The 144,179-nt window shown below is 42.3% G+C and overlaps 1 protein-coding gene across 2 annotated transcripts; it reads left to right on the top strand.

Annotated features, from left to right (window-relative positions):
* The first annotated feature begins 64,195 nt into the window (after window positions 1-64,195).
* PJA2 (praja ring finger ubiquitin ligase 2) lies at window positions 64,196-131,469 on the top strand. 2 transcript variants are annotated; one of them, XM_040421609.1, is made up of 9 exons: window positions 64,196-64,331; window positions 83,226-83,426; window positions 92,397-93,429; window positions 99,864-100,040; window positions 110,321-110,506; window positions 112,827-112,938; window positions 114,957-115,071; window positions 116,728-116,849; window positions 130,803-131,468. In XM_040421609.1, the coding sequence occupies exons 2-9, from the start codon at window positions 83,228-83,230 to the stop codon at window positions 130,926-130,928; spliced, it is 2,070 nt and encodes a 689-aa protein (XP_040277543.1). In that variant the 5' UTR covers window positions 64,196-64,331; window positions 83,226-83,227; the 3' UTR covers window positions 130,929-131,468. The 2 variants fall into 2 exon arrangements, with proteins under 2 accessions (XP_040277543.1, XP_040277544.1); XM_040421610.1 differs by lacking the exon at window positions 99,864-100,040 and having other exon boundaries at window positions 130,803-131,469.
* The last annotated feature ends 12,710 nt before the right edge of the window (window positions 131,470-144,179 follow it).

Genomic DNA, 144,179 nt, shown 5'->3' with positions numbered 1-144,179 from the left:
ACAAAATTTTTGATTGATGTTACAGTGTAGTTCACTGTGACACGGGTTGCAGTGTTGCTCGCTTTAGTAGCCTTCGGGCATACTCACTGCGGTGGACTATAATACAAACTTAGAAACAAACAAATCTAACAGTACAGACATGAACACATGAATGGCTCATAGCAAACATTTCATTGAAAGTAATAAAACAAATTGTAGAGCTCAATTGTCACAGTGTAGTTTACTGTGACACAGGTTGCTGTGTTGATCACATTAGGAGCTCTCGAGCGTACTGGTTGCAGTGGATTCCGTGTAGGCTGGTTGCTATGACCTACGTGTAGCTGCGGCAGCCTGTGTGTGTACTACTCCTAGTGTATGCTTGCTCCCCTCCCTGTTGTCTCGGTTCTGGGAAGTGTCACAGTGTGGTCACTGTGACACAGGTTGTTTGTGCTCTGGCGTACTGGCTGTGGTGGACTCCATGGTTGCTACGGGCAACGTCCAGTACTGCAGCCTGTGCTTTCACTTCTGTGTTTATGCAGGCTCCCCTCTCTGTTTGGTTCTGGGGTTAATGGTATTGGTCTGGGTGTGGTCACTAGGTTCTATTTATATACCTGTGTGCCTGGGTTTAGGGGCGGAATGTCTCCAGCCTTGCTTGAGGCAGAACCTATACACCTTACTTGGATGATTCCATCTGCCCTGTTTGTGTGGCCACCTACCATGTCATCAAGGTCACCTGGTCTTCCTGCCTTGCTTGGTTATCTTAGTTGTGTCTGTGTGCTAGGTCTCCTAGCCTAGTTCGATGTCTTGTTAGTTTTGTTCTGTTTCTGGTCTGCGACTGCCATGTGTCTTCCTGCATGGAGTCCAGACATTTGCTTCTGTTCCTGTCTGTAAACATGAGGTCCCAGAAGGGGAATGAAAAGGGAGCTAAAACTTAGCTTTTACTTCTGCTTTATAAAATATATAAGGTCACCAATTTAAGTAAATAATACTCACAAACAGGAAAACTCCCCAGTGGAAGGAATTTGTACAAAAATAAAACTGAACGTCCTTATCAGTTCAGACTTACCCCAGGCACGACAGGGTATTGTTTATACACGATGTTATGAGGATGTGTTTGTGTGTCATGTCTATTCTTTGCAGCGTATGGTTTCCTGGTGTCCTGTGTGTGCTCTGTCGTTTGTGTTTGTGGACAGCAGCATTGATACTTGGGTCCCAGGCCCTGTGTCTGTGGCAGGTGGGTGTTAGTACTAGTTGCACTTACCTGCCATTGCCATATGCCTGTTTCCGTTTCCCCTGTCTTTATAGTTTGGCCATCTTTAGACTCCTGTTTCTCCATGTCCAGGAGGAACAGGTAGTCTACCCAGCTCCTAGCGTAGGGACCAGCGGAGGGCAAGTAGGGACCCAAGGTTCCAGAGCATGAGTCCTCCTACCTTCAAGGTCGGCTCATGTCGCTAGGAGTTAGGGTCAGATTAGGGAGGCAATAGGAGGTGACCTGCTCCCGAGTTCTGTGGTTCTGGCCAAGACGTGACTACCATCCTCTGTCATCGCACGGCTGAGGGTTTTCCCCATCCTCAGCCGTGACATCATGATGGTGTGACTAGGTAATTACATGCACAGATAAGACAGGGAATGCCACTTAAATTGGTGCTCTTATATATTTTATTAAGCAGAAGTAAAAGCTAAGTTTTAGCTCCCTTTTCATTCCCCTTCTGGGACCTAATGTTTAGAGTTTTCACTCCGGGAGCATTATCTCAAATGTTTTTCATTTCTGTTCCTGTCTGGTTTGTCTGTGCCTTGTGTGCAGCTCTGTCTGTCTGCCCATGGACTAACTACGCATGGGGAACAGGCATCTGATAGTCCTGTCTATGCCTTTGTGAGAGGGCTCCTGGGTTCTCGGTAGGGAAGACATCGAGTCTGTGTGCAGCTCTGCTTGTGACCACCATGTGTCATTCTACATGGGGTCCAGGCAGCTGCTTGTTTGCTGGTACCTGTTTGTTTTGTCTTACTGGTCCTGTGCGGTTGTCTGGGTTCCATTCTCCAGCAGTCTCACAAACAGAGCAGAACCCGAGCAAGTTACTGGAACAGAAAACAGCATGGAATCCAGACAGGAACAGAAGCAAATGTCTGGATTCCATGCAAGAAGACACATCGCAGTCCCAGACCTGAAACAGAACAAAACTAACAAGACATAGACCTAGGCTAGGAAACCTAGCACACAGACACAACAAAGATAGCCAAGCAAGGCAGGAAGACCAGGTGACCTCAATGACATAGTAGGTGGCCACACAAACAGGGCAGATGTAATCACCCAGGTAAGGTACATAGCTCCTGCCCCAAGCAAGGCTGGAGACAGACCGCCCATAAACCCAGGTATATAAAGAGCACCTAGTGACCACACCCACACCATTAACCCCATCAGAACCAAACAGGGACGGGAGCCTGCATAAACACAGATGTGAAAGCACAGGCTCTAGACGTTGCCCCTGGCAACCAGCATACATGGAGTCCACCACAGCCAGTACGCCAGAGCACAAACAACCTGTGTCACAGTGACCACACTGTGACACTTGCCAGAACCGAGACAACAGGGAGGGGAGCAAGCATACACTAGGAGTAGTACGCACACAGGCTGCCGCAGCTACACGTAGGTCATAGCATCCAGCCTACACAGAATCCACTGCAGCCAGTACGCTCGAGAGCTCCTAATGCGAGCAACACGGCAACCTGTGTCACAGTGAACTACACTGTAACAATTTAGCTCTACGATTTTTTTTATTAATTTCAATAAAAAAGTTTCCTATGAGCCCTTCATGTGTTCATGTCTGTACTGTCAGATTTGTTTGTTTCTAAGTTTGTATTATATGTTGACTGTGACATATTAAATGTTTTCATAACACCAGAGATCTGTCCTCATGAACAGTTGAGAGTAGACTGACTAGAAGAGGGAGGATTGCACCACCCAACCAGTAGGGGTGGACTTAGTTGACACAGAGGGGAGGGAGGAGATTAGGGTGGATGTCCCAGACACAAAGGCTGCCCTTGTGCCCATCCTCTAGTTACAAGACACCCCCATAAAAGACGAAAAGCCCTGTGTTCCTGTCACGGCGGACGTGCACTCAGACTCACAAATAAACCACCAACCAGGCTCTGGGCGAGAGACAGGGGAAGGGTCACCTCCTAGCTAATCCCTGACCTCTTTCCCTGCACTGCTCAGCCCACATGCAGACCTTGGTGGTAGGTATGATGTGTCCCCGTGCCTGGGCCTAAACTCCCTAAATTCTCTGAGATGGTGAAGAGGGGAAATAGGAGCAGCCTGCTTGCACAGAACCTGGATGGGAGAGATGACACAAAACAACCAAACTAAAACCACACTTATCTTTCTGAGCTGGAACAGACAACCTTCCTTCCTAGCTTCCAAGACCACAGTGATTCCTATAATTCGCTCAGAGCACTGGGATGGTGTGCTATTTAAACTAATGACCCCACCCAGTGCACTTGATGAGAGGCGGATCCAAAACAAACACTAAACTCGTGCTGCTATCCTGGCCGTCCTCCGCACATCGTCAGAGCGGGGCATGACAGTACCCCCCCTTCTACGGGTGACCTCCGGACACCCCGGACCAACCTTATCCGGATGGGACCTATGAAAAGCCCTCACCAGTCGGCTGGCGTTGACATCCAGGGCCGGAACCTACATCCTCTCCTCAGGGCCGTATCCCCTCCAGTGCACCAGGTACTGAAGGGAACCCTGAAGAACTCTAGAGTCGAGAATCCTGGAGATCTCAAACTCCAAGTTTCCCTCGACTAGAACAGGAGGAGGAGGCAATGGCGATGGTTCCACCAGTCTCACGTATTTTTTTAGTGAAGACCTGTGGAACGCAAATTCTGCTAAGGACAAGAATGAGGACCAGTCCTCCTGATTCTCAGCCACAAAACACCTCAAGTAGGTCTCCAGGTTTTGATTAGTATGCTCAGTCTGACCATTCGACTGCGGATGAAAAGCCGAAGAGAATGAAAGTTGAATGCCAAGCCGAGAGCAGAACGCCCTCCAAAACCTGGAGACAAACTGGTGCCCCTATCAGAGACCACATCCGAAGGAATACCATGCAATTTCACAATATTATCCACAAAAATCTGCGCAAGAGTCTTAGCGTTAGGCAGACTAGTTAGTGGTATAAAGTGGGCCATTTTACTGAAACGGTCAACTACCACCAAAATCACTGTTCTCCCGGAGGAACTCGGCAGATCCGTAATAAACTCCATAGACAAATGCGTCCAAGGACGAGACGGAATAGACAATGGAAGAAGTGAACCAGCCAGTCGAGTATGAGCAACCTTTGACCAAGCGCAGGTTTCACAAGCTGTCACGTAATTCTCAATGCTCTTACGTAACCCTGGCCACCAGAACCTCCGGGATACTAGATCACAGGTGGACTTACCACCAGGATGTCCAGCGAGGACAGTATTGTGATGTTCCTTGAACACCTTGTATCGCAGGCCCTCAGGAACAAACAACCTCCCTGGGGGACAAGAACCAGGAGCCCCCTCCTGGGCTCCCAACACCTCCATCTCCAATTCAGGGTACAGAGCGGAGACCACCACCCCATCCTCTAAAATCGGCGCAGGATCCTCTATATCACCTCCCCCAGGAAAGCTGCGAGACAAGGCATCTGCCTTGACGTTCTTGACCCCTGGGCGAAAGGTAACCACAAAATTGAACCTGGTAAAAAACTGTGACCATCTGGCCTGCCTAGGGTTCAGACGCTTGGCAGATTGCAGGTAAGCCAAATTCTTATGGTCTGTATATACCGTAACGGGGTGAGACGCCCCCTACAACCAGTGACGCCATTCCTCAAAGGCCAACTTGATAGCCAACAACTCTCTATCTCCAACATTATAATTCCTCTCGACGACTGAGAGCTTCTTGGAAAAAAAGGCACACGGGACCCACTTGCCAGCAGATGAACCCTGTGACAGCACCGCTCCAACCCCCACCTCTGATGCATCGACCTCCACTACGAATGGCTGAGACACATCCGGCTGCACCAGAATGGGAGCAGACGCAAAACGCTCCTTAATAGCCGAAAAGGCCTGCAATGCTTCATCTGACCAGATAGAGACGTCGGCGCCCTTCTTGGTCATATCAGTGAGAGGTTTTACTATGGTAGAATAATTCAAAATACATTTTCTATAATAATTCGTAAACCCCAAGAACCGCATCAAAGCTTTCTGATTCTCTGGTCGGTCCCATTCCAGAACCGCCCGGACCTTTTCGGGGTCCATACGAAAACCAGAATCAGAAAGCAGGTATCCCAAGAATGGAAGCTCTTGCACAGCAAACAAACATTTCTCCAATTTGGCATATCATTTATTCTCCCGAAGGATCGTCAAAATCTGTCTCACATGATCCTGATGGGTCTTCAGATCAGGAGAATAAATTAAAATGTCATCCAGGTAAACTACTACGAACCTCCCCACCAAATGATGAAAAATGTCATTGACGAATCGCTGAAATACTGCTGGCGCGTTCGTCAACCCAAAAGGCATAACCAGGTTCTCAAAATGACCCTTGTGCGTATTGAAGGCCGTTTTCCACTCATCCCCCCCCCCTTGATTCTGATCAGATTGTAGGCCCCTCTCAAATTCAACTTGGAGAACACCTTGGCTCCAACAATCTGATCAAAAAGATCAGAGATCAAAGGCAGGGGATATGGATCCCGGACTGTAATACGGTTCAATTCCCGGAAATCCAAACACGGTCTCAGTGATCCATCCTTTTTCTTCATAAAGAACAAACCTACTGCCACTGGAGATTTAGATGGTCTAATATGACTCTTTGCCAAACTCTCGGCGACATACTTTCGCATGACCTCTGAGAGAGGTTGTAAAGCCGAGACTTTGGCAACTTAGCCCCCGGAATGAGATTAACTGGACAATCATAGTCTTGATGAGGGGGCAATTTCTGAGCCCCACCCTCCGAAAAGACATCCGCAAAATCCGAGAGATACTGAGGTAAAGCCGTAATGGACACACCAGAGATAGATGTGCCAAGACAATTATCCGAACAAAACTCACTCCAACCAATGATTTGTCTCGCTTGCCAGTCTATAATTGGGTTATGTCTAGTCAACCATGGCAACTCCAAAACTATAGGAGCTGGCAAATCCTTCATGACAAAACAAGAAATAATTTCAACATGTGAATCACCCACGCTTAAGTGAATACCATAAACAATGTGAGTAAGGCTCCTTTGAGAAAGAGGGGAAGAATCAATTGCAAAAACACGACTCTCGTTCTCTAAAGTGCAGGTACTTAGTCCTAGGTTTTGAAGAAAAAGAAAGTCAATTAGGTTTACCCCAGCACCACAATCAAGGAATACTTCAACAAAAACATTTTTTGACTCTAGCGCCACCATAGCTGGAAGAGGAAAATGGGAACTGCAGGGAGCTTGCATACCTGCCTGCTCCACCACACCATTCATACTACCAAGTGTCAGGGAAGTTTTTTTTTCTTTTTTCTTTTTCTTTTCTACCTGTGGTTTAGCATAAGGACAAGCAAAAATAAAATGACCCCTCTTTCCACAATAGTAACATAGTTTGTGCACTTTCCTAAAGTCTCTACTATCAGAATGGCAAGAAACCTGACCCAACTGCATGGGTTCCTCCGCTACCCCAGAGTTACCTGTAACATCACCCGGGGAGGCAGTAGAGACGAAACCACTCACAGAAGGGGTACCTTGCGCGGACGGAGCCCTATACCTCTCTCTGATACGTCTATCTAGCCGTACTGCTAAAGACATGGCGTTCTCCAAAGAGTCTGGGTATTCATGAAAAGCAAGGGCATCCTTCAATCTTTCAGATAACCCCTGACAAAACTGACCACGCAACGCGGGATCATTCCACTCCGATTCAGTAGCCCACCTCCCAAACGCAACACAGTAAGCCTCTGCAGTATGTTCCCCCTGAAACAAACTACACAATCTCGACTGCCATCGAGACCCGATCTGGGTCATCGTAGATTAATCCCAGAGCCTTAAAAAATCCCTCCCCCTACCGGAGGGCCCGTGAACCAGGTGGCAGAGAAAAGGCCCAGGATTGCGCGTCCCCTTTAAGCAGAGAAATAACTATACCTATCCTCTGACTCTCATTACCTGACGACGATGGACGCAGCCGAAAGTACAATTTGCAGGATTCTCTAAAACGGATAAAGTCATCCGTACCTCCTGAAAATCGATCAGAAAGAGCCACTTTAGGCTCCACACAAATCTGACCTGCACCAGCTGCCAGAGCATTCTGACACCGTGTGACCAAACCACGTAGCTCCACAACCTCTAGGGATAGCCCCTGCAAGCGGTCAACCAGTGCTTCAATTGACGCCATCAAAAAACCGCTGAGTAATGGCAGTCACAGTAGGGCGGATTATATTGTCACGGCAGACGTGCACTCAGACTCACAAATAAACCACCACCAGGCTCTGGGCGAGAGACAGGGGAAGGGTCACCTCCTAGCTAATCCCTGACCTCTTTCCCTGCACTGCTCAGCCCACATGCAGACCTTGGTGGTTAACTCCCTAAATTCTCTGAGATGGTGAAGAGGGGAAATAGGAGCAGCCTGCTCGCACAGAACCTGGATGGGAGAGATGACACAAAACAACCAAACTAAAACCACACTTATCTTTCTGAGCTGGAACAGACAACCTTCCTTCCTAGCTTCCAAGACCACAGTGATTCCTATAATTCGCTCAGAGCACTGGGATGGTGTGCTATTTAAACTAATGACCCCACCCAGTGCACCTGATGAGAGGCGGATCCAGCACGGTTCCAAAACAATCACTAAACTCGTGCTGCTATCCTGGCCGACCTCTGCACATCGTCAGAGAGGGGCATGACAGTTCCTTCATGAAAAAAAAAAGTATATTGTTTTACACATCAAGAAAAGCTGGATACTTCTGCAAACCAAAATGCCAAAGGGTATTAAGTGCAGAATACACAATACAACACATTAGTAAACCACAAAACAACATTGGGTATCTTAGAAGGTTCACAAATAAAAATGATATTAATGGTGTAGTGTTTTATTAAAGTGTAACTGTCATTTTTTATTTATTTTTTGTAATTTGTAGGGGCAGTGATACTGACCATTTTTGTAATATACTTTAATTACTGAAATCGTACATTTCTATTTGGAAATAGCTCTAAAGTGGCCCATTTTGAGCCTTAGCAACGCTCCTCTGTCTTCTGTTTATATAACTGTGGAGACTTCCTCAACACTGACTGTGTTAAGTAAACAGAAGGCGGGGAGAGTCTTCTTAATTACTTAAATAAAAATTAATGACAGTTAAACTTTAAGATTAAGCTCAGATAATTGGTTAAAAAGATTACACTGAGGAAGATAGCAACAAATGGAACATATTACTGTCTATTATTTAATGTGTTGAAGTATGAAGACAAGGTTCTCTATTGGTTGTAAAAATAATACGTATGTCTGTTTTGATGTGTTATCCTTAATATAGAGATAATTAGATAAGGGTTAGGTTTTATCAAAGTTTATTTTGCTTTGGCAGAAGACCTCTATGGTACCATTGGAAAGTGTTATTTAAATACAGTGTTGGACTAGCAAAAGTTCAGGGACTTTTGTATGTTTTATTCGATCCATTTGATGCAGGAGTAGAGAGGAAACCACTCCATCAACGGCTCTTCTTGACATGGACCGAGTTTAAAACTATAGACAGTTTTTTAACCTCTTTCCTAACAGCAGGCTGTATCAGATGTTTAACAGAGCCAGGACTGGCAACCTCAGTAGTGTTCAGGGGCTGCCCAAGTCAACATCAGGTGTGGTATGACACAGCTTCCGGTGACCTGTCACCCAACAAGAAAAGACTTCAACCACTGGTCTGCCATGCTGAACAGGTCCTTGCTGCTCGTACTTCTGCTGTCCAGGGGTGGACCTCAAAGATTATTGTCTGCTCGAGACTTCCTGACCAACCAGCAGGGCTGATGCAACAATCTGCCAACCAGTGAGGGGAGGAGCTCCTAGTGTCTAAGCTCCAGACAAGGTAATGGACTGTCTACACTCCATTGAAGACCTCATTCTATATAGGATGTAAGTAGTGATTTACCCTATCTCTTGTACATGATTAACACAACCAAAATAGATCCTGTTCAATTGAGGTATATTATAGGGGTAACCCAAAAGGATCAATAAACAATTACACAAGTGTGGGTGACCTTATTAAAACTTAACATTTAATGAATAATGCATAAAAATAGGCCCATATCAAAAATGTAGAAAATAAAATCAACAAAAATACAAATATTGGACCATGGATATCTGCACCCTTAAAACATGCAATAGAAGCACAAAACAATAGGTCCAGGAGAAAGGGATAGTGTAAAATGTCAAAGAAAGGAGTTAAAGGGACACATACACCGTGCCTCTTACCCTAAGTGTCCCTAAACCTTCCTCTACTATATACCTTTCTATATGTCCATAATAGTCCCTCCAACCTGCAGCGATGACTGCCCAGCTTCGTCAAAGGGGTGAAAAAAGGGAAAAACACACAAACTACACAGGGTGTTCCAATGCGTTTCAATGGCACCTGCCAAATCATCAGGGGATCATATAGCTGTCGTGGCGATATAGTGCCAAGATAGCCCTAATGCGGGCTATAAACACTTTACAGCAAATGTAAAGTAACATTATCAGTGGTGATCAATCGCTCAATAGTCGTTATACGCATCTGTCCATGTAGCGATAGGCATGGCTCACAGATTCACCATCGCGTCCTGCATGTGGCAGCGGCGATGTGAGTGTCCATGAGGGCTGCTTTTTAAGTCCGCGCCGGATCACTCCAAGTCTGCCCCCCCCCCGCCATGTCAGTTGGTCATGTGACAAAACAGGTCTCATGACCGAAATTGTAATAGGAGGCAGCGAGTCTGGCTGAAGAAAACACGCCCAGAACCATGACGCATTGAATGGGTGGAACAGAGAGCGGAGGTGCGGGCAGGCTAATTGGGCTAAACATGTCTCCCCACGAAGCTCCACTATTTGATATGCTGATAAGGAAAGCTTGCACAAACCGATAGAAAGTAACTATCAATAAGGCAAGTGGGGTTTAGAGAAAACTCGGTAGGTTCTAGGTCCATAACCTGGTGAGGAATATACACTCACCTAAAGAATTATTAGGAACACCTGTTCTATTTCTCATTAATGCAATTATCTAGTCAACCAATCATCACATGGCAGTTGCTTCAATGCATTTAGGGGGGTGGTCCTGGTCAAGACAATCTCCTGGAATCCAAACTGAATGTCAGAATGGGAAAGAAAGGTGATTTAAGCAATTTTGAGCGTGGCATGGTTGTTGGTGCCAGACGGGCCGGTCTGAGTATTTCAAAATCTGCTCAGTTACTGGGATTTTCACGCACAACCATTTCTAGGGTTTACAAAGAATGGTGTGAAAAGGGAAAAACATCCAGTATGCGGCAGTCCTGTGGGCAAAAATGCCTTGTGGATGCTAGAGGTCAGAGGAGAATGGGCCGACTGATTCAAGCTGATAGAAGAGCAATGTTGACTGAAATAACCACTCGTTACAACCGAGGTATGCAGCAAAGCATTTGTGAAGCCACAACACGCACAACCTTGAGGCGGATGGGCTACAACAGCAGAAGACCCCACCGTGTACCACTCATCTCCACTACAAATAGGAAATAGAGGCTACAATTTGCACAAGCTCACCAAAATTGGATTGTTGAAGACTGGAAAAATGTTGCCTGGTCTGATGAGTCTCGATTTCTGTTGAGACATTCAAATGGTAGAGTCCGAATTTGGTGTAAACAGAATGAAAACATGTATCCATCCTCTGATGGCTACTTCCAGCAGAATAATGCACCATGTCACAAAGCTTGAATCATTTCAAATTGGTTTCTTGAACATGACAATGAGTTCACTGTACTAAAATGGCCCCCACAGTCACCAGATCTCAACCCAATAGAGCATCTTTGGGATGTGGTGGAACGGGAGCTTTGTGCCCTGGATGTGCATCCCTCAAATCTCCATCAACTGCAAGATGCTATCCTATCAATATGGGCCAACATTTCTAAAGAATGCTATCAGCACCTTGTTGAATCAATGCCACGTAGAATTAAGGCAGTTCTGAAGGCAAAAGGGGGTCCAACACTGTATTAGTATGGTGTTCCTAATAATTCTTTAGGTGAGTGTATATACACAGCGGCTCTCTTTTTGGGGATGAAGTGAAGAGTGGAACATTATAAGATACATACATGATGGCCAGTTTATTGTGCATAGGGCACTGGTCTGTAAATGATAACATATCAGGACCAGTGTACTAGTGTACCATAGAAGAGATTAAATATGTATTGTATCAATATCCCGATGTAAAATTAAAACGCATCCCACTACACAAACTCTAAATACCTAACTAGCATATATAGATAGTGCAAGGACAAACACTGCAGGGTATGCAGGGTATACAGAGATGTTATTTGGACATAAATAATGCCACAGTGGAGAGGATGTAATGATAGGTCAATGATATGAAGAACTGAAGTGCACCTGGGACAGTGGAGAATTACTCACATATTGAGGGGGCAATTGTATTTAATGGGACATGGTGGGTTAGATACAACAGCCAAATAGCAATTGTTGGTTTAGATCAGTTGGGTGAACTGTTTTTTTGTTAAAAAATCCACCAGGTTTTTCTCTGTAATACTCTCTTGTCCCAGTCACCCCTTCGTTTTAGTGGAGCCGCTGCCTATATACCCATGAACCTCAATTTTGAATAGTCACCACCATGTATGATTTCAATATATTTAGCCAAGGGAGTATCCCTGCTGTGCCTCACGTCACCCAGGTGTTTACCGACCCGCCTCCGAAATTCACGGGTGGTCTTACCTATGTATTCAAGACCACATTCACAAATTTCCCTGCATATAACTCCTTTTGTACGGCAGTTTATGAAGCGTCTGATGGTGTACTTTTTACCCGTGACATTACTAGTAAAGTAACTGGGTGATTTATGCACAAGCTAAACAGGCACTACAACGGAAGCACCAGGTTGTGCGTTGAAGCCACAAATCTGAAAATCAGAGGCCGATCTCATTAATATTTAATATTCTCACAAATTCATCAAATTCATTCTCTCCACCTTTCCAGATCAAAAATATATCATCTATAAATCTGGCCCATGTGACCACGTTCGTAATATGTGCAATGGGTACGTCTCCAAAAACAATGGTCCTTTCCCACCAGCCCAGGAACAAATTTGCATACAATGGGGCACATGAACTCCCCATCGCAGTGCCCCTGAGCTGGTGGTAAAAGGTGCCATTGTACAAAAAGTAATTAGATGTTAATGTAAACTCCAAAAGTTGGAGTACCAATTGAATGTGTGTAATATTAACATCCCCTTGTAATCAGGAAAGCTTCAACCGCCTTCAAACCAAGACTGTGTGGGATAGAGGAATATAGTGCCTCTACATCAATTGGAGCGAGTGATGTATCTTCCTCTAGTGAGACACTATCCAGGCGCCCCAAAAGATCACCGGTGTCCCTAATGTATGAGGGCAGCGTTCTCACAAATGATGCGAGAATGCGATCCACATAGATCCCCACATTTTGGCTGAGTGTATTTACACCTGACACAATGGGGCGACCCTTTAATGAGGCCACCTCCTTGTGAATTTTGGGCAGGCTATAAAAGTTTGCTATCATGGGTTGTTTTTTATACATGACATCAAACTCTTACTCTGAGATTAGACCATCAATTTTGGCCGCACGCAAGATGTCCATCAGTTTCTTCTGGTAAAACATTGTGGGATCAGATGTGAGCTTCTCATAAGTATCTCTGTCCCCCAAAAAGTCAAGACACATTTTCTTGTACTGAGTAGTATCCATAACAACAATGTTTCCCCCTTTATCGGAGGGTTTGATTGTTATGTCTTTATTCTGTTCAAGGTAGAGATTTATACTCAGGTTTAGTACAATTAAAGCAAGGTAATTTTATTGTCAGGTCTTCCAGATCCCGGGAGACCAAATTCACAAAAACATCTATGCATCTATGCCATAGGTGGCATCTTAAGACTTTTGTTTTTGAGATTAGTAAAGGGACCTTTACCTTCCTGGGGCATACTTTCACTTAAGCTGAACAATAAGTTGACATCTTGTAAGATATCTGCTGGTATGCCCAATTCCTTACTGTCACATTTATTAACTAAAGTAAAGTGCTTGTGCATTGTGCCATCTAAGTTTACTGGCAAACAAATTGATGTCCTTAACCCAGTTAAATAGATTAAACGTAAGGGTAGGGACAAAGGACAGTCCCTTGCTAAGGATCGTCATTTCGGTTTCTTTTTACTAGAGAGGTTTACTATCTGGCTGTGTTGTTCAGGGATGTGTTGGTACGTGGAGGTGATCTGTATTGATTCAGATTTCGCAGGTGATATGATACACCCTGTTCTAAAAAAAGTTGTTCACTAGTATCGTGCCCACCAAATTGACCACTAGTGTCGTACCCACCCCTTGTACCTTTCCCTCTCTGTCGTCCTCTGCTCGCAATAGTGATCGTACAGAATTGTTACATCCTAAGGTAAATGAAGCAAATAGTAATCTGATACGTCTAATAGCTACTTTTGATGAAGCAGCAAAGGAGGTGAGAGGGGTGCTAACGAAGCACTGGGGCACTCCAACTCGACCCTGATATTAAAGAGGTTGTTTCTGAGACCCCTCAGATCACTTATCGGAGGGGCCCAAGTTAACGGACCGATTGGTGCACAGCCATTTTAGTGAAGCACCAGGAAGAACAGATATGTGGCTTCAACGCACAAACGGGTGCTCTCGTTGTAGTAGCTGTGTAGCTTGTGCATACATCACCCAGGGACACCTCTTTACTAGTAATGTCACAGGTAAAAAGTACACCATCAGACGCTTCATAAACTTCCGTACAAAAGGAGTTATATACAGGGCAATTTGTGAATGTGGTCTTGAATACATAGGTAAGACCACCCGTGAATTTCGGAGGCGGGTCGGTGAACACCTGGGTGACCTGAGGCACAGCAGGAATACTCCCTTGGCTAAACATATTGAAATCATACATGGTGGTGACTATTCAAAATTGAGGTTCATGGGTATATAGGCAGCGGCTCCACTAAAACGAAGGGGTGACTGGGACAAGAGAGTATTACAGAGAGAAACCTGGTGGATTTTTGAACTAAAAACTGTTCACCCAAATGGTCTGAATGAACAGTTGCTATTTGGCTGTTATATCTAACACACCATGTCCCATTTAACCCCTTCAGGACCCTGACATTTTTCACCTTAAGAACCAGGCCATTTTTTGCAAATCTGACATGTGTCACTTTATGTGGTGATAACTTTAAAACGCTCTTACTTATCCAGGCCATTCTGAGATTGTTTTCTCGTCACATATTGTACTTAATGTCAGTGGTAAAATTTGAAAAAAATGACAAATTTACAAAAAGTTTGGAAAAATTTGCAAATTAGCAAATTTCAATTTCCCTACTTTTCTAATAGATAGTAATACCTCCAAAAATAGTTATTACTTTACATTTCCCATATGTCTACTATATGTTTAGATTATTTTGTGATTGTGAATGCCATTTAATTTGTTGGGGACGTTAGAAGGCTTAGAAGTTTAGAAGCAAATCTTAAATTTCCAAAACCCACTTTTTAAGGACCAGTTCAGGTCTGAAGTCACTTTGTGAGGCTTACATAATAGAAACCACCCAAAAATGACTCCATTTTAGAAACTACACCCCTCAAGGTATTCAAAACTGATTTTACAAACTTTGTTAACCCTTTAGGTGTTCCACAAGAATTAATGGAAAATGGAGATGAAATTTCTGAATTTCACTTTTTTGGCAGATTTTCCATTTTAACCAATTTTTTTGCCACTAACAAAGCAAGGGTTAACAGCCAAACAAAACTCAATATTTATGGCCCTGATTCTGTAGTTTACAGAAACACCCCATATGTGGTCGTAAACTGCTGTACGGGCACACGGCATTGCACAGGAGGAAAGAAACGCCATATGGTTTTTGGAAGGCAGATTTTGCTGGACTGTTTTTTTGACACCATGTCCAATTTGAAGCCCCCCTGATGCACCCCTAGAAAAAATTGCTTTTTTTACACTTTTTTTTATTTTTTTTACGGTATTCACCTGAGGGGTTAGGTCATGTGAGCAGGTTATTACGGACATGGCGATTCCTAATATGTCTACTTTTTTTTAATGTAAGTTTTACACAATGATATCATTTTTGAAACAAAAAAAATCATGTTTTAGTGTCTCCATATTCTAAGAGCCATAGTTATTTCAGTTTTTGGTGATTGTCTTAGGTAGGGTATCATTTTTGCGGGATGAGATGACGGTTTGATTGGCACTATTTTGGGGTGGTATGACTTTTTGATCGCTTGCTATTACACTTTTTGTGATGTAAGGTAACAAAAAATTGCTTTTTTTTAACCGTTTTTATATATATTTTTAGGGAGGGGTTAGGTCATGTGGTATTTTTATACAGCAGGTTGTTACGGATGCGGCAATACCTAATACGTATACTTTTAACATTTTAGTGTCTCCATATTCTGAGCCATAGTTTATTTTTATTTTTTGGGTGATTGTCTTAGCTAGGGGCTCATTTTTTGCTGGATGAGGTGAAGGTTAGATTGGTACAGATACCCAGGCACCAATATTTGTATTTTTGTTGATTTGATTTTCTACATTTTCGATATGGGCCTATTTTTATGCATTATTCATTAAATGTTAAGTTTAAGCTCCATACAAATAACTACAAAAAAGTTATAAGGGTCAGAATACGGTGATTTTTTTTCAAGTTTTTTTTTTCCAGTATTAAAATGCAAGAAAAAACATACAAATTTGGTATTGCCATAATTGTAATGACCTGCAGAATAAAAGTAATAGGTCATTTTTACCACATAGGGAACACCGTTAAAACAAAACCCGGAAAACTGATGGAATTGTGCTTTTTTCCCAATTCCATCCCATTGCATCCGCATTACATTGTATGCAACATTAAATGGTGCCATTAGAAAGTACAACTTGCCTGGCCAAAAACAAGTCCTTATACAGCTATGTGAACAGAAAAATAAAAAAAATTATATCCCTGGAAAGGGAGTGAAGAGCTAAAAAATCCTCTGGGGGTGAAAGGATTAATGATATAAAAGTTTAATTGTTTTAGGATTCAATGCATATATAGTGTTTGCTTCTAGCAGCAATTAAAGCACAACTCTTCCTCATTACATATTATATACATCATATACTGAAGTTCAGGCTTTTGCCCTCTTGTGAAAGAATAAATAAATTCACGTACAACATATGTACTCCTAAAAGACCAGATGGTGCTATAATGTTTATATTGTGTCTGCACAAATATGAGTTCAAGGCAAAATGAATTCTGAAAATCACACATTAAAGCACAAACACTAAGCATAATAAGGATTATTTGTCTCCATTTACATAAATATTACATCAGATAATACAATCAGTAACAGAAGAAGCAATTTTCTTCAACATATCTTCACACCAGATATTTCTACAGCTCTATATGTAAATTATTGTTTGACTTCCTGTTACCTCAAATAGAAATCTGCAAGTTAAAATTAATAGGCTGTCTTTCATAGTGCAAAATACATTTGGGTAATAATTCTCTGTAGCAACACAATACTATGTAAAATAACGTGACATTTTACCTTCCACCTGAGAAAGGCTCTTGTCCTTGTCCAACACATTCTTCATATTTTTCATCTGGGATGCGGGTAATGCGGTGAGATGATTTTTAAATGTTTTTATTTATTTATTATGTTTATTTAATTTTACAAAATTGAGATCTGTATATTCTATATGTGGCTCAGTGCAGAAATTGTATTATACACTCACCTAAAGAATTATTAGGAACCCCATACTAATACGGTGTTGGACCCCCTTTTGCCTTCAGAACTGCCTTAATTCTACGTGGCATTGATTCAACAAGGTGCTGATAGCATTCTTTAGAAATGTTGGCCCATATTGATAGGATAGCATCTTGCAGTTGATGGAGATTTGAGGGATGCACATCCAGGGCACGAAGCTCCCGTTCCACCACATCCCAAAGATGCTCTATTGGGTTGAGATCTGGTGACTGTGGGGGCCATTTTAGTACAGTGAACTCATTGTCATGTTCAAGAAACCAATTTGAAATGATTCGAGCTTTGTGACATGGTGCATTATCCTTCTGGAAGTAGCCATCAGAGGATGGATACATGTTCTCATTCTGTTTACGCCAAATTCGGACTCTACCATTTGAATGTCTCAACAGAAATCAAGACTCATCAGACTAGGCAACATTTTTCCAGTCTTCAACAGTCCAATTTTGGTGAGTTCGTGCAAATTGTAGCCTCTTTTTCCTATTTGTAGTGGAGATGAGTGGTACCCGGTGGGGTCTTCTGCTGTTGTAGCCCATCCGCCTCAAGGTTGTGCGTGTTGTGGCTTCACAAATGCTTTGCTGCATACCTCGGTTGTAACGAGTGGTTATTTCAGTCAACGTTGCTCTTCTATCAGCTTGAATCAGTCGTCCCATTCTCCTCTGACCTCTAGCATCCACAAGGCATTTTTGCCCACAGGACTGCCGCATACTGGATGTTTTTCCCTTTTCACACCATTCTTTGTAAACCCTAGAAATGGTTGTGCGTGAAAATCCCAGTAACTGAGCAGATTGTGAAATACTCAGACTGGCCCGTCTGGCACCAACAACCATGCCACGCTCAAAATTGCTTAAATCACCTTTCTTTCCCATTCTGACACTCAGTTTGGAGTTCAGGAGATTGTCTTGACCAGGACCACCCCCCTAAATGCATTGAAGCAACTGCCATGTGATTGGTTGACTAGATAATTGCATTAATGAGAAATAGAACAGGTGTTCCTAATAATTCTTTAGGTGAGTGTAGATTACATTTTATGTGTGTATATATATATATATATATATATATATATAAAAGAGAAAAGAGATGGCAGCACCGTCACAGATAAAAAGGGAATGAAGGGTGCAAAAAAAGCCCATATGGATACAAGCCAATCCAATGATGCAGACGTAGAAAAAAGGGCAGCACTCCAATAGATAAAAAATCCAAAAACTTTATTTACCCATAAGGCTGTAGCGACGTTTCGGCTCTAACACAGGAGCCAAGGCTTGAGGAAGGCTCCTGTGTTAGAGCCGAAACGTCGCTACAGCCTTATGGGTAAATAAAGTTTTTTGATTTTTTATCTATTGGAGTGCTGCCCTTTTTTCTACGTCTATATATATATATATATATAAAAAACAAAAATCGGACCGCACTCCAGAAGACTCTTCATCAAGTCAAAGTGTTTTATTCACCCATAAAGTGGCAAAGAGCGATGTTTCGGCTCATACATGAGCCTTTCTCTTTCTCTTTTGTTCTATACAAGTGGGTAAGCACCTATTGCCATACTTGGACCTTGCACCCGCCTTTTTTCCTTTTTTCTTTTTGGATGGTGCTGCCGGTGGTTTTTTCTATTTTATATATATATATATATATATATATATATATATACAGATGTAGTAGAGTTAACACACATGCTTTCTGAGACGTGTAAATAAATGCGTTAAGCAGACACTATCAATTGCTTTTCAATGGCTTTTGTTTCAAGATAACGCGATGAGTTAAGAAATTTAAGTTAAGAGTTTATGTGTAACCCTGCTACATCTGTATATACACTGCTCAAAAAAATAAAGGGAACACTTAAACAACACAATGTAACTCCAAGTCAATCACACTTCTGTGAAATCAAACTGTCGACTTAGGAAGCAACACTGAGTGACAATCAATTTCACATGCTGTTGTGCAAATGGGATAGACAACAGGTGGAAATTAAAGGCAATTAGCAAGACACCCCCAATAAAGGAGTGGTTCTGCAGGTGGTGACCACAGACCACTTCTCAGTTCCTATGCTTCCTTGCTGATGTTTTGGTCACTTTTGAATGCTGGAGGTGCTTTCACTTTAGTGGTAGCATGAGACGGAGTCTACAACTCACACAAGTGGCTCAGGTAGTGCAGCTTATCCAGGATGGCACATCAATGCGAGCTGTGCCAAGAAGGTTTGCTGTGTCTGTCAGCGTAGTGTCAAGAGCATGGAGGCGCTACCAGGAGACAGGCCAGTACATCAGGAGACGTGGAGGAGGCCGTAGGAGGGCAACAACCCAGCAGCAGGACCGGTACCTCTGCCTTTGTGCAAGGAGGAACAGGAGGAGCACTGCCAGAGCCCTACAAAATGACCTCCAGCAGGCCACAAATGTGCATGTGTCTGCTCAAACGGTCAGAAACAGACTCCATGAGGGTGATATGAGGGACCGACGTCCACAGGTGGGGGTTGTGCTTACAGCCCAACACCGTGCAGGACATTTGCCACAGAACACCAAGATTGGCAAATTCGCCACTGGCGCCCTGTGCTCTTCACAGATGAAAGCAGGTTCACACTGAGCACATGTGACAGACGTGACAGAGTCTGGAGACGCCGTGGAGAACGTTCTGCTGCCTGCAACATCCTCCAGCATGACCGGTTTGGCATTGGGTCAGTAATGGTGTGGGGTGGCATTTCTTTGGAGGGCCGCACAGCCCTCCATGTGCTCGCCAGAGGTAGCCTGACTGCCATTAGGTACCGAGATGAGATCCTCAGACCCCTTGTGAGACCATATGCTGGTGCGGTTGGCCCTGGGTTCCTCCTAATGCAAGACAATGCTAGACCTCATGTGGCTGGAGTGTGTCAGCAGTTCCTGCAAGACGAAGGCATTGATGCTATGGACTGGCCCGCCCGTTCCCCAGACCTGAATCAAATTGAGCACATCTGGGACATCATGTCTCGCTCTATCCACCAACGTCACGTTGCACCACAGACTGTCCAGGAGTTGGCAGATGCTTTAGTCCAGGTCTGGGAGGAGATCCCTCAGGAGACCGTCCGCCACCTCATCAGGAGCATGCACAGGCGTTGTAGGGAGGTCATACAGGCACGTGGAGGCCACACACACTACTGAGCCTCATTTTGACTTGTTTTAAGGACATTACATCAAAGTTGGATCAGCCTGTAGTGTGTTTTTCCACTTTAATTTTGAGTGTGACTCCAAATCCAGACCTCCATGGGTTGAAAAATTTGATTTCCATTTTTTTATTTTTGTGTGATTTTGTTGTCAGCACATTCAACTATGTCAAGAACAAAGTATTTCAGAAGAATATTTAATTAACTCAGATCTAGGATGTGTTATTTTTGTGTTCCCTTTATATTTTGAGAAGTGTATATATATATATATACCTGTAGAATAAGGGGTTGTCTGGGGATCGACATTGGTGGCAGCTACGACAAGCATGACCGCCTGCTGTGTGTCTCGCCATGGGAGCCCTACGTTTTGACCATATGCACTGGCAACTGACATTGTGGCAGACCTACTGTATCCTAGATTCACCACCAATTTTGGATGGTATAATACTATTGTTAAATTTCACACTAAAATATTTATCAGTAAATGTTTGCGATTTCATGTTTTTTGTTTCTCCACATTCAATATTTCTTTCTTTATTTTTGAATTGCCTGTTGAATGTGGCTCACAACATATAAAAGGTTCAGGACCTCTGTGCTAGGATATGCCATCAATGCCTGATTGGCAAGGGTCTGATCACCTCCGATTGCTCCAAGGAAGTGGCAGATGTTATAAGAAAGCAATTGCATATTTCAGTCTTCTTTCAGCTCACCTCCACTTTTTACAAGACAGTTTCATGTGCTCATTTGGCCAAGATAAGACATCGGGACTGTTATGAATCTGCATGATTTGTTTAACACTCCTGAAAACTGTTATATTGGCAGCCGGTGCTCACCTGCTGCCCCATTGCTGTTGCTAGTTCTGTCCTTCAATCAGTTCCGACCCTCTGGTCCTCTTCTGCCCTCCAGCTGCGTGCCCGTCTACCTGAATCTCATGTGCCATCTTCTACTGCAGGCTGTGGACTGGACTTGATGGCTAAGTCTCTCCAGTCTGCCCATAGGGTGCACGTGTTTGTTCACTAGCTCTTAAGGGGCCAGCGTGTACACCCTAATCTTTAACAGTCAATGGCTGGCAACACAGGCTAGTAAATGGGTGCCTGAACAATAGGTTCATTAGCTTGCTAAGTTCCCTGCTAAACTGTGATCTTTTGTTGCCTGCCCATGTACTGGCCTCTGCCCATTTATCTGTATTGACTCTCAGCTCTCTGCTGCCTGACCTGAAACATGCTTGTTTACCCATATTGACACTACTCAACCTGCCCTGACCTTGGAGCTCGTATCATATTGCATGTACTCTGCCAGCCCTGACCTCAGCTTCTCTTCTCCCTGACTATGATTTTGCCTGACTCATTGGTGCTCTGAAGTGGTATTTATGACGCCCCTGGGTCAGCTGTATCCACACAGACACTACTGCAGGAGGCAGTGGTCTGGTGGCTTCTCTGCAGCAAAGTTCAGATCTCTGCATAGGGAAGTTTATAGGGAGTGTATAGGGAAGGTTAGGTTAGAGGGTGAATACCAGGGACTGCCAGGATAACGTCCTTATGTTTAGCCCAAAGCTAAATCCGTTGTTTAGCACAGTGGTTCCACACCCACTGCTGTAACAAAGACTGTTATAAAAATCTTGCAGTGAACACAGGATATAAGTTCCTCCTGATCCTTCCCATTTTGGTGGCAAGACTTAGTCAAGAAAGAATGGATTAACATTACAAGCCTACAACTGCTATCAGAACAGTAGAGAAAGTTCCTTCTACAGTCTGTTGCCTTACTAGCATATTTTTCTCATAGTTTTGATTTTTAATATAAGACCAAAAGACCAAAAAAGGGGGATATTACTGGGTTCTTAATGATTTTACCTATAGGCCACCAATCTTTTGTCACTAGAGATCTGACTTCTAACACAAACCAGTTAGCAGAATTAATGACCGGTGGAGCACTCAGTTTACACAAGGAAAATGGCTTATTGGTACAGGGGGCTGTAGCTGGCAGTGTATCTAAATTCCATTCACTGAAAGTGTCAGGCACAGCCACACTTGTAAATACATTGCTTTGCTGTGTAAGCAATAAAGGGGCTGCAGTGCTCCAGTGATCTGCCGCTGATCAGGGGTCAGACCCTCACTGATCAAACACTGATGGACCCCTAAAGTTTAAATCCACTAAAACCCATGTAAAGGGGTTTTCCAGGGAGAAGATAAGAAAGAATCATTACTCCCTTTTACAGATCCCTGCCACTGGAGTTCTGATGCTGTTCGGGTCCCTGCTGTTCTTCACTTCCTGGTTCTGGCTTGACATTCCAGAAATGCCAGGAAAGGTCAATTTACAGGCTGATGCAGGTCACCACAACCACATGGCTAAGCAGCCCTTCCTGGCATATCCAGTGTGTCAAGCAAAGACTAGGAAGTAAAGAACAGAGGGGCCTCTGAACTTCAGTGGCGGTGAATCAGTGGAGGGAGTAATAATTCTTTTTTATTTTTAACCACTTCTCACCCTGCAGGGGATTTGTAAAATTTATGTGTTTTTCATGTTTAGTTTTTAAAATTATACCCTCCATTATGCAATATATTGTGCTGCATGGCAGATTTATATTTTACAAGTAAAGGTTTGCATTATTTTTTGAAAGTTATTCCTGTCTAGCAAAGAATACTAGAAATTCAATATTCCTATTTAGAATGTGCACATAATGAAATTTTTTTAAGGGATGCTAATAAAGTTATGAGTTGTTAAAGATGTTGAAATTATGGTATAGTACCTCAAGGAAGAAAATGTAGACAATAGAAATATTAGTTTTTTTTTATGATGATTTCAAAGCCCGTAGTACAATTTTTGCTAAAGGGCAATTACTGAACTGTTCATGTTTGCCCCAGGACAGACGTTAAATATATGGGCAAAGAAAAGCAATGACTTGTAAAATTTGCTTTTAATATGATGATTTTGAAACATTATCTATCAAGACATTTTATGATCCAAAAACAGATGATAATGCAGCACAGTGCAGATGGTGGCACTGATGTAATTTCACATTTGTATTTACAAAATAAAATAAAAATACCTCAAAGTTTTTAAATAATCAGACAACTAGTAAAATATTGGCATCCAAAACGGAATTAGCTCAAATTAAAATTACTTAGTTATAAGGCTGTGAAAAAATGTTTACCTCCTTCCAGATGTCCCCTATTATTTATTTAGCTTCTTCTTCTCAAGGCTAAATAAATTAAACTTGGTTAAAGAGGTTGTGTAGTGCTAAAATACTGATGACCTATCCTCAGGATAGCTCATCAGTATCAGATCAGCGGGGATCTGACTCTCGGCATCCCTGCCGATCAGCTGTTTGAAGTGGTCCGTGCGCTCCTTCCGCTTCAAAATTACCTGTGTACCATCTCCTCTGCAGCAGCCACACAGTGTAATTACAACTGCTTGTTCCAGAATGGGGTGAGAAGTTGTGATCACACTGTGCCACGTCTACATGCGAGACGACGTGCAGGTAATTTTAAAGCAAAAGCAGCACTTGCAGGAGCACCTCTACCGCTTCAAACAGCTGATCGGCAGGGGTGCACAACCCCATTAATCTTTCTTTATAACTGATGGCATAAATTGCTTTCATGGCTCCACTTTGCAATTTTTCCGAATTCTAGGACATTCATTTTTTGAACTGATGCGCTGAAATAAATTGTGCATTTAAAATCAAGAGACGCTATCATTTTGTAAAACTAATATTTTTTAACATCTTGCATTCTGACTAAATATATACTCTTTAAGGCGGATAGGATGCGGGTGTGTTGCGGGAAAATGCCTGATTTTTCCGCGCGAGTGCAGACCTTTAAAAATGCAAAAAGAAATAAATACCGGATCCGATTTTCTAGGTGACACCGGAGAGACGGATACGGTATTGCAATGCATTTGTCAGACGGATCCGCATCCGGATCCGTCTGACAAATGCCATCCATTTGCGTCAGGATTGCGACGGAACTGCCTGCTGGAATCGTCAACCGCAAGTGTGAAAGTACCATAACAAGTAAAAAAAATATAATTAAGTCATTAAAATAAAAAAAATAAAAAAAATTACATATTTGGTATTGCCGCGTCCGTGACGACCGGCTCTATAAAAGTATCACATGATCTACCCCAACAGGTGAACACCGTAAAAAAATAAAATAAATACACATTAGCCAAAACAGCTTTTTAGTTACCTCACCTCCCAAAATACGTTAGGTCTCTTTCACACGGGCGCTGCGGGTGACGTGCGGGAAAAGATGCGTGAGAGTTGCGGGAAAATGCGATTTTTCCCCGCGAGTGCAAAGCGTTTTAATGCATTTTGCACGCACGTGAGAAAAATCGGCTTGTTTGGTACCCAGATCCGAACCCGGACTTCTTCACAGAATTTTTTTATTATTTTCCCTTATAACATGGTTATAAGGGAAAATAATAGCATTCTTAATACAGAATGCTAAGTAAATTAGGGATGGAGGGGTTAAAAAAATAAAAATTATACTCGCCTCATCCACTTGTTCGCGCAACTTGGCTTGTCTTTTTTCTTCTTCTTTGAGGACCTGGGAGAAAAGGACCTTTGGTGACGTCACTGCACTCATCACATGGTCCATGCTGAATTTTTTGTAAGAATATTCTGATGCAAAGAAAACCAAAACAAAATAACAGGCCAATCTGGAGCAATAAAAGCAGGGTAGAAGATCTAATTCAATAATGCTAATAAGATATTGTAACTTGGAGACAGCCTATATTGAGCCTTAAAGAATATGAGTAGGTTCTAAAATAAGAGTTTAAAGGGGTTGTCCGATCTTAGACAATGGGCGCATATCGCTAGGTTTATGCCCCCATTGTCTGATAGCTGCGGATCCCACGGCTGGAACCCGCACCTATCTGGTAAATACAACCGGCAAAGTGAAGGAGGAAGATCTGCGCATGCGCAGCTGCTCTCTATTCCTTTCTATAGTGTTGCCTAAAATAGCCGAGAGCACCTATTAGACAAAATATGAATGGAGGATGATATGCGATTGCATTATTTTGTCATTTCAATGTATATATGTTGTGGGACTATCAGCATAGGACTATTAATCACACAGTATGTACGTGTCTGTATCTTTTGAATGACATTATAGAATATGTTGGATCTATAAAATCAGCGGCTATTTAAACCATGTACACGACACATTTGCATGCCCCAGAAGATGATGAAAGGGCAAAACCCTGGGTCTAGCTAATGCAAGGTGGCATGTGCTGTTTGTGATGTTTTTAATGAACAGCTCGGTTTATCTTCATTTTATGTGAGTATAATACATTTTTCTCTAGTTCGCCTGATGTACAGAGTTCCGCTATGGGCTCTTTCACACTTGCGTTGTTCTGTTCCGGCATAGAGTTCCATCGTCGGGGCTCTATGCCGGAAGAATCCTGATCAGGATTATCCCCATGCATTCTGAATGGAGATAAATCCGTTCAGGATGCATCAGGATGTCTTCAGTTCCGGAACGGAACATTTTTTGGCGGAGAAAATACCGCAGCATGCTGCGCTTTTTGCTCCGGCCAAAAATTCTGAACACTTGCCGCAAGGCCGGATCCGGAATTAATGCCCATTGAAAGGCATTAATCCGGATCCGGCCTTAAGCTAAACGTCGTTTCGGCGCATTACCGGATCCGACGTTTAGCTTTTTCTGAATGGTTACCATGGCTGCCAGGACACTAAAGTCCTGTTTGCCATGGTAAAGTGTAGTGGGGAGCAGTATACTTACCGTCCGTGCGGCTCCCGGGGCGCTTCAGAGTGACGTCAGGGCGCCCCACGCGCATGGATGACGTGATCGCATGGATCACGTCATCCATGCGCATGGGGCACCCTGACGTCATTCTGGAGCGCCCCGGGAGTCGCACGGACAGTAAGTATACTGCTCCCCCGCTCCCCACTACTACTATGGCAACCAGGACTTTAATAGCGTCCTGGGTGCCATAGTAACACTGAACGCATTTTGAAGACGGATCCGTCTTCAAATGCTTTCAGTTCACTTGCGGTGTTATGGATCCGGCGGGCACTTCCGGCAAATAGAGTACCCGACAGATCCGAACAACGCAAGTGTGAAAGAGGCCTATGTCAGATCTGATTTATTGGATATCTACTTCAGGTGGAAGAGAATCCTTTTCTTAGACTGATAAATGAGACTGTTTTAATGCATACTGATATTTTATTACAACTTTTCATTATAAATACCTCTAATCTATGGATCCATATGATTGCAGTGGTATTAAATATGAATTGTTGTAACAATAAAGTATATATAATAAAATAAAATGATTTTTAACAAAAAAATTTAGTTGGGGGAAAGGCTTTTTTGTTAAAATTAATTAAAAGCATTTGTCCAAGTTTTTAAAGGGGTTGTGCAGCCTGTTTGCATTAATGACCTATCCTCAGGATAGGTCATTAATATCTGATTGCTGGAGTTTCGACACCTCCGCTGATCAGCTGTTTGAAGAGACCATAGTACTCCATTGACGTCATGTTCATGGGTTGGGCTGCAGTACCAAGCCCTGCCACTATCCAATGGACGGCGCTGTGCTTGGTAAGCTGTAATGAGGCCATGGCACTCTGCTCCTTAAACAAGTGATTGATGACCTATCCTGAATATATTTCACCAGAATAAAACACCCTTGATCTTTTTATTTTAGTCCCTTCTGGGAATTTAAAGCAACTACCTGGTTAAAAAAAAAATTGACATTAGCTGGGGAACAGGCAGAACACTTTTTCCTCTTTTCAGCTGCAGATTCACTGATTCCTTTGTTCCTCTTCTACCATTAACCCCTTAGGGACTTAGGACGTACCGGTACGCCATGTTTGCCGAGTCCTTAAGGATTCAGGACGTACCGGTACGTCCTAAGTTTAAAAGTAGATTGCGGCGCGGCGGGGGTTAATAGGAACAGGATGCCCGCTGAAATCATTCAGTGGGCACCCTTTCAAAACGCTGGGGGGGGTCATGTGACCCCCCCGTGTCGGTGATCGCAGCAAACTGCAGGTCAATTCAGACCTTCGGTATGCGGCTTTCACCTGCGGTTGCGGCGGGCGGTGCCATCGGGTCCCCATGCGGCTGTGGGGGGGACCCGATGGCATGGAAGGCAGCGCGATGTCTAAGGAAGGCATCGCGCTGCCTTCCGGTGACGAGCCTGTGAGATCCAGCCCCTTGGATCTCACAGGCCGGAAGCTGTATGAGTAATACACACAGTATTACTCATACAGCCAATGCATTCCAATACAGAAGTATTGGAATGCATTGTAAAGGATTAGACCCCCAAAAGTTCAAGTCCCAAAGTGGGACAAAAAAATAAAAAGTGAAAAAAAAAGTTTAAAAATAAAGTTTTCCCCCTAAAAAATTAAAAGTTTCAAGTAAAAATAAACAAAAACGTAATTTTCCCCAAATAAAGTTAAAAAAAATAAGGAAAAAATAGGGAAGAAAAAAAAGTATACATATTAGGTATCGCCGCGTCCGTATCGATAGGCTCTATAAACTTAGCACATAAACTTATCACATGACCTAACCACAGTTATAAAAAATAAAAACTGTGCTAAATAAACCATTTTTTTGTCACCTTACATCACAAAAAGTACAACAGCAAGTGAACAAAAAGGCGTTTGCCCACTAAAATAGTACCAATCTAACCGTCACCTCATCCCGCAAAAAATGAGCCCCTACCTGAGACAATCGCCCCCAAAAAATAAAAAAACTATGGCTCAGAATATGGAGACACTAAAACATCTTTTTTTTTTTTTTTTTTTAAAAAGCTGTTATTGTGTAAAACTTACATAAATAAAAAAAAAGTATACATATTTGGTATCGACGCGTTTGTATTGACCGGCTCTATAAAAATATCACATCACCTAACCCCTCAGATGAACAATAAAAAATAAAAACTGTGCTAAATAAACAATTTTTTGTCCCCTTACATCACAAAAAGTGTAATAGCAAGCGATCAAAAAGTCATATGCACCACAAAATAGTGGCCAATCAGACCGTCATCTCATCCCGCAAAAAATGAGACCCTACCCAAGATAATCGCCAAAAAACTGAAAAAACTATGGCTCTCAGAATATAGAGACACTAAAACATGATTTTTTTTTTGTTTCAAAAATTATATTATTGTGTAAAACTTACATAAATAAATAAAAAGTATACATATTAGGTATCGCCGCATCCGTTTCAACCGGCTCTATAAAAATATCACATGACCTAACCCCTCAGATGAACACCGTAAAAAATAAAAACTGTGCTAAATAAACAATTTTTTGTCACCTTACATTGCATGCGATCAAAAAGCCACATGCACCCCAAAATAGTGCCAATAAAACCGTCATCTCATCCCGCAAAAATCATACCCTACCCAAGGTAATCGCCCAAAAACTGAAAAAATTATGGCTCTCAGACTATGGAAACACTAAAACATCATTTTTTTTGCTTCAAAAATGAAATCATTGTGTAAAACTTACATAAATAAAAAAAAGTATACATATTAGGTATCGCTGCGTCCGTATCGACCAGCTCTATAAAAATATCACATGACCTAACCCCTCAGATGAACACCGTAAAAAATAAAAACTGTGCTAAATAAACCATTTTTTGTCACATTACATCACAAAAAGTGTAATAGCAAGTGATCAAAAAGTCACATGCACCCGAAAATAGTGCCAATAAAACCGTCATCTCATCCCGCAAAAATCATACCCTAACCAAGGTAATCGCCCAAAAACTGAAAAAATTATGGCTCTCAGACTATGGAAACACTAAAACATGATTTTTTTTGCTTCAAAAAAGAAATCATTGTGTAAAACTGACATAAATAAAAAATAGTATACTTATTAGGTATCGCCGCATCCGTGACAACCTGGTCTATAAAAAAATCACATGATCTAAACTGTCAGATGAATGTTGTAAATAACAAAAAATTAAAACGGTGCCACACAAAAAGTGTAATATAGAGCAACCAAAAATCATATGTACCCTAAACTAGTACCAACAATACTGCCACCCTATCCCGTAGTTTCTAAAATGGGGCCACTTTTTTGGAGTTTCTACTCTAGGGGTGCATCAGGGGGGCTTCAAATGGGACATGGTGTCAAAAAAAACAGTCCAGCAAAATCTGCCTTCCAAAAACCGTATGGCATTCCTTTCCTTCTGCGCCCTGCCGTGTGCCCGTACAGTAGTTTACGACCACATATGGGGTGTTTCTGTAAACTACAGAATCAGGGCCATAAATATTGAGTTTGGCTTGGCTGTTAACCCTTGCTTTGTAACTGGAAAAAAATTATTAAAATGGAAAATCTGCCAAAAAAGTGAAATTTTGAAATTTTCCATTAATTCTTGTGCAACACCTAAAGGGTTAACAAAGTTTGTAAAATCAGTTTTGAATACCTTGAGGGGTGTAGTTTATAGAATGGGGTCATTTTTGGGTGGTTTTTATTATGTAAGCCTCGCAAAGTGACTTCAGACCTGAACTGGTCCCTAAAAATTGGTTTTTTTGAAAATATCTGAAATATTTCAAGATTTGCTTCTAAACTTCTAAACCTTGTAACATCCCCCAAAAATAAAATATCATTCCCAAAATAATCCAAACATGAAGTAGACATATGGGGAATGTAAAGTAATAACTATTTTTGGAGGTATTACTATGTATTATAGAAGTACAGAAATTGAAACTTTTTGGTCAATTTGTTATTTTTTTATAAATAAAAATGATTTTTTTTGTCTTCATTTTACCAGTGTCATGAAGTACAATATGTGATGAAAAAACAATCTCAGAATGGCCTGGATAAGTCAAATCGTTTTAAAGTTATCAGCACTTAAAGTGACACTGGTCAGATTTGCAAAAAATGGCCAAGTCCGTAAGGTGAAATAGGGCCGAGTCCTTAAGGGGTTAAAGATGGACTCGCGGGACATGGATGTGATATTACCACTTTGGTGCGGCCTCATCTGGAATATGCAGTTCAGTTCCGGGCACCAGTCCATAAAAAGGACGCTCTGCAGCTCGAAAAGGTACAGAGGAGAGCAACTAAACTGATAAGGGGCATGGAGGGTCTTAGTTATTAAAAAAATTTTAAAAGAATTTTATTTATTTAGTCTTGAGAAGAGAAGTCTAAGGGTGGACATGATTAACCTATACAAATATATAAATGGGCCATACAAAAAATACGGTGAAAAATTGTTCCATGTAAAATGCCCTCAAAAGACAAGGGGGCACTGCCTCTGACTGGAGAAGAAAAAGTTCAGTCTCCAGAAGCGTCAAAGCTTCTTTACTGTAAGAACTGTAAATCTGTGGAATAGACTTCCTCAGGACGTGGTCACAGCAGGAACAGTGGACAGTTTTAAAGGGTTTAGATGAATTCTTAAAAGTAAACAACATTAATGCTTATGAAAATGTGTAGAAATCTTAGTTTCACTTCTTTCTGGGATTCACGTTTTTTTCAACTATATTAATTATGTAACTATGTAACACACCTCTCAGACTACCGGATGCATAATGTGCATTTGGCAGTCTATGACACGTCCTCCTGGCCTCCGATTGGCCAGCACTGCTCACATGAGCAGCAGCAATTTGGAGAACAAAAGAGGAGCCTGGGAATTGGATTTTCAGCTAAAAAAAATTAAAAGCAAGGCCCCATGTAAGTGTTCTTTCTGTTCTTTCGCCAGTTAAAGGGGTTATTCCATGATTGATGTAAAAAATTTAAATCAGACATCATAAAGTACATCAGAGATCTCCCCATTCATTGTTCCAATTGCTCTGTTAGATTTTCCTCAGGCTTGCAGCTCAGGAGGTATGTCCTTTCTCAGGGGGCATATCCTTTCTGCTGTAGATTTCTCCTTATCACAGCTCGGGGGCATGTCCTTTCTGCTGTAGATCTCTCCCTATTACAGCTTAGGGGGTATAGTCATTCTGAGGGGATGTGTCCTTTCTGATGCAGCTGTCTCCCTCTAACTGTCACAGCTTCTAACAGAAGATATGGCGGATGGAATTTGAAGGATGGAACTGAGCATGTGTTTCCACCTCAGTGAGGTGGACAGAGAAATAAGGAAAATAACATACAGCAGGTGGAGCTATACAGATACATTTTATTAAATAACATTGTCTATACCAGTGGTGGCAAACCTATAGCACCGGTGCCGGAGGTAGCACTCACAGCCCTTTATGTGGGCACCCGCACCCCTTAGACTTTTCCTGCCATTCATCAGCGCCGGGCTCACTATGAACAGCGCAGGCTGCAAATCTTAAACTTTTAAAGAACATTTTCAAACCCCAATTTTTTCAGGACCGGTTAAGTTATGAAGTCACTTTCTGGGGCTTACATATTCGATCCAATCCACTCCGTCTTTTATGTATACCCCGAGTTGGTATATAAAGAAGCCCCATAGGTAAGGAAGGAGTCAGTCAGAGACTCTGAAACGCGTATGGTGTAAAGAAGGATTTCTGCCCGCACTCCATATATGAACATTTCCATATAAACTGCACTGTTTCTTTGGAAGCGCTTCCAACAACCATAGTAAGACCTTGCCCTCAGATTGGCCGGCACAGGTTCACCATCGCACACGTGGGACGCTGAGTGACTGGCGCCTCATCCACGTGCCCTACCTGTGTGCCTGCTCGTCCGCGAGTCTGAAGAAGAAAAACAGACTTCATAAGAGCGAATACAAGCAGGACAACCGTGGCTACATCACTCAGGTAACGGCAGTTGGAGTTGTTATTGACGGCCACATGGGACGCCACGGCCGGGCTGACGATTCTCTGCCAAGAAAATATTATTACCTATAAGAGTGTCACTGCATTGAAATACTATAACCGGTATCTAGCAGAATCAGGCAACTATATGTTTGAAAGCTACAATAAGCTCCAACAAATGTGAATATCACTATAATTGAAATATTGTAACAATATTGAAAGAAGTGTGAATACTACACTTACTCATTGAACACCATTATATTGAAACAGAGTGAGGGTATTCAGCTGAAGTTCACTCATTAATTGGGACACTATAAAAGCTAGCTATTTTTGAGTATTCATCACCATAGAAGAATAGAAATTACTATACAGGAGAACACTAATCTATAGGAGTCATTGGACTATTTGTATCACCACAGGAGAAGTCACAGGAGAAGTCATTGGACTATTTGCTTCACTACTACATTTTTATATTTTTTTACAATTATAACTTTTTTATTATTATTTATTATTTTTTTCTCATCCATATTTTTATATTTTTTGTCTATTTTCTCTGATCATCTATCAAGAACAACAATATTTATCAACTCACCTGCACTAGGATCAACTTGTCAAACAGAATTGAACACTTTATTCTAATATATTATATTGATTATATTTTATATTTTTTATACTTTTCTCCTATTAAAATATTTTTTGCACAGATTGCACCATTATAATCAAGCTCATATTAATTTTTATGTCTACGTGGGAACTCAATTAAGTATTTGTATACGCCATTTTACATCATATTTTATATATATATATAATTTTTTTTTAAGATTCTATCTATATACCTTTTAACCAATAAATATCAATTTCTGCATAAGACCGGATGAGGAGTGCTCGTCTATACAATATATCCCAGATTCAAATTTACTGATTGGGCGAATCAGATAGATTTTGAGCACCCGATGCATGGTTGAAACCAGATGAGCCACCTAAAACAAGTTGTAATATTTAACTAATTCATTCACCCGGATTTCGGTTGAGCCCCCAGGCAGTAAACCATGGACATCTGGAACTATGCAGAAACTAAACGGCTTAAAGCTGAACAATTTGTGTTCGACAATGGAAATGCCGAACCAACTAGAGACAAATCTATGACAGAGACCTTCAGAGAGCTAGAAACACTTTTACATAAACAACTAAGACAATGGTGGGAGATAAGGTCCCTAAAACAATATATTATGGTAGAATTCCCAAAGGTCTCCAACTTACAAAGATTCCAACACAAGATCTGTGTGATACAGATTTTGTGGAAGAGTGGAACTCGTTTTTAATGACCCAATCCATAGCACTAGTCCAATTAATTATCAAGAAAAGAACACAAATTTTAAATTGTATCAAGGAGAAAATAAACAATATGAAAGGGAAAATTTAACAACTTCCAAAAAATGACGAATATAATACATGGCAAGATAGACTCTGCAAAAGTTTAGATAAACTAGAACAGGATATTATGGATAAAAAAAACAAAAAAAATCAGGAACAATTATGAAAACATAAAATTGAATAAAGTAATAGAAACTCAAATACGGGCAAACGTTGGAGAAATATGAGAAAGGGACAAAGATATAATACAACCAGGATTCAACATTCCAGTGAATAATAGATACGAAACATTGTCGAATGAACATTTTTTAGACAAGACACCACAGACTACAGATTCGGAGAAGGAACCGACACACACCAACTCGGACCCAGTATGCCCCTCCTCCAGTACATCAATACAATCTGAGAAACAGACAGGACAATCGAGATTGGGAGGACAGGGAATATTCCTACTACACCCCCCCCCACTCGAAACCTAGTCATGTACAGGAGACTCCAAGGGAATATCATCACAGGTATCATGCACAAGATGGAGGAAGAGAAAGGAACGAAAAAAGAAAAACTCACAACAAGAGGTAAATAAAGATGCCATAATAAACCTCAGTAAATACACATTAACAGAACCCCAGCGCAAACTCCTTGATAAAGGTCTCAAGTTTGCTCCAACTAATAAAATTGACAAATTTCATACATTTATAGGTGTGGAGAAGTTTATCAGGAAACTTTGTCTAAAAATTTTTTTTCTGATAAATCCCATCACACAAACCACAACAATCCAGGGAAATTACACACACATGGCACCAAAACAGCACTCAACTAAATTTCCAAGGCAGGAAATAAGTCAGGAAATGGCAACATTCCGTAAGAGCGTAGAGTCAGAATCTATTAAACAATTACAGTGATCTTAGATATAGCGAAATATGAGCATGAATGCAATAGACAATAATCGGACCAAACTACATATAGAAAAATAACTAGAGATCCCACCAAAGAATACAACCAACTTTTAATTGACTATAGTGAAAAAGGAATAGAAAAGAAAATTCTACTAGAAGAAGCTAAATTTATTTTAAGCACTCAAAATAGACTGCCTATGTTTTATTGCCTACACAAGGTACATAAAAATTTAGGAAATCCCCCAGGTCAACCCATAATATCTGGAATCGGCTCAATAACATTCAACTTATCACAATATATAAATCGACTACTTCAACCCATGGTAAAAAATACTAAAACAGGACGTACCGGTACGCCATGTTTGCCGAGTCCTTAAGGATTCAGGACGTACCGGTACGTCCTAAGTTTAAAAGTAGATTGCGGCGCGGCGGGGGTTAATAGGAACAGGATGCCCGCTGAAATCATTCAGTGGGCACCCTTTCAAAACGCTGGGGGGGGTCATGTGACCCCCCCGTGTCGGTGATCGCAGCAAACTGCAGGTCAATTCAGACCTTCGGTATGCGGCTTTCACCTGCGGTTGCGGCGGGCGGTGCCATCGGGTCCCCATGCGGCTGTGGGGGGGACCCGATGGCATGGAAGGCAGCGCGATGTCTAAGGAAGGCATCGCGCTGCCTTCCGGTGACGAGCCTGTGAGATCCAGCCCCTTGGATCTCACAGGCCGGAAGCTGTATGAGTAATACACACAGTATTACTCATACAGCCAATGCATTCCAATACAGAAGTATTGGAATGCATTGTAAAGGATTAGACCCCCAAAAGTTCAAGTCCCAAAGTGGGACAAAAAAATAAAAAGTGAAAAAAAAAGTTTAAAAATAAAGTTTTCCCCCTAAAAAATTAAAAGTTTCAAGTAAAAATAAACAAAAACGTAATTTTCCCCAAATAAAGTTAAAAAAAATAAGGAAAAAATAGGGAAGAAAAAAAAGTATACATATTAGGTATCGCCGCGTCCGTATCGATAGGCTCTATAAACTTAGCACATAAACTTATCACATGACCTAACCACAGTTATAAAAAATAAAAACTGTGCTAAATAAACCATTTTTTTGTCACCTTACATCACAAAAAGTACAACAGCAAGTGAACAAAAAGGCGTTTGCCCACTAAAATAGTACCAATCTAACCGTCACCTCATCCCGCAAAAAATGAGCCCCTACCTGAGACAATCGCCCCCAAAAAATAAAAAAACTATGGCTCAGAATATGGAGACACTAAAACATCTTTTTTTTTTTTTTTTTTTAAAAAGCTGTTATTGTGTAAAACTTACATAAATAAAAAAAAAGTATACATATTTGGTATCGACGCGTTTGTATTGACCGGCTCTATAAAAATATCACATCACCTAACCCCTCAGATGAACAATAAAAAATAAAAACTGTGCTAAATAAACAATTTTTTGTCCCCTTACATCACAAAAAGTGTAATAGCAAGCGATCAAAAAGTCATATGCACCACAAAATAGTGGCCAATCAGACCGTCATCTCATCCCGCAAAAAATGAGACCCTACCCAAGATAATCGCCAAAAAACTGAAAAAACTATGGCTCTCAGAATATAGAGACACTAAAACATGATTTTTTTTTTGTTTCAAAAATTATATTATTGTGTAAAACTTACATAAATAAATAAAAAGTATACATATTAGGTATCGCCGCATCCGTTTCAACCGGCTCTATAAAAATATCACATGACCTAACCCCTCAGATGAACACCGTAAAAAATAAAAACTGTGCTAAATAAACAATTTTTTGTCACCTTACATTGCATGCGATCAAAAAGCCACATGCACCCCAAAATAGTGCCAATAAAACCGTCATCTCATCCCGCAAAAATCATACCCTACCCAAGGTAATCGCCCAAAAACTGAAAAAATTATGGCTCTCAGACTATGGAAACACTAAAACATCATTTTTTTTGCTTCAAAAATGAAATCATTGTGTAAAACTTACATAAATAAAAAAAAGTATACATATTAGGTATCGCTGCGTCCGTATCGACCAGCTCTATAAAAATATCACATGACCTAACCCCTCAGATGAACACCGTAAAAAATAAAAACTGTGCTAAATAAACCATTTTTTGTCACATTACATCACAAAAAGTGTAATAGCAAGTGATCAAAAAGTCACATGCACCCGAAAATAGTGCCAATAAAACCGTCATCTCATCCCGCAAAAATCATACCCTAACCAAGGTAATCGCCCAAAAACTGAAAAAATTATGGCTCTCAGACTATGGAAACACTAAAACATGATTTTTTTTGCTTCAAAAAAGAAATCATTGTGTAAAACTGACATAAATAAAAAATAGTATACTTATTAGGTATCGCCGCATCCGTGACAACCTGGTCTATAAAAAAATCACATGATCTAAACTGTCAGATGAATGTTGTAAATAACAAAAAATTAAAACGGTGCCACACAAAAAGTGTAATATAGAGCAACCAAAAATCATATGTACCCTAAACTAGTACCAACAATACTGCCACCCTATCCCGTAGTTTCTAAAATGGGGCCACTTTTTTGGAGTTTCTACTCTAGGGGTGCATCAGGGGGGCTTCAAATGGGACATGGTGTCAAAAAAAACAGTCCAGCAAAATCTGCCTTCCAAAAACCGTATGGCATTCCTTTCCTTCTGCGCCCTGCCGTGTGCCCGTACAGTAGTTTACGACCACATATGGGGTGTTTCTGTAAACTACAGAATCAGGGCCATAAATATTGAGTTTGGCTTGGCTGTTAACCCTTGCTTTGTAACTGGAAAAAAATTATTAAAATGGAAAATCTGCCAAAAAAGTGAAATTTTGAAATTTTCCATTAATTCTTGTGCAACACCTAAAGGGTTAACAAAGTTTGTAAAATCAGTTTTGAATACCTTGAGGGGTGTAGTTTATAGAATGGGGTCATTTTTGGGTGGTTTTTATTATGTAAGCCTCGCAAAGTGACTTCAGACCTGAACTGGTCCCTAAAAATTGGTTTTTTTGAAAATATCTGAAATATTTCAAGATTTGCTTCTAAACTTCTAAACCTTGTAACATCCCCCAAAAATAAAATATCATTCCCAAAATAATCCAAACATGAAGTAGACATATGGGGAATGTAAAGTAATAACTATTTTTGGAGGTATTACTATGTATTATAGAAGTACAGAAATTGAAACTTTTTGGTCAATTTGTTATTTTTTTATAAATAAAAATGATTTTTTTTGTCTTCATTTTACCAGTGTCATGAAGTACAATATGTGATGAAAAAACAATCTCAGAATGGCCTGGATAAGTCAAATCGTTTTAAAGTTATCAGCACTTAAAGTGACACTGGTCAGATTTGCAAAAAATGGCCAAGTCCGTAAGGTGAAATAGGGCCGAGTCCTTAAGGGGTTAAAGATGGACTCGCGGGACATGGATGTGATATTACCACTTTGGTGCGGCCTCATCTGGAATATGCAGTTCAGTTCCGGGCACCAGTCCATAAAAAGGACGCTCTGCAGCTCGAAAAGGTACAGAGGAGAGCAACTAAACTGATAAGGGGCATGGAGGGTCTTAGTTATTAAAAAAATTTTAAAAGAATTTTATTTATTTAGTCTTGAGAAGAGAAGTCTAAGGGTGGACATGATTAACCTATACAAATATATAAATGGGCCATACAAAAAATACGGTGAAAAATTGTTCCATGTAAAATGCCCTCAAAAGACAAGGGGGCACTGCCTCTGACTGGAGAAGAAAAAGTTCAGTCTCCAGAAGCGTCAAAGCTTCTTTACTGTAAGAACTGTAAATCTGTGGAATAGACTTCCTCAGGACGTGGTCACAGCAGGAACAGTGGACAGTTTTAAAGGGTTTAGATGAATTCTTAAAAGTAAACAACATTAATGCTTATGAAAATGTGTAGAAATCTTAGTTTCACTTCTTTCTGGGATTCACGTTTTTTTCAACTATATTAATTATGTAACTATGTAACACACCTCTCAGACTACCGGATGCATAATGTGCATTTGGCAGTCTATGACACGTCCTCCTGGCCTCCGATTGGCCAGCACTGCTCACATGAGCAGCAGCAATTTGGAGAACAAAAGAGGAGCCTGGGAATTGGATTTTCAGCTAAAAAAAATTAAAAGCAAGGCCCCATGTAAGTGTTCTTTCTGTTCTTTCGCCAGTTAAAGGGGTTATTCCATGATTGATGTAAAAAATTTAAATCAGACATCATAAAGTACATCAGAGATCTCCCCATTCATTGTTCCAATTGCTCTGTTAGATTTTCCTCAGGCTTGCAGCTCAGGAGGTATGTCCTTTCTCAGGGGGCATATCCTTTCTGCTGTAGATTTCTCCTTATCACAGCTCGGGGGCATGTCCTTTCTGCTGTAGATCTCTCCCTATTACAGCTTAGGGGGTATAGTCATTCTGAGGGGATGTGTCCTTTCTGATGCAGCTGTCTCCCTCTAACTGTCACAGCTTCTAACAGAAGATATGGCGGATGGAATTTGAAGGATGGAACTGAGCATGTGTTTCCACCTCAGTGAGGTGGACAGAGAAATAAGGAAAATAACATACAGCAGGTGGAGCTATACAGATACATTTTATTAAATAACATTGTCTATACCAGTGGTGGCAAACCTATAGCACCGGTGCCGGAGGTAGCACTCACAGCCCTTTATGTGGGCACCCGCACCCCTTAGACTTTTCCTGCCATTCATCAGCGCCGGGCTCACTATGAACAGCGCAGGCTGCAAATCTTAAACTTTTAAAGAACATTTTCAAACCCCAATTTTTTCAGGACCGGTTAAGTTATGAAGTCACTTTCTGGGGCTTACATATTCGATCCAATCCACTCCGTCTTTTATGTATACCCCGAGTTGGTATATAAAGAAGCCCCATAGGTAAGGAAGGAGTCAGTCAGAGACTCTGAAACGCGTATGGTGTAAAGAAGGATTTCTGCCCGCACTCCATATATGAACATTTCCATATAAACTGCACTGTTTCTTTGGAAGCGCTTCCAACAACCATAGTAAGACCTTGCCCTCAGATTGGCCGGCACAGGTTCACCATCGCACACGTGGGACGCTGAGTGACTGGCGCCTCATCCACGTGCCCTACCTGTGTGCCTGCTCGTCCGCGAGTCTGAAGAAGAAAAACAGACTTCATAAGAGCGAATACAAGCAGGACAACCGTGGCTACATCACTCAGGTAACGGCAGTTGGAGTTGTTATTGACGGCCACATGGGACGCCACGGCCGGGCTGACGATTCTCTGCCAAGAAAATATTATTACCTATAAGAGTGTCACTGCATTGAAATACTATAACCGGTATCTAGCAGAATCAGGCAACTATATGTTTGAAAGCTACAATAAGCTCCAACAAATGTGAATATCACTATAATTGAAATATTGTAACAATATTGAAAGAAGTGTGAATACTACACTTACTCATTGAACACCATTATATTGAAACAGAGTGAGGGTATTCAGCTGAAGTTCACTCATTAATTGGGACACTATAAAAGCTAGCTATTTTTGAGTATTCATCACCATAGAAGAATAGAAATTACTATACAGGAGAACACTAATCTATAGGAGTCATTGGACTATTTGTATCACCACAGGAGAAGTCACAGGAGAAGTCATTGGACTATTTGCTTCACTACTACATTTTTATATTTTTTTACAATTATAACTTTTTTATTATTATTTATTATTTTTTTCTCATCCATATTTTTATATTTTTTGTCTATTTTCTCTGATCATCTATCAAGAACAACAATATTTATCAACTCACCTGCACTAGGATCAACTTGTCAAACAGAATTGAACACTTTATTCTAATATATTATATTGATTATATTTTATATTTTTTATACTTTTCTCCTATTAAAATATTTTTTGCACAGATTGCACCATTATAATCAAGCTCATATTAATTTTTATGTCTACGTGGGAACTCAATTAAGTATTTGTATACGCCATTTTACATCATATTTTATATATATATATAATTTTTTTTTAAGATTCTATCTATATACCTTTTAACCAATAAATATCAATTTCTGCATAAGACCGGATGAGGAGTGCTCGTCTATACAATATATCCCAGATTCAAATTTACTGATTGGGCGAATCAGATAGATTTTGAGCACCCGATGCATGGTTGAAACCAGATGAGCCACCTAAAACAAGTTGTAATATTTAACTAATTCATTCACCCGGATTTCGGTTGAGCCCCCAGGCAGTAAACCATGGACATCTGGAACTATGCAGAAACTAAACGGCTTAAAGCTGAACAATTTGTGTTCGACAATGGAAATGCCGAACCAACTAGAGACAAATCTATGACAGAGACCTTCAGAGAGCTAGAAACACTTTTACATAAACAACTAAGACAATGGTGGGAGATAAGGTCCCTAAAACAATATATTATGGTAGAATTCCCAAAGGTCTCCAACTTACAAAGATTCCAACACAAGATCTGTGTGATACAGATTTTGTGGAAGAGTGGAACTCGTTTTTAATGACCCAATCCATAGCACTAGTCCAATTAATTATCAAGAAAAGAACACAAATTTTAAATTGTATCAAGGAGAAAATAAACAATATGAAAGGGAAAATTTAACAACTTCCAAAAAATGACGAATATAATACATGGCAAGATAGACTCTGCAAAAGTTTAGATAAACTAGAACAGGATATTATGGATAAAAAAAACAAAAAAATCAGGAACAATTATGAAAACATAAAATTGAATAAAGTAATAGAAACTCAAATACGGGCAAACGTTGGAGAAATATGAGAAAGGGACAAAGATATAATACAACCAGGATTCAACATTCCAGTGAATAATAGATACGAAACATTGTCGAATGAACATTTTTTAGACAAGACACCACAGACTACAGATTCGGAGAAGGAACCGACACACACCAACTCGGACCCAGTATGCCCCTCCTCCAGTACATCAATACAATCTGAGAAACAGACAGGACAATCGAGATTGGGAGGACAGGGAATATTCCTACTACACCCCCCCCCACTCGAAACCTAGTCATGTACAGGAGACTCCAAGGGAATATCATCACAGGTATCATGCACAAGATGGAGGAAGAGAAAGGAACGAAAAAAGAAAAACTCACAACAAGAGGTAAATAAAGATGCCATAATAAACCTCAGTAAATACACATTAACAGAACCCCAGCGCAAACTCCTTGATAAAGGTCTCAAGTTTGCTCCAACTAATAAAATTGACAAATTTCATACATTTATAGGTGTGGAGAAGTTTATCAGGAAACTTTGTCTAAAAATTTTTTTTCTGATAAATCCCATCACACAAACCACAACAATCCAGGGAAATTACACACACATGGCACCAAAACAGCACTCAACTAAATTTCCAAGGCAGGAAATAAGTCAGGAAATGGCAACATTCCGTAAGAGCGTAGAGTCAGAATCTATTAAACAATTACAGTGATCTTAGATATAGCGAAATATGAGCATGAATGCAATAGACAATAATCGGACCAAACTACATATAGAAAAATAACTAGAGATCCCACCAAAGAATACAACCAACTTTTAATTGACTATAGTGAAAAAGGAATAGAAAAGAAAATTCTACTAGAAGAAGCTAAATTTATTTTAAGCACTCAAAATAGACTGCCTATGTTTTATTGCCTACACAAGGTACATAAAAATTTAGGAAATCCCCCAGGTCAACCCATAATATCTGGAATCGGCTCAATAACATTCAACTTATCACAATATATAAATCGACTACTTCAACCCATGGTAAAAAATACTAAAACACATACAAAAGACAGTGCTCAGATCATCAAACTAATAGAGGGTCTTGAATATAAACCAAATTGGATTTTGGGAACCGTCGATGTCCAATCATTATATACGATTATAGAACATGGACAGGGTATAACAGCATTAACGACACAATTAGCGAAGAGCGATATGTTTCAAATAGAACAAATAGAATTCCTGGCAGAAGGAGTGGAATTTATCCTTAATCACAATTATTTTTGTTTTGGATCAGAGTTCTTCCTACAGATCAAGGGTACCACCATGGGCACCAGGTTCGCCCCCAGCTATGCTAATCTTTTTATGTCCCAGTGGGAGGACCAACATATAATACATAGGTTGGGGACGGACCTGGTGCTATGGCAAAGGTACATCGATGATGTTGTCTTTGTATGGCAAAATGGAGAACCAGAACTCCAAATGTTTTTGAAAGAAATCAATAACAATGTAGTCAATTTACGGTTTTCAGCCAATATAAGTACAACACAGGTAGAATTTTTGGACCTGAATATTAAGGTGGAAAATAATAAACTTACTTGTTGCACATTCCAAAAACCAACAGCAAGGAACAGCTTTATCCGCTATACCAGCTGCCATCTACCTAGGTGGCTAGCTGGTATCCCGGAAGCCCATTTTAGACGTTTGAAACGTAACTGTACGAATCAATCAAAATCACAAATAAAAAACCAAAGCAATCAATTAGGGGAGAGTTGGACTTAAAAGGGCTTTACAGGTGCAATAAATGTTGCAACTGTAAGACGACCATCTTTTAAAAATTATTATCACATGCACATTTTTGCACAGATTGCACCAGTATAATCAAGCTCATATCAATTTTTCTGTCTACGTGGGAACCCAATTAAGTATTTGCATACGCCATTTTAAATCATATTTTTTAGATTTTGTTTAAAAAAAAAAAAAAGATTCTATCTATATACCTTTTAACCAATAAATATCAATTTCTGCATAAGACCGGATGAGGAGTGCTCGTCTATACAATATATCACATATTAGAAACCACCCATAAATCACCCCATTTTAGAAACTACACCCCTTAAGCTATTCAAAACTGATTTTACAAACTTTGTTAACCCTTTAGGTGCCCTACAAAAATTAAATGAAAATGGGAATTCAATTTCAAAATTTCATTTTTTTAACAGATTTTACATTTTAATCTATTTTTTCTGCAACACATCAAGCCAAACAAAACTCAAAATCTGAGAAAAAGAGAAAAAATGAGAAAAAATCAAAATCTATTACCTTGATTCTGGAGTTTACAGAAACACCCCATATGTGCTCAAAAAATAATGTATGGGCGCACAGCAGGCTTCAGAGTGGAAGGAGCACCATATGGCTTTTGGAGAGTAGATTTAGCTGGAATTGTAATAGGGAGCTATGTCGAATATGAAGACACCCTGAGGTGGCCATACAGTTGAAACCCACTAAAAGTGACCCCATTCTGGAAACTACACCCCTCAAGGAATATTTCAAGGTGTGTAGTGAGCACTTTGACCCATCAGGCGTTTCACAGAATTAGGAAATGCTTGGCTGTGAAAATGAAAAATTTTAATTTTTCCAGAAAAAGTTGCTTTACACCCACATTTTTCACTTTCACAATGGGTAACAGGACAAAATGCACCCCACATTTTGTTCCCCATTTCCCCCTGAATACGCCAACACTCCATATGTGCTCAAAAAATGATGTATGGGTGCATGGCAATGTTCAAAATGGAAGTAGCGCCATAGGGCTTTTTGAGGACAGATTTTGCAAGATTGGCTTTTGGGAGCTATGTTGCATATGAAGACACCCTAAAGTACCCCTAGAGTGGAAACCCCCGAAAAGTGACCCCATTCTGGAAACTAAACCCCTCTAGGAATATTTCAAGATGTGTAGTGAGAACTTTGACCTCAAAAGGGATTCATGGAGTTGGCTGTGAAAATGAAAAATTACTATTTTTTCAGGGAAAATTGACTTTAGACCCACATTTTTCACTTTCACAAGGGGGAACTGGAGAAAATGCACCCCTTAATTTATTGCCCATTTTCTCCTGATTACAGCAATATTACATATGTGCTTGTATACAGCTATATGGGCGTACCACAGGGGTCAGAAGGAAAGGAGCACCAAATGGCTTCTGGAAGGCAGATTTCACATGAATAATTGACAGACGCCATCTTGCAACTGAACACACAGGTGGCCGTAAAGTGGAAACCCCCAAAAACCGACCACATTTTGGAAACTACACCCCTCAAGGAATATTTCAAGGTGTGTGGTGAGCACTTTGACCCATCAGGCGTTTCACAGAATTAAGAAATGCTTGGCTGTGAAAATGAAAACTTGCAATTTTTTCCAGAAAAAGTTGCTTTACAAACACATTTTTCACTTTAACAGGACAAAATGCACCACACATTTTGTTCCCCATTTCCCCACAAATACGGCAACACCCCATATATGCTCAAAAAATGATGTATGGTTACATGGCAGGGTTCAAAAGGGAAATAGCGCTATAGGGCTTTTCGAGGACAGATTTTGCAGGATTGGCTTTTGGGAGCTATGTTGCATATGAAGACACCCTAAGGTACCCCTAGAGTGGAAACCCCCAAAAAGTGACCCCATTCTGGAAACTAAACCCCTCTAGGAATATTTCAAGATGTGTAGTGAGAACTTTGACCTCAAAAGGGATTCATGGAGTTGGCTGTGATAATGAAAAATTACTATTTTTTCAGGGAAAATTGACTTTAGACCCACATTTTTCACCTTCACAAGGGGGAACTGGAGAAAATGCACCCCCTAATTTATTGCCCATTTTCTCCTGATTACAGCAATATTACATATGTGCTTGTATACAGCTATATGGGCGTACCACAGGGGTCAGAAGGAAAGGAGCACCAAATGGCTTCTGGAAGGCAGATTTCACCTGAATAATTGACAGACGCCATCTTGCAACTGAACACACCCTGAGGTGGCCGTAAAGTGGAAACCCCCAAAAACCGACCACATTTTGGAAACTACACCCCTCAAGGAATATTTCAAGGTGTGTGGTGAGCACTTTGACCCATCAGGCGTTTCACAGAATTAAGAAATGCTTGGCTGTGAAAATGAAAACTTGCAATTTTTTCCAGAAAAAGTTGCTTTACAAACACATTTTTCACTTTAACAGGACAAAATGCACCACACATTTTGTTCCCCATTTCCCCACAAATACGGCAACACCCCATATGTGCTCAAAAAATGATGTATGGTTACATGGCAGGGTTCAAAAGGGAAATAGCACTATAGGGCTTTTGGAGGACAGATTTTGCAGGATTGGCTTTTGGGAGCTATGTTGCATATGAAGACACCCTAAGGTACCCCTAGAGTGGAAACACCAAAAAAGTGACCCCATTCCTGAATCTACACCCCTTAAGGAATATTTCAAGGTGTGTAGAGAGCACTTTGACACATCAGGCGTTTCACAGAATTAGGAAATGCTTGGCTGTGAAAATTAAAAATATAAAAAAATTTCCAGAAAAAGTTGCTTTACACCCACATTTTTCACTTTCACAAGGGGTAACAGGATAAAAAGCGCCCCACATTTTGTTCCCCATTCCCCCCCGAATACGCCAACACCCAATATGTGCTCAAAAAATGATGTATGGGTGCATGGCAGGGTTCAAAAGGGAAGTAGCGCCATAGGGCTTTTGGAGGACAGATTTTGCTGGATTGGCTTTTAGGAGCTATGTCGCATATGAAGATACCCTGAGGTATCCCTAGAGTGGAAACCCCCAAAAAGTGACCCCATTGCGGAAACTACACACATCGGGCCTTTCACAGAATTAGGAAACGCTTGGCTGTGAAAATGAAAAATAAAATAAAAATTCCAGAAAAAAGTTGCTTTACACCCACATTTTTCACTTTCACAAGGGGTAACAGGATAAAATGCACCCCACATTTTATTCCCCATTTCCCCCGAATACGCCAATACCCCATATGTGCTAAAAAAAAAATGTATGGGTGCATGGCAGGGCTCTAGAGTCAAACAGTTAAATATAGATTTTGCAAGCCTGAATAAACAGACATGGATTTTAGCTGCCATGTCGCATTCAATTCCTGAGGTCCCCATAAATGAAAAACCCCAAGAAGTGACCCAATTTCGGAAACAGCAACCCCGTACGAACATTTTAAGTGGTAGAAAGGTTACTTTTCAGCAAACAGGTGTCTCACAGAAGACAGAAACACTTGTTAAAGGATTTCAAAGCACACATTTGTGAAAAAAAAAAAAAATTACTAGCAGACCCCAATTTTTTTTTTTACAAGGGGTTAAAGGAGAAAATGCACCCCAGGATGTGTTCCCTATTTTCTCCCCATTCAGGAAACACCCCATATGTGCTTGTAGCCTGCTGTATGTGGGAGCTTTTGTCTTAGATTTTAGATTAGGTGAAGGCAGGACTAAATGTCATAGCAAGGAGTGACTGCAGACTCGTCTGCGCTCTGACCTTAGTGGCGGAGAGCCGCGCTAAAGAGAAAGATATGGAAAACAAATGATTTAATGTGACTGAATAAGTGTTCCTCCAGCATGAGATCCATCTAGGTGAATAAAGTGCACCGCTGAATGAAAAAGGAAAAGGGTGGATGGACGAATGTTAGGAGGCAGTATATATGGGTGAAGTAACCCCTATTTCAGCCACTAGTGCCCTGCCGCACCTAGAATTTTTACGTTTTCTTGTTCTCCCGTTTTATATTATTTCTAAATAAATAAAATACATGCTACGTTTTAAATTGACCAGAAATGGGAGTCTATTAGTCTAGGCAGCTAGGCTATTTGAATTATAATATTGAATATCCCGGGTCCAAAGGGTCTTTGAAACATTACTGCTGTATGGGCGCACAACAGGCAAACTGCCAAATACAAAATATGAATTTTGCTGACAGGCCTGAATTAGCAGACATGGATTTTAGCTGCCATGTCGCATTAAATTCCTGAGGTCCTCAGAAATGAAAAGCCCCAAGAAGTTACCCCATTTCGGAAACAGCACCCCCGTACGAAAATTTCCAGTGGTGGAAAGGGTACTTTTCAGCAAACAGGTGTCTCACAGAAGGCATAAACACTTGTAAAAGGATTTCAAAGCGCACATTTGTAAAAAATGAAAAATTACTGGCAGACCACAATTTTTCACCTTCACAAGGGGTTAAAGGAGAAAGGAGAAAATGCACCCCATAATGTGTTCCCCATTTTCTCCCTTTTTTGCAAACACCCCCATATGTGCTTGTAGTCTGCTGTATTGGCACACAGCAGTTCTCTAGAGGCAAAGTGCAAAAACTGGTTTTTGCAAGCCTGAATAAACAGACATGGATTTTAGGTGCCATGTCGCATTTAAAAAATTCCTTAGGTCCCCAGAAATTAAAAACCTCAAGAAGTGACCCCATTTTGGAAAGTGGACCCCTGTATGAACATTTTAAGGGGTGGAAAGAGCACTTTTGACCTAACAAGTGTTTCACAAAAATGAATATGTAGTGGTTGGTGAAAAGTGGATATGTAAGCTATGCAGACTAAATCAGAGGTATAAGGTGGTAAAATTACAGGGTACATCAAGGATTAAATAATACTCCATGGATGAGTGGTAGATTCTAAAGCACTCCTGCATGCACAGGCCAGGTTGTTCAGGGCAGGTTTTGCAGTGGTAAATGGTGTCTTTCCTTATCCCCCTTTCGGAACACACCCTGCATCTTTTTTGGGTCCTTCCCTTCCTTGCTGTCTGGGGGACTTGACCTGGAAAATGTTGCCCAGGTACAACATGGGACCCTCACCGGCCTGGCTTTGAAAAATGAGGGCCTTGATAACCACCTCTTGGAAGTGGAGGAAAGTTCCTGTCTGGCCTGCAGATTGAAATAGCACGTATGCATTGTACATTGCCATCTGTACAATCAATGTGTACGGCCAGCTTTTTGTACCACACTTCTGTTTTTCATGTGGCACTGTAGGGCTTCAGAACTTGATCTGAAAGATCCACCCCTCCCATGTGCTTATTGTAGTCCAGGATGCAAACTGGTTTGGGGACAGTGGTAGTGGTAACTCGCACATGAGCAGGGGAGCTGGTATTTGTGTAAACGGAGGTCAGTAAAAGGACATCCCTCTTGTCCTTGTACTTAACCGCCAGCATGTTCTCATGGAGGAGAGCCCTGCTTTCACCCATTCTCAGTGGTTGCCCTACCAGGGATCTAGGGAGGCCTCTCTGATTTTTGCGCACTGTGCCGCAAGCCACATTACTTTTAGCAGTTAGGGACATGAATAGGGGTATGCTGGTATAATAGTTATCCACATAGAGGTGGTAACCCTTATCCAGCAGTGGGTGCAGCAAGTCCCACACAATCTTTCCACTAACTCCTAGGATGGGGGGGGGGGGCATTCTGGGGGTTCTATGCGGGAATCTTTCCCTTCATGAACGCGGAACTTGTGAGTGTACCCAGAGCTACTCTCACAAAATTTGTAAATTTTTATGCCATACCTTGCCCGTTTGCTAGGCAGGCACTGGCGGAATCTAACCCTCCCTTTGAAAAGTAACAGGGACTAATTTACACATACATTTTTATCAGGGGTGTAAACCTCAGAAAACTTGGTGTTAAAGTGGTCAAGGACAGGCCTAACCTTGAACAGACGGTCAAATGTCGGGTCATTTTGGGGTGGGCACTGTGTATTGTCGTTGTAGAGTAGGAATTTCCGAATTGACTCAAAACGCTTCCGGGTCATGGTGTTACTGTAAATTGGAGTCTGGTAGAAAATGTCTGAACTCCAATATTGTCTGACGTTTTGCATCCTTACTACGCCCATATGCAGCACGAGTCTCAAAAATGTCATCATCTCTGCTGCACTTACTGGGGTCCAAACTAGGGGTCTAGCATATGGCGAGGTAGAGTTCTGAGCTATAAATTGTTGGACGTACAAATTGGTTTGGGCCACCATTAAATTTACAAAATCTTCAGAGAAGAAGCTTTTAAAAATCTTGTTCTATGAAGCCCGCACTGTCTATCTGTATTCCGGAGTTGCCTACAAAATCCAGAATTTGGGGCTAATAATCGTCGTGGGGTACATATGGGGTCACTCTGGGGGACTGCCTCTGCTGCTACCCTGGGGCGCCTTCTAGAGGGTCTCTCATCAGCGGATGATGATGATGATGAGGGGGTAGAGGAGTAGAGGAAAGTGGCATCCTCTTCTCCCTCACTGGCCGACTCAGTATCAGAGGCAAGATACGTGTATGCCTCTTCAGCTGAGTAAACTCGTTGGGAAGGACGGGCCATTTTTATTTTATTGGGGTGTTTTGTGTGAAATGTGTGAAACTTTATTTAGTATGGGGTGTGTATGTAGTGTTTTCACACGTGTAGGGGCTTGTTATAAATGTGAAATATAAAGAAAAGAGTAGAAAAAATTTTTATAAAAATAATTTGCTGGATGCACGCACAAACGTACACTAACACTACCTAACTAAAATTGATTTCTATATATACAGTATGTATATGGAGATTTATACAGTGGATATAAAAGGTCTACACACCCATGTTAAAATGTCAGGTTTCTGTTATGTAAAAAAATGAGACAAAGATAAATAATTTCAGAACTTTTTCCACCTTTAATGTGACCTATAAACTGTACAACTCAATTGAAAAACAAACTGAAATCTTTTAGGTAGAGGTAAGAAAAAATATTAAAATAAAATAATATGGTTGCATAAGTGTGCACACCCTTAAACTAATACTTTGTTGAAGCACCTTTTGGATTTTTTGGGGGTATAAGTCAATCAGCATGGGACATTTTGACTTGGCAAGATTTGCCCACTCTTCTTTGCAAAAACACTCCAAATCTGTCATATTATGAGGGCATCTCCTGTGCACAGCCCTCTTCAGATCACCCCACAGATTTTCAGGTCTGGGCTCTGGCTGGTCCATTCCAAAACTTTAATCTTCTTCTGGTGAAGCCATTCCTCGGTTGATTTGGATGTATACTTTGGGTCGTTGTCATGCTGAAAGATGAAGTTCCTCTTCATGTTCAGCTTTCTAGCAGAAGCCTGAAGGTTTTGTGCCAATATTTACTGGTATTTGGAATTGTTCATAATTCCCTCTAGATTAACTAAGGCCCCAGTTCCAGCTGAAGAAAAACAGCCCCAAAGCATACTGCCACCACCATGCTTCACTGTGGGTATGGTGTTCTTTTGGTGATGTGCAGTGTTGTTTTTGGTGCCAAACATATCTTTTGGAATTATGGCCAAAAAGTTCAACAGTTTCATCAGACCATAACACCTTTCCCCACATGCTTTTGGGAGACTTCAGATGTGTTTTTGCAAAATGTAGCCTGGCTTGGATGTTTTTCTTGGTAAGAAAAGGCTTTCATCTTGTCACTCTACCCCATAGCCAAGACATATGAAGAATACGGGAGATTGTTGTCACATGTACCACACAGCCAGTACTTGCCAGATATTCCTGCAGCTTCTTTAATGTTGCTCTAGGCCTCTTGGTAGCCTCCCAGACCAGTTTTCTTCTCGTCTTTTGATCAATTTTGGAAGGATGTCCAGTTCTTGGTAATGTCACTGTTGTGCCATATTTTCTCCACTTGATAATAACTGTCTTCACTGTGTTCCATGGTATATCTAATGCCTTGGAAATTATTTTGTACCCTTCTCCTGACTGATACCTTTTAACAATGAGATCCCTCTAATGCTTTGGAAGCTCTCTGTGGACCATGGCTTTTGCTGTGGGATGAGACTAAGAAAATTTCAGGAAAGACCAACTAGAGCAGCTGAACTCTATTTGGGGTTAATCAGAGGCACTTTAAATGATGGCAGGTGTATGCTGACTCCTATTTAACATGATTTTGAATGTGATTGCTTAATTCTGAACACAGCTACATCCCCAGTTATAAGAGGGTGTGCACACTTATGCAACCATATTATTTTATTTTTATATTTTTTCTTCCCTCCACCTAAAAGATTTCAGTTTGTTTTTTAATTTAGTGGTACAGTTTATAGGTCACATTAAAGGTAGAAAAAGTTCTAAAATGATTTATCTTTGTTTCAATTTTTTACAGCACAGAAACCTGACATTTTAACAGGGGTGTGTAGACTTTTTATATCCACTGTATATATAGATAAAACTAACTACATGAAAAAAAAATATGTGCACAGTAAACTGAGCAAAATGGATGTTTCTGATCAGCGCTCAGCAGGTGCAGGACGCATGCACGCACACAGATATTATGTGCGTGCAAATACACTGCCTGTCCAAAAAAAAGTTGCCAAAAAATAAATAAAAGATTCTCAATAGGGTTAAGGTCTGGACTCTGTGGTGGCCAATCCATGTGTGAAAATGATGTCTCATGCTCCCTGAACCACTCTTTCACAATTTGAGCCCGATGAACCCTGGCATTGTCATCTTGGAATATGCCTGTGCCATCAGGGAAGAAAAAATTCATTGATGGAATAACCTGGTCATTCAGTATGTTCAGGTAGTCAGCTGACCTCATTCTTGGAGCACATACTGTTGCTGAACCTAGACATGACCAACTGCAGCAACCCCAGATCATGGCACTGCCCCCATAGGCTTGTACAGTAGGCACTAGGCATGATGGGTGCATCACTTCATCTGCCTCTCTTCTTACCCTGATGTGCCCATCACTCTGGAACAGGGTAAATCTGGATTTATCAGACCACATGACCTTCCATTGCTCCAGAGTCCAATCTTTATGCTCCCTAGCAAATTTAAGCCTTTTTTTCTAGTTTGCCTCACTGATTAGTGGTTTTCTTACGGATACACAGCTGTTCAGTCCCAAACCCTTGAGTTCCCTTTGCATTGTGCATGTAGAAATACTCTTACTTTCACTATTAAACATAGCCCTGAGTTCTACAGTTGTTTTACTTCGATTTGATTTCACCAAATGTTTAAGTGATCGCCGATCACGATCATTCAGGATTTTCTTTTCCCATCACATTTCTTCCTCAAATACGATGGGTCCCCACTATCCTTCCAGTTTTTAATAATGCGTTGGACAGTTCTTAACCCAATTTTAGTAGTTTCTGCAACCTTCTTAGATGTTTTCTCTGCTTGATGCATGCCAATGATTTGACCCTTCTCAAACAGACTAACATCTTTTCCACGACCATGAGATGTGTCTTTCGATATGGTTGTTTAAGAAATGAGAAGCAACTCATTGCACCAGTTGGAGTTAAATAACTTGTTGCCAGCTGAAAGATAATCGCCCATGCAGTAATTATCTAATAGGAGGCTCATAACTATTTGCTTAGTTAAATCCAGGTGGCGAATTTTTTTTTGGACAGGCAGTGCATCTACACTAACACTACCTAACTAAAATTGATTTCTATCTAACATTAAAAGTACTTTTTACACCAAAAACATAAAAAAAACCTGAGCACAAAAGCGACCAGTAAAGAATAAAGGTACTTATTCAGTGTTCAGGGCTGCAGAACGCACGCAAGCGGATATATATATATGATTCTAACTATTACTTCTTAAAAAAAAAAGAAAAAAAAGAGACAGATGAAAAAAATATATATCTGTGCCAAAAAAAATAACCCAGGTGCTGAGCAGTGAAGTACAGACTGATCAGCACTTGGCATTCACAGCTCGCACACAGAAAAAGTGGTGCAGAGCAGGAAAAAATAAAAAAGCTGAAAGTGAAAAAAAGAAAATCATCGCCGTAGGCAAAATTTGGACGGGGGGAGGGGGGGGGGAGAGGGAGAGGGGGGATAGGGAAAGGGATTGGGGCTTGGGAAGGGGGGTGGATTAGGGATCTGGTAGTTCTGCTGCAGATAAAAAAAATATATAAATTACTGTAGCAGATGTTCCAGATCTTCTTCTTCTTCTATACAGGAGCAGTAAAGGCAGTGAAGGCTGTGGTAGAACCACAAATCCCAGCAGATCGAGCACAGAGAAGCACAGAACCTCTCAGCATGCAGTCACCATCTAGAATGGCTGCATGCAGGGAGGTTCTGCCCTTTCCTGTGCAGCTATAGCACTGCCATTGGCTGGAGCGTTGTTCCAGCCAATCGCAGCACTGGCAGGGGACACCAAACACTGGTGTCCCCTGCCTGAACTCGGAAGCTACAGGTGCTAACTTGTTCAGCACCAGTCACCTCCCCCTGACCCCCCCACCCCCGCCCCGCAGCTTACATGTGCTTCCGGCACTGCAATGTGCCAGTCTTCACTGATCGAAAAAAATCGCAGCTCACGGAGCTGCAGGGGGGCCGAAATAGCCGATGCTGTCCTTATCCGGCATGGCTGCCTGTCGGTAAGAGCAGCCATTGCGCTCCGCTCTACCCGCGATTTTCACCCAGAGCCCGGCGGACCTCCTTAAGTCACGTCGCTGGTCCTTAAGTCACGTCCGGTTGCGCTGTATGTACGGCGCGGGTCCTCTACGGGTTAAAGAGAACCTGTCACATTGAACATGGTGTCCAAGCTGCAGGCGGCATGTTATAGAGCAGGAGCTGAGCAGATTGCTATATAGTTATTTGGGAAAAGATTCAATATAACCTGTTCTTTTTTAAATTTAGGGCTCGTTCACATGAACGTTTTTTGCGCTCCATATACGGAACCATTCATTTCAATGGTTCGGCAAAAATAAAGCAATGTACTCCGTTTGCATCCCGTTTCCGTATTTCCGTTTTTCAGTTCCATTCAATGATAGAACATGTCTTATTATTGCCTGACAATCACGTTTATTGCCTGCATCTCCGTAACAATACCAGGGTTCTCTCTATATAGGAAAGACAGAGAAGGCAATAAAGGGGGAGGGGTGGCCCTGTATGTGAAAGATAGCATAAAATCTAATTTAATATAAGTTAGCGAGACCAATTTAGAGTCAGTTTGGGTTACCTTGCAGCTTGATAATCATAAGGTAACTCCTGTAGGTGTGATATATAGACCACCTAGCCAAGTCAAAGAATTAGATGATCTACTAGTTGAGGAAATAGCTAAAATGACATTGAAAGGGGAAGTTATCATTATGGGAGACTTTAATCTTCCTGATGTAAACTGGAAAACCAAAATAGCTAGTTCTATCAGGAGTACAGATATTCTAAATTCCCTACTGGGATTATCTCTACAGCAAGTAGTGGAGGAGCCATCCCGGAAGGAGGCCATTTTAGATTTAGTATTCACAAATGGGAATTTGGTATCTGATATTACTGCAGGGGAAAGCTTGGGATCTAGTGATCACCAGTCAGTGTGGTTTACTATAAGTACAGTGACTGAGTCACACCACACAAAAACAAAAGTTTTAGATTTTAGAAAAGCTGACTTTTCTAAAATTAGATTAGAGGTATATGAGTCCCTATCAGATTTGAACAATTTCAATGGAGTACAGGAGAAATGGGACTACTTAAAAGTGGCACTATTGAAGGCAACAGATAATTGCATTCGGCTTGTCAGTAAAAGCAAAAAAAGGAAGAGACCACTGTGGTACTCAGCAGAAGTGGCCAAAATCATTAAAAACAAAAAGATAGCATTTAGTCATTATATAAAAAAAAAAAAAACAGGATGACAGGCAAATTTATAAGATTAGGCAGAGAGAGGCCAAGCAAGTTATAAGAGTTTCTAAAGCACAGGCAGAAGGGAGAAATTAAAAACAAAAGAAGTAAGGTATATGGAAGAAGATACAGAACTAGCTGACTGCCTCAATGAATACTTCTGTTCAGTTTTTACAAAGGAAAATGAAGGAAAAGGACCTCAGTTAGAAAGGAAGACTAATGAATGCATGTGTCTTTACAGAGGAAAAGGTTCTAAGTCAGCTGTCTAAAATTAATACAAATAAGTGACTGGGGCCTGATGGGATACACCCAAAGCTTTTAAAAGAGCTTAGCGGTGAACTAGCAAAACCATTAACAGATTTATTTAACCAATCACTGGTAACAGGAGTCATCCCAGAAGATTGGAAATTAGCAAATGTTGTGCCCATTCACAAGAAAGGTAGTAGGGAGGAATCGGGCAACTATAGGCCAGTAAGCCTGACATCAATAGTGGGGAAATTAATGGAAACCATGCTTAACCTCTTCAGGACACATGACGTACCGGTACGTCATGTATAGTTCCGATCATCGCCGCCCGGCGGGCGGTGATCGGAACCCGGTGCCTGCTCAAATCATTGAGCAGGCACCTTGGCTAAATGCCAGGGACCGCTGTATGGAAAAGGTTAAGAGGGAGGGAGCTCCCTCCCTCTCCCATCGGGGGCTGCTGTGCCTTTTCAGCCCCCGATGGGAGAGGGAGGGGGCCCCCCTCCCTCCCCATTACCCACTGTTCTGCTGTGGCAGCGAGTGATGGGTACCATGGCAACCGGATGCGTCCGGCTGTCCATGGTACCTATCAGAGGCTGCCCATGGTGCTGATTAGACTTCTGCTAAAGGCAGAAGTCTAATCAGACTTTTTAAAGTGAAAATACAGTACAGTACACTATATAGTGTACTCTGCTGTATTATACAGACATCAGACCCACTGGATCTTCAAGAACCAAGTGGGTCTGAGTAAAAAAACACATTTATCACTGATTAAAAATAAATAAATTCCCTACACATGTTTGATATCACCGCGTCCGTAACGACCTGATCTATAAAACGGTCATGTTACTTTACCCGCACGCTGAACGCCATATAAAAAAAAAAAAACTATGATGAAATTTTGCCCACCTTACTTCCCAAAAAAGGTAATAAAAGTGATCAGAAAAGTTGGATGTACGCCAAAATAGTACCAATCTAATCGTCACCTCATCCCGCAAAAAATGAGACCCTAGCTAAGATAATCGCCCAAAAACTAAAAAAACTATGGCTCTCAGAATATGGAGACACTAAAACATGATTTGTTTTTTGTTTCAAAAATAAAAAAAAGTATACATATTAGGTATCGCCACGTCCGTAATAAACTGCTCTATAAAAATATCACATGACCTAACCCCTCAGGTGAATACCGTAAAAAAAAACTAAATAAACCGGTGTAAAAAAAGCTATTTTTTGTCACCTTACATCACAAAAAGTGTGATAGCAAGCGATCAAAAAGTCATACGCACCCCAAAATAGAGCCAATCAAACCGTCATCTCCTCCCGCAAAAATCATACCCTACCCAAGGTATTTGCCCAAAAACTGAAAAAACTATGGCTCTCAGACTATGGAGACACTAAAACATGATTTATTTTGTTTCAAAAATGAAATCATTGTGTAAAACTTACATAAATAAAGAAATAGTACACATATTAGGTATCGCCGCGTCTGTGACAACCTGCTCTATAAAAATATTACATGATCTAACCTGTCGGATAAATGTTAAAAATAAAAACGGTGCCAAAACAGCTATTTCTAGTTACCTTGTAATGTGTAATATAGAGCAACCAAAAATCATATGTACCCTAAACTAGTACCAACAATACTTCTACCCTATCCCGTAGGGTCTAAAATGGGGTCACTTTTTTGGAGTTTCTACTCTAGGGGTGCATCAGGGGGGCTTCAAATGGGACATGGTGTCACAAAACCGGTCCAGCAAAATCTGCCTTCCAAAACCGTATGGCATTATGTTCCTTCTGCACCCTGCCGTGTGCCCGTACAGCGGTTTACGACCACATATGGAGTGTTTCTGTAAACTACAGAATCAGAGCCATAAATATTGAGTTTTGTTTGGCTGTTAACCCTTGCTTTGTAACTGTAAAAAAATTATTAAAATGGAAAATCTGCCAAAAAAGTGAAATTTTGAAAATGTATCTCGATTTTACATTAAATCTTGTGCAACACCTAAAGGGTTAACAAAGTTTGTAAAATTTGTTTTGAATACCTTGAGGGGTGTCGTTTCTTAGATGGGGTCACTTTTATGGAGTTTCTACTCTAGGGGTGCATCAGGGGGGCTTCAAATGGGACATGGAGTCAAAAAAACCAGTCCAGCAAAATCTGCCTTCCAAAAACCATATGGCGCACCTTTCCCTCTACGCCCTACTGTGTGCCCGTACAGTAGTTTACGGCCACATATGGGGTGTTTCTGCAAACTACAGAATCGGGGCAATAAATATAGCATTTTGTTTGGCTGTTAACCCTTGCTTTGTTACTGGAAAAAATTGATTAAAAAGGAAAATTTGCCCAAAAATTTAAATTCTCAAATTTCATCTGCATTTGCCAATAACTCTTGTGCAACACTTAAAGGGTTAACAAAGTTTGCAAAATCAGTTTTGAATACCTTGAGGGGTCTAGTTTCTTAAATGGGGTCAATTTTATGGAGTTTCTACTCTAGGGGTGCATCGGGGGGCTTCAAATGGGACATGGTGTAAATAAACCAGTCCAGCAAAATGTGCCTTTCAAAAACCACACGGCGCACCTTTCCCTCTACGCCCTACCGTGTGCCCGTACAGTAGTTTACGGCCACATATGGGGTGTTTCTGCAAACTACAGAATTGGGGCAATACATATAGCATTTTATTTGGCTGTTAACCCTTGCTTTGTTACTGTAAAAAATGGATTAAAATGGAAAATTTGCCCCCCCCCCCCCAAAAAATCTAAATTCTGAAAATTTATCTCCATTTGCCATTAACTCTTGTGGAACACCTAAAGGGTTAACGACGTTTGTAAAATCAGTTTTCAATACCTTGAGGGGTTAGTTTCTAGAATGGGGTTATTTTTGGGTGGTTTCTATTACGTAAGCCTCACAAAGTGACTTCAGACCTGAACTGGTCCCTAAAAATTGGGTTTTTGAAAATTTCAGAAAAATTTCAAGATTTGCTTTTAAACTTCTAAGCCTTGTAACGTCCCCAAAAACTAAAATGTCATTCCCAAAATGATCCAAACATGAAGTAGACATATGGGGAATGTAAAGTAATAACTATTTTTGGAGGTATTACTATGTATTATAGAAGTAGAGAAATTGAAACTTGGAAATTTGCAAATTTTTCCACAATTTTGGTAAATTTGGTTTTTTTTATAAATATTTTTTTTTTTTTTACTTCATTTTGCCAGTGTCATGAAGTACAATATGTGACGAAAAAACAATCTCAGAATGGCCTGGATAAGTCAATATCACGGCCGGTGTGCCAATCACATACGTGACGCAAAGGGAGGGAAAAGGGAAGGCCCTGTCCAAGGGAGAGGGAAAGATGGTGACCCCTAACTCACCTTGAGGCTGGCACCTGACTGCCCTGACGTCCCTAGACGAGTTTTTCACCCGTACGCCGATCACGTGCCTAAACCCTGTCTTTCCTTAAGATGAGCCCTAAGTAGTGAATAGGGCAGTGGGAACACTAGTCCGCACCACTAACACTAAAGGAAAACACCAGGGAGAGGACAGACAATACTGACGAAACATATAATCCCAGGTGGGCGACAACAGCGGACAACAAAAGACCAACAGGGATCCGGAGGGTAATGCTCTGGTACGACAACCAGGAATAACAGCGACACAGCTCCAATGGGTCAGTATAGAAGTCCAGGCAGGAAGCTCTATATCTGGCAACCAGAGAAGTGGGAGAGGGGAATATAAGGAGGTTGGGAATGCCGGACAAGAAACAGCTGAGGAGAAGAAGCTACGGATCCCTGAGTGGGACAAAAAGGATTGCAAGGCAAACAGAGAAAGCTACCATTGAGTAACAGCGCGATCTTTAGACATAGTGCGCGCAGCCACCCGCTGCGACTTCCTGACCCCGGATATAACGGAGTCAGACGTGGCTCTTGACACCCTAGTGACAGTCAAAGCATTTTAAAGTTATCACCACTTAAATTGACACTGGTCAGATTTGCAAAAAATGGCCTGGTCCTTAAGGTGAAATATGGCTGTGTCCTTAAGGAGTTAAGCATGCATTGAATAGGCATAAGGCCATCCTTCATATAAGATAGGGCCAGGGGCTATTCATAGTATTCAGTATATTGGGCAGACTAGATGGGCTAAATGGTTCTTATCTGCCGACACATTCTATGTTTCTATGTTCCGTGGCTCCATTCATGTCAATGGGTCCGCAAAAAAATGGAACACATACGGAATGTACTCCGTATGTCTTCCGTATCTGTTCCGTTTTTGCGGAACCATCTATTGAAAATTTTATGCCCAGCCCAATTTTTTCTATGTAATTACTGTATACTGTATATGCCATACAGAAAAATGGAACGGAACCGGAAACACTACTGAAAAAAAAACGGATCTGGGAAAAATGTCCCGCAAAACAATGAAAAAGCCATACAGTCGTGTGAACGAGCCCTTACAGTGAGGAACAGAAGTATTTGAACACCCTGCGATTTTGCAAGTTCTCCCACTTGGAAATCATGGAGGGGTCTGAAATTCCCACTCTGAGAGACAGAATAAAAAAATAAAAAATCAGGAAATCACATTGTATGATTTTTAAAGAATTTATTTGTCTTGCACTGCTGAACATAAGTATTTGAACACCTGAGAAAAACAGTGTTAATATTTGGTACAGAAGCCTTTGATTACAATTACAGAGGTCAAACGTTTGCTGTAGTTCTTGACCAGGTTTGCACACTCTGCAACAGGGATTTTGGCCCACTCCTCCACACAGATCTCCTCTAGATCTGTCAGGTTTCGGGGCTGTCGCTGAGCAACATGGAGTTTCAGCTCTATCCAAAGATGTTCTATTGGATTTAGGTCTGGAGACTGGCTAGGCCACTCCAGAACCTTGATATGCTTCTTACGGAGCCACTCCTTGGTTATCCTGGCTGTGTGCTTCCGGTCGTTGTCATGTTGGAAGACCCAGGCACGACCCATCTTCAATGCTCTGACTGAGGGAAGGAGGTTGTTGCTCAAAATCTCACAATAAATGGCCCCATTCATCCTCTCCTTAATACAGTGCAGTCGTCCTGTCCACCTTAGCAGAAAAGCACCCCCAAAGCATGATGTTACCATCCCCATGCTTCGAAGTAGGGATGGTGTTCTTGGGATGCAACTCATCCTTCTTTTTCCTCCAAACACGATGAGTGAAGTTTAGACCAAAAAGTTCTACTTTGGTCTCATCTGACCACATGACTTTCTCCCATGCCTCCTCTGGATCATCCAGATGGTCATTGGCAAACTTCAGACGGGCCTGGACATGTGATGACTTGAGCAGGGGAACCTTCCGTGTAATGCATGATTTGAAACCATGACGGCGTAGTGTTCTACCGACAGTGACCTTTGAAACTGTGGTCCCAGCTCTCTTCATGTCATTGACCAGCTCCTCCCTTGTAGTTCTGGGCTGATTCCTCACCTTTCTTATCATCAGTGATACCCCACGAGGTGAGATCTTGCATGGAGCCCCAGTCAAGGGAGACTGACGGTTGTCTTTAGCCTCTTCCATTTTCTAACAATTGCTCCAACAGTTGATCTATTTTCACCAAGCTGCTTGGCAATTGCCCCTGTAGCCCTTTGGAGCCTTGTGGAGGTCCACAATTTTGTCTCTGGTGTCTTTTGACAGCTCTTTGGTCTTGCCCATGGTAGTAGTTGGCGTCTGACTGACTGTGGGGTGGACAGGGGTCTTTAAAGAGCTCAGACAGGTGCTACTAAGTTAGGTTAATGAGTTGAGTAGAGGTGGACTTTTTAAAGGCACAGTAACAGGTCTTTTAGAGCCAGAATTCTTGCTGTTTCTAGGGTGTTCAAATACTTATGTTCAGCAGTGCAAGACAAATACATTCTTTAAAAATCATACAATGTGATTTCCTTATTTTTTATTCTGTCTATCAGAGTGGGAATGCACCTACAATGTGAATTTCAGACCCCTCCATGATTTCTAAGTGGGAGAACTTGCAAAATCGCAGGGTGTTCAAATACTTCTGTTCCTCACTGTATATCCCTGCTCATTCTGGGCTTTGAAGTCCAGGAATCGTCCGATCAGTAATGACAGCCATCCCTCTATGTGTATACAGAGATAGCGGTCAATCACTGATAGAACCGCCTCCTTGACTTCACAGCCCATACATCAATACATCAATATGCTCAGCTCCTCCTGCTCTATAACATGCTGCCTGCAGATTATGTCGCATTTTCATGGTGACAGGTCCCTTTAAGGGTACTGGTTTACATACACTATATGGCCAAAAGTGGCATCTGTCACACCTATATGAACTTGTTGGAAATCCTATTCCAGAACCATTGGTGTTTACATGGAGTTGAGTTAACCCCTTCCTGACACAGCCATTTTCCTTTTTTTGTTGTTTTTTATTCCCTTCCTTCTTTTTTTTTACAGTTAATGGAATGCCAAATATGTTTTCTGTTATTTACAGTTTAGTGCTGTTTAACCCCTTCCAGACATTGCAATTTTCCATTTTTGCATTTCCATTTTTTTTACTCCCGGTCTTCTTGGAGCCATAATTAAATAAAATAAAAAATAAATATACACTGCTCAAAAAAATAAAGGGAACACAAAAATAACACATCCTAGATCTGAGTTAATTAAATATTCTTCTGAAATACTTTGTTTTTTACATAGTTGAATGTGCTGACAACAAAATCACACAAAAATAAAAAAATGGAAATAAAATTTTTCAACCCATGGAGGTCTGGATTTGGAGTCACACTGAAAATTAAAGTGGAAAAACACACTACAGGCTGATCCAACTTTGATGTAATGTCCTTAAAACAAGTCAAAATGAGGCTCAGTAGTGTGTGTGGCCTCCACGTGCCTGTATGACCTCCCTACAACGCCTGTGCATGCTCCTGATGAGGTGGCGGACGGTCTCCTGAGGGATCTCCTCCCAGACCTGGACTAAAGCATCTGCCAACTCCTGGACAGTCTGTGGTGCAACGTGACGTTGGTGGATAGAGCGAGACATGATGTCCCAGATGTGCTCAATTGGATTCAGGTCTGGGGAACGGGCGGGCCAGTCCATAGCATCAATGCCTTCATCTTTCAGGAACTGCTGATACACTCCAGCCACATGAGGTCTAGCATTGTCTTGCATTAGGAGGAACCCAGGGCCAACCGCACCAGCATATGGTCTCACAAGGGGTCTGAGGATCTCATCTCGGTACCTAATGGCAGTCAGGCTACCTCTGGCGAGCACATGGAGGGCTGTGCGGCCCTCCAAAGAAATGCCACCCCACACCACTACTGACCCAATGCCAAACCGGTCATGCTGGAGGATGTTGCAGGCAGCAGAACGTTCTCCACGGCGTCTCCAGACTCTGTCACGTCTGTCACATGTGCTCAGTGAGAACCTGCTTTCATCTGTGAAGAGCACAGGGCGCCAGTGGCGAATTTGCCAATCTTGGTGTTCTGTGGCAAATGCCAAACGTCCTGCACGGTGTTGGGCTGTAAGCACAACCCCCACCTGTGGACGTCGGGCCCTCATATCACCCTCATGGAGTCTGTTTATGACCATTTGAGCAGACACATGCACATTTGTGGCCTGCTGGAAGTCATTTTGCAGGGCTCTGGCAGTGCTCCTCCTGTTCCTCCTTGCACAAAGGCAGAGGGAGCGGTCCTGCTGCTGGGTTGTTGACCTCCTACGGCCTCCACCACGTCTCCTGATGTACTGGCCTGTCTCCTGGTAGCGCCTCCATGCTCTGGACACTACGCTGACAGACACAGCAAACCTTCTTGCCACAGCTTGCATTGATGTGCCATCCTGGATAAGCTGCACTACCTGAGCCACTTGTGTGGGTTGTAGACTCCGTCTCATGCTACCACTAGAGTGAAAGCACCGCCAGCATTCAAAAGTGACCAAAACATCAGCCAGGAAGCATAGGAACTGAGAAATGGTCTGTGGTTACCACCTGCAGAACCACTCCTTTATTGGGGGTGTCTTGCTAATTGCCTATAATTTCCACCTGTTGTCTATCCCATTTGCACAACAGCATGTGAAATTGATTGTCACTCAGTGTTGCTTCCTAAGTGGACAGTTTGATTTCACAGAAGTGTGATTGACTTGGAGTTACATTGTGTTGTTTAAGTGTTCCCTTTATTTTTTTGAGAAGTGTATTTTCCTTTCATTGACATTTTTTTTGCAGGCCAAGTTTTACTTTTTAATGGCACCATTTAATGTTGCATACGATGTGGTGGGAAGCTGGAAAAAAAAATTCAAATGGGGTGGGATTGGGTAAAAAACATAATTTCACTGCATTCCTTATGTGGTAAATCTGGCCTATTAGCTTCATTCTCTGGATCAGCACAATTAGGCCCCTTTCACACGAGCCAGTTTTCCGCGCGTGTGCAATGCGTGACGCATTGCACCCGCACTGAATCCTGATCTATTAATTTCAATGGGGCTGTGTACATGAGCGTTGTTTTTCACGCATCACTTGTGCGTTGTGTGAAAATCGCAGCATGTTCTATATTCTGCGTTTTTCACGCATCGCTGGCCCCATAGAAGTGAATGGGGCTGCGTGAAAAACGCATTGCACCCGCGTGGAAAAAACTGAACGCAATCGCAGACAAAACTGACTGAACTTGCTTGCAAAATGGTGCGAGTTTCACTGAACGCATCCGGACCTAATCCGTCACACTCGTGTGAAAGAGGCCTTAGAACGATGCATTTATGTAGTGTTTCTTTTGTTTTAATACGGGGGGGGGAGAAACTACTTTTTTATAGTTAAGTCTATGGAGTAAATTTTTTGCAGAACAATCTGTAGTTTTTATTGATACAATTTTTGAGTGTGTATGACTTTTTGATAACTTTTTATTCAATTTTTGGGGGAAGTGAGGCGCAAAAAAAACTTCAAATTGGCCCCATGATATAAGGATTTTTATATTTTAATATTATGGGCATTTTGGGACGCGGTGATGCCTATGATGTTTAGTTTTTTTTCCTGTTGTGCATAGGAAAGGATCTTGTCACTCATTGTCCGGGGGGCGAGGAACAATAGCCTCATCGGACTCATCTCCCTCGCAGCACTGGCACCCACCGTGGTCACATGAAGCGGCTAAGGCCCCCACGTGTTTCACAAAAAAAAAAAAGGATTTACGGAACCGAACGAAAAAAGTCATGGCTTTCAGACGCATGTGCTAAAAATGCACAAAACTTATGTGGTCAAGAAGGGAGATAAATGGTTAACTGAATTGTCATTAGGCTTTTTTGATTTTGTAAAAATAAAAAATATGTAGTAGTAAGAATGTGGGAAAGCATAAAAAAATTCACCCAAACTCCTGACAGGAGTGGGTTAAATTGCTGACAGTGACACAAGCAGGGGCTTCTTCCCTCTTACAGTTTTTTTTATGAAAAAAGTTGAGACGCTGTGTGGGGGCCCTCAAGGGCCCGGGACTCCAGGGAGCGGCCATGGACACCAGTCCCTGGCTGCAGTGTTATCCCGACAGCCGCTCAGGTTACCATTCAAGCTTTACCTGTAAGCAGAGACATTCTGATTGGCTGAGGCACTGCTAGACCCCGCCTCTCGTCATTTACCTATTGGCCAAGCTGTAGGAAGGCTTTGGAAGACGATTGGTTGCCATTTTGACGCTGGCTGTCCGGTGACGCCGCGCTGTGTGAGGGACGGAGCCGTGTAGGCAGCGGTGTTGGAGGCTCCGGGCTGTGCCGGGATATCGAGCGGCAGGTACGGGCGAGCTGTGGGCGGCGGGGGCCGGGAGGAGGAGCAGTTTCGGAGCTGTTGTGGGGTTCTCTATGTATGTGTGTGGTGAAGAGTGAGCGGAGGCCGCTGCTGAGGCCTGCAGACTGAGGGGGCGGGGCCACAGGTGCAGCATCACTGTATAAACACAAGCCGCGCGTTCCATGGCCTGTGCAGTACTGCTGGGACGTACTGTATAGGCAGTGTATGGGCCTGGGTGCCGAGCTCCGTCTGTAGGCCCTGAACTGCCCTATGTACATTGTTGTTGCAGTCATCTGGCTGGTCCTTCAGGCTGTGGAGTGTCAGCCGCTGTCAGGGACGTCCTGGAGCTACTGACACCTATTGATAATCCTGTTTCAGAGAATTCCTGCCCGAGCAGCCTGTCCTCAGCCCATAAATGCAGATTTACCTCCATTCAAATAGATTTGTAGAATTTAACAAAAAATAAATAAATCTGGATTAGAATATTCTCCTGTTGCGTGCATGCGCACGGTAAACTGATGCCCCGGCCCAACTGTGCTCATTCAATGCGCACGCGCCGATATTGCGTTCATTGGCGCATGCGCGGGATTACGGACGGGAGGAGGGAGGTTAGAGCAGAGACTAAGGGCGGGCAGACGTGGCGGAGGGGGAGTGGCTTCGTATGAAAATAACCCAGGGGCCTGGGCACCGGCCGTTGTAACGCCGCCCCTGGGCACCTTCACAGCCTCATTTGCATGCGGATTAAAAGTGTTTTTCTGCAGAACGATGATAGCAAGGAACTAACGGTAAGCACAGTTTTAATAGGGGGGATGCCGTGGACATAACGCTGTTATTAGGTTAATAGGGTGAATCGGCGTGAAAGACTCCCTTTAAGGTGATCATGGCTCAGACCTTGTGGTAAAGTGCATCAATGTGGTGCATCTGGTCTTAGAAAAATCCAGTGCACTTCTCTCAGCGAGGTGACGTAGCAGAAGATATGCCGTTTTGGTGACAAATTCTGTCACAAATTGGGCCAACCAATAGCTGGTATACAGTAAGACCAAAGTGTCTATCCCTGCCCCACGAGTATCATCCAGCCTGAGCCTTTTGGATATATTTGCATTCTACATCGTAGGGCACTTTCACACTAACCTTATTCTTTTCCGGCACTGAGTTCCGTCCTAGGGGCTCTATACCGGAAAAGAACTGATCAGGCATATCCCCATGCATTCTGAATGGAGAGCAATCCGTTCAGTCACTGAACGGCGTTTTGGACGGAGGAAATACTGCAGCGTTAATTTACATTGAAATTTATTAGTGCCGGATCCGGCATTAAAAATACCGCAATGCCGGATCCGTCGTTCCAGTCTGCGCATGTGCAGACCGGTAAAAAATATATAACATCCGTTTCTCCGGATGACATCCGGAGAGACGGATCCGTTCTTGCAATGCGTTTGTGAGACGGTTCGGTATCCGTCTACAAACGCTGTCCGTTTGCATGCAGATTGCCGGATCACTCTGCCGCAAGTGTGAAAGTAGCCTTAGACAGAATTAATTAAAATGGTTTTCCGAGCATACTGATGACGTATTTTCAGTATCTGATTGGTGGGGGTTTGACACCCTGGACCCCCACAGATCTCCTGTGAGAGTCAGTGCCTTCTCCGTACATTGTGTATCGGCTGTGCTTGGTATTGTGCTCATCCCCATTCACTTTTATGAGGCTGAGCGGCTCCTAGACCACGTAACTGATGAACGTGTCGTCACAGGCCTAGGGAAAGCTGAGATAAGGCCGCTACACTCGCTGGAGAGCTGATTGAGGGTGGCGGGGGTCCAGAGGATAGGTCATCAGTAGTTAAAATCTCAGAAAACCCTTTTAACTTCCTAAAAGTCACCTTAACATTGGAAAAACCCTCCCAAAAATGTTCCCTTTTTAATATGTGTCTGTAGTAAATGTTGGTGCACAACTCAGGGGATACAATTGTATTTTTAACCCCTTAGTGCCATTTTTATATTTTCCCCCTTTGTGTTCGAGCAGTCATAGCTTTTTAATATTTTCTTCTAAATTCTTTTATTTAGTTTGTGGAATTACTTTATTTTTGTTAGAAAACATTTAGGCGTATATTTAGTGTAGTAAATACATTAACTTTTTATTTTATTTTTAGAAGGAAAGCTAAAAAAAACTGCAATTTTAACATTATTTTGTGGAATTTATTTACGGTGTTCACTGTGTGGTATAAATAAAACAACTTTATTATGTGGGTCACTGCAATGATGATAGACACTTTTTTTTTTTGTTGTACGGTATTTTTCACTTCCTCCTGCAGCCTGTCAGCTCTACAACTCCTCCCCTTCCTCCTCCAGACTGACAACGAAAGGGGTGGGGGTCTGTTTTTGCTGCTCATATCTCTGGTTTGCTACCAGCTAGAGATATGGGTATCCCAAGCTTTCAGACAATACCACAATGACAGCATTATTTTCACTACAGGAGAAGATATCACTGTTAGAAATGAGAATGCAATGAATGCAGCTGAAAATGAAAGTAAAAGCAGGTTTACTGCGTTTATTCCCAATTCAATTTCTAACAGTGATATCTTCTGCTTATTTTGTGATAATGCACTCATTTTGGTCTTGTATGAAAGCCTGGGGTGCCAGCTTTCAAACAATCAGGAGATATCATCAGCTAAAGCTACCCCCTTCCCCTCCACTGACCAGTTAAGCACTTTTCCCACAGCCGGAGCTGAGTTTGGACAAAACAGTTAGGCCCCTTTCACACGGGCGAGTTTTCCGCACGGGTGCAATGCGGGAGGTGAACACATTGCACCCGCGCTGAATCCGGATCCATTCATTTCTATGGGGCTGTTCAGATGAGCGGTGATTTTCACGCATCACTTATGCTTTGCGTGAAAATCGCAGCATGTTCTATATTCTGCGTTTTTCACGCAACGCAGGCCCCATAGAAGTGAATGGGGTTGCGTGAAAATCGCAAGCATCCGCAAGCAAGTGCGGATGCGGTGCGATTTTCACGCACGGTTGCTAGGAGACGATCGGGATGGAGCCCCGATCATTATTATTTTCCCTTATAACATGGTGAAGAAGTTCGGGTTTGGGTACTAAACACGCACGATTTTTCTCACGCGAGTGCAAAACGCATTACAATGTTTTGCACTCGCGCGGAAAAATCGCGGGTGTTCCCGCAACGCACCCGCACATTTTTCCGCAACGCCCGTGTGAAAGAGGCCTTAGGTGGTTAATCTGCCCCATTATTAACTGATACAGCCCATTATAGTGCTGTCACATGTACCAGCCGCCCCACTAACAGGACTTGCAGGTTTGTTGATGACCACACTTTTTTGCAAACTGCATGGAGTTACCGCTTCTTGCATTAGTAAAGCCTAGTGCTTTTGACGGCATTGCAGATGGTATATGTTACAGCACTTTTTTTTATCAACTATAGCACCCTGATCTCTGTATGATACCAGTGAATTAAGCCTCTTTCACACTACCGTTTTTTTTTTCCCGTTTTGCGGGCTGTTTTTTGCGTTCTGTATACGGAACCATTCATTTAAATGGGTCCGCAAAAAAAAGGAATGTACTCCGTATGCATTCTGTTTCCGTATCTCTGTTCCGTGCAAAAATAGAACATGTCCTATATTTGGCCGCAAATCGCGTTCCGTGGCTCCATGAAAGTCAATAGGTCCGCAAAAAAGACGGAATGCATACGGAAATGCATCTGTATGTCTTCCGTATGCGTTCCGTTTTTTGCGGAACCATCTATTGAAAATGTTATGCCCAGCCCAATTTGTTCTATGTAATTACTGTATATGCTAAACGGAAACACAACGGAAACAAAAAACGGAACAACAGCCATACGGTAGTGTGAAAGAGGCCTTAACCCCTTAAGGACTCAGCCCAATTTCACCTTAAGGACTTGGCCATTTTTTTTTCAAATCTGACCAGTGTCACTTTAAGTGCTGATAACTTTAAAACGCTTTGACTTATCCAGGCCATTCTGAGACAGTTTTTTCGTCACATATTGTACTTCATGACACTGGTAAAATGAAGTAAAAAAAATTTCATTTTTATTAATAAAACAATACCAAAAATTTGTAAAAAATTGCAAATTTCCAAGTTTCAAATTCTCTACTTCTATAATACATAGTAATACCTCCAAAAATAGTTATTACTTTACATTCCCCATATGTCTACTTCATGTTTGGATCATTTTGGGAATGATATTTTATTTTTTGGGGATGTTACAAGGCTTAGAAGTTTAGAAGCAAATCTTGAAATTTTTCAAAAACCCAATTTTTAGGGACCAGTTCAGGTCTGAAGTCACTTTGCGAGGCTTACATAATAGAAACCACCCAAAAATAACCCCATTCTAGAAACTACACCCCTCAAGGTATTCAAAACTGATTTTACAAACTTTGTTAACCCTTTAGGTGTTCCACAAGAATTAATGGAAAATAGAGATACAATTTCAAAATTTCACTATTTTGGCAAATTTTCCATTTTAATCCATTTTTCCCAGTAAAAAAGCAAGGGTTAACAGCCAAACCAAACTCAATATTTATGGCCCTGATTCTGTAGTTTACAGAAACACCCCATATGTGGTCATAAACAGCTGTACGGGCACACGGCAGGGCGCAGAAGGAAAGGAATGCCATACGATTTTTGGAAGGCAGATTTCGCTGGACTGGTTTATTTGACACCATGTCCCATTTGAAGCCCCCCTGATGCACCCCTAGAGTAGAAACTCCAAAAAAGTGGCCCCATTTTTAGAAACTACGGGATAGGGTGGCAGTATTGTTGGTACTAGTTTAGGGTACATATGATTTTTGGTTGCTCTATATTACACTTTTTGTGAGGTAAGGTAACAAGAAATAGCTGTTTTGGCACTGTTTATTTATTTTTTGTTATTTACAACATTCATCTGACAGCTTAGATCATTTTTATAGACCAGGTTGTCACGGATGCGGCGATACCTAATATGTATACTTTTTATTTTATTTATGTAAGTTTTACACAATAATATTTTTGAAACAAAAAAAAATGATGTTTTAGTGTCTCCATATTCTGAGCCATAGGTTTTTTTTATTTTATGGGCGATTGTCTCAGGTAGGGGTTCATTTTTTGCGGGATGAGGTGACGGTTAGATTGGTACTATTTTGGTGGGCAAATGCCTTTTAGATCGCTTGCTGTTGTACTTGTTATGTAAGGTGACAAAAAAATTGTTTATTTAGCACAGTTTTTATTTTTTACGGTGTTCATCTGAGGGGTTAGGTCATGTGATAGGTTTATAGAGCCGGTCGATATGGACACGGCGATACCTAATATGTACCATTTATAAAAATTAACTTTTTTTTCTACTTATTTGGGGAAAATGATGTTTTTGTTTGTTTTTACTTGAAACTTAATTTTTTGGGGGAAAACTTTCTTTTTTTAAAAAAAAATTTCTATTTATTTTTTGTCCCACTTTGGGACTTGAACTTTTGGGGGTCTAATCCTTTAAAATGCATTCCAATACTTCTGTATTGGAATGCATTGGCTGTATGAGTAATAGTGTGTATTACTCATACAGCTTCTGGCCTGTGAGATCCAAGGGGCTGGATCTCACAGGCTCTTCACCGGAAGGCAGCGCGATGCCTTCCATGCCATCGGGTCCCCCCTACAGCCGCATGGGGACCCGATGGCACCGCCGCACCAGGTAAAAGCCTGCGGTTTGCGACGATCGCCGTCACGGGGGGGGGGGGGGGGTTGGGGGGGTCACTGGATCTTCCCGCGCATTTAGCCGAGATGCCTGCTCAATGATTTGAGCAGGCACCTTGTTCCGATCACCGCCGCCCGGGTGGTGATCGGAACAAGGTCCTTAAGGACTCGGGAACCATGCCGTACCGATACGTCATGAGTCCCTAAGGGGTTAAATGGGTTGTCCCATTGGGAAAAAAAAATCCTTGTCCATATGCCCTATTAGATATCTCCTCTGGACCACCCTCCATAAAGCCTCATGCACACGTCCGTGAAACACAGACCGTGTGATACCGTCCTGGATTTCTTCTGAGTGCAGGAGCACACTGCGTCATAGGTTGCCATGACGCCGTGCGCTTCCTGCTGCTGCCGCAGTACAGTAATACACTGGTATAGATCATAACAGTGTATTACTGTACTGCGGCAGCAGAAAGCGCACAGCGTCATGGCAACCAATTACGCGGTGCGCTCCTGCACTCAGAAGAAATCCAGGCCGGTATCACGCGGTCCGTGTTTCACGGACGTGTGCATGAGGCTTAGGCCTCTTTCACACGGGCAAGATTTCTGCGCGGGTGCACTGCGTGAGGTGAACGCATTGCACCCGCACTGAATCCGGACCCATTCATTTCTATGGGGCTGTGCACATGAGCGGTGATTTTCACGCATCACTTTTGCGTTACGTGAAAATCGCAGCATTTTCTATATTGTGCGTTTTTCACTCAACGCAGGCCCCATAGAAGTGAAGGGGGCTGCGTGAAAATCGCAAGCATCCGCAAGCAAGTACAGATGCGGTGCGATTTTCACGCACGGTTGCTAGGAGACTATCGGGATGGAGACCCGATCATTATTATTTTCCCTTATAACATGGTTATAAGGGAAAATAATAGCATTCTGAATACAGAATACATAGTACAATAGGGCTGGAGGGGTTTAAAAAAATAAATAAATAATTAAACTCGCCTTAATCCACTTGTTCGTGCAGCCGGCATCTCTTCTGTCGTCTTCTTTGAGGAATAGGACCTTTTGATGACGTCACTGCGCTCGTCGCATGGTCCGTCACATGATCCATCACCATGGTAAAAAGATCATGTGATGGACCATGTGATGAGCGCAGTGACGTCATCAAAGGTCCTATTCCTGAAAGAAGACAGAAGAGATGTCGGCTGCGTGAACAAGTGGATTAAGGTGAGTTAAAAATTATTATTTTTTAACCCCTCCAGCCCTATTGTACTATGCATTCTGTATTCAGAATGCTATTATTTTCCCTTATAACCATGTTATAAGGGTAAATAATACAATCTACACAACCTTGAACCCAAACCTGAACTTCTGTGAAGAAGTTCGGGTCTGGGTACCACATTCAGTTTTTTTTATCAAGCGCGTGCAAAACACATTGCACCCGCGCGATAAAAACTGAACAACGGAACGCAATTGCAGTCAAAATTTACTGCAATTGGGTACCTACTCGGCGGGTTTGCCGCAACGCATCCGGACCTTATCCGAACACGCTTTTATGAAAGAGGCCTTAAGGCAGAGCAATGAGCCTCTGATCGTTAGCTTTCTGGCAGACTTGGGCCGTCATCTGAATGGATGCTACATAGTACAACATACAGAGAGAGGTTTTCTTCACACGAGCATATTGAAATCCGTCTGTATTCCGGAGCTGGATAATATACAATCTAGATTGTCATCAGTATTGCTTCAGTAGTTCGTCCAGATTTATATACCCATTCATTCCTTCCTGCAATCTCATAGATTATAATGGGCGTATTTGAAAGCAAATGCAAAACTTTGGAAATAATACGCCCTTGTGAATAGCCTTATTCGTTAACATTAGTAGCAAATTCCGGCACACAAAATACGCACCATATACGGATTGTAAATACACTCGTGTGAAAGAGGCCAATAGGAGTAATTGCATCTTGTTCTGATATTAGGGATGAAGAGATGACCCCTTAAAGGGTATCTGTCAGCAGATCTGTACCTATGACACTGGCTGACCTGTTACATGTGCACTTGGCAGCTGAAGGCATCTGTGTTGGTCGCACATTCATATATGCCCACATTGCTGAGAAAAAATTATTTTATACATGCAAATGACCATCTAGGAGCAATAGCAGTTCTCTTCTGTACTGCGCCTGCTCTGGATACCGAAGTGCAAGAGTCTTCATTAGATGTCAGTGCCAGGAGTGATCATGTTTACACTGTGGCCCTGTCAATAAAAATGAGGAGGGCACAAGTTAGAGAGACTTGAGCCTCTAGGATTAATGACAATGCTCCTAGAGGCTTATTTGCATTTTAAAAAAAATCATTTTTCTCATCAGTGCAGGCACATAAGAACATGGGACCAACACAGATCCCTTCAGCTGCCAAGTGCACATGTAACAGGTCAGCCAGTTTCATAGGTACAAATCTGCTGACAGATGCCCTTTAACCCCTTAGGGACCGGGCTCTTTTTCACCTTAAGGACCAGGCAATTTTTTGCAAATCTGACCAGTATCGCTTTATGTGGTGATAACTTTAAACACTACAGGACCGCCGCACGCAGGATTGCGTCTTTGCGGCGGCCCTGTTATTCCTCCTGGACGCGCCGGCGCGTCCTCTCGCGAGACGCAAGATTTCGGCCATAGCACTATACGAGGGGAATAATACAGGTTTGAGCTAGGGCTGATTGAATTGAGTAATTCGACCCAAAATCCTTGATGCAAATTTTTTGCATTGTGGATTCTGTTGTCATGTGACCACGGAGAGTGAGTGAAGCGCTTGCTATTGCTCACCGCTCTGTGGTCATCCGCCTGCCCCCCACCTTGCTGCACTGGATCCTGACACATTGTCAGGACATAGTGCACGCTTATTATTCTGTGATAATGGCCCATGCTGCGCTATATAGGCAGAAAACAAAATTGAATGATTCTTGAATCTAGTGTGCAGGAAACTTTAGAATCCGAAACACATTTAACAGTGAGGTCTGGGCTCTTGGGTGGCTGATCGTTGTTCTGAGAGCTCAAATAACTTCTTTAACAACTTTGGCCCCCAACATCTAATGTGAGTTCACCTAGACCAGGGATCTGCAGCTGTTCTGAAACGACAACTCCCAGAATCCTCCTTCTATGAGAGTTACAAGAACAGCCGTGTAAGTGTGCATGCAGGGAGTTGTAGTTTCACAGCAGCAGGAGTGCCGGAGGTTTGATGATCCCTGACCTAGACATCTCCTTAAATAGCACCAAATTTTGGCACATCTATTTTTAGAAAAAAACATCGGGGGAGATTTATCAAACTGGTGTAGAGTGGAACTGGCTTAGTTGCCCATAGTAACCATTTAGATTTCACCTTTAACTTTTTACAGCTTCTTTGAGAAATGAAAGGTGGAAGCTGATTGGTTGCTATGGGCAACTAAACCAGTTCTACTTTACACCAGCCGTGCCTAGCGGCTCCAAGGGAGTCTGGCTTAGCAGGAAAGTGAGCGTGACCGAAGATGTGCCATTTTATGACAAAATTGTTCCACAATTCTGCCACAAATTAAGACCCCCCCAACAATTGGTATAGAGTCGTTGAAAAGTGTCTATCCCTGCACTAGATTTTCCATCCAGCCTGAGCCTGTCTGTCTGCGCTATCCACACAATTAGAAAATCTGCCCCAATGTCTTCTCTCCATATTTGTGGTCATTGCTTTACTGTAGATTGCTTTTTTTTTTTCATGTTTCCCAGAGGGAATTGCATGATGTAGTAGTATTACTATTAGTTTATCAGCATTCATGATGCCTCTAGTCAAATACAAATAACTCCAGATGTTCTACATAACCCAAACCTGCACTGATCCTCCATCATGCTTGACTGATGGTTGTAGACATTGTTCCAAGAGTCATTTCTCCATGCTGCCTTCTGTTACTTCCAAAGCTGCCAGTCCTCAAACCTTACTCTACATTTAAGATGTCTGCCATTCTCAGTTTATCAACTACCCTTCCTCACAGACCCATAGCGGTTGTAAAGACCTGTCAGCTGCCTCGATGTCTGTTTTAGTAAATACTTGCATATCTTAAGTTTCCAGGACGAAAAAATGCCGCGTTCTAACAAAAGGCTCGCCAGGGTTGTTTATGGGCGATGCATGTATTTACTAAAACAGACTTGTCAGGAGAGGTGACAGACCCTCTATAGGAAATGGGTAACTGACAGATGGAGCCATTTTTGATGCTTGTGAGAAAAAAAACATTTCAAAGCTGGTAAGGCCTGATTCACACGACCGTGCTCCTATCTGATCTCAGGTCTATTGTATTGAACTGATGTGATTACAGTATTATAGACCTGCAATCAGATAGGAACTGACTTTATTATCTGTTCTGGTCAGAGGAGTTGTGGTTGTTCCAGAAGATGCAGCCGACACACATGGTCCGTGTCTCTTGGACCGAGCATGGTCGTATGAATCAGGCCTAAGGCTTTCTTCAGACCGTGATGACATCTGTGACAAGATGGTTAGTGGTTTGTCTGTGAAGATGTCCATGAAGAATCCGTGTTTCGCCCTCTGTGTGTCATCCGGATTCCTGTTCATGCTTATTTTATTTGTTTTGAATTATGTATGTAATGGCGCTTTAGTAATAAATAATAATCTTAAAATCAGAAGCAGATATTGGACATCTGGTGGGGGATTCTCCTTCTATAACCTATCGCTTTGGCTGCAACTAAAAAGATATACTAGTACATAGTCTTTCAGTTTCCTAAGTGTGTGTGGGATTCTCCCTGTATCTTAGCGCACGCCCTCTGCTGCTGGTCCTGCTATGTGGGCTTGCCTGGCATCCCCCTGTCTGATGGGATGGGACTTATCCTCAGCCAATGAACTGGGCTTTAAAGGGGTATTCTCATCACCATGCTCACTGTTTAATCTGTTAATGATGTGCTAGTGATCATTTTTGTAAATATATTGTATTGGCAAATTCCCACCCTTGATAAAATTCTTTCTCCTACCTGTTGGGGCAAAAACCCCAATGCCGGATGAGCAGTGGACTACTATTTAATTTATGAGTACTTAGAGAATAACTGATACACGCGCAATGCCATGTACCAAGTTTCTCCAAACTTTGACAGAAAGCAGAGATTATAAGGCAAATTTCTGGATCATTTCCAAAGTGGGAGACCTGATTAAGCATTTACATCATAACTCATTAAATCACAATCTTAAATGAGCATTTCTTGGCTATACGCCTGAAGCGTCTTTTTAATCTTAAATGTGGGTGTTCGTCATGGACTTGTCCTGCTAAGGGCCCATTCACACGTCCGTAAAAATGGTTCTGCATCCGGTGTGTGTGTTTTTTTTGCGGATCCGCAAAAACACATACGGATGTGTGAATGGACTCTAATAATTGTAAAAATTCCTTTCTGGGACAAAACTGGAGGGGCTAGGAGCAACCTTGAAGTCACGGTAGTCTCACACAGAAATTCACAGATTCTACACACACAGGTTTTAAGGCTTATAACTAGGGGTGCACCGAAATGAAAATTCTGGTCCGAAACCGAAAATTCAGGATGCCCTTGACCGAAAACCGAAACCGAAACTGCCTTTTTGCCCAAATACTTTTAAAATACTTTTTTTTTAATGATTTTATTAATAATTCTTTTTCATGAATGAAATTCATCTGTGGGTGGCGCTGTTATGGAGAGGGGGATCTGTGGGTGGCGCTGTTATGGAGAGGGGGATCTGTGGGTGGCGCTGTTATGGAGAGGGGGATCTGTGGGTGGCGCTGTTATGGAGAGGGGGATCTGTGGGTGGCGCTGTTATGGAGAGGGGGATCTGTGGGTGGCGCTGTTATGGAGAGGGGGATCTGTGGGTGGCGCTGTTATGGAGAGGGGGATCTGTGGGTGGCGCTGTTATGGAGAGGGGGATCTGTGGGTGGCGCTGTTATGGAGAGGGGGATCTGTGGGTGGCGCTGTTATGGAGAGGGGGATCTGTGGGTGGCGCTGTTATGGAGAGGGGGATCTGTGGGTGGCGCTGTTATGGAGAGGGGGATCTGTGGGTGGCGCTGTTATGGAGAGGGGGATCTGTGGGTGGCGCTGTTATGGAGAGGGGGATCTGTGGGTGGCGCTGTTATGGAGAGGGGGATCTGTGGGTGGCGCTGTTATGGAGAGGGGGATCTGTGGGTGGCGCTGTTATGGAGAGGGGGATCTGTGGGTGGCGCTGTTATGGGGAGGGGGATCTGTGGGTGGCGCTGTTATGGAGAGGGGGATCTGTGGGTGGCGCTGTTATGGAGAGGGGGATCTGTGGGTGGCGCTGTTATGGAGAGGGGGATCTGTGGGTGGCGCTGTTATGGAGAGGGGGATCTGTGGGTGGCGCTGTTATGGAGAGGGGGATCTGTGGGTGGCGCTGTTATGGAGAGGGGGATCTGTGGGTGGCGCTGTTATGGAGAGGGGGATCTGTGGGTGGCGCTGTTATGGAGAGGGGGATATGTGGGTGGCGCTGTTATGGAGAGGGGGATATGTGCACTGTTATGGGCATAACAGTGCACAGATCCCTTTCCCCATAACAGTGCACAGATCCCTTTCCCCATAACAGTGCACAGATCCCTTTCCCCATAGCAGTGCCATAGACCGATCCCCCTACCCATAACAGCCCCGGCCCTGCTGCTCACAGCATCACTCACTGCATCTTTATTTTACCTTACAATCGTGACGCTCCAGTAACAACTCTGCAGGCAGAGCGGATGGCGGCGTAACGTCACTTACTCACGTGACGCACCTGCTCCGCCCACTTTATGAATGAAGGAGGCGGAGCAGGCGCGTCACGTGAGTAAGTGACGTTACGCCGGCCTCCGCTCTGCCTGCAGAGTTGTTAGTTACTGGAGCCTCACGATTGTAAGGTAAAATAAAGATGCAGTGACAAAGTAAACCGCCCGCCCGCAGATGGTGGGTGACAAATCCCACACCCCATATTTTCGGCCGATATGTAACAATATCGGCCGAAGTGGATTAGGTGCATTTTCGGCCGATATTTTCGGCTGCCGGAATTTCGGTGCACCCCTACTTATAACATAAAATGGCAGTACAAAGCACAACATGGAGTCTTAACCCTCACAATTCCCCCATTTTGAGATATTCACTCACTGCGGGTGACAGATACACATTCTTCAGCTGGACATTCCCCCTGCTGCTGGTTTTCCCAGATTCTGCATATCTGTATCTGCGTGAGGAATCCTCTCAACATGTCTCATAATCTCTCCTGTTTCGATCCCTGTTAAACATTTTTTATTCAAGCACATCCATGTGAGCTTAATTACAATGTAAATCAGTACAACAATCAACAAAATCTGTATTATCCCTTGTTACTATGGCCATACTCGAACAGTTCTACAAACCGGATTCCAAAAAAGTTGGGACACTATACAAATCGTGAATAAAAACTGAATGCAATGATGTGGAGGTGCCAACTTCTAATATTTTATTCAGAATAGAACATAAATCACGGAACAAAAGTTTAAACTGAGAAAATGTACCATTATGTTGAATCAGAATTTCATGGTGTCAACAAATCCCCAAAAAGTTGGGACAAGGCCATTTTCACCACTGTGTGGCATCTCCCCTTCTTCTTACAACACTCAACAGACGTCTGGGGACTGAGGAGACCAGTTTCTCAAGTTTAGAAATAGGAATGCTCTCCCATTCTTGTCTAATACAGGCCTCTAACTGTTCAATCGTCTTGGGCCTTCTTTGTTACACCTTCCTCTTTATGATGCCCCAAATGTTCTCTATAGGGGAAAGATCTGGACTGCAGACTGGCCATTTCAGTACCCGGATCCTTCTCCTACGCAGCCATGATGTTGTGATTGATGCAGAATGTGGTCTGGCATTATCTTGTTGAAAAATGCAGGGTCTTCCCTGAAAGAGATGACGTCTGGATGAGAGCATATGTTGTTCTAGAACCTGAATATATTTTTCTGCATTGATGGTGCCTTTCCAGACATGCAAGCTGCCCATGCCACACGCACTCATGCAACCCCATACCATCAGAGATGCAGGCTTCTGAACTGAGCGTTGATAACAACTTGGGTTGTCCTTGTCCTCTTTGGTCCGGATGACATGGCGTCCCAGATTTCCAAAAAGAACTTCGAATCGTGACTCGTCTAACCACAGAACAGTCTTCCATTTTGCCACACTCCATTTTAAATGATCCCTGGCCCAGTGAAAACGCCTGAGCTTGTGGATCTTGCTTAGAAATGGCTTCTTCTTTGCACTTTAGAGTTTCAGCTGGCAACGGCGGATGGCACGGTGGATTGTGTTCACTGACAATGGTTTCTGGAAGTATTCCTGAGCCCATTCTGTGATTTCCTTTACAGTAGCATTCCTGTTTGTGGTGCAGTGTCGTTTAAGGGCCCGGAGATCACGGGCATCCAGTATAGTTTTACGGCCTTGACCCTTACGCACAGAGATTGTTCCAGATTCTCTGAATCTTCGGATGATGTTATGCACAGTTGATGATGATAGATGCAAAGTCTTTGCAATTTTTCGCTGGGTAACACCTTTCTGATATTGCTCCACTATCTTTCTGCGCAACATTGTGGGAATTGGTGATCCTCTACCCATCTTGGCTTCGGAGAGACACTGCCACTCTGAGAAGCTCTTTTTATACCCAATCATGTTGCCAATTGACCTAATTAGTGTTAATTGGTCTTCCAGCTCTTAGTTATGCTCAAATTTACTTTTTCCAGCCTCTTATTGCTACTTGTCCCAACTTTTTTGGGATTTGTTGACACAGTGAAAATTGGAATCAACGTATTTTTCCTTTAAAATGATACATTTACTCGGATTAAACGTTTGAGCTGTCATCTACGTTATATTACAAATAAAATATTGACATTTGCCATCTCCACACCATTGCATTCAGTTTTTATTCACAGTTTGTTTAGTGTCCCAACTTTTTGGGAATCCGGTTTGTACCTTATATTATATAAAATGACATAGTTTATTTTTTTTAATATATAGTATTTTTTACAATACTGCCATCCTCCCCTACCTCAGCCCAAGTGAGTGCCTGCTCAATAGACAGCAAACTCCCTTCCATATTATCAGTGGATGTCAGTGTTGCAAGTTGCTTATCTAGGTCCAGGATCTTGGCTTCCAAATGTGCAGACATTTTATTAACCCCTTAAGGGGACAGCCTTTTTACACCTTAGGACCAGGCCATTTTTTGCAAATCTGACCAGAGTCCCTTTAAGTGCTGATAACTTTAAAACGCTTTGACTTATCCAGGCCGTTCTGAGATTGTTTTTTCGTCACATATTGTACTTCATGACACTGGTAAAATGAAGTCCAAAAAATTATTTGTTTTGCACCAAAAAATACCTATTTTAACAAAAATTTGGAAAAATTTGCAAATTTCAAAGTTTCAGTTTCTCTACTTCTGTAATACATAATAATACCCCCAAAAATTGTGATGACTTTACATTCCCCATATGTCTACTTCATGTTTGAATTGTTTTGGGAATGATATTTTATTTTTTGGGGATGTTATAAGGCTTAGAAGTTTAGAAGCAAATCTAAATTACAAAAACTAAATTTTTAGGGACCAGTTCAGGTCTCAAGTCACTTTGCGAGGCTTACATAATAGAAACCACCCAAAAATGACCCCATCTAAGAAACTACACCCCTCAAGGTATTCAAAACTGATTTTGCATACGTTGTTAACCCTTTAGGTGTTGCACAAGAGTTATTGGCAAATGGGGAGGAAATTTGAGAATTTCATTTTTTTGTCTAATTTTTCATTTTAACCCATTTTTTCCACTAACAAATCAAGGGTTAACAGCCAAACAAGACTGTATCTTTATTACCCTGACTCTGCTGTTTACAGAAACACCCCATATGTGGCCGTAAACTACTGTACGGGCACACAGCGGGGCGTAGAGTGAAAGGTGCGCCGATTTTGCTGGACTGTTTTTTTGGCACCATGTCCCATTTGAAGCCCCCCTGATGCACCCCTAGAGTAGAAACTCCATAAAAGTGACCCCATCTAAGAAACTACACCCCTCAAGGTATTCAAAACTGATTTTACAAACTTTGTTAACCCTTTAGGTGTTGCACAAGATTTAATGGAAAATAGAGATACAATTTCAAAATTTCACTTTTTTGGCAGATTTTCCATTTTAATATTTTTTTTCCAGTTACAAAGCAAGGGTTAACAGCCAAACAAAACTCATTATTTATGGCCCTGATTCTGTAGTTTACAGAAACACCCCATATGTGGTCGTAAACTGCTGTACGGGCACACGGCAGGGCGCAGAAGGAAAGGAACGCCATACGGTTTTTGGAAGGCAGATTTTGCTGGACAGTTTTTTTTTACACCATGTCCCATTTGAAGCCCCCCTGATGCACCCCTAGAGTAGAAACTCCAAAAAAGTGACCCCATTTTAGAAACTACGGGATAGGGTGGCAGTTTTGTTGGTACTAGTTTAGGGTATATATGATTTTTGGTTGCTCTATATTACACTTTTTGTGCGGCAAGGTAACAAGAAATAGATTTTTTTGGCACGTTTTTATTTTTTGTTATTTACAACATTCATCTGACAGGTTAGATCATGTGGTAATTTTCTAGAGCAGGTTGTCACGGACGCGGCGATAACTAATATGTATACAATTTTTTTTATTTATGTAAGTTTTACACAATGATTTCATTTTTAAAACAAAAAAAATGTTTTAGTGTCTCCATAGTCTAAGAGCCATAGTTTTTTCAGTTTTTGGGCGATTATCTTAAGTAGGGTCTCATTTTTTGCGGGATGAAATGACGGTTTGATTGGCATCTATTTTGGGGTGCATATGACTTTTTGATTGCTTGCTATTACACTTTTTGTGACGTAAGATGACAAAAAATTGCTTTTTTTACACCGTTTTTATTTAAAATTTTTTACGGTGGTCATCTGAGGGGTTAGATCATGTGATATTTTTATAGAGCCGGTCGATACAGACGTGGCGATACCTAATATGTATACTTCTTTTTTTTTTATTTATGTAAGTTTTACACAATGATTTCATTTTTGAAACAAAAAAAATCATGTTTTAGTGTTTCCATAGTCTAAGAGCCATAGTTTTTTCAGTTTTTGGGCGATTATTTTGGGTAGGGTATGATTTTTGCGGGATGAGATGACGGTTTGATTGGTACTATTTTGGCGTACATGCGACTTTTTTGATCACTTTTATTACCTTTTTTGGGAAGTAAGGTGGGCAAAATTTCAATTTCATCATAGTTTTTTATTTTTTATTTTTATGGCGTTCACCGTTCGGGTAAAGTAACATAACCGTTTTATAGATCAGGTCGTTACGGACGCGGCGATACCAAACATGTGTAGGGAATTTTATTTTTTTCATTTTTAATCAGTGATAAATGTGTTTTTTGATTTTTTTTTTTTTACTTTTTTTTCACTTTTTTTAACTTTTTTTTGACCCAGACCCACTTGGTTCTTGAAGATCCAGTGGGTCTGATGTCTGTATAATACAGTACAGAACAATATATATTGTACTGTACTGTATTTTACTTACACTGAACAGATCTATGCTTTTAGCATAGATCTGTTCAGCACCATGGACAGCAGGACGCCTGAGAGGCGTCCTGTTGCCATGGGAACCTTCCCCGTCTGCTCAGAACTGCGCAGACGGGGAAGGGTAAGCACAGGGCTGAGGGGGGCTCTCTGGGGGCTCTCTCCCTCTCCCATCGGGGGGCTGCAAAGGCACAGCAGCCCCCCGATGGGAGAGGGAGGGAGCTCCCTGCGCTGTTAACCTTTTCCATACAGCGGTCCGTACGGACCGCTGTATGGAAAGGGTTAACGGCTGACATCGCATCGCAGATGTCAGCCGTTTATACCAGGGTGCCAGCAATGTGCTGGCACCCTGGTATACCCACTAGAAACCAACGATTATACCAGGGGAGGCGGGCGGGGGATCGCGATCCCGCCTGCCGCACCGCCCACACCGCCCGCAACCCTCCCCCTGCACCTCCCGCCACCATAAAATCATTCGGGGGGGTTAATAAAACATTATTTTAGGCATATAAAGTTTCTGATCCCCGCGGTCAGGGACCGCGGGGACCAGAAACTGCAGAAATCGCAGCAAACCACAGGTCTGAATTGACCTGCGGTTTGCCGCGATCGCCGACATGGGGGGGTCACGGGACCCCCCCGCGCATTTAGCCTAGGTGCCTGCTCGATGATTTGAGCAGGCACCGGGTTCTGATCACTGCCGGTCAGGGACCGCGGGGACCAGAAACTGCAGAAATCGCAGCAAACCACAGGTCTGAATTGACCTGCGGTTTGCCGCGATCGCCGACATGGGGGGGTCACGGGACCCCCCCGCGCATTTAGCCTAGGTGCCTGCTCGATGATTTGAGCAGGCACCGGGTTCTGATCACTGCCGGCCGGGCGGCAGTGATCGGAACAACACATGACGTACCGGTACGTCATGTGTCCTTAAGAGGTTAATATGCCCCCAGTTGTAGGACTGCATACATTGCACAAGATGGACTGGACAGCATTGCTGATCATGGGACACATACACTGCCTGTCCAAAAAAAAAAGTCTCCACCAAAAAAAAAGGGTCACACACTCTAATATTTCGTTGGACCGCCTTTAGCTTTGATTATGGCACCCATTCGCTTAGATGTTTTCTCTGCTTGATGCATGCCAATGATTTGACCCTTCTCAAACAGACAAACATCTTTTCCACGACCACGAGATGTGTCCTTCGACATGGTTGTTTAAGAAATGAGAAGCAACGTATTGCCAGCTGAAAGATAATCGCCCATGCAGTAATTATCTAATAGGAGGCTCCTAACTATTTGCTTAGTTAAATCCAGGTTGCGACTTGGCTTGTTTAGTTGTGGTATTTATGCTGAAAGTCGTTTATTAAGTTGCAGTAAAAGAATAAAGTTGCTTTTGGCAAAGTGGATTCTTGACTTGTTTGCTAGTTACTGAAAAGTGTATGCCCCATTGAAGTACATGGGAGTAGTCAGTTCTGCCAGATTTACCGTGTGAATGGTGTGCAATGTCTGCAAATGTTCCCTCTTTGACCTAGTGAAGTAAGAAAAATGAAGAAATAATGATCTGAGTCTGTGTTTGGGGCTACAGAATTGTTTGTAAGGAAAATGCTATTGCATTTTTTTTATCTTCACAAACAGATCTGCTTGATAACTTGGTGATCTTTTTTGCAGGAATGGGTCAGGAATCCTGTAAATCTACCTGGCCTAAACCATCAGGTGGCTACCAGACAATCACAGGGAGGAGATATGGGAGAAGACATGCATATATCAGCTTTCGACCAGCTCTGGAAAGTCCACATCGAACCTCAGCTTCTCAAGGAATAGAAAGCGAAGGGCTGGAGTTGGACAGTGTGCAAATGGAGAATGATTTAAGTGTGTGATATGTTATTCTTTGGTTCTGTATTGTGATCTAGCTAATGACTGAAAAAAATAGTATTTTATTACTAGGGGTGCACCGAAATTTCGGCAGCCGAAAATATCGGCCGAAAATGCACCTAATCCACTTCGGCCGATATTGTTACATATCGGCCGAAAATATGGGGTGTGGGATTTGTCACCCACCATCTGCGGGCGGGCGCCAGGCGGGCGGTTTACTTTGTCACTGCATCTTTATTTTACCTTACAATCGTGAGGCTCCAGTAACTAACAACTCTGCAGGCAGAGCGGAGGCCGGCGTAACGTCACTTACTCACGTGACGCGCCTGCTCCGCCTCCTTCATTCATAAAGTGGGCGGAGCAGGTGCGTCACGTGAGTAAGTGACGTTACGCCGCCCTCCGCTCTGCCTGCAGAGTTGTTAGTTACTGGAGCCTCACGATTGTAAGGTAAAATAAAGATGCAGTGAGTGATGCTGTGAGCAGCAGGGCCGGGGCTGTTATGGGTAGGGGGATCGGTCTATGGCACTGCTATGGGGAGGGGGGATCTGTGCACTGCTATGGGGAGGGGGGATCTGTGCACTGTTATGGGGAAAGGGATCTGTGCACTGTTATGGGGAAAGGGATCTGTGCACTGTTATGCCCATAACAGTGCACAGATCCCCCTCTCCATAACAGCGCCACCCACAGATCCCCCTCTCCATAACAGCGCCACCCACAGATCCCCCTCTCCATAACAGCGCCACCCACAGATCCCCCTCTCCATAACAGCGCCACCCACAGATCCCCCTCTCCATAACAGCGCCACCCACAGATTACCCTCTCCATAACAGCGCCACCCACAGATCCCCCTCTCCATAACAGCGCCACCCACAGATCCCCCTCTCCATAACAGCGCCACCCACAGATCCCCCTCTCCATAACAGCGCCACCCACAGATCCCCCTCTCCATAACAGCGCCACCCACAGATCCCCCTCTCCATAACAGCGCCACCCACAGATCCCCCTCTCCATAACAGCGCCACCCACAGATCCCCCTCTCCATAACAGCGCCACCCACAGATCCCCCTCTCCATAACAGCGCCACCCACAGATCCCCCTCTCCATAGCGCCACCCACAGATCCCCCTCTCCATAGCGCCACCCACAGATCCCCCTTTCCATAACAGCGCCACCCACAGATCCCCCTCTCCATAACAGCGCCACCCACAGATCCCCCTCTCCATAACAGCGCCACCCACAGATCCCCCTCTCCATAACAGCGCCACCCACAGATCCCCTTCTCCATAACAGCGCCACCCACAGATCCCCCTCTCCATAACAGCGCCACCCACAGATGAATTTCATTCATAAAAAAGAATTATTAATAAAATCATTAAAAAAAAAGTATTTTAAAAGTATTTGGGCAAAAAGGCAGTTTCGGTTTCGGTTTTCGGTCAAGGGCATCCTGAATTTTCGGTTTCGGTTTCGGACCAGAATTTTCATTTCGGTGCACCCCTATTTATTACTCTAATTACTTTTTATTACTTTATGCTATTTTACGACATTTCATTAAAGGGGTTGTCCAATTACAACATATCCCTTCTCCACAGGATAGAGGGTACAGGTCTGATAGACAGGGGAGGTCCAGTCCTTAGAATGGAGAACTGTGTTCCCCCATTTGAATGGAGTGGCGGACATGCATGTGCTCTACCACTCCATTCACCTCTGTGGGACTGCCGGAGCTGGCAGAGTGCTTGTTCTCTGCCCCATAGAGTGGAGCAGTGGGCACGCATGTGTGTCTGCTGCTCCGTTCACGCAGGAGAACACAGGCCTCCATTCTCATAATTGGTGGGCATCCCATCACTTGGATCTCCACCAATCAGACACTTATCCTCTATTTTGTAGATGGGGATAAGTTGTAATGGGACAATCCCTTTTTAAGAGGGGTTTTATGCCATAAAACAAGCATTGGATGTGATCCAGTCTCTAGGAATCCCATGCATGCCAAGAATGGGACTGTTCTAGTCCCTGTCATGCTGTGCTTTGTGTAGCTGCTTTCCATGTTGAAGGTTTCCCTGCTATTATCTACTAGGATCGGCTGTTAGGACAGCCTCCAGCTGTTAAGAAACTACATCTCCCAGCATTCTCACTTCCTCTGCTCTTCTCAGAACTCACAGAAATGAATGGAGCATGCTGGGACATGTAGTTTCACAACAGCTAGAGTGCCGAAGGTTGCTGATACCTGTGTTAGAGCAATTTTCTCAGCACCTGATAAAATGAATGGATTTACACACATGGCAGAGTTCTCCAGAACAAATTCTACTTCTGGTGCAGACTTTGTGTATAGAAGGTGGACTAGATCAGGAGAGCCCCCTACTATATCCGTATAAGTAAATGAATGTAAGGGATCTGTAAGGAGCGGTATTGTTGTTAGTGATTTGCTCTGTAATTCAGCCTTTTCTTTTTGCTGTTTTTATTATCATTAGAACTATGGTAGAAGAACGATGGCTACGTCTGTGTCTTAGTAAATGGCTAACATTAAACATTTGTTGTAGTTGGAGAGAGGTAGAAGGATATATTGATTTGACCACACATCTACTTCCTTTTTAATTAGACCTTTTCATTTAGGGGTTTAGTTTTTTTTTACATTTTTCACAGCTGCTTTATGATGAAAGCGAACACATAGAAGATTACACTCATGCTTCCATCCTGATGAAAGGCAAGTGGCTTACATGAGAGTCCTCGGCAGTCGCACAACTCCCTGCTCTCTGCTCTGAACCCAATTTATATTAGTCCTCTGCAGAGTGAAAGCTCAAAAGTTTTTTGTCAATCCATTTTGCGGCTTGTTCAGTTTTCCTAAAAAAAAAAAAAAAAAGAGCTGCGCTGTGCTCTGCTTTTATTATCCGCTAAACTTAAAGGGGGACTTAGCACTTTAAAATGCGCTTTTGATTAAAGGGAACCTGTCGCGGTAAACATGGTGTATGAGCTGCAGGCTGCACGTTATAGACCAGGAGGAGCTGAGCAGATTAATAGATAGTTTTGTAGGAAAAGAGTCATAACTTTCACTTTACTAATTTATATGCTCATACATATTTATATGTTCATTCTGGGCTTTGATGTCAAGGAGGCGTCCTGTAAGTGATGACAGCCTTCCCTCCATGACTGTGTATACAGAGGTAACTGTCATCACTGATCAAGGACGCCTACAGAATGAGCAGCAATTTAAATGAATGAAACACAAGTTGTACTGAATCTTTTCCCACAAAACTAGACTGTGTGTGTGTGTGTGTGTGTGTGTGTGTGTGTGTGTGTATATATATGTATGTACACTCACCTAAAGAATTATTAGGAACACCATACTAAGGGCTCTTTCACTCTTGCGTTGTTCTGTTCTGGCATAGAGTTCCGTCGTCAGGGCTCTATGCCGGAAGAATCCTGATCAGGATTATCCCTATGCATTCTGAATGGAGAGAAATCCGTTCAGGATGTCTTCAGTTCAGGACCGGAACGTTTTTTGGCCGGAGAAAATACCGCAGCATGCTGCGCTTTTTGCTCCAGTCAAAAATCCTGAACACTTGCCGCAAGGCCGGATCCGAAATTAATGCCCATTGAAAGGCATTAATCCGGATCCGGCCTTAAGCTAAACGTCGTTTCGGCGCATTACCGGATCCGACATTTAGCTTTTTCTGAATAGTGTCCTGGCAGCCATGGTAAAGTGTAGTGGGGAGCAGTATACTTACCGTCCGTGCGGATCCCAGGGCGCTTCAGAGTGACGTCAGGGCGCCCCACTCGCATGGATGACGTCATCCATGCGCATGGGTCGCTCTGACGTCATTCTGGAGCGCCCCAGGAGCCGCACGGACGGTAAGTATACTGCTCCCCCGCTCCCCACTACTACTATGGCAGCCAAGACTTTAATAGCATCCTGGGTGCCATAGTAACACTGAACGCATTTTGAAGACTGATCCGTCTTCAAATGCTTTCAGTTCACTTGCGGTGTTACGGATCCGGCGGGCACCTCCGGCAAATGGAGTGCACGATGGATCCGGACAACGCAAGTGTCAAAGAGGCCTAATACGGTGTTGAACCCCCTTTTGCCTTCAGTACTGCCTTAATTCTATGTGGCATTGATTCAACAAGGTGCTGATAGCATTCTTTAGAAATGTTGGCCCATATTGATAGGATAGCATCTTGCAGTTGATGGAGATTTGAGGGATGCACATCCAGGGTACGAATCTCCCGTTCCACCACATCCCAAAGATGCTCTATTGGGTTGAGATCTGGTGACTGTGGGGGCCATTTTAGTACAGTGAACTCATTGTCATGTTCAAGAAACCAATTTGAAATGATTCGAGCTTTGTGACATGGTGCATTATCCTGCTGGAAGTAGCCATCAGAGGATGGATACATGTTCTCATTCTGTTTACGCCAAATTCGGACTCTACCATTTGAATGTCTCAACAGAAATCGAAACTCATCAGACCAGGCAACATTTTTCCAGTCTTCAACAGTCCAATTTTGGTGAGCTCGTGCAAATTGTAGCCTCTTTTTCCTATTTGTAGTGGAGATGAGTGGTACCCGGTGGGGTCTTCTGCTGTTGTAGCCCATCTGCCTCAAGGTTGTGCGTGTTGTGGCTTCACAAATGCTTTGCTGCATACCTCGGTTGTAACGAGTGGTTATTTCAGTCAACGTTGCTTTTCTATCAGCTTGAATCAGTCGGCCCATTCTCCTCTGACCTCTAGCATCCACAAGGCATTTTTGCCCACAGGACTGCCGCATACTGGATGTTTTTCCCTTTTCACACCATTCTTTGTAAACCCTAGAAATGGTTGTGCGTGAAAATCCCAGTAACTGAGCAGATTGTGAAATACTCAGACCGGCCCGTCTGGCACCAACAACTATGCCACGCTCAAAATTGCTTAAATCACCTTTCTTTCCCATTCTGACACTCAGTTTGGAGTTCAGGAGATTGTCTTGACCAGGACCACCCCCCTAAATGCATTGAAGCAACTGCCATGTGATTGGTTGACTAGATAATTGCATTAATGAGAAATAGAACAGGTGTTCCTAATAATTCTTTAGGTGAGTGTATGTGTGATATATACAGTCCTGATCAAAAGTTTAAGACCACTTGAAAAATGGCTAAATATCATATTTAGCATGGCTGGATCTTAACAAGGTTCCAAGTAGAGCTTCAACATGCAACAAGAAGAAATGGGAGTGAGACAAAACATTTTTTGAGCATTCAATTAATTGAAAATAACGATTAAACTGAAACAGGCTGTTTTTCAGCTGATCCAAAGTTTAGGACCACATGCCTTTTAAAAGGCCAAATCTGTGCAAAGATGTGGATTCATTGTCATTTTCTGTCAGGTAGTCACACGTTGTGATGGCAATATTAGATTTAGTTCTGCTGATAGACAGACAGAGGTTGCACTACATTTAATTTTTTTTCTGGGCAGAGTAGAAATACTCCTCTTTAGGATTTTTTCAAGAGGTAATTTTTTTTTTTTAGTTTGAAATAAATAAAAAAAAAGAAGTCTTTTTTTCTGGCCATAATTTTTTTTATTTTTTTCCTGTCGATGTAGCCGTATGTGGCTCTTTTAATTTTTGAACGACAAGAGGTTGTTTTCTTTGGTACCCACCCAGCCAACAGCCACCCAGCTCAACTTACAGTAGTGTCCACAGTCCAGCTCTTTTAGGAGGCTGCTTACCCCACCACCAGTGCGTTTCCCCTCCTCAATGGTTTCAGACTGGTCTCTAATCCGGCAGCCCATCCAAACTGACCAGTCTTTGCTGGCTGCAGCCTCCTTAGGCTACTTTCACACTCATCGACGGACCCGTTCAGATAATACAACCGTCTGCATCCGTTCAGAATGGATCCGTTTGCATTATCTTTAACCCCTTAAGGACACAGCCTTATTTCACCTTAAGGACCAGGCCATTTTTTGCAAATCTGACCAGTGTCACTTTAAGTGCTGATAATTTTAAAACACTTTGACTTATTCAGGCCATTCTGAGATTGTTTTTTTCGTCACATATTGTACTTCATGACACTGGTAAAATGAAGTAAAAAAAAAAGTTCACTTTTATTTATTAAAAAAAATTGCAAATTTACCAAAAATTTGTAAACAAATTCCAAATTTCCAAGTTTCAATTTCTCTACTTCTGTAATACATAGTAATACCTCCAAAAATAGTTATTACTTTACATTCCCCATATGTCTACTTCATGTTTGGATCAATTTAGGAATGATATTTTATTTTTGGGGGATGTTACAAGGCTTAGAAGTTTAGAAGCAAATCTTGAATTTTTTCTGAAATTTTCAAAAACCCACTTTTTAGGGACCAGTTCAGGTCTGAAGTCACTTTGTGAGGCTTACATAATAGAAACCACCAAAAAATGCTTTCTAGAAACTACACCCCTCAAGGTATTCAAAACAGATTTTACAAACTTTGTTAACCCTTTAGGTGTTCCACAAGATTTAATGGAAAATAGAGATACAATTTCAAAATTTAACTTTTTTGGCAGATTTTCCATTTTAATCAATTTTTTTCCAGTAGCAAAGCAAGGGTTAATAGCCAAACAAAATGCTATATTTATAGCCTCGATTCTGTAGTTTGCAAAAACACCCCATATGTGGACGTAAACTACTGTACTGTCACACAGTAGGGCGTAGAGGGAAAGGTGCGCCGTATGGTTTTTGGAAGGCAGATTTTGCTGGACTGGTTTATTTACACCATGTCCCATTTGAAGCCCCCTGATGCACCCCTAGAGTAGAAACTCCATAAAAGTGACCCCTTCTAAGAAACTACACCCCTCAAGGTATTCAAAACTGATTTTACAAACTTTGTTAACCCTTTAGGTGTTGCACAAGATTTTATGGAAAATAGAGATACAATTTCAAAATGTCACTTTTTTGGCAGATTTTCCATTTTAATATATTTTTTTTTTTTTCCAGTTACAAAGCAAGGGGTTAACAGCCAAACAAAACTCATGCCGTACCGGTACGTCATGTGTCCGGATCGGTACGTCATGCCGTACCGGTACGTCATGTGTCCGGATCCGTCTTGAACACCATTCAAAGTCAATGGAGGACGGATGCGTTTTCTATTGTGCCAGAGAAAACGGATCCGTCCCCATTGACTTACATTGTGTGCCAGGACGGATCCGTTTGGCTCAGTTTCATCAGACGGACACCAAAGGAATGGAGACGGAATGAACTGATGCAAACTGATGCATTCTGAGCGGATCCTTTTCCATTCAGAATGCATTAGGGCAAAACTGATCCGTTTTGGACCGCTTGTGAGAGCCCTGAATGGATCTAACAAACTGAAATCCAAAACGCGAGTGTGAAAGTAGACTTACTAATAATAAAGCTCTCTACTTGCTGCTTACCATTGTGTGTGAATAAGAAGCTTTATTATTAGAGGTGTGTTTCACCAGCAGTATCACTGTGCTCTTTGCAGTTCTCCTTATGTTTTAATACGCATGAGACTTTTTTTCAAAGTGTAAAATCTCTTGTACAGGCATCTATGACAATCACTTACCATAAGTGACATTTTCTCTAATCTGGGAAGATGAGTCCTTGGTTTATAGTAAACCCATGTGAATCAAGTTCTGCCCTTTCTTCCCACACAAACATTCGTTCATGGGAAACTAAGTTTTACATTTTTACAATGAAAAATGTTTACTCTCCTACTGCTCTGCAAGTTATTGTGTTGTGCATTAATCTGGCTGATGTTGGATAAGTACATGGAAAGTTCAGTGTCGTGTAGTGCTATTTTTCATATTATGGGTATAGAATCGTTTTTCATCTTGACATATAGCCCCCCACAAGAGAAGTGGAAGAGTGGCCTGATCATGTAGCAAAGCAAGAAGTATATAGATCAGGCATGGCCAACCTGCGGCTCTCCAGCTGTTGTAAAACTACAACTCCCACCATGCCCTGCTGTAGGCTGCTAGCTGTAGGCAGTCTGGGCATGCTGGGAGTTGTAATTTTGCAACAGCTGGAGAGCCTCATCCCCTCCAGCCAGCGCGCGGCTATTTTCGGCGCTCCCATAGGAATGAAACTCTAGAAGCAATGGGGGCGTTGCGTTATGCCTAGAGCAGGGATCAACAACCTCCGGCTGTTCTGAAACTCCAACTCCCAGAATCCTCCTTTCACTCTTTTGGCAGTTACAAGAACAGATTAGCAAGTATGAAACTACAACTCCCAGCATGCACAACAGCTGAAGTGCTCTCTCTGCAACTACCTCGCCCTCTCCACTTTGACAGGGCCAGGTCATGTTTTCATAAATGAAGACGGAAATCTATGGCAGCTCTGAGCTGTTATAGATTTCTGGTTAGGCGCACGACTTCTGGAGGATGTGCCTAATTTATGATGAGGTGTACGCCTTGTCATAAATTGGGCACATCCTCCGGAAGGGCAGGGGATGTCAAGACAGGTGCAGAAAGCACCAGTCTTGATAAATCTCCCCCTTAGGGTGTGGACCCATTCATTCTCTATGGGGCCAGAAGAGATGCGGAGAGCACACTTTGCTCTCCACATCCGCATTTCCTGAGCACGGCCCCGGGCTTCGGCCCTGAACTTCCGGGCCGCGGCGCCACTAAAAAATAGAACATGTCCTATTCTTGTCTGCAATTGCGGACAAGAATAGGCAGTTTTATGGGGGGGGGCGGCCGGGTGTATTGCGGATCCGCAATACACCACAGACGTGTGAATGGACCCTTCGTGTAAGAAGTGAGCAAAGTTCTGCACTCCAGCTGCTGTGAAACTATTGACTATTCTTATAACTCCCATAGAAGTCAGAAAAAGGATTCTGGGAGTTGTAGTTACAGAACAGCTGGAGTACCGGAAGTTGCTGATCCCTGCTCTATATCCTTGTGATGTAGTCAACCATACAGTGACTGTACAAACATATGCCGTCTTTCTGCAAATTCCTAGACTAATTTGACTTTTTTTTATTTTTTTTATTTTTCTGTTTAGTTTCCAAGGGAAGCCTTGACTCGTCACTTATTAGCCTTGGTAGTGTTTTAAGCGCTGATTTGAAGGAAGATGGTAGAACATTGGATGCTAATGGTAGTTTGCCTGTGTTTACTGAAGCTGAGCAAAATGCTATTTCCCCTTTTCCATTGTCAGAGCATATACCAAGATGTCGGACTCAAAGTAATATCACTGACTGTGTGGAAAGCCGAAGAAGCTTCATCAAGCATGCTTCAGTGGATCATCACCACCACTCCCCTCAAAATGCTATTTCATTTGTGAATATTGACTCTTTCGAGCCAGACAGCAGTGAAGGGGAGGATGGTGCTGGCTTATATAATGATGATGATGGAAATCAGGTCACTGGAAAACACAGAAAAACTGTAAATTGCATGCTTCCAGGTTTCCATAATGACCCTCATAGTGTAGTGTCAGACTTTTCTGGCCGAAATCCTAAATGCCTAAAAGACAGTTTATCTCAGGGAAAATCTGCTTCCTTAGCCGAATACTCCAATATAGACATGTTCACAACCCCATGGAGCTTGTCAGCAAGCTCTGTGTCAGAGGATGAAGCCACCCGAGTTAATGGCTCGATTCTGTGCGATACGCAGCAAAAGCAAGAAGGTCCTGAGCTGGCCATTAGGAGCAGTGTGTCTGAGTGCAATGAAATGAATACAGGCGGCAATAAAACTGACCTCACAAATGAACCCGTTGTTAGACCTAAAATTCGAATACAGGTTCCCGCAAGTTCTTCAAAGAAAGACCAGTTGATGTCAGAAGAAACTAGAAAGGAGGCCAAAAGCTCTAGAAGGGGAATCCGCGAAACACAAGCTAAGGTAGAAAAGAACAGCAAGGATGGAAAGACTGTCAGCATTAAAGAATCGAACACCGCAAGCTTGGAAGGTGCCCCGGAGAAAGGTGGTAATAAAGATTGTATAACGCCGCAAGACGAGAAGCTGGTGCTGGACGATACATTCTGGGATGACTTTGAAGTCTATGGGATGAAGCTTTCTGATTGCCCAAAGGATGATGACAGGTATGTTTTAATAGTAGTATATAGGATACAGCGGCTCACCCCTGTCCCGTATGGATAGGTGCTCACCCTCCGGTCCTACCCTCAGGACCTGAAAGGATTATTAAAACGTAGAGAGAAATGAGGGGGCACACTCAAACGGAAAACACTAGATAAATAGTTAATGATGTTTTATTATTATCAGTATAATTAATACTCTAAAAACAAACCCATAAAATACATCAAATTATATATAGCAACCTATATAAAGTATGCCGCTGCTGTTGGTGCAGTATCGCTGTGCTGAATACAATGTCCCAGTTAAATGGTGGTACTATGACCAAAAACGTTCAGAGCAGTGATCCTAATTATGCCGTACCAATGCACAGATGTGACACTGCAATCATATGGGGCAATGATGTATGCTGCTCGCGCTATGGCCAGATCCAATGGAGCAATGTTGGTAATAATAATATCAGTGCAACAGTAATGGTGATAATATACCAATGTCCGGTATATACAGGCAATGCACGTGACGTATAGTCTCCAAATTACTTACAAAGTCTTGCCGCTTGTATTATCCCGGTCTCACCCCTCCTTGCTGCCTGACCGCAGCGTTGGTTTCTCAACTTGCCGTACACGGCCGAGCGTGGCGTCCCACGTGGCCTGGTCGTCTGGGGTTCCGGACGGACGCTTAAAATGACGTCACTACTGTGCGGCTGTAACTCCGGACGGACGCTTAGGTAACGTCACTCCTGTGCGACTGTAGCTCCGGTTCTCAAGGTAAATATCATACACTTGGATCCAGTGTGCAGGTTTTTTATTCTTCTCTTTGAATCCACGCTCACTCTGTAATGCCAGACGCGTTTCAGGGTCTAACGCCCCTTCCTCAGTGGCCACCGAGTGAGTGGATTCTCACTCCTTATAAATGGTGTTGTTCCACCCACAATTAACTTTTTTAGTGCTTATTCCAAAATGTGGAGTGGATTCGGTTGCTATTTGGCTTCATATTATCATACAAGATTAAAACATCCTTAAAAGAAAATACTACATAAATATTACTTCCCATGTGTTTAAAAACAATTCAAAAATAGTGCTTGGAGTAGACTGCAAGGTCAGAGCATGATTCTAGAAAGAACCGCATCAAAACCGCATCTGTGTGAATTGCGTCTTGGATGCGGTTTTTATATTTTTATAGGCTATAGGGCAAGGTGAACCCTCCAAAGGGAAATGGACCAAAAACGCATCTACATATCATATATTTTTTGTGCGGTTTTGGAATTTTTTGTTCTTTTTTGTCTTTTTATCATATTCATAAGAGCGCCATCATTCCTAGGGTTTAATTGTGGTATCTGGGAGGAGCCGTCCAGCCGGGAGGGGAAATCACAGTGTCATTAATTGACCAAACTACGATATCCCATCCCTGCCTGACAGCCCCCCAATGATCACAGGAACCCGAACACCTCCATCTCGGCGTTGAGGCCCCTAGGGATAATGGTGTCATACTCAAAAATTCTGCGGGACTCTTGTCTCGACATATGTGCAATAAGGTTACCCCCTCTCCACATTTTTTTGACCCTTTCTATTGCAGTAAATTTCAAACTTGTTGGGTCACAATTATGTTGTATTTTAAAATGTTTCGATAGGGAGTGTGTTTCCAGACCTTTCTTTATATTTGCCATATGTTCCGCTACTCTTTTTTTGAGTGTTCTTTTTGTCCGGCCTATGTATTGTTTCCTACACCCACATTCCAGTAGGTATATGACATCCGTAGAGTCGCAGGTTAAACATTCTTTTATTTCTAAACTAAAAGAGTTTACTGTCGATGCTATCGTAGTTGTTTTTTTGGGGAAACTTGTAGTTTTACAGTTTGCGCATCTGCCACATTTAAAAAACCCATTGGTGGTTAACAAATTGTTTTTTTGTTGTTGTTGACTGTCCTTCTTGACTTTCACCGTTGGGGCTATTTTTCCTGCTAAGTTGTTCGCTAAGTTGTGGCAGATGCGCAAACTGTAAAACTACAAGTTTCCCCAAAAAAACAACTACGGTAGCATCGACAGTAAACTCTTTTAGTTTAGAAATAAAAGAATGTTTAACCTGCGACTCTACGGATGTCCTATACCTACTGGAATGTGGGTGTAGGAAACAATACATAGGCCGGACAAAAAGAACACTCAAAAAAAGAGTAGCGGAACATATGGCAAATATAAAGAAAGGCCTGGAAACACACTCCCTATCGAAACATTTTAAAATACAACATAATTGTGACCCAACAAGTTTGAAATTTTTCTGCAATAGAAAGGGTCAAAAAAATGTGGAGAGGGGGTAACCTTATTGCACATATGTCGAGACAAGAGTCCCGCAGAATTTTTGAGTATGACACCATTATCCCTAGGGGCCTCAACGCCGAGATGGAGGTGTTCGGGTTCCTGTGATCATTGGGGGGCTGTCCGGCGGGGATGGGATATCGTAGTTTGGTCAATTAATGACACTGTGATTTCCCCTCCCGGCTGGACGGCTCCTCCCAGATACCACAATTAAACCCTAGGAATGATGGCGCTCTTATGAATATGATAAAAAGACAAAAAAGAACAAAAAATTCCAAAACCGCACAAAAAATATATGATGTGTAGATGCATTTTTGGTCCATTTCCCTTTGGAGGGTTCACCTTGCCCTATAGCCTATAAAAATATAAAAACCGCATCCAAGACGCAATTCACACTGATGCGGTTCTTTCTAGAATCATGCTCTGACCTTGCAGTCTACTCCAAGCACTATTTTTGAATTGTTTTTAAACACATGGGAAGTAATATTTATGTAGTATTTTCTTTTAAGGATGTTTTAATCTTGTATGATAATATGAAGCCAAATAGCAACCGAATCCACTCCACATTTTGGAATAAGCACTAAAAAAGTTAATTGTAGGTGGAACAACACCATTTATAAGGAGTGAGAATCCACTCACTCGGTGGCCACTGAGGAAGGGGCGTTAGACCCTGAAACGCGTCTGGCATTACAGAGTGAGGGTGGATTCAAAGAGAAGAATAAAAAACCTGCACACTGGATCCAAGTGTATGATATTTACCTTGAGAACCGGAGCTACAGTCGCACAGGAGTGACGTTACCCAAGCGCACAGGAGTGACGTTACCTAAGCGTCCGTCCGGAGTTACAGCCGCACAGTAGTGACGTCATTTTAAGCGTCCGTCCGGAACCCCAGACGACCAGGCCACGTGGGACGCCACGCTCGGCCGTGTACGGCAAGTTGAGAAACCAACACTGCGGTCAGGCAGCAAGGAGGGGTGAGACCGGGATAATACAAGCGGCAAGACTTTGTAAGTAATTTGGAGACTATACGTCACGTGCATTGCCTGTATATACCGGACATTGGTATATTATCACCATTACTGTTGCACTGATATTATTATTACCAACATTGCTCCATTGGATCTGGCCATAGTGCGAGCAGCATACATCATTGCCCCATATGATTGCAGTGTCACATCTGTGCATTGGTACGGCATAATTAGGATCACTGCTCTGGACGTTTTTGGTCATAGTACCACCATTTAACTGGGACATTGTATTCAGCACAGCGATACTGCACCTACAGCAGCGGCATACTTTATATAGGTTGCTATATATAATTTGATGTATTTATGTATTTTATGGGTTTGTTTTTAGAGTATTAATTATACTGATAATAATAAAACATCATTAACTATTTATCTAGTGTTTCCCGTTTGAGTGTGCCCCCTCATTTCTCTATAGGTATGTTTTAATGCTAAGCAAACAGCATGCGCTACAAAGCTGAGATTGAAATGTATTGTATGTATGCAAGAACGGGTACTAAAGCTTTACCGTGCCCGTATGAACATGCAGGTTCGATGTTGGGCTTGAGTAGGACTGGGCTGACGTAAATGGACAGGATTGGCTTTCACTGTGTTATTGTATTCCACTGCTAATAAATCAAAAAGTAAAGGTAGAACATGTGATAAAGATTTTAAAAAAAAAAAAATTCATGTTCAAGAATGTCAAAATGTGTTACTAGAGTAAAGAGGATAACTGCTTAAAGAGGACCTGTCACCATGAAAATGCAGTGCAATCTGCAGGCAGTGTGTTACAGAGCAGGAGGAGGTGGGTAGTTATAGTTTTACAGGAAAAGATTCATTAAATGTTATAATAGATCTCTGCTCGTGCTGAGCTCACTTGCCATTGGAGTGGTTCTCTCAATGATTGGTGGTTATCTGTTTGCTCAGTCAGTCACGGGGTAGGACTACTTTCTGTTCTATAAAGCCATTGTCCCATGAGCATGTTAGGTCCAGGAACATTCACAGTACAAACTCGCTGCATCATTACGACTTAGGCCAGACACACAAGTGAGTTTAATGCGAGAAAGTGTGTCAGTGTGAGGTCCCTTTTAGACTTCCACTCTGACAGGATTGCACAAATGTATAATGCTGTATGACCTTGAGAGTCCTGGAATCTATTGGAGTACTTTTTATTGAACTGTGTGAGGCTTTGTTTTTTCGGGATAACTTTTAGTTTTCATGGGTATGATTTTGGGGTATATAATACTTTTTCTGATCACTTTTTAATTCTGTTTCTTTGGTGATGAATTGTCACAGCATTTCTGCCTTTTTATTTTTTTTTGCGGGATACATTACATAATAGTTGTGTAGTACAGGTTGTTACAGATGTAGAGATTTCAAATATGTGAAGGGGTCCTTATTTATGCTATTGAAGAGCCAATTTTTTTATTTGGAGACTTAATTTAATAACTTTTTACTTGCTATATTGCACTGTACTGCTTAAGCAGTACAGTGTATTATACTGACAGTCACTATCAGGCTGCAACAGAGAGACACAACCTGAAAGGCATACACTGCAGGCAGACCTTTGACCCGGTGCCCAAGATCACATTTGCGGTGATGCCAATGCCTGAGAGAGGGAGCCCTCCCTTCCAAACCATTTAGAAGGCTATTGACTGTGGCATCTAAGGAGTTAAATGGCCTGGATCAGCACTTGTCTATCCAGGCCGCTAGAGCAGGAGCCCTGCAGCGTGAAATGATGAACTAGGCTGCCATAAAATTGCGGCATAGCCTAAGGCCAGTTGGTGACCTCCTTCAAAAGGTGTACTGCGGTCATTAACAGGTTAAATCAAGGAGGATCAGCTTTTCCCTGGGTATTCCTACCTCAAACCCCCCCCCCCCAACCTCAACACTTACTAATCCTAGCTATATTCCATCACTTACTGTGATAGTCAACCCCTTTTTAATCAGTTTGTCTTTGAAGAGCCACTAGTGTGATACATATAGCAATTTCCCGCATCATTAGGCCTCTTTCACACGACCGTATGGCTTTTTCAGTGTTTTGCGGTCCGTTTTTCACGGATCCGTCGTTCTGTTTTTTGTTTCCGTTGTGTTTGTTTAATTTTTCCGTTCCATATTTCCTTATGGCATATACAGTAATTACATAGAAAAAATTGGGCTGGGCATAAAATTTTCAATATATGGTTCCGCAAAAACGGAACGGATAAGGAAGACATACGGATGCATTTCCGTTTGTGTTCAGTTTTTTTTGCCGACCCATTGACTTGAATGGAGCCACGGAACGTGATTTGCGGGCAATAGTAGGACATGTTCTGTCTTTCAACAAAACGGAAATATGGAAACGGAATGCATACGGAGTACATTTGTTTTTTTTTGCGGAACCATTAAAATGAATGGTTCCGTATACGGAATGTAAAAAACGGCCCGTAAACGGGGGAAAAAACTGTTGTGTGAAAGAGGCCTAAGAAAGGCCTAGGTTTTAGATAAGAGGAAAATGAGAATTTTTTTTTCAACAGACCTCCATTCCTCATCAGACGTCAGATCAGACCTCCAAATCAGACCCCCATTCCTCATCAGACCTTTAAATCAGACCCCCATTCCTCATCCAACATCAGATGAGACATAAAATAAATGAACTTGCCTCTCCAGGCGGTGCCACCTCTCGCAGATCCTGCGTGCTCCTCCTGCACTCTGCTCCCTGGTCTTCTGCTGGCGCTGCGTTGTGACCTGATGTCACATAGCGTCAGGTCATAGTACACGCTTGCGCTGTGCGATGCCAGGTCACAGCAGAGTGCGCAGTGCCGGCAGGAGAAGCCCAGGGAGCAGGGAGTACAGCCGGCCAAGGAGTGCTGTATTCGCCTACTGTCCTCCTACTGTGTACTGGTAAGCTTTTCCATAATGGAAACGCTCACTAGTATTCGCTTCATAACACTCACACTGCCATTTCCCCCCACTTATGGAGTGGGAAATGCTTGTGTGTGTGTGTGTGTATATAAATATTTTAATAAGCATCACTGATTTGCAGACCTCCCGCAAAGTATATTTAAAATTAAAGTTATCAAATTAGTGGAAAGAATTTGGCTAAAGCATTATTTGGTTAAATATTTTGTAAAACTCTTTCTCTCAGCTCATACTGCAGTGATGGGGAATGGTCTACGTGTTTACCTTCCTATTTCTCTCGTGATAAAGACCATTCCTCTAGTGATGAGAGCTGGGAGACTTTGCCTGGAAAAGAAGAGCACGAGGTTCAGAGCAATAGCAGCAGTATAGAAGATGAAAACTCTGAGTTTTGCTTCCAAGTTGAGTAAGTGTTCTTTGTTTTATCATAAGCTAATCATTTCATGTTGGCCTTTGCTAAAAGCTGACACTTTGATGAATTCATAAGCATTAATGTAGTGTTAATTTTTAGATTAATTGTGAAATGTTTTTCTTTGTTAGACACGTGCCTCAGTAGTGAAAAAATTCAGCTTGACTTCCTCCTGCAAAATGATAGTATATTAGTAAATTAGTAGTTAAATCATTTGCTATTTATTTTATTAAAAACTGTCTGCCCATCATGCTTTCATCATATGGCCATCTGTCTGGTGCAAATCAGTGTGAAATAATTGTTCCATACACAACTTAATGAGCTGACAGTGTACGGGAAAGAAGATACGTGATCATCCCATCTAGTCCTGTTTGGCTCTAGATGACACAAGGTGGAGAGTAAACATGGACTTTTGTTCATGTTATCACTACCTTATCATTTAGAAAGCATAGTTTCTCACAGAGTCTTCCAGAAAATGAGTTAGAGACCTGTCACATGCAGCGGCTGCAGTGCGATTCAGAGATGGGTCAGCGTGCCCTTCCAATGAGACTTCTGTTTGGTAGTGGCTGCACATTTTTATTTTTACATTTTTTTTATTTATTTTTAAAGGCAAGTGCATTGATTCCTTTTTTTAGTAGAAAACATTGACCCTTGGCATGTGCCTGCATTGTGTCCACATTTCAGCTGTGGCATCACTGTAGATTTTGTTTGAAATTTCGTGACTGAAAATCCGTTTCGTTCATCTGAATAGAGCTTGCAGAAATCCATGAGTTTGCTGCCCCATTCACATGAAAGGAAGTGATTTTCAGTAAGGGGAATTTCTGCAATAAAATACGCAGCGTGTGAAGGCACCCCTAGAAAATGAGCAGTGTCCTATCTTCTCGCTACTCTGCACTTAATTTGTCTGTTTATTGACCCAAAGACCTGGCCATTTAATCCCTCAGATGTGAAATGTAGTGCTCCCTGATTGCTCTTTGTTAATGGACGAGCAGTTGTGTTTATTTTAAAGGGTAACTGTCATATATATATATTTTTTTTTTTTAATGTAATTTGATTGGTCTAAGTTTACCTTAGTTCCCTAGTTAATACTTTTTGTATAGGTATTGAATTGCCTAGTAATTGCAGCATGTTCTTTCCTCCCCCAGGCATTTCACTGGTGCGGCTAAAACAGCGTTGCTAGGTGTCCTCCGTCTTCTATATACAGAAGACGGAGGACGTAGTAGTGGGCAGACCTGAACGCTGCGTGCGCGCTCCCATCGGACTGGGATAGTGCCGATATTTGCGATAAAAATTAGCGATTTAGAATATTTGCGATTAACTACTCAGTGGGAAGAGGGCGTATTTAAGTCTGGAGAAAGACAATTGGTTGAGATGAGGCTGCGCGTTCCCGAGATGAGCCGAATGAATTCTGGGTAGTTAGGAGGTCTTAGCCTCAGGTTAAAGGGATTCTTTCACCTCGTTTTCGGTTATAGAGCTGCGGACATGCACGACTAGATCGCCGCTAGCATGTCCGCAATATACCTGTCCTATAGGGCTGTGTGCTTTTATTTTGTTTAAAAAATGATTTTAGAGATATGTAAATGAGCCTTGTAAGGTGCCCAAGGGGCTGTACTAACCACCTTGGCGCCCAGCCACGCCCCCCTGTGAAGGAGCCCAGCACCGCCTGCCTCCTCCGAATCTCCTCCTTTTCTTCACAGTTAGATTGCCGTAATCTCACGATGCGCTTTTCCTTCCATGAGGCTGATACCAGCACAGGGAAGGACCACTGTACCGGCACTGCGCATGCGCGAGCTTGTGCATCACGAGATTACGGCAATCTAACTGTGAAGAGAGGAGGAGATTCGGAGGACGCAGGCGGTGCTGGGCTCCTTCACAGGGATCGTGGCTGGGCACCAAGAAGGTTAGTACAGCCCCTTAGGCACCTTACAAGGTTCATTTACATATCTCTAAAATAATTTTTTAAACAAAATAAAAGGACACAGCCCTATAGGACAGGTATATTGCGGCGATCTAGCCGTGCATGTCCGCAGCTCTATAACCTAAAACGAGGTGACAGAATCCCTTTAAGGGCATCGGCGGCCATCTTGAGAAGATAGTGAGAAAGAAGTCTTGTGAGGAATCTTATTAAACAAGTGGTATGTGAACACAATAATTAGTGATTATGGATTATCACCACAGCAGCAACAACATATATGAGAATTACATTTTGAGTGAAAATATGACAGTTATCCTTTAAAGCCATACTGGGTACAGGAGAGAAATTAAAGAAACAGTGGTTATTTTTTATTTTAACTTGGGTACAAACCAATGGCAAGGTCCATCACCCTATTCTGGCTGGTGAGGCCCCAGTAGAATCTCCTATTTGTCTATCTCCCATTAGTGTTCCTCTATTCTTGTGAAATTACAATTATAAAGCAATTATTTACTGAAAATGTGCTAATATTCTGCATTATCAGATGGTAATTAAGAGGTTTTTACTATTTGGTAAGTTCAAAACAAAGTGGCCATAGACAGCATAGTTAATACGGTTGAAAGAAGACATAAGTCCATCAAGTTCATCCAAGTGATGGGTGGGGACACTAATCCCAGAAGGAAGTGAGACTCAGATTTCTACACATTTTCAAAAGCATTAATGTAATTTACTTTCAAGAATTCATCTAAACCCTTTTTAAAACTGTCCACTGTTCCTGCTGTGACCACGTCATGAGGAAGTCTATTCCACAGCTTCACAGTTCTTACAGTAAAGAAGCTTTGACGCTTCCGGAGACTGAACTTTTTCTTCTCCAGTCGGAGGCAGGGCCCCCTTGTTTTTTGAGCGCATTTTACATGGAACAGTTTTTCACTGTATTTTTTGTATGGCCCATTTATATATTTGTATAGATTAATCATGTTCCCCCTTAGACGTCTCTTCTCAAGACTAAAGAAATGTAATTCTTTTAATCTTTCATGATTTATCCTGATCCAGAGTTACAAAAAATATATATTTTTTTAAATATATAAATATTAGGTTTCTTCGCCCCCTAGTATAAATGTTGCTTGAAACTAGGGTTGCACAATATGAGAATTTTGTGCGATTGCGATTAGGGCCCTAAAAATTGCGATAACAATATGCAATGCGTTATTTTAAGGTAATTGTGCTAGAGGTCTATTTGCTTGGATTTTCCCGTATGAGCCGCTGATTCTGCCACAGGAGCCCCTGCCGTGACCCGTCACCCAGCTACCGTATTTTTTGCTTTATAAGACGCACCTGATTATAAGACACACCTAGGTTTTTGAGGAGGCAAATAAGAGAAAAAAAGATTTTGAACCAGGTTTGCTTTTGGTGGATTTTGAACTAATGGTGCTCTGGGTATGACATTGTTATGGGGGATTCTTTGGATGGCACTGTTAAGGGGATTCTTTGGATGACGCACTGTTATGGGGGACCTGTGGGTGGCGCACTGTTATGGGGGACCTGTGGGTGGCGCACTGTTATGGGGGACCTGTGGGTGGCGCACTGTTATGGGGGACCTGTGGGTGGCGCACTGTTATGGGGGACCTGTGGGTGGCGCACTGTTATGGGGGACCTGTGGGTGGCGCACTGTTATGGGGGACCTGTGGGTGGCGCACTGTTATGGGGGACCTGTGGGTGGCGCACTGTTATGGGGGACCTGTGGGTGGCGCACTGTTATGGGGGACCTGTGGGTGGCGCACTGTTATGGGGGACCTGTGGGTGGCGCACTGTTATGGGGGACCTGTGGGTGGCGCACTGTTATGGGGGACCTGTGGGTGGCGCACTGTTATGGGGGACCTGTGGGTGGCGCACTGTTATGGGGGACGTGTGCTATGACACATAGGGCCATGAGGGTGGCCAGCATAAGATGCTATATGTGTGAATGACACACATATAGCATATTATGCTGGTCCCCCTCATGGCCGTATGTGTCACAGAATTACTTTTATGTCCCCTCATGTGTCCTAAACCGCGCACATAACTGTCTTTGTATGCAAAGTCTTTCTTTACTGCTGAAACAATTGCTCTCCTATTGATGATAAACTCCTATTGATAAAATCACCAGCCTCTGTACTCGCTATGAATGCACTGCAGCGAGCGGGCCGGCCGGCGCATGACTGACGTCACTCAGTCAGTCACGCTCCTCCCACTTCATTAATATAGCAGGAGCGTGACTGACTGAAGTCATGCGCCGGCCGACCCGCTCACTGCAGTGGATTCATAGTGAGTACAGAGGCTGGTGATTTTATCAATAGGAGAGCGATTGTTTCAGCAGTAAAGAAAGACTTTGCATACAAAGACAGTTATGTGCGCTGGGCCCACCGCGACTTGCCTCCAGCCTCTCCCCGCACTGTAACTGATGTATCGCTGGCCGCGCTGTGCTGCATAGCGGCCGGCGATACATCAGTGTCAGCCACGTAAAAAGTCAACCATCGCTTTGAGACGCACCGCCAAAAGTGGAAAAAAATGTGTCTTATAAAGCGAAAAATAATCGCAGCATTTTTGGGTCGGCAAAATCGCCATATAGCAGTCGGCGATTATCGCGATAAGATTGCTTTGGCGATATATCGCGCAGGCCTACTTGAAACCATTAGATATATGTTGGCAGATCTAGAAATTTTACCGTGATGTATGAGGGGCCACCAGACAATATCTGTAATATATTAAAAACCTTTTAGGATACGTGAAGAAATTGAGAACATTGTTTTACCACTTAACCCATTAGTGACCTCCGATATGCCTTTTTACAGGGGTCATTAACGGTCTTAGGTTAGGCCTCCTACTTTTTACGGTGACTTAGTCTAAGCGCCTCATGGGTATTGACTCTCACATGAGAGATGGGCTCCTGCTCTAACAGCCCGGATCGGGAGAAGCATCGAATCATGCCATTTAACCCCTTAGATGCCACGGTAAATAGCATCTGCGGTGTTGAGGGAGGGTGCTCCCTCTGTCTCCCATCAGCACCCAGAAAATAAGATAGCAGGATGCTGATGTCTTCGCATTGCAGCTTGGGGGCCCTAGGCCTGCCTGCGGTATATGGGTGTCAGGCTGTGGTCCAACACCCAGGACACCCTCTGCTCAGCTCTTTGAGAAGGCATTGGCGCTCTCAGTAATGCCACCGCCTTCTCTCAGCTTCCCCTATGCCAAGAGGTGTCAAATTCATTGAGCCAAGTGATGACAAATTAATCAACTGAATGGGGCTGAGTTGTGATACCAAGTACAGTCACTATACCATGTATGGCACTGTGCTTGGTAAGCTGCAAGAAGGCCATGGCACTCACAGGAGCATCAGTGCCTTCTCAAACAGCTGATTAGCGGGGGTCCCAGGTGTCGGATTCCCACTGATCAGATACTGATGACCTATCCAGAGGCCAGGTCATCAGTATTCAAATCTCTGAAAACCCTTTTAAGAATTTCATGCTAGCATGGAGCAGTGCATTATGAGATCGGTGTTGGAGCGAAGTTATTAGTTGATCTTTGACGAGATAAATTGCTGTCTGTTTCCAAGGGCAACCAGAGGTATTTTAAATACAGAATATATGAATAGAGGAAAAGAAAACATTCTGTGCAAAACCAGTGTGAGCCTCAAATAGTAATGGACGCTGTGAGTTTTGGATTGCTAGAAGCTCGGTCAGTCCTCAGACTGGGTTATCAGTTATCCATGTATAAAATGGTGAAATCGCCCGATTTTCCTCATAGAAAGAAGGGGGCTGTTTATATTTGGCAAGACTCTTATACTGTCGCATATAGCGACCAAAACGAATGGTGCGTGGCCTGGAGTCCTCACATCAGTGTGCTGATTGTTGCATTGTTCTTTCTGTGGCGCTATTGAAGATGGATAGTTGTAGTAACACTGGGAAGAAAGGGTGTGTTATTTTGGGTTTAAGACCCCGTGTGCTTGGATGAGATTGATGCGCTTCTGCTCTGCAATCAGCAAAGAGCTGGGAACATTTTTAAAGCTAATTGACAATTTTCTTTGTCAGACAATGCACTCGTAAGTGAATCTCTTCCTGCTCTTTTCCAGCTCTAACGTCTCATTTTAACTTAGAGAGATGATCTTGGAGGCCGAGCTGGAGAACTTATGCCTATATGATAACTGTAGAGTAAAAATTCACATTGCTGATGTCACGCCAACGTATTTTGTAGCGCTGTACTGAGACTGTCCTCATTCTCATCAGTTCTTGCTCTAGTCAGAGAGTGAGTATGAATAGGACTAGTTTTCCGATTCTGTGGCGTCGTGTTAATCACATGGTAGTCTGTACGGCTGTTTCGGAGGATTCACGGAGTCTGTCGCATCATTTTCAGAGAGGAAACGTGTTGCGTCTTGTGATTCCGCAGAACCATTAGTCAGTCTTTTCCATATCCTATTTTGCCAGTTCAGTGGATGTTTTTGTTCTCACTAGTGAAAAAGCTGTCACCAGCAGGGGGCCCACTTCATAACACTAGCCTTGCTCCAGAAACTGGTACTTTTTGCCATTTAAAAATGGCAATTTAGATGGGTTTTCAGGATTTTAATACCATTTTGAGTTCAAACTGGAAGAATGACAAACTGCAATATTTTGTTGCATACCGTGTGCCCCTGCCACTTCTGTTGGGCCTCTGTGGCCACTAACAGGCCATTCATTATCCCATTGGGTGTCTGCAGTGGCCAGCTGAGGTGGTGGTACAGTGCATGACACATGGCCATACAATACCAGTACTGGGGTCCACAATGAAATTGATGGGGGTTTTGTTTTCAGCCCAAATTCTGATCTTCTCAAATCCTGTGAAACCCATGTTCACGAGGGGTGGAGTGGGGTTCATTCGATTATGGCACAATCAACAGTTTGAGTTATGAGGGAGGCCCTAACCATATTAACCAGTTGCCGCAACTGTAACGCCGAAAGGCGTCATCGCGGCGGCTCCCTCAGGCTACGCTAACGCCGATTGGCGTCATCTCGCGTGAGCCGAGATTTCCTGTGAACGCGCACACACAGGCGCGCGCGCTCACAGGAACGGAAAGAGAGTTGATCTCCAGCCTGCCAGCGGCGATCGTTCGATGGCAGGCTGGAGATGTGATTTTTTTTAACCCCTAACAAGTATATTAGACGCTGTTTTGATAACAGCGTCTAATATACCTGCTACCTGGTCCTCTGGTGGTCCCCTTTGTGTGGATCGACCACCAGAGGACACAGGTAGCTCAGTAAAGTAGCACCAAGCACCACTACACTACACTACACCCCCCCCCGTCACTTATTAACCCCTTATTAGCCCCTGATCACCCCATATAGACTCCCTGATCACCCCCCTGTCATTGATTACCCCCCTGTCATTGATCACACCCCTGTAAAGCTCCATTCAGATGTCCGCATGATTTTTACGGCTCCACTGATAGATGGATCGGATCCGCAAAACACATACAGGCGTCTCCCTGGAGCCTTCCAGGGGGGGTGATCACCCCATATAGACCCCCCTGTCATTGATCATCCCCCCCCTGTCATTGATCATCCCCCCCCTGTCATTGATCACCCCCCCCCTGTCATTGATCATCCCCCCCCCTGTCATTGATCATCCCCCCCCTGTCATTGATCATCCCCCCCCTGTCATTGATCATCCCCCCCCTGTCATTGATCATCCCCCCCCTGTCATTGATCATCCCCCCCCTGTCATTGATCATCCCCCCCCCTGTCATTGATCATCCCCCCCCCCTGTCATTGATCATCCCCCCCCTGTCATTGATCATCCCCCCCCTGTCATTGATCATCCCCCCCCTGTCATTGATCATCCCCCCCCTGTCATTGATCAACCCCCTGTCATTGATCACACCCCTGTAAAGCTCCATTCAGACGTCCGCATGATTTTTACGGATCCACTGATAGATGGATCAGATCCGCAAAACGCATACGGACGTCTGAATGGAGCCTTACAGGGGCATGATCAATGACTGAGGTGATCACCCCATATAGACTCCCTGATCACCCCCCTGTCAATGATTACCCCCCTGTCATTGATCACCCCCCTGTAAAGCTCCATTCAGACGTCCGCATGATTTTTACGGATCCACTGATAGATGGATCGGATCCGCAAAACACATACAGGCGTCTCCCTGGAGCCTTCCAGGGGGGGTGATCACCCCATATAGACTCCCTGATCACCCCCCTGTCATTGATCACCCCCCCCTGTCAGGCTGCATTCAGATGTCCGTATGATTTTTACGGATACATGGATCGGATCCGCAAAACACATGCGGACATCTGAATGGGGCCTTATAGGGGGGTGATCAATGACAGGGGGGTGATCACCCCATATAGACTCCCTGATCACCCCCCCTGTCATTGATCACCCCCCCCTGTCATTGATCACCCCCCCCTGTCATTGATCACCCCCCCCTGTCATTGATCACCCCCCCCTGTCATTGATCACCCCCCCCTGTCATTGATCACCCCCCCCTGTCATTGATCACCCCCCCTGTCATTGATCACCCCCCCTGTCATTGATCACCCCCCCTGTCATTGATCACCCCCCTGTCATTGATCACCCCTCTGTAAGGCTCCATTCAGACATTTTTTTGGCCCAAGTTAGTGGAAATTATTATTTTTTTCTTACAAAGTCTCATATTCCACTAACTTGTGTCAAAAAATAAAATCTCACATGAAGTCACCATACCCCTCACGGAATCCAAATGCGTAAAAATTTTTAGACATTTATATTCCAGACTTCTTCTCACGCTTTAGGGCCCATAGAATGCCAGGGCAGTATAAATACCCCACATGTGACCCCATTTCGGAAAGAAGACACCCCCAGGTATTCCGTGAGGGGCATATTGAGTCCATGAAAGATTGAAATTTTGTGTCCCAAGTTAGCGGAAAGGGAGACTTTGTGAGAAAAAAATAAATAAAAAATCAATTTCCGCTAACTTGTGCCAAAAAAAAAAAAAATTCTATGAACTCGCCATGCCCCTTATTGAATACCTTGGGGTGTCTTCTTTCCAAAATGGGGTCACATGTGGGGTATTTATACTGCCCTGGCATTTTAGGGACCCTAAAGCGTGAGAAGTAGTCTGGGATCCAAATGTCTAAAAATGCCCTCATAAAAGGAATGTGCGCATCTAGGCTGCAAAAAAGTGTCACACATCTGGTATCGCCGTACTCAGGAGAAGTTGGGCAATGTGTTTTGGGGTGTCATTTTACATATACCCATGCTGGGTGAGATAAATATCTTGGTCAAATGCCAACTTTGTATAAAAAAATGGGAAAAGTTGTCTTTTGCCGAGATATTTCTCTCACCCAGCATGAGTATATGTAAAAAGACACCCCTAGAATTTTTTATTTTTTTGTCACAAGTTAGTGGAAAATGATGATTTAGAACAATAAATTTAGAGCAAAATTTATATATGGATGTCGTTTTTTTTGCTAAATTTTACAACTGAAAGTGAAAAATGTCATTTTTTTGCAAAAAAATCGTTAAATTTCGATTAATAACAAAAAAAGTAAAAATGTCAGCAGCAATGAAATACCACCAAATGAAAGCTCTATTAGTGAGAAGAAAAGGAGGTAAAATTCATTTGGGTGGTAAGTTGCATGACCGAGCAATAAACCGCTAAAGTTGTGGAGTGCCGATTTTGTAAAAAAGGGCCTGGTCTTTAGGGGGGTATAAACCTGTGGTCCTTAAGTGGTTAATGATGTCCAAGCAGAATGTTGTCACACAGGAAATAAAACAATCCATAGAAAGCAAGGGGAATATAGCCCACAGGACTCCACTTACTGGTGGCACCATAACATCCATCAATTTACTTTTATTTTTCCTCATACCTCTGCAGATAAGTTGAGTACCCTTATTCAAGGTCTGACATCATGATAATAACTAAGAACAAAATGTACAATTATTTATTCCCATCAAGCAAAGTGTGTATCCTTAAACATTTCGTCTGCAGTTTGCTTTAGTTTCAACCAGTAAATCCAAAATCTCCCCCGGGATCAACCCATCGCTCATTCCTCAAAGCTTCTCAAGGACCTTCAGATATTGGAGGACAGTCGTACTAAGAATAAGGATTCACTGGAGCAGGGAATGCAATAAAATGATTTATGTTTATGCTGATACATATCACACAATTCAGATTTTGGGTTGCCACAATGTATTCAGCAATCTGATGATTTGTAATCTGTGAATATTATTTTTGGCACTGAAGAGAAAAGTTGCTGCCATATATGATGAGGGATATTTACTCTTTCATCTGAGAATCCATTTTGTCTACAGACTAACAGTGTTGGCCACTGTCACATCTGTATTCTAAATTTCCTGTTAGGGAGCAAAATTCTTTGGAAGATGGTGAAATCCCTTGGTTACAGTATCGTGAGGACATTGAAAGCAGCACAGATGAGGAAAATGAGCTTGGACCCCATTATTTGCCTCCTGGATTTTTTATTTTGGATGGGAACAATAATTTAGAAGATGATTCAAGTATGAGTGAAGATTTGGACGTTGAATGGAGGTAGGACAAATGTGCATACATGTATCCATAGCAAGTCATGTGTATTATGTGGAGCTCCATAGAAAATCGATATAAAATATTTTACAGTATTAGACTGCAGAACTTTTGGATTCTTTTATTCTAACCCACCATAAGTATTGCTCAGCGTTTTTGCCGATCCCCTACAACTTGTTTTACCTGTTGGAAAAAAAATCATCCTAGCCTGCCCCCCCAAGGCTGTGTTCCTGCTCCATGGTTCTGTTTAACCCTTTCAAGACCAGATCACTCACTTCTTTTTTTTTTTTTTTTTTTTTATAACTCCCAGCCCTCCCAAAGCCATAACTTTATTTTTTCATTCACATAGTCATATGAGGGCTTATTTACTTTTATGGGACAAGATGTACTTTCTAATGGCACCAATTTCGGTTGCATACAATGTGATGGGAAGTGGGTGGAATTATTATTTTTTTTTAAAAACCTTATGCCACAGTTTTATGTTTTTTGTTTTTTTTACACCGTTTTTTCGTATGCTGTAAGACTAACCTGTTACTTTTATGTTCTGGGTCAGTAATATATATATATATATATATATATATATATATATATATATATATATATATATATATTATATTACGTGTTTCTCCAAAAATAAGACAGGGTCTTGGAGCTAGGGTTAGGGCTTATTATCAGGGTAGGGCTTATTTTGGCTCCATGAACAACAATCGCACATTTATGCTTGAACAAAAAAATCTAAATAGTTAGGGTTACAATAGTAAACATAACCCTAACTTACAATCACAATTGGTGGTGTAGTGTCAGTGGGTGGCACACTCTCTCTGATACTCTCTCTCATAGGCAATGGAACCCTGCCCTATCTCCTCTCTGCACTGCGGAGGCGGGACTCTGGAGCCACTCTGACAGTGGCACTGTGCCCTCTCTATGGTATCTCAGGAGGCAGTAAACTCATCTACAGTAGTGATTGGGTGAGTGGATGGTGCCTGCTACCGTCCTATATAAGGCTAGGTACAGTACCGTAACCCTATTCTCCTTGTTCGTGACGTCACCAATGTTATGCGACATAATCTAGCGCTGGAAGACCTTACTGTATCTAGGGCTTATTTTTGGAGTAAAGCTTATATTTTAAGCCTACTACAAAAACCCTGCAAAATTGCGCTAGGGCTTATTTTTGGGGAAACATTTTAATACTGAAAAAAAGTCAACTTTTTTTTTTTTTATTTTCTTTTTTTTTTTCTTTGCATTGCCATATTCTGACCCCCATAACTTTTTTGTGTACGGAGCTGTGTGGGCGCTAATTTTTTGCTGGCTGATTTGTACTTTTCATTTATACCTTTCTGTGGTGCATATGACTTTTTGATAACTTATTATTCAATTTTTGTGGAAGGTGAAGTGACTAAAAATGGTGAATAGGCCATTTTGGCTTCCCTTTTTTTTTCATTTTGCTGTTTGGACACTGTCATGGCCATGTTGATTTATTATTTATGAATTTTTATTTTAATTGTGTAAAAAGGGGGATCATTTGAGGGTTTTGTTTTTTTGTTTTTTTTAACTTTTTTTTTATATAATTTTTTTTATGGCTCCCATAGGGAACTGTAAGAAGCGGTCATTAGGGGCTACATAGGAACCAATGTGCACCAGCGCTTTACCACTCCTGAGTACAGAGGCTGCCGCACAATACATCTGGTTCCCCTGATCCTTGCCAAAGGGAGCGGGTACACTGCTTGGAGCGCGTGCTCCTGGTCTTTAACTTCGCAGATGCCGTGGTCACATTTAACCAAGGCATCTGAGGGGTTATATGTATGAGTGGAGGGGGCGCTATTTTTAAATACCCAACTACCAACGTAAATTTACATGGGGCGGTCGGGAAAGGGTTAACTTCTGGTGTCAGCCTGTAAACTTGTGGACGGACAGTGTCATGTGAGCGATTGCAGCCAATGATTGGCCTGAGTAGTGGCTTGTCCCCAGTTGGCACATGACTGCTGGGACATGTCACCAGCAGAAGTCAGTCATGCCCAGGGAACCAGAATGGAGTGTGGGAGCAGCTGAGTGTGATTTTCTTTTCAACAGGTACAATGCTGCGGAGATGGGCAAAAATGTCCAAAAGCTGTACAACCCCTTTAAGGGCTTCAGCAAATACAGAGGTTTTGTCATCTAAGTTTACATAGGTGTTCCTTTACCCACCAAAGGGTATCTCTCACCAGTTTTATACTGCCCTGTTGGTGCAGTGAGTAGGATAGCTGCATAGACTTCATGTCTAGCTGTACAGAGCAGTATGAGAACAGGGTCTAAGAATGACAGCTCTTTTTGGTACTTTACTCCTTAGGTTGCTGGATGACTTTGGAGATGGTATTGGTGTAGCTCAAGCGATGTCTTACATGGATTCTCAATTTCTTACTTATATGGCTCTTGAAGAACGACTTGCACAGGCTATGGAGGTACTTTGTATTGTATTACTGTAATTTTTATCTTGTGAATGTTGTATGAAATTAATACAGAAAAGAGTTTTTTAATCCGCCTGTATGTGACATTGGATATTGTGGGTACAACTATTTGCTAATAGATGAAATGCCTCTAGCAGTACCATATTTTTTGCTTTATAAGACACACCTCAGGTTTAAGAGGAGGAAAAAAATATTTTTTTATCAGATCTTTAGATCAGGCCCCCATAAATATTATGACATCACATTCTGACCCCCTTATCAGGACATCACATCAGCCCACATGGTCAGCCCCCCATCAGACCTCAGATCAGCCCTCAATGTTAGACCCCATCAGACCTCAGATCAGATTAAAATAAAAACCTCCTCTTACCTGTCTTGCGCTGCGGCTCCTCTCCACCTTCGGCAGAAATCGCACTCCCCTGTCTTCCCGGCCTGCGCTGCCTTGTCACCTGACTGCATGCAGTGTCAGGTCATAGTGTGCGCACTACTGATGATGTACGTGGTCAGGAAGTGAACCACTGGCCCCAGGAAGCACCTAATGCATACTAGTGAGTGCTTCCATAATGGAAGTGCTCACTAGTATCCGCTTTATAAGATGCATGGCCATTTCCTCCCCCACACACACTTTTGGGGGGGAAAGTGCCTCTTATAAAGCGAAAAATACGGTAATTGACTTTATTAATTATTTGCATGTCATATTAACCCTTTAACGTTCGCCATTCTAGCTATTTACACTGCTACTGTATAGACCTTGTGCGACAACAATGTAAATGTGCTATATGTGATCCTGTTTAATGGCAGATTAAGAAGACTGTGCTGACACCATTTTGGGCTGATTCTCCTGAAGTGACAAGGAGCTGAAATGATGAGCCTCCCCTTCACAGAATACGCACAGAACTTTCTTCCTGCATTCGGGCCATTACCACAGAAACACATGACTGCTCAGTGAAGTCACGGCCTTATAGACACTAATAGTTATCTAATGGCCAATAACCATTAGATCACAATTATCTGGAGTAACACGGATCATGTTAAGGTGCTTCCTCCAGGCAATAAAAAAAAAAAGGGGGAAAAAATAAAATTAAAAAAATTTGACCGTAAATAAAAAAAATAATGAGGGAAATACAATGCTCCATAAAATCTGGTTAATCTAATTATGTTAAATTCTAAAAGGAAAATGTGTTTTTCCACTGTTTTCTCATTTTCCACTACATAAAGCACCAAAGCATTTTGCCAATGTATAAAATATAAAATGTGACCTTCCAAAATGTTAGATTTTTCTGTGGGCATTCAGGCATGGGAATAGGTGAACAGCTGGTATATAAGCAGCTGTCCACATGATCCTATGAAGTAAATAAATATATAAAATGTATACAATTTGATATATGGGATTGGGGGAGCAACTGAGAGTTAAATTCACACTAGCCATAGTAAAATACCTCTATTACTTTAATCTGAACATTGCAGCTAAAGGAGTTTTCCATCAGTTTTTAACGACCTATCTGATCGGTACGGGTCAAGCACCCCCGCTGATCAGCTGTTTGAGAATGCAGCGCTGTGGCCTTCTCTCAGCTTACCAGGTACAGCAGCTGTGCTAGGTATCAATGCTCAGCCTTATTCACTTCAATGGGACTGACCTGCACCTAGGCCATGTGACTGATGAACGTGCCTAGGAAAAACCTGAGAAGTCCAAGGCACTACGGTGAGCGCCGCTGCCTTCTCAAACAGCTTATAGGCGGTGGTTCCAGGTATCCCGAGAATAGGTCATCCGTTTAAAAAATAAATAAAATAAATCTGTCAAAACCTCTTTCAGATTCTAGTAATAACCTGTAGATTTTAATTTTTTTAAATTGTTCATAATGTTTCTACTGGATGTAAACCATCATCTTATTACAATCCACACAGTTGGTGTGCCTCTGATCACGTCTGGTCATGACATTTCTGTGACGCACATTGCAATTGCCTGGTCTTGAATTTGTTCATGTTTATTTTGACGGTCTTTGTTTCCATAGACTGCTTTGGCACATTTGGAGTCTCTTACAGTAGATGTTGAACAAGCCCATCCGCCAGCTACTAAGGAAAGCATTGAATGTCTCCCACAGATCATTGTCACGGATGACCACAACAGTAAGATTGAAATCAAATAAGTTTTTGGGTGGGGACACTGAATTGCAGTTAAAGGAGAGGTGCATATTGCATTACCTAAAAAGTGAAGCTACATCTGTGGAGTCGCTTTAATATATTAGGGAATTTCATTATAAGCAACCTAATACATAGCTATAATCTGAATGACTTCTTATATAATTTTGCCCAATTCAGGAAATGGTCATTTGTGATGGTGATTCATTCTTCTAATGTTGTCAGAAGATCAGTGGCATACTTCACTGCAGCCTGTATTCTGCAAATGCATGTAGCATAGGGTTGAGTGAAATGCTTGTTTTCTGTCGTAATATGGCGTCCATATTCGAGTGACCGTACTTGAAAAAGTGTATATAATTTTTTCCCCCTTTCATTGCTGTTGCCCAGTTAGATTTTCTAATGTAAACAGATATCTACCAAATGGACGGGGACATTAAATCAGTAAAATTTCATAACTCATTTTTAAAGGCGTTATTATCCCATCTCTGTTTCCATGATGAGATGGGGCTACTCGACGACCCTAGGTTTACAGAAATGGTTAAGCGTTCAAACACTCCACTATTTCTCTACCTCCAATTGCAGTAAATGGAAGCTACGCAAATGGCGTAGCGGAACACGCTATAGTGCTTCCATAACTCCAGGAGTTACAGAAACATCATACCTTGTTCTGATACGCTGTTTGCCTTAGCTCCCTTTTTCTGTAAGCTCAGCCACTTGGAGTTGGCGAAATGGGACAATCCCTTTTTAAGGGCTCATGCACACGACCGTAGCCTGTTTTGCGGTCAGCAAATTGCGGATTTGCAAAATACGGATACAGGAGGTGTGCGTTCTGTTTTTGAAAGCAGAACCTTCGGCCCATAATAGAACTGTCCGATCCTTGCTCGTAGTGCAGACAAAAATAGGACGTTCTATTTTAAAAAAAAAATTGCAGGTGCAGCGGAACGGACATATGGATGCAGACAGTCCACGGTGTGTTGTCTGCATCTTTTGCGCCCCCGTTGAAGTGAATGGGTCTGCATCCGACCCGCAAAAAATTCAATTTTAGTGCTGCATTTGGCATGAACAAGTTTTTGTGAGGAAAACAGAGGCCTGGAGAAACAAGCTATTATATTGAATGGAGCAGTTACCAATCTGAATAAATCCTAAAACCCTTAATGACCAATGAAGTACATGTATGTGTGCCGCTAGCTCAGGACCTGAGCCCACCTCCATACACTGGGTGCCAGCTGTGTTGGGATTCCTGCACACATTACGGATTGCGTGCATTTTTTCTGCACAGATTTTCTTTCACAAAAATGGCATAATACAGTTTCAGCAAAGTGAATGAGATTTGACAAAACTTGTATACACTTTGTGTATGTTCCTCATACAGAAATTGATCTGCTGTGCAAATTTTGAAATCTGCAGTATGTCAATTGTTTCTGCAGATTTTTAGTGCGGATTTCCCCCTTTTGTAATGCAAAGGGTGAGATCTGGGCAAACCCGCATCAAAATCCACAACGATGGCTCCCTGGATCAACGACCCTTCTCCAGAAATCTTTCATCTTGTTGAAAGCAAATAGAGAGCTGGTAAACATAGCCAGATGTGGCATATAACAGCCCCCATTTTGGATGAAATGCATTAAGTTTTTTATTTTGTTTCAGTGGTAGGTCAAGAGCAGTGCTGTGCTATATGCTGTAGCGAGTATATCAAAGATGAGATATTAACAGAGCTCCCTTGTCACCACCTCTTCCATAAACCTTGTGTGACATTGTGGTTACAAAAAGTAAGTATCCTACAAATGAATAACTAGTAGTAAGTCAAAAATAACTAACATTTTGGGTGACTTCCTCATCCTAATTGTATAATGTACTTCTTTAGCATTTTTAACCTTTTGGGTGACTCATTTTATTCCAATCACCAAGGTGGTATACTTGATATAAATTGAGATGTTATAAATTAAGTATATTGGAAAGACAGGTTTTTAAAGGGGTATTCCCATCTGAGCCATCTGTAATTCAGATCTGAATACCCACTGTAAGCGGCAGACATTGGTTATGGAAACAGCCGAGCGGGATGAACAATGCTGTTTCTGTAACTTCTATAGACATAGGAGTTACGGGGCACAGCGTATCACAGCATGTACAGCTGTTTCTGTAGCCCCCGCCACCTCTGACTGCCTCATACTACTAGTATTCCCATCTTGCTCATGAATGGAGGAATACTACTTTAATTATTGATATGTATATTTTGCTAAATTGTTCAATTCTAGCAAAAGGAAATATTTATGCTGGAACGGCTGTTTGGACCAGTGTCTGATCAATGTATGATCAACTCTAGTTGTCTAAAGGAATGATTCAGCAACTGCTCAATATAATCCATAGCAACAGTCAGGGACTGCAGCAGGTGACGGCTCCCATGAAGCGCAGTCCTGTGTAGTCGCTGAATTTTCTCCAGGATTCTTGTAGATATATAAACTCGTCCTAGAGTTCTTTTTATCTCTTTCTCAATGGGATGAGTTTGGCACTCTACCCTGCTTGTGACATCCCGCTTCTGGGCTGGCCACAGTGTCTCAAGAAGTTCAGAGAGACCTAAATAATGAATATATCTGCTTAATGTCATCTCAAAAAAGAACACTGTTATAATGTGAATTGGTGCAGATGTTTGAATTGCTTACTGTGGTTCATGAAACTGACTGAGGCAAATGTCAGGAATTCAGTCAAGAAGCCAGCTTCTCTATTTATTTATTCATTCTTGTGGGAGCCTGAATGTCGGTTTCATAGGAATGAATAGAGAAACTGACTTCCTGTTCACACATAAGATGCTGTGTCAGTTGGAGAGTCAGTGTCGATCACATGACACGGCTAAGGACCAGAACAAAGTAAGTAATGCACTGGTTAAAAGATTACCTTCACTACAATTTCCATCGTGTACCTTTCTGACAAGCAAGAGAATAACATAAGGGGTTGTCTAAGATAATTAGAAATCTCGGATCGGCCTTAAAATGACTTAAAATAAAAATACTTCATACTCGTACCTTTCTCCAGTGCAATTCTCTGCAGCACTGGTCTAGTGCAGCATCCTGGCACATCATTGGTTTGTGGACAAACTGTGGCAAGGGACCGAGCCAGCACCGCAGAGAATGATGGACAAAGGTCTGAAAGTAGCATTTCTTTTATTTATTATTATTATTTTAAGCTATTTTAGGGCTTATCTTGATCAGCCCCTTTTTAGGTATTTCCTGTAGGATTGATAATGATGATTTGATTTAACAAATAATCCCATGTACTAATAATTAGTTTATTATCTAGTTTCACATGTTTAGCTGAGCAGCTTTCTCAGAGTAAAGCCAGCCTAATGATCTGCTCAGTGCATTGCCAGCTAATCTTAACTCGTTAGAAAAAGGGCGTCTGTGGGAATTTTGTAAATCAGGGCAATGCATTAACCAAGATTTAAAAGTTGGAGATTCATTCTAATATTACTCCTTGGTCTTAGCTTCACAAAGACGTTTTTTTCTACTTGTGCTGTGCACATTCTATACGTTTGTGTTTTTTCTGCTCGCTGCTTCAGTATATTTCTACATTGTAGAAATGTCATTTTAAACTGTTGTGAGTAAAATCATTCCTATTTCCCTGAACATTTGTAAATTAATTTCTGTGTTAACCGTGGAAGATCATCTGTACTGCTACAGAACTGACTTTAATGAACCTGTCACATTGAACATGGCATCTGAGATGTAGGGAGCATGTTAGAGAACTGCAGGGGATAGAGCAGACTGATATACAGTGGATATAAAAAGTCTACACACCCCTGTTAAAATTTCAGGTTTCTGTGATGTAAAAAATGAGACAAAGATAAATAATTTCAGAACTTTTTCCACCTTTTAATGTGACCTATAAACTGCACAACTCAATTGAAAAACAAACTGAAATCTTTTAGGTGGAGGGAAGAAAAAACAAAAAAACTAAAATAATGTGGTTGCATAACTGGGGATGTAGCTGTGTTCAGAATTAAGCAATCACATTCAAAATCATGTTAAATAGCATCATTTAAAGTGCCTCTGATTAACCCCAAATAAAGTTCAGCTGCTCTAGTTGGTCTTTCCTGAAATTTTCTTAGTCTCATCCCACAGCAAAAGCCATGGTCCACAGAGAGCTTCCAAAGCATCAGAGGGATCTCATTGTTAAAAGGTATCAGTCAGGAGAAGGGTACAAAAGAATTTCCAAGGCATTAGATATACCATGGAACACAGTGAAGACAGTCCTCATCAAGTGGAGAAAATATGGCCCAACAGTGACATTACAAAGAACTGGACGTCCCTCCAAAATTGATGAAAAGAAAACTGGTCTGGGAGGCTACCAAGAGGCCTACAGCAACATTAAGGCCCCTTTCACACGAGCGAGTATTCCGCACGGATGCGATGCGGGAGGTGAATACTGACCCATTCATTTCTATGGGGCTGTGCACACGAGCGGTGATTTTCACGCATCACTTTTGCGTTGCGTGAAAATCGCAGCATGCTCCTCTTTGTTTAGAAATGAATGGGGTTGCGTGAAAATCGCAAGCATCCGCAAGCAAGTGCGGATGCGGTGCGATTTTCACGCACGGTTGCTAGGAGACGATCGGGATGGAGACCCGAACCTTATTATTTTCCCTTATAACATGGTTATCCACTTGCTCGCGATGCCCGGCATCTCCGTCTGACTCTTTTACTGTCTAGGACCTGTGGAGAGCATTAACTATAGTTTAAGGACCTGGGATGACGTCACTCCGGTCATCACATGGTACGTCACATGATCTTTTACCATGGTGATTCACCATGGTAAAAGATCATGTGACGTACCATGTGATGACCAGAGTGACGTCATCCCAGGTCCTTAAACTATAGTTAATGCTCTCCACAGGTCCTATGCAGTAAAAGAGTCAGACGGAGATGCCGGCTACGCGAGCAAGTAGATTAAGGTGAGTTAAATGATTTTTTTATTTTTTTTAACCCCCTCCAGCCCTGTTTTACTTAGCATTCTGTATTCAGAATGCTATTATTTTCCCTTATAACCATGTTATAAGAGAAAATAATACTATTTACAGAACACCGATCCCAAGCCCGAACTTCTGTGAAGAAGTTCGGGTTTGGGTACCAAACACGCGCGATTTTTCTCACGCGAGTGCAAAACGCATTACAAGGTTTTGCACTCGCGCGGAAAAATCGCGGGTGTTCCCGCAACGCACCCGGACATTTTTCCGCAACGCCCGTGTGAAAGAGGCCTAAAGGAGCTGCAGGAATATCTGGCAAGTACTCACTGTGTGGTACATGTGACAACAATCTCCCGTATTCTTCATTTGTTTCGGCTATGGGATAGAGTGGCAAGACGAAAGCCTTTTCTTACGAAGAAAAACATCCAAGTCAGGCTACATTTTGCAAAAACACATCTGAAGTCTCCCAAAATCATGTAGGAAAAGGTGTTATGGTCTGATGAAACCAAGGTTGAACTTCTTGGCCATAATTCCAAAAGATATGTTTGGCCCAAAAACAACACTGCACATCACCAAAAGAACCTCCTACCCACATTGAAGCATGGTGGTGGCAGCATCATGCTTTGGGGCTGTTTTTCTTCAGCTGGGGCCTTAGTTAAGCTAGAGGGAATTATGAACAGCTCCAGATACCAGTCAATATTGGCACAAAACCTTCAGGCTTCTGCCAGAAAGCTGGACATGAAGAGGAACTTCATCTTTCAGCATGACAACGACCCAAAGTATACATCCAAATCAACAAAGGAATGGCTTCACCAGAAGAAGATTAAAGTTTTGGAATGGCCCAGCCAGAGCCCAGACCTGAATCCGATTGAAAATCTGTGGGGTGATCTGAAGAGGGCTGTGCACAGGAGATGCCCTCACAACCTGACCGATTTGGAGTGTTTTTGCCAGGGCTGTTCCGACTCCTCAGATTTATGTACTTCCGACTCCGACTCCTCTGTATTAATATGCGAATGTATTTTATACATTCCTTGAGGGAAAGAAACGCAACCTACCACAGGACTACTGGCTGGGAAGCCAACAGTCTACTGTATTGCACAGTTTAAGCAAAAGACAAACACAATGAAAACAAAGTTTTATTAATTTTTTTTTTATTAATCAATCAAGTGGCTGGATAGTAGCAGCAGGCATTTCTCCTTTGTGTGCTTATCTGCTGCTGAAGATAGGGCAGTGGGAGGATCCAGGAAGGGGCATTTATTCTAAAACATGATTTCCCTAGTAGAATCCCATAGTCATGTTTAAAGTTTAAGCTAACAATCGGAGTTTACAAGTTTTTATAGCCTTAGCTAAATGACAGCAGTTTTTCCAATGGTTTACAGCTTCAGTCTTGAACTATTGGCCCTCCATTCCCTTCACTTATCCAAGTGTCTCACTCTCTAGTCCTGCAAAAAACATATTTATTTAATCCCTTATCAGTGAGAGGCTAGGTTACACATGGACGCTGCGTTCCCTGTAAAAGCAGAACACAACACTATGGAAAGTATAAGTATTGCAGCTCCTAATTGTGCGTTGCGTGCCATATAGTGAAGCACATGAAAAGCATGCTTCTTCACGGTCACTTAACGTGTTCGTTTTGCGGTTACGTGAGGCACTGCATGCATTGGTCTTTATTCTTACAGTAGAGAAGTCATTAATTATAACTTTTTGTGAATTGGGACATTTAAACTTGCTTTTTTTTTTTATTCCAATCTAAATTTAGTCGGAGTCGGTGCATTGTTTGCCGACTCCGACTCCAGGTACCCAAAATTTCCCCCAACTCCGACTCCACAGCCCTGGTTTTTGCAAAGAAGAGTGGGCAAATCTTGCCAAGTCAAAATGTGCCATGCTGATAGACTCATACCCAAAAAGACTTAGAGCTGTAATGAAATCAAAAGGTGCTTCAACAAAGTATGAGTTTAAGGGTGTGCACACTTATGCAACCATATTATTTTATTTTTATATTTTTTCTTCCCTCTACCTAAAAGATTTCAGTTTGTTTTTCAATTGTGTTGAACAGTTTATAGGTCACATTAAAGGTGGAAAAAGTTCTGAAATGATTTATCTTTCAAATTTTTTTTACATCACAGAAACCTGACATTTTAACAAGGGTGCGTAGACTTTTTATATCCACTGTATAGTTTGGGGAAGTGATTTCATTAGTTTAAACGTTTGCTCTTTCTGGGCTTTGAAGTAAAGAAGGGTGTCCTCTCAGTGACTGACTGCCTTCCCTGCTCTAAAGTGTATACAGATAGCTTTCAGTAACTGATAGGACCACCCCCTTGATGTCACAGCTCGGAATGAGCAGAAATTTAAATAAATTAAATCCAAGTTATACCTTTTGGGGGGGAAGGGGGTCAAATTTTTTTATTTTTTTTATATTATTGCATTGTACTCGTTTTTAGCATTTTCTATTGAAGCTCTCTTCTCTGTTCAGGGCTGAGTTTCTCTAGTAGCAGGATCAGAATTTTCTCTCTTCCGTCAGGCAGCTCATCTGACAGGCTTCTGATCTCTGACACTATAAACTCATTATAGCTCGGTTTGTATCTTACGGATAAGAATGTGGCTTAGATTGTTTATGACCTCTTTGTAATTTAGAGAGAGGGTTTATTAAATGACCGACACAAAGTGAAAGTATGATTCACACAGCTGGAAAAACTGTTAACGCTTTGACAGAATGGCTGAGAATTTTTAATAAAGACCAATTGAAAAAAATGATTTTTTTTAGACCAAAATGAGTAAAATGCAGTCATAAACAATTGCCCTTAAAGGTGTACACAGCCTTTTAAACTATATATCAGTGTGCTCTGCTCCTTCTGCTTTATTACAGATGTAGCTACTGTTTTTTTGACTGACTTACATAGTTACATAAATAATACGGTTGAATAAAGACATAAGTCCATCAAGTTCAACCAAGGGATAGGTGGGGATGCGAATCCTAGAAGAAAGTGAGACTCAGATTTCTACACCTTTTCATAAGCATCAATGTTGTTTACTTTTAAGAATTCATCTAAACCCTTTTTAAAACTGTCCACTGTTCCTGCTGTGACCACGTCCTGAGGATGTCTATTCCACAGCTTCACCGTTCTTACAGTAAAGAAGCTTTGCCACTTCCGGAGACTGAACTTTTTCCTCTCCAATCAGAGGCAGTGCCCCCTTGTCTTTTGAGCGCATTTTTACATGGAACAGTTTTTCACCGTATATATTTGTATAGGTTAATCATGTCCCCCCTTAGACGTCTTTTCTCAAGACTAAATAAATTCAATTCTTTTTGCCCCTTATCATTTTAGTCGCTCTCCTCTGTACTTTTTCCAGCTGCAGTGCGTCCTTTCTATGGACTGGTGCCCAAAACTGAACTGCATATGCCAGATGAGACCGCACCAACATTTTGCAAAGTGGTAGTATCACATCCCTGCCCCGCGAGTCCATGCCTCGTTTAATGCATGACAGTATCCTGGTGGCCTTAGAAGCAGCTGATTGACATTGTATGCTGTAATTTAATCTACAATCCACAAGGACACCCAAATCTTTCTCTATAAGTGACTCCCAGTGTTACATCACCTAGGACATATGAAGCACAGAGATTATTACTACCAAGATGCATAATTTTACATTTGTCCACATTAAACCTAATTTGCCAAGTTGATGCCCCAATCACTGAGAGTGTTCGTCAGCTTGTAGTATATGGACATCTTCCATAGCCTATACAATTCTACATAGCTTAGTGTCATCTGCAAAAATAGAAATGGTGCTATTAATCTCGTCCTCGATATTTATAATTTATTTATTAATGATAAAGGGCCCAGCACTGAACCTTGGGGTACACCACTTATAACCCAGGACCATTCTGAATAGGAATCATTGACCACAACTCTCTGGACACGGTCCTTCAGCCAGTTTTCAATCCAATTACAAACTATACTTTCCAAGCCTATAGCCCTTACTTTACCTATTAAACATCTGAGGGACAGTATCAAAGGCCTTTGCAAAATCCAGAAACACTACATCCACAGCCGTCCCTCTGTCCAGGCTACTACTCACCTCCTCATAAAAACAAATCGGGTTAGTCTGACAACTTCTGTCCTTGGTAAACGCATGTTGGTTATCACCTATAATATTATTTACAGTCACATACTCCTGTTCTGGGAAAAATGTTAGAAGGATTTTTAAGGGATTATATACAGAAGTTAGAACTAACTAGTCTATAATTACCTGTGATTGACCTTTTATCCTTTTTTGAATATGGGCACCCCGTTTGCCTTGCGCCAATCACTTGGCACTGTACCAGTGCCTAGAGAATCTTTAAAAATTATAAACAGGGGCACAACAATGACTGAACTGAGCTCTTTAAAGAGGACCTTTTCATCTGTTTAGCCCTAATCTAATTAGGGTAACATAGTACATAAGGCCGAAAAAAGACATTTGTCCATCCAGTTCGGCCTGTCATCCTGCAAGTTGATCCAGAGGAAGGCAAAAAAAAAAACCTGAGGTAGAATCCAATTTTCCCCACTTTAGGGGAATAAAAAATTCCTTCTCGACTCCAATCAGAATAACTCCCTGGATTAACGACCCCTCTCTAGTAGCTATAGCCTGTAATATTATTACGCTCCAGAAATACATCCAGGCCCCTCTTGAATTCCTTTATTGTACTCACCATCACCACCTTCTCAGGCAGAGCGTTCCATAGTCTCACTGCTCTTACTGTAAAGAATCCTCTTCTATGTTTGTGTATAAACCTTCTTTCCTCCAGACTAGGAGGATGTCCCCTCGTCACAGTCCTGGGGATAAATAGATGATGGGATAGATCTCTGTACTGACCCCTGATATAATTGTACATATTAATAAGATCTCCCCTCAGTCGTCTTTTTTTTCTAAAGTGAATAACCCTAATTTTGATAATTTTTCATGGTACTGTAGTTGCCCCATTCCAGTTATTACTTTAGTTGCCCTCCTCTGGACCCTATCCAGCTCTGCTATGTCTGCCTTGTTTACAGGAGCCCAGAACTGTACACAGTACTCCATGTGTGGTCTAACTAGTGATTTGTAAAGTGGTAGGACTATGTTCTTATCAGGGCATCTATGCCCCTTTTGATGCAACCCATTATCTTATTGGCCTTGGCAGCATAGAAACATAGAATGTGTCGGCAGATAAGAACCATTTGGCCCATCCAGTCTGCCCAATATACTAAATACTATGAATAGCCCCTGGCCCTATCTTATATGAAGGATGGCCTTATGCCTATCCCATGCATGCTTAAACTCCTCCACTGTATTTGCAGCTGCCACTTCTGCAGGAAGGCTATTCCATGCATCCACTACTCTCTCAGTAAAGTAATACTTCCTGATATTACTTTTAAACCTTTGCCCCTCTAATTTAAAACTATGTCCTCTTGTAGCAGTTTTTCTTCTTTTAAATATTCTCTCCTCTTTTACCTTGTTGATTCCCTTTATGTATTTAAAAGTTTCTATCATATCCCCTCTGTCTCGTCTTTCTTCCAAGCTATACATGTTAAGGACCTTTAATCTTTCCTGGTATGTTTTATTCTGCAATCCATGTACTAGTTTAGTAGCTCTTCTCTGAACTCTCTCCAAAGAATCAATATCCTTCTGGAGATATGGTCTCCAGTACTGAGCACAATACTCCAAATGAGGTCTCACTAGTGCTCTGTAGAGCGGCATGAGCACCTCCCTCTTTCTACTGGTAATTCCTCTCCCTATACACCCAAGCATTCTGCTAGCATTTCCTGCTGCTCTATGACATTGTCTGCCTACCTTTAAGTCTTCTGAAATAATGACCCCTAAATCCCTTTCCTCAGATACTGAGGTTAGGACTGTATCACTGATTTTATATTCTGCTCTTGGGTTTTTACGTCTCAGGTGTATTATCTTGCACTTATCAACATTAAATTCTAGTTGCCATATTTTTGACCATTCCTCTAGTTTTCCTAAGTCCTTTTCCATTTGGTGTATCCCTCCAGGAACATCAACCCTGTTACAAATCTTTGTGTCATCAGCAAAAAGACACACCTTACCATCGAGGCCTTCTGCAATTTCGCTGATAAAGATATTAAACAATATGGGTCCCAGAACAGATCCCTGAGGTACCCCACTGGTAACAAGACCTTGGTCTGAATATACTCCATTGACTACAACCCTCTGACACTGGTTTTTGCAGCTTAGTTTGCTGTTTATTAAAATTCCTAGATCCTTTTCCATGTCAGTGTTGGGCCTTTTTCACACGACCGCATGGCTTTTTCAGTGTTTTGCGGTCCGTTTTAAACGGATCCGTTGTTCCGTTTTTTGTTTCCGTTGTGTTTCCGTTCCGTTTTTCCGTATAGCATATACAGTATACAGTAATTTCATAGAAAAAATTGGGCTGGGCATAACATTTTCAATAGATGGTTCCGCAAAAAACGGTACGGATACGGAAGACATACGGATGCATTTCCGTATGCATTCCGTTTTTTTTGCGGACCCATTGACTTTAATGGAGCCACAGAACGTGATTTGCGGCCAAATATAGGACATGTTCTATCTTTCAACTTGGTTATACTAGGCGGAGACTGGAGCAGTTCTCTTCTCCCTGGCTGTGAGCGCATCCAATCAGAGCTCATTGTCCCTGGCTATGAGCGGTGCGCTCTGATTGGATGCGCTCACAGCCAGGGAGAAGAGAACTGCTCCAGTCTCCGCCTAGTATAACCAAGTTGGCTAATTAGAATATAAGGCGCTGAAATAAACGGGGGACAACAGTGGTCTTTGAAAAAATAAAAAAAATAATAATAAATGTGCGATGATATCAGTGGGGGCCACCCTATAAGGTTAGACCCTTATTAACACTGAACCACTCCAGTCTCCGCCTAGTATTGCTGTAAGCCATGAGGGGTTTAATTTTATCCGTTTATACTTGTTACCTAAAGGAATACATTTTTTTTAGTGCAATTACTCAATGTGGATTTAAAGCGCTCCCATTTATGCTCAGTATTATGTGACAATAGCTGCTCCCAGTCTATGACCTGAAATGCTGCCCTCAACTCAGGGAAATTTAGCCTTTTAGAAATTTTGTGTCTTTGCTCTGCCTGACAGAGTTTGCTTCTTATAGTTTAGGGGGAATATAATTATATTGTGGTCACTATTACCTAGTGTTTCTCGAACCTTTCCAACAAGCTCTGCATCATTAGAAAATACCAGATCCAGCAGAGCATCGCCTCTAGTGGTAGTTTATACAAACTGGCCCATAAAGTGGTCCTGCAGCAAGTTGAGGAATTTTCTCCCCTTTTTGGTGGAGGCAGAATCATTACCCCAGTCAATGTCTGGGAAGGTAAAAATCTCCCATTATGACCACTGTACCAGCCTGTGCAGCCTGCTCTATTATACAGTTGCATTTCTATCTCTTCTGTGATGTTAGGGGGTCTATAGATTACACCAAGTATTTTTTTCAGTGTTTTTATCCCTTTTGAACTTCCACCCATAAGGTTTCCACATCCTCGCCCACAATTGCCTTTTTCACACTTGTCTTCAGATCACTCCTCACATACAGGCACATGCCACCGCCTTTTCTATTGACCCTGTCTTTCCTAAATAGTGTAAAACCCTTAATATTCACTGCCCGGTTATGCGAAGAGTCCAACCATGTCTCGGCCTCACCAACTACATCTATGTGTTCTTCTAGTACCATAGCCTCCAGCTCCCCCATTTTGCTAGCTAGACTTCTGGTATTTTTGAAAATACATTTTAAATTACTATTACCTGTAAAGTGAATATCTGGGATTTTTGGGTTACAGTACCTTGGTTGATCTTTGTAACAGATTCTAGTTACCACCAAATCAAATTTATCATCTGTGTATAGTTCTGCCCAGTCTTCTCCCTACTTTCCTCACTAACCCCAGCCCTCACTAAATCCCCACTGTCCCCTCCTATATCCCACTCTCTATCTACACTATCTACTCCCTTATTAGTATGACCCACCCCCCAGATCCTAGTTTTAAAAGCTCCTCCAGCCGTCTAACCATTTCCCCCCCCCCCCCCCCCCCCCAGGGCAGTTGCACCCTCCCCATTATGGTGCAGCCCGTCCCTACTGTAGAGCCTGTAACTGACCGAGAAGTCGGCCCAGTTCTCCATGAACCCAAACCCTTGCTTCCTGCATCAGCTTCTGAGCCACTTATTTAACTCCCTAAGTTCCCGTTGTCTCTCTGGTGACGCTCGTGGCACTGTTAGTATTTCTGAAAACACTACCTTGGAGGTCCTGCACTTGAGCTTCTCTCCTAGTTCCCTAAAATAATTTTTAAGGACCTTTCATCTCCCCCTAAATTTGTAATTGGTACCATAACCGCCGTGTCTTCCCCCACTCCACCCAGCAATCTGTCAATCCGATCCGCAATATGCCAAACCTGAGCACCCGGCAGACAACACACTGTTCGGCATTCACTGTCTCGGCGACAGATGACCCTATCTGTCCGCCTAATAGTCCCCTACCACCAGCATCTGCCTGACCTTTGCTGCACTCCTTTTCCCATCCTTCCTGCAAGGGGCATCCTCCTGGTTGCTATGAGAGATGCCCTGCTGTAGTGTTGCTGGCCCTGGGCTTTCACCCCTAATATTAGCCAAACAGGCATATTTACTAGGGCGTTCCAGCTCAGGACTAGCCTCCCTGGCACTTTCCCTCTACCCCTTCTTCCTACATTAACCCAAATGCTGATCTGATAGTCCTGATCTTGCCCTCCTCCTCCCACCTACAATTCACTGACCCCAGTCAGTGCCTGCACAGTGAGGTCTAAGCCTCTCTCCAGGTTTGCAATGCCCCTAAGGGCTGTTTCACACGAGCGGATGCCGTGCATGACATCCGCTGCGTGAATGACAGCCAAGACCCGATGCGGACAGCAGAAGCACGGAGCATTAACATGACTGATAATGCTCCGTGCTTCTCTGTGATCTCTTTACTACGAAATCACAGTGACAACTTTATCTCACTGTGATTTCGTAGTAAAGAGATCACAGAGAGGCACGGAGCATTATCAATCATGTTAATGCTCCGTGCTTCTGCTGTCCGCATCGGGTCTTGGCTGTCATTCACGCAGCGGATGTCACGCACGGCATCCGCTCATGTGAAACAGTGTTTCAAGCTGCTTATTTAGATCCAAGATCTGGGCTTCCAAATATGCAACATGATTGCATCTAGTGCAAATGTATTTAACCTCGAAAGGCTCTTCAAGGCACGCATACATTGCACAGGACACACACTTAGTAGCATTGTCGATGGAGCACATGTTGAAATGGGGATGAACAGTAAAGAAGGAAAACAGTAAATATGAGTTAAGATTTAGACCCTGTCTGCTGTAGTTGGACTAGCTAGAATCAAGCCAACAACACACAAGGAAAATCTATGAAAACTTAGTATCTTGCTCCTTGTCCTAAACTCTGGTTCTTTAACTCCACTTATTCAGCAGTCACTTAGTACAGCAAGCTTCAAGTAGAGCAGTAACGCATCAAAAAGACATTATACAGGGTGGGCCATTTATATGGATACACCTTAATAAAATGGGAATGGTTGGTGATATTAACTTCCTGTTTGTGGCACATTAGTATATGTGAGGGGGAAACTTTTCAAGATCGGTGGTGACCATGGCGGCCATTTTGAAGTCGGCCATTATGAATCCAACTTTTGTTTTTTCAATAGGAAGAGGGTCATGTGACACATCAAACTTATTGGGAATTTCACACGAAAAACAATGGTGTGCTTGTTTTAACGTAACTTTATTCTTTCATGAGTTATTTACAAGATTCTGACCACTTATAAAATATGTTCAATGTGCTGCCCATTGTGTTGGATTGTCAATGCAACCCTCTTCTCCCACTCTTTACACACTGATAACAACACCGCAGGAGAAAGGCTAGCACAGGCTTCCAGTATCCGTAGTTTCAGGTGCTGCACATCTCGTATCTTCACAGCATAGACAATTGCCTTCAGATGACCCCAAAGATAAAAGTCTAAGGGGGTCAGATCGGGAGACCTTGGGGGCCATTCAACTGGCCCACGACGACCAATCCACTTTCCAGGAAACTGTTCATCTAGGAATGCTCGGACCTGACACCCATAATGTGGTGGTGCACCATCTTGCTGGAAAAACTCAGGGAACGTGCCAGCTTCAGTGCATAATGAGGGAAACACATCATCATGTAGCAATTTCGCATATCCAGTGGCCTTGAGGTTTCCATTGATGAAGAATGGCCCCACTATCTTTGTACCCCATATACCACACCATACCATCAATTTTCTTGTTCCAACAGTCTTGGAGGGATCTATCCAATGTGGGTTAGTGTCAGACCAATAGCGGTGGTTTTGTTTGTTAACTTCACCATTCACATAAAAGTTTGCCTCATCACTGAACAAAATCTTCTGAGTAAACTGAGGGTCCTGCTCCAATTTTTGTTTTGCCCATTCTGCAAATTCAGTGCGCCGATCTGGATCATCCTCGTTGAGATGCTGCAGTAGCTGGAGTTTGTAAGGGTGCCATTTGTGAGTAGCTAATATCCGCCGAAGGGATGTTCGACTAATGCCACTCTCCAGTGACATGCGGCGAGTGCTACGCTGTGGGCTCTTGCTGAATGAAGCTAGGTTATATTTCATGTTCATGCTGACAAATTCCCTTTAAATACCAGTGATTTAAAATGCTTAAAGGCCAGAAAGATTACTTACTAACTACATATGTCTTTTTATTTATTTTTTCCCCAGTCTGGAACGTGCCCCGTGTGCCGCCATGTCCTGGCATCTCTGCTTCCTGAAGCTGCTGCCACCACTTCCTTCCTATCGGACCATGATAGTCCCCCATCAATTCATAATGCAGCCGGAACCCGATAAAAGTCATACTACCTAAATGTTCTAGTTGGTCCTTCCTGTAAATGAGATTGTAAGAACATGACACACACTGACCCGCTGAAAGTTGCAAAATAAAGCCTAATATTTATTAGTTTAGAGCTACTAGAAAACTTTGTAAGCAGCATTTATGTATATAGCTTTAGTTATGCAAGGTTGTTGAGTTGTATTGGGAAGACTGCAAGTAAAGATATTAATTGCTATTTCTGTTTGTGTTCAGGGCGTTTAGTTTTTGTGGCACGACACATTTTTGTGTTTTCACAACTGCAGTGCAGTTAGAGCTGAATGAAGCTACTAAATCTTAACTTTTATGTTTACATCCTTTACACAAGGGGCCACAGACGCTTTGCAAAGCATTTTGTCCACTGGACCCTCCAATAGTGAAAAGGTTGCAACTGTGCCACTTTTGTAACTGATCTCTCATGTTTGCATCAAATGTGAAGATGTTCTGTCACAATAACTATAGTTTAAACAATTGGTTTCACTGAAATTAAAGGCATATTGAAACATTTTGGAATTGTCACTTTTTTTGGCGGGGGGAGGAGTATTCAGATATGGTAAATGGATAGGGGATAATTAGTAGATTGTTTGGGGTAGCCCCATACCCCAAAATGAATGTAACAGCTGGTCAAGTGTGCGCCTTGCAGCTCCATTCAGTCGCTGTAGGGCTGCCAGAAAAATGGGATAGGGGAACGATCAGATCGGTGGGGGTCCTACTGCTGTAACCATGGTATCGCTGTGCTTGATTGCCCATCAGTGCCGCTTCAAATTGATGCAGTAATTTGTGCAAAAGGAGCTCATACCAAGTATTCAGTGCATATACTGTACATACTTCTCAGTAGGCCAACATTTCTGTATTCAAATTATTTTTTTAATTGATCTTATACAATATTCAAATTTTCTGAGATCCTGACTTTTGGTTTTTCATTAGCTGTAAGCCGTCATCATCAACATTAAAAGAAATAAAAGTTTGAAATAGATCACTCGCATGTGTAATAAATCTATAGGAAACATGAGATTCACTTTTTTAATTAAATTACTGAAATAAGTTCACTTTTCGATGATATTCTAATTTATTGAGATGGACCTGTACATTCAATGGATTAATTCTTGGCCCAATGGTCCTTATGATCTGAGTATGTGACTTTTAGGACTCTCCAACTAACTTAAGTTTTCTGACATTTTACTACTGATGACCTATCCCCTTAGTATCTAATTAGTGGGGGGGTCTAACACCTGGAGCCCCTGCCAATCAGTTGTCTGAGAAGCCACTGGCGCTCCTGTCAGCACCACAGCCTTTTCCCTGCTTACCAAGCACAGTGCCATGCATAGAAAAGCGCCTGTGTATTGCAGCTCAACCCCATTCACTTGAATGGGGCTGAGCTGCGCCTAGACCATGTATCAGATGAACGTGTTGTCACTGGCATAGGGAAAACTGTGAGAAGGCTGTGGCACTCACAGGAGCGCTAGTATACAGCTGATTGGCAGGGGTCCTGGGTGTTGGACCCCACCGATCAGAGACTGAAGACCTATCCAGAAGGTAGTTCATCAGTAGTAAAATGTCCTAAAACGCCATCTCATGTGATCTCTGGACTCTTTCACAGCCGTATGTACTTTAGCATGAATTCAAATTGTTTACTTGTCTACGGGCTTGTCAGTCCCATGTTTTACATTGGTCTTCTAACATGTTGACATCATTCCCTACTGCCTAATATGCTGGTGATGCAATCCTGTTTGCAAGCTGTCACTTTGTGTTTTCAATGAATCCCATCATCTGGCGCTCAAGTATAGTTCTTATTTTTGATCTCATAAACACTCATTACAGCTCAATTCTCATCAAACTGATAAGAATGTGGCTAAAATAAGTGTTTGAGGTCATTAGGTCAGAGATGAGAACTACACATGAGCTGACAGGATTCAAAGACTACACAAAGTGACAACTTGCAGACAGATTCTTTTTAACTCTTGTATCTCAAGACTATTTGAAAAAATGACTCTTAACCCAAAATGAGTAAAATGCAATTTAAAAAATGCCTCCGATGGGGTCAATAATAGCCTTTTAAGTTTTTTTTTTTATTGTTATATTGTATTGGCTTATATTGCATCCTTTTACCACACCCACCACCACTCCCTTGAACCCCAGTTGGCTATACTGCTTTCCTCTCTAAGTTGTATCCAAACTTCAATGACAAAAAAAATAGAAACTATCACAGCTGTTATCACCGCATGTACGCATACGATTAAATGACCGACAGTCCATGTAATGCTTTGACATGCTGGGTTGATCAGAGCATTAGTCACCCTTACAGAACTCTGTTCAGACACATCAAGGGAGGTTCCCCCACTCTGTTGGGTCCTTAGGTCATGAGCTCTTCTTTTTCATAGGCCTCACACTGTCCTTTTTCTCTTTGCTGATGTTGCCTTTGCTTTTATATGAACAAAAAGCGATCCTGTTTTTGTAGATCCATTTCACTGTAAGATAATGGCAATCTTCATTAAATGAAATTCTCTTTTGAAAAAAAAAATCCACAACCGATTCTCTTTCTGGTGGTTTTCATTCAGAGCAAGTGCATTTATCAGACCTAACTGTTTTTAATCGACTGTTCTTTCTTACAGTAATAATTATCATGCTGTTCAATAGAATCTGTGGATATAAGGGATATTGTCCAAAGTATCACATTAGAAACATGGTAATAAGCAAACCATTGGTAACGAGATACCGGGAATAATATGCTTCTTAGGTAAATTATTCCTTCTTGTATAACCTAGCTGCACAGTGAATTGCTTTGAATACGTGCTGACAAACAGCATTGTTAAAGCAACACGTTGACTATAATAACAACCTGGTGCTTTCAAGTATTCAGACAGAAGAACTTCAGAAGAGTTGGGCAGCACTACAGTCCAGCTCTCTGTGAGATACTGCATGCAAAATATGGCAGCTTTGTAGTCGCATCCCTATCCATATAGCTGTACCTTCCTTGTTAAAGTTATATTAATTGAACAGGCAACATGATTCATGAAGAAATTCTATAAAACGTGCCATATATATTGTGGAGATCTTTTTTTGTTCCAGCATGACAGTGTCCAGGTACACAAAGCAAAGTCCATAAAGGCATAGATGGGTGATTTATTTTTTGTGGAAGAACTTGACTGGTCTTCACAGAGACCTGACCTAAACCTCATGGAACACCTTTGGGATTAAATAGAATGGAGATATTGAGCCAGGTCCTCTTATCCAACATCAGTGTCTCACCTTACAAATAGTCTTCTGGATGAATGGCTGAAAATTCCTACAGAAACTACAAAATCTTGTAGGAAGCCTTTCAAGAAAAGTGGGAGCAGTTTTAGCTTCAAAGGGGGGGGGGGGGACCCGGACCCATTCCCATTCCCATTCCATATTAATACCCATGGTTTTATCCTGTTCTGGATGCTACCTATGGTTTCTTTACTATCCAATTATTACACCAGCTTGACCAAATGAAACCTCCCATAGTAATAATAGCTGATCACCACTGCCGGGCTGGAATTTGCTCCTATATTACACTTCTGTGAAAGTGGCCTTAAGCTATTTCATGCCATAGTCAGAAGACTCACTAACGTGTTGTGTTTTTTTGTTGTTTTTTCAATAAATAAGATTCCAGCATGGAAAAAAAAATATCAAAGGAGAGCCACCATTGTTACAAATTAGGAAACTAAATCATACTAATCATAAAATACACTGCTCAAAAAAATAAAGGGAACACAAAAATAACACATCCTAGATCTGAATTAATTAAATATTCTTCTGAAATACTTTGTTCTTTACATAGTTGAATGTGCTGACAACAAAATCACACAACAATAAAAAAATGGAAATCAAATTTTTTAACCCATGGAGGTCTGGATTTGGAGTCACACTCAAAATTAAAGTGGAAAAACACACTACAGGCTGATCCAACTTTGATATAATGTCCTTAAAACAAGTCAAAATGAGGCTCAGTAGTGTGTGTGTGGCCTCCACGTGCCTGTATGACCTCCCTACAACGCCTGAGCATGCTCCTGATGAGGTGGCGGACGGTCTCCTGAGGGATCTCCTCCCAGGCCTGGACTAAAGCATCTGCCAACTCCTGGACAGTCTGTGGTGCAACGTGACGTTGGTGGATAGAGCGAGACATGATGTCCCAGATGTGCTCAATTGGATTCAGGTCTGGGGAACGGGCGGGCCAGTCTATAGCATCAATGCCTTCGTCTTGCAGGAATTGCTGACACACTCCAGCCACATGAGGTCTAGCATTGTCTTGGGAGGAACCCAGGGCCAACCGCACCAGCATATGGTCTCACAAGGGGTCTGAGGATCTCATCTCGGTACCTAATGGCAGTCAGGCTACCTCTGGCGAGCACATGGAGGGCTGTGCGGCCCTCCAAAGAAATGCCACCCCACACCATTACTGACCCAATGCCAAACCGGTCATGCTGGAGGATGTTGCAGGCAGCAGAACGTTCTCCACAGCGTCTCCAGACTCTGTCACGTCTGTCACATGTGCTCAGTGTGAACCTGCTTTCATCTGTGAAGAGTACAGGGCGCCAATGGCGAATTTGCCAATCTTGGTGTTCTCTGGCAAATGCCAAACGTCCTGCACCGTGTTGGGCTGTAAGCACAACCCCCACCTGTGGACGTCGGGCCCTCATATCACCCTCATGGAGTCTGTTTCTGACCGTTTGAGCAGACACATGCACATTTGTGGCCTGCTGGAGGTCATTTTGCAGGGCTCTGGCAGTGCTCCTCCTGTTCCTCCTTGCACAAGGGCAGAGGTAGCGGTCCTGCTGCTGGGTTGTTGCCCTCCTACGGCCTCCTCCACGTCTCCTGATGTACTGGCCTGTCTCCTGGTAGCGCCTCCATGCTCTGGACACTACGCTGACAGACACAGCAAACCTTCTTGCCACAGCTCGCATTGATGTGCCATCCTGGATAAGCTGCACTACCTGAGCCACTTGTGTGGGTTGTAGACTCCGTCTCATGCTACCACTAGAGTGAAAGCACCGCCAGCATTCAAAAGTGACCAAAACATCAGCCCGGAAGCATAGGAACTAAGATGTAATCTGTGGTCACCACCTGCAGAACCACTCCTTTATTGGGGGTGTCTTGCTAATTGCCTATAATTTCCACCTGTTGTCTATCCCATTTGCACAACAGCATGTGAAATTGACTGTCACTCAGTGTTGCTTCCTAAGTGGACAGTTTGATTTCACAGAAGTGTGATTGACTTGGAGTTACATTGTGTTGTTTAAGTGTTCCCTTTAATTTTTTGAGCAGTGTATATCTATATCCCAGATAGAATATGAACACACTAACAGTATTTACTGTGAAATCACTTGTGATGAGGGAAGTTTTAAAAAATTCGATTTGGCTGCTTCGCCAAAATTCAACAAAAAATGTGGATTTGTTAAGAAGTACTTTGTCACAAATCGTATTCCATTGTATGTTGCGGGCTTAATGCCCCTGTCATTGAACCCCTCAGATGCCACATTCAATGCTGATTGCAGCATCTGAGAGTCACATTGAGAACTTTCAGGGGTTAAAAAATATATATATATACCTTATCCATTCGATCTCAGAGAGGCTGACTGCCATCTTAATTGAAGAAAACATGTAAAATCTTGAGCACGCTGACGTGGTGATGTCACCATGTCTTCCCTCTGGCCAGGCGCAGTTCATCACTGAATCTAATTTTTCCAAAAATTCGGATCTAATTGCACTTCATTAGCTTTGATTCGCGCAACACTATTATTTACAATTTCCGCTTCCGCAATCCTATCCAGTGGAAGTATTTTTATCCAGTGACACACAAACAACACTAAACCACTAGAAACACCACATTCACCATAAAAACAGGTCTATAATCCCCCCAACCACAGCACGGAGAGCCAAACCACATCCCCTCACATGCAGTCCCACTTCACCATTGTACACAAAGCTTCTCCTTTATTGTGGTAAAAATGCCTATGGGACTCTTACCAATAAGAGCTGAATGGAGCAGCAGCGAGCATGCATGACCGCCACTCTATTCAAACAGGGAAGCAAGGGCCCCCTTTCTTATGAGCGGCTAGGACCCCAGCCTTTCAAACATGTATCCCGTATACTTTTCCATAGCAAAGTTCCTATCAAGCCCTATCTGTGGAAGAACTTGATAGGAACTCACTGATTCTCCCATAGACTGCAATGATAAATCACTGCAGTCTATAGGAGAAGTGATCAGGTGATCACATGTTAAAGCCCCCTAGAAGAATTTTAAATAAATGCAAACAAATTAAAAGTATATATATATTTTTTTTAAGTTTTGACTGTTAAAGTACTTAGGGACACATATTTCCTTGTGCACTATGTTAGGGCAACAAACAGTTAAAGGGGTTGTCTCACTTCATATTAGACACTGCTTATTTCAATGGTTATGACCACCCTGCAATCCATCAGTGGTGGTCGTGCTTGTACACTATAGGAAAAAGCAGTAGCCTATGTGCGCTCCTATGGTCCTGGTCACCAGAGAGGCCGACCCTTTTTTCTGTATTGTGCAAGCAGAACTACCACTGATGGATTGCAGGGTAACCATGGAAATGAGCAGCGAATAATGTTATGGAAAAAATTAATCCAGCCAGCAAAGGAAGCAATATGGAGAATCACAATACATTAATAAGTGGCTTATTTTAACTTTCTCTATTCCAAAGAAAAAATAAACCGATGTATTGCTCACCCATCAAGCCATACCGCACCTCTTCTGTTCACATGGTGTTTACAAGGAAACCAAACACTCCTGTGTGAGCCCAGAATAATCCTTTGGCACTTGTGTTAAAACTTCTTGTCTTTATTCATAGCACTTTAAAACCAAGAAAGCAATATGGACAATCACAGTACAGTCGTGGCCAAAAGTTTTGAGAATTACATAAATATTGGAAAAGTTGCTGCTTAAGTTTTTATAATAGCAATTTGCATATACTCCAGAATGTTATGAAGAGTGATCAGATGAATTGCATAGTCCTTCTTTGCCATGAAAATTAACTTAATATCAAAAAAACTTTTCCACTGCATTTCATTGCTGTCATTAAAGGACCTGCTGAGATCATTTCAGTAATCGTCTTGTTAACTCAGGTGAGAATGTTGACGAGCACAAGGCTGGAGATCATTATGTCAGGCTGATTGGGTTAAAATGGCAGACTTGACATGTTAAAAGGAGGGTGATGCTTGAAATCATTGTTCTTCCATTGTTAACCATGGTGACCTGCAAAGAAACGCGTGCAGCCATCATTGCGTTGCATAAAAATGGCTTCACAGGCAAGGATATTGTGGCTACTAAGATTGCACCTCAATCAACAATTTATAGAATCATCAAGAACTTCAAGGAAAGAGGTTCAATTCTTGTTAAGAAGGCTTCAGGGCGTCCAAGAAAGTCCAGCAAGTGCCAGGATCGTCTCCTAAAGAGGATTCAGCTGTGGGATCGGAGTGCCACCAGTGCAGAGCTTGCTCAGGAATGGCAGCAGGCAGGTGTGAGCGCATCTGCACGCACAGTGAGGCGAAGACTTTTGGAAGATGGCCTGGTGTCAAGAAGGGCAGCAAAGAAGCCACTTCTCTCCAAAAAAAAACCATCAGGGACAGTTTGATCTTCTGCAGAAAGTATGGTGAATGGACTGCTGAGGACTGGGGCAAAGTCATATTCTCCGATGAAGGCTCTTTCCGATTGTTTGGGGCATCTGGAAAAAGGCTTGTCCAGAGAAGAAAAGGTGAGCGCTACCATCAGTCCTGTGTCATGCCAACAGTAAAGCATCCTGAGACCATTCATGTGTGGGGTTGCTTCTCATCCAAGGGAGTGGGCTCACTCACAATTTTGCCCAAAAACACAGCCATGAATAAAGAATGGTACCAAAACACCCTCCAACAGCAACTTCTTCCAACAATCCAACAACAGTTTGGTGAAGAACAATGCATTTTCCAGCACGATGGAGCACCGTGCCATAAGGCAAAAGTGATAACTAAGTGGCTCGGGGACCAAAACGTTGACATTTTGGGTCCATGGCCTGGAAAGTCCCCAGATCTTAATCCCATTAAGAACTTGTGGTCAATCCTCAAGAGGCGGGTGGACAAACAAAAACCCACTAATTCTGACAAACTCCAAGAAGTGATTATGAAAGAATGGGTTGCTATCAGTCAGGAATTGGCCCAGAAGTTGATTGAGAGCATGCCCAGTCGAATTGCAGAGGTCCTGAAAAAGAAGGGCCAACACTGCAAATACTGACTCTTTGCATAAATGTCATGTAATTGTCGATAAAAGCCTTTGAAACGTATGAAGTGCGTGTAATTATATTTCACTACATCACAGAAACAACTGAAACAAAGATCTAAAAGCAGTTTAGCAGCAAACTTTGTGAAAACTAATATTTGTGTCATTCTCAAAAATTTTGGCCACGACTGTACATTAGTAAGTGCCTTGTATTAACTTTTTCTACATGATAAATGAAGAAACTCCCACGGCGCAAATACCAATTTTTGATGATGGCACAAACTTGATTTAATGACTTAGCAGGTGGTACAACGCGTTTCGGTGCAGAAAACACCCCTTCGTAAGGTACAGACTGCTCATACAATAAACACAACTTCAAGATACACTTAAATACATAAAAAAATGCCAAAATGGCATAGAGGGGGGAGTGGAAGGGGGGGTCCTGACCATTCCACATGTCCAGTACTGAGCCTGCGATGTGGCTTGCAAATTGATATAATATTTAAATGAGGGTCACTGGTGGGTAAAACATTGGTGGTCAGCATGGTATATTCAAATAAACAAACTTAATTTAAAATTGAGAACGTTGGAGCGGTGTCCGGCTGAGAGATAAAGCCGGAACACATCGCTCTGCTGGGTGCGGTCACGTGACCGCTCCGTCACCCAGCAACCAGACGCTACTCCTCCTGCCCAGTTAGAATGTATGGGCGGCGGGAGGAGGAGCGCATTGAAGGGGGCGAGCGGTGTTAACTGCCTCGAACCTGCTCGTGGGTGAAAGGGGGAGTGGGAGGAGAACATAAAATAGAAAGGGGAAGAATAAAAGCGCCCCTAGACGATAGGGGGTGAAAGGGGAGGCTGACAGAGGAGGGTGAGGCATTTGGAGATAAAAACGCCACCCATAGCATAGCACATGTGAAAAAATAAATAATATATAGGCATGAATTAGATATAAAATTGGATAACAAATAAAATGATATTTTGATACTCAATAAAATGGATGCTAAATGACATGGACACTTAAAATAGGAATAAAATTATTAATATGGTAAAATTAATTTCACAGATAAACTGTACAATCATAATCGCAGGACAGGATAAGCTAGTCCCTAGAAGTAACATTCCCATTAGGCATGATATACTATGATGGTGTCAGTTTGATGGTAACCGCAACGAGCGAAAAAGACTTGCTGAAGTGAGACAGTCCTTTAAGACCGCCCCTCCAGTCAACTATCAGTGACTGAGAGCTATGTACATATGTATACACACTTTAGGCCTCATTCACACAAACGTATTTTCGGTCTGCATTTTTTACGGATCAAATGTGGACCCATTCATTTTTATAGGGCTGCAAAAAAATGTGGACAGCACACGAATGTTATATGTGTGCTGTCTGCATCCATTTATCATGTAGAGAAAGGTAATACAAGGCACTTATTAATGTATTGTGATTATCCATATTGTTACCTTTGCTGGCTTGGTTCATTTTTCTATCACATTATAAACTGCTTGTTTCCTTGGTTACAACCACCCTGTAATCCATCAATGGTGCTCGTGCTTGCACACTATAAGAAAAAATGCCAGCCTCTCCGGTGGCCGAGACCGTGGTAGCTCACGTAATAGAAATATTTGTAGTAGAAATTCGCTTGCATCAGACTTTGTGTAAGGAAAGGTAAATCTCTCAACCGTAGTCAGACAAAAGTGTTTTCATGTTGAGTTCTGCTGAGCACTGCCTTCTTTCTGCCCAGTCTGTTCACTTTTATTTCTTACTCACAAAAGGATGTAACAATAGAAAATGGGCCGGCCCGTCACCCGACCACTTCCTTCATGTAACAAGGATACAGGAAGTGATGATACAGGAACATGAGAAACCACCATCATTTAAAATAACATAGCCAGCTAACAAACACATGTATACAATAATCTCCCATTACTCAGTGATCAATGCCAAATAAAGTTACTATGATCCTCATGCATGTTTATTTACAGGACAACGTCATTATTTCCAGCGGCTGATCAGGCGCACTAGAGACAACAAACGCACGTTCCTTTCATATATTGTTCTCTTAACAAATGCATCCACGCCAAGCCAATAAATCTGCGTCTTGCGCGGGGGCCCTAGCTGGCGTCCATACATCAGCCAAAAAAACACTGCTCTGCTGAACACATCAGTCTCCCCCGCCCCACAGCCCAGTGCATAGCATATTGGACCATTCGCCGACGGAGACCTCTGCGCCCGGCAGCTGTGTCTCCACATACACAGGAAGATATCCACTCCAATGGTTTACCCTGACACTGAGAGACATGATGACAATACACAATATATTAAATACACATCCTAATAAAATTTCCACAACAGTAAGCTGCTACTTTTTTCTATAGTGTACAAGCACAGCCCTGCTGCTGGACTGCAGGGTGGTCGTAACCATGGAAACTTTCTCTGCATATTAAATGCTATTTTATAAAGTTGCAAAACCGCTTAAAGGGATTCTGTCACCAGGATTAACGATATGTAGATATTTATATGTGCCCATTAGTCTTCATGCAGTGTTTACAATGATCCCTTTGTTTATGCTCTGTGTGCCTTATATTCTTATAAAAAGCGATCTTATTCATATGTAAATCACCTCTGTCAGGAGCCCAAGTGGTTGTCCTCATGGTCCGTGTGGACTACTGGCACCGGCTTCCACTTGTCCACTGCGCATGCGCCGGCTCCCTGACCAGTGGACAAGTGGAAGCTGTTGCCAGTAGTCCGCACGGGCGCAGACTACATTGTCCACTGCGCCTGCGCGAGACTACGGAGCAGAGATTACATGACGTCAGGATAGTGCAGTGAATAAATTAAGTAGTAGGCGGTGCTGTGCTCCGGATCGATGGGCGCGGCTGGGCTCCAGGACTTTTTATAAGAATATAAGGCACACAGAGCATAAACAGAGGGATCATTGTAAACACTGCATGAAGACTAATGGGCACATATAAATATCTACATATCGTTAATCCTGGTGACAGAATCCCTTTAAGTTCAGTACGTAAATTAATACCATCAGGAGATCTGGTGTTTAATTTCCACATTCAATATGCCTCTCTATTATGGACCTTAATCACTCATACTGCTGCTCACTTCTTGTTTGAAAAAGGCACCTGTGAGTGCCGAAACGCCGCGCGTCATATGAGTAACCAATAAATCTATCACCAGCAAAGATTTTTGGGAGTGCAGGTTTTCTTTCATTCTTCTCATTTTGGGATTCCGTCCACACAAACCGAGCACCCCCCAACCAGTACGCTGTGCCGCCTGACTTCATTACACAGTATTCTTAATCAATCCATATTCCTGGCTGGTTTTCAGACATGAGTATGTATGCCATGAGGAAAGATGTTTTGTTACATCTGAAACGCTTAGCATTTGATGTCTTTTTTTTTTTGTATTGTTTGATGGTTTTAAGTGCTATGAAAGAAGACAAGAAATTTTAACATGAGCGCCAAAAAGATTATTCTGGGAATCAATTTTTGCTGATTAATTTTCTCTTCATGATAAATGCCACTTGTTGAAGTGAGACAACCCCTTTAAACTTTGGCAGTACTAGCCAGGTTGCCAGCGTGATGGGCTAGTCCCCACCCTCTGGTCATAGGGGAGTCTTAGCTGAACAGAGCTAGAGGCCAAACGTGTATATGTGAACTCCTGAGGTATAGGCCTAAATAGAAACCTAGTCCAAAGAATCTTCATCTCTGAGACTGAAAGCTACCAGAGAACTAAACTGAGAGACTACCCTTTAGAGAAAGAGAATTTACATTTTATAGATAGTTGAGAACCACTTCAGAGGCCATACTGGTTAAAAATAGTAAGGTATTGCTCATTTATGATAAAATACTTTACTGCTGTAGAAAGGGTATATTGCTTTGGCGTCCACCACACTTTGAGACAGACTGGCCATCTTGATCTAAGATATGTAGCCCACAGCCTGGGAATTACAGAAGTGGTTAATGAAAATGGAATTGCACTCCTGTAGTTATTTGGAGAGACTGCAAAGTGTACTTAGAGTAAGGGCTCATGCACACAGCCATTCACTTGAGTCCCATCATCAGTTCAGTAAATAGAGACTATTGCAACCAAATGGGCCTGGTTATTGACTCCATCATCTGTCCACCGTCCCCATTAATTGCTATCCTGCCAGGGTGTGCCCTCCAATCACTGCAAAGCCCCAGGGAGTTCCAGAGCGAGGACCAAGCACACAAGCAACTACTAAACCCATCCTAGTCGCCAGAACCACTCTTCTTCTCTGCGCTTTCCCCTATGGGTCACTGCATATATATATATATATATATATATATATATACACTCACCTAAAGAATTATTAGGAACACCATACTAATACGGTGTTGGACCCCCTTTTGCCTTCAGAACTGCCTTAATTCTACGTGGCATTGATTCAACAAGGTGCTGATAGCATTCTTTAGAAATGTTGGCCCATATTGATAGGATAGCATCTTGCAGTTAATGGAGATTTGAGGGATGCACATCCAGGGCACGAAGCTCCCGTTCCACCACATCCCAAAGATGCTCTATTGGGTTGAGATCTGGTGACTGTGGGGGCCATTTTAGTACAGTGAACTCATTGTCATGTTCAAGAAACCAATTTGAAATGATTCAAGCTTTGTGACATGGTGCATTATCCTGCTGGAAGTAGCCATCAGAGGATGGATACATGTTCTCATTCTGTTTACGCCAAATTCGGACTCTACCATTTGAATGTCTCAACAGAAATCGAGACTCCTCAGACCAGGCAACATTTTTCCAGTCTTCAACAGTCCAATTTTGGTGAGCTCGTGCAAATTGTAGCCTCTTTTTCCTATTTGTAGTGGAGATGAGTGGTACCCGGTGGGGTCTTCTGCTGTTGTAGCCCATGCGCCTCAAGTTTGTGCGTGTTGTAGCTTCACAAATGCTTTGCTGCATACCTCGGTTGTAACGAGTGGTTATTTCAGTCAACGTTGC

Source organism: Bufo bufo, chromosome 2, assembly GCF_905171765.1.
Source record: "Bufo bufo chromosome 2, aBufBuf1.1, whole genome shotgun sequence".
Classification (NCBI taxonomy): Eukaryota; Metazoa; Chordata; class Amphibia; order Anura; family Bufonidae; genus Bufo; species Bufo bufo.
This window is presented reverse-complemented; position numbering and strand designations above follow the sequence as displayed.

Coding starts and splice junctions, on each gene's coding strand:
- PJA2 (XM_040421609.1), top strand. CDS start 83,228: ATGGGTCAGGAATCCTGTAAATCTACCTGGCCTAAACCATCAGGTGGC. Junction 93,430..99,863: donor TGCCCAAAGGATGATGACAG/GTATGTTTTAAT, acceptor TCTTTCTCTCAG/CTCATACTGCAGTGATGGGG. Junction 115,072..116,727: donor TGTCACGGATGACCACAACA/GTAAGATTGAAA, acceptor ATTTTGTTTCAG/TGGTAGGTCAAGAGCAGTGC.